General features: G+C 44.5%; 1 protein-coding gene across 1 annotated transcript; it reads right to left on the bottom strand.

Annotated features, from left to right (window-relative positions):
• Window positions 1–10646: 10646 nt before the first annotated feature.
• NBEAL1 (neurobeachin like 1) lies at window positions 10647–119686 on the bottom strand. Its single transcript, XM_033169829.1, is given in 62 exon segments — window positions 10647–11345; window positions 13351–13486; window positions 15146–15294; window positions 18863–19024; window positions 20618–20734; window positions 24144–24238; window positions 24868–25040; window positions 25736–25845; window positions 27605–27694; window positions 29330–29446; window positions 29980–30077; window positions 32112–32229; window positions 33119–33228; window positions 33671–33801; window positions 35933–36073; window positions 38053–38177; window positions 38294–38389; window positions 40455–40556; window positions 41327–41460; window positions 44004–44152; window positions 45688–45802; window positions 46633–46757; window positions 47917–48074; window positions 49331–49480; window positions 49585–49890; window positions 50998–51126; window positions 52563–52716; window positions 53347–53521; window positions 54423–54467; window positions 54470–54515; window positions 54517–54564; window positions 54566–54702; window positions 54705–54981; window positions 55811–55899; window positions 58533–58692; window positions 60789–60947; window positions 62419–62575; window positions 64764–64866; window positions 64991–65150; window positions 66846–66979; window positions 67157–67325; window positions 71402–71491; window positions 72731–72781; window positions 72783–72818; window positions 74582–74652; window positions 74655–74898; window positions 76081–76103; window positions 76106–76199; window positions 78996–79127; window position 81855; window positions 82682–83262; window positions 85197–85295; window positions 87400–87483; window positions 89027–89113; window positions 95827–95933; window positions 98392–98698; window positions 99809–99894; window positions 105613–105695; window positions 107471–107598; window positions 112190–112271; window positions 114825–114986; window positions 119584–119686. Coding segments are annotated over 60 exon segments (7779 nt in total). The 5' UTR covers window positions 112214–112271; window positions 114825–114986; window positions 119584–119686; the 3' UTR covers window positions 10647–11243.
• Window positions 119687–130400: the final 10714 nt, after the last annotated feature.

The following is a 130400-nucleotide window of genomic DNA, read 5'->3' as shown; positions in this document are numbered from 1 at the left end:
CTTCCTGTGTGTGGCAATTATTCTGTCCGCCGTGTTTCTTCCTGTCATTCCTGTCATGTTATGCCTGTCTTTCCCCCGGTTGTTGCTGTTATCCAACATTCCTTGGGTGGAACTGAGCCCTCAGCTCTGTCTCATTGAGCTGCACTACCGGGATGGAGTCAGGATGGCACATACAAATTACGATGTCACATATTGTCGTCCTAGCCTTGTAGAGCAAATTAATATGCTGGCACAATTGCACAATCTTGGCGATTCATCGCTGAGACCAGGGGTGCTGGCTCATGGGGGCTAAGCTCTTCTGGGGCCCCTCCCGACCGCACGTGTGACGTCACAAGCGCACGTTGTGCGTGCGATGTCACAAGCGCACATCGTTACATGTGTGATGTTGGGCACAGGATGGCGCCACAGACTGAGACATTGAGCATCTGAAAGAAATGTCCCATTCAAGCCATTTAACTCGCCCTGTCCCGAGTCATGGCTCTGTACCGTAGCTTTTAGGCACTTTGTGGACCCAGGTGGCGCTGTGGGTTAAACCACAGAGCCTAGGGCTTGCTGATCAGAAGGTCGGCAGTTCGAATCCCTGCCACGGGGTGAGCTCCCGTTGCTCGGTCCCAGCTCCTGCCCACCTAGCAGTTCGAAAGCACATCAAAGTGCAAGTAGATAAATAGGTACCGCTCCGGCGGGAAGGTAAACGGCGTTTCCGTGCGCTGCTCTGGTACGCCAGAAGCGGCTTTGTCATGCTGGCCACATGACCCGGAAGCTGTCTGCGGACAAAAGCCGGCTCCCTCGGCCTATAGAGCGAGATGAGCGCTGCAACCCCAGAGTCGGACACGACTGGACCTGATGGTCAGGGGCCCCTTTACCTTTACCTGTTAGGCCTGTCAGCTGAAAACTAGACTTCGGCTGCAGTCTTGCGCAATACTAGAACGCAAGTGTGATCATAGCAGGCTGCCTTCCTCTGACTCAGGCTATCCTCACATCTTTCTCAGTGAACCAGCTGCCAATAACTCTCCAAGCTCTCAGTCTTGAACCAGAGACTTTTTGCAAGCAGGCCAGGTACCCTGAGTTCCACTGAACTGGGCAGCACTCACTTTTGGATAAAAACGCATAGGATTTTGCCCGTAGGGTGCAATTCTATATACGCTTTTCTATATACACATGGATGTGAATGACTTCTGCATCATAGGATGCCCTGTTAGCTCTCAGCCCAGATGCTGGCTGAAACAGCATTGGCGTCTTTTATTATTATTATTATTATTATTATTATTATTATTATTATTATTATTATTTATTTATTTATTTATTTATTTATTTATTTTTAAGAGCTGCATCCCTCAAGTCATCTTCCTGGGTTGGGGTTTGGCCATATGGGTCTCAGGTGTACAAACCACAAAGTCATTTGGGTCATATGGGCCTCTCTCTGTCTCTTTTTCCCTGCAGGTGGTGGCAATACAGTTCGTCCCTTGAAAGCAGCACAAACAAGCGCTTAAGCACACAAAAAGGAGGAAAGAAATGAGATGCGTTTGCTCCAAAAGGGGAACCATATTAGTCTTTTGCAGCAAAAATGTGTCACTGCCCTAAAGACTTTCTGAGGCTCTTAAATGCTCTTAAATGGAGTTGTGAGAGTAGGGTTCAGACAGGGCTGAGATAGGGATGAACATGTACCAGTGTAACTAATACCTTAATCTTGTTGATATTTAAAATAAGCACTTGTTTCTTTGTTCAACTCAAACCCTGAGTGTGACAGTGATTTACTGGGGGGGATCCTGGTTGGTGGCAGCATAGTGCTGTGGTGGCACAGGGACCAATAGACTGTGAAAGGTCCGGGGACCCTGTGTGATCGCCACAAAACTGCCTTTTGGAATGCAGAAATAAAGCAAATAATAGCTGGAGCTCTCCATTGTGCCGTTGCAACATACAAACGCCTTTATAAAGCTTATAAATTGATGAAGAAATCCTACATCGTTTTGATTGGCTTTTGTTTAATTTGCTTGGGGGTAGTCGCTGGATTTAGATATTGTTTAAAACCACCTATGGTTTGGCCGGGTGACTTGTGAGCAAACAGCAGGATAGAATCGGAAGGTGTGGCTGGAAGTGGGTTTGCAAACCATGGTTTATACTTGTGGTTTGGTATGAATGGACAGGCTATGGTTTTACTGATCACTCTGACTCCAGCAACTCTCATAGAGGGGAGTGGTCTTTTGAGCACTAAAGAAGACAGAAAACCAAAATAGATAAACACCTCCAAACTATGGTTGCTTGTTACGTTTGGAAACTCAAACCCTCTTTGGGTTCTCCTCTACGGTACCACAAACCATAGTTTGGTATGTCCAAACAGAACAGGTATGTGGCTCTTCAGTGATAATATTAGTGAAATAAATTGTCATATTTGAGGCTTTGGACATAGATCACTTGATTTATGAACAGGATTGTCCACTTTTTAAAAAAGTGTTAATACCATCTGCCTGGGAAGTGAGGTGCTCTAAAGAACAAGTGCAGCTCGCTGCTGTCACATAACAGCTGAAGAAGAAATCCACACATTTTTCAAGCGGTTGTTGCATTTGAGCATAAATAGGTGTATGTTTAGCAGGAGGAGTTCTGGGCTGCAAACCTGCTTATACCATGGCAATCAGCTTTTTGGGGGGGGGGATGCAGGTTCCTCAATTCAGAAAATGTTTCCAGCGTCCTTGCCAGGCCTGCGTGTTTTGAGATGTTCAAAAGCCTGTTGGGCCTCTGCAGTCCACTGCAATGGCTTCTTGCCCCCCAAGCAATCCGTGAGTCTCAAATAGGCCGGCACGAACTTGCGGTAAGAGTTGGTGATCCCCATCCCCCCTTTTGAGTCTCAGGGGTGCACAAAACTAAAAAAAAAAGTCCCACCTTGAAGAATATGAATAGATTGAATGTGTGGTGTTAATATGCCTTGAAAAATAAACAAATGTTTAATATTTGGAATATTTTGTTTGCCAGGTTCAAAAATACATGTGCAGTATATTACAGAATTCATAGTTGCTATGTAAAAAAATTTTTTTGTATCACTATTGCAGGAAACTCGGGAGAAAAGGATCCCGCAGTACCACGAAGAACCCAACACACCTCCTGTTTTGGTGAGTAGTATATTTTCAGTCTGGAAGCTATTTCTCCCTCTGTCCACTTAACCCGTTCCTAATAGTTCCCATAAAATGTACCACAGAGCATATAGATCATTTGAAATTTACGTGCTGGCTTTGCAATGTTTGTAATTGTGGTAAATTTGCCCTTTGTACCCATAGACAGAGCTGGGGAAAATATAAAATTTTGAATGAACAGGTGATAACAGTCACCTGCTGAGCTGGGGGTGGGGTTGGAGAGTTAGTGTGTGTGGCACCCCTACTTTAACCATTCACTTCGTTGCCTCTAAAGAGTTTACGCAAAGGATCACTGCTGTGTGTAAAAGGGTAACAGGACCTCTGACCATTAGGTCCAGTCGCGGACGACTCTGGGGTTGCGCTGCTCATCTCGCTTTATTGGCTGAGGGAGCCGGCATACAGCTTCCGGGTCATGTGGCCAGCATGACTAAGCCGCTTCTGGCGAACCAGAGCAGCGCACAGAAACGCCGTTTACCTTCCCGCCGGAGCGGTACCCATTTATCTCCTTGCACTTTGACGTGCTTTCGAACTGCTAGGTGGGCAGGAGCAGGGACCGAGCAACGGGAGCTCACCCCGTCACGGGGATTCGAACCGCCGACCTTCTGATCGGTAAGCCCTAGGCTTTGTGGTTTAACCCACAGCGCCACCCGCGTCCCTACTGCTGCTTGTAGTGGTGTAGAGCCAGTGTGGTGTAGTGGTTAAGAGCGGTAGACTTGTAATCTGGTGAACCGGGTTCGTGTCTCCGCTCCTCCACATGCAGCTGCTGGGTGACCTTGGGCTAGTCACACTTCTTTGAAGTCTCTCAGCCCCACTCACCTCACAGAGTGTTTGTTGTGGGGGAGGAAGGGAAAGGAGATTGAGCCGCTTTGAGACTCCTGAGGGTAGTGATAAAGCGGGATATCAAATCCAAACTCTTCTTCTTCTTCTTGTAGGAGGAGGCAAAAGCTACTTTGCGAGGAAAAGCTGGGTCTTGACTATTGGGGAGGCAAAAATCCCACCCTTTTGCAAGTTTCATGAAAATGGTGTTTGTAGTTCTATGGCCAAGGCCGCTGGCCATCTAATTCGTACATAGATCAGTTCCGGTTTTGTTTTTTAAAGGGAGCAGCTTCCATCTTGCCACCCTTCTTCCTTGTAGCCTTCTCAGACACACTATGATGAGACGATTCCATTGTGACCGATGATCTAAGTTCCTGATCTCTCAGCGCAAGCGTTTCTCAAACTTGCCTTCCCTCCCCATGCATCCAATAATTGGGGGGTGATGCTACCACCCATTCCGCGGTTGCATCTTAGATCTTAAACCTGTTTTCTCCTCCTTTGCTCTTATTGCCTTCACATCCATATAGGCATGGTCCTTAAGGAAGACTTACCGGTAGTTGTCCTAATTGTGGGGAGGCACGCACTCACATCGTGAGATAATCTCATCAACGATCAGTAACCCTGAGGATTTATTAAATAAAAAGCATAGGACAAAAATGTCTACCTGTAGCACAATCCTCTTTTGTACAATAGTTATGAATGCATCATGTAAATCAGGGGTTGGCAACCTAAGGCCCATGGGCCACAAGCAGACCCTGGGGGTCGTTTAACCAGCCCATGGACCCCCACCGCCCGCTCAGTCGGCTTCCATGCGTCGTGCTAAACCAGAGCAGAACAGCACAGGGACCGCCTTCCATGACGCAGGACAACTTCCCATTGGCTGCAGGAAGCTCCTGCAGCCAATGGAAAGCTGCGCACGCCTCCTCTGCACCGGAAGGAGCGCCAGAAATAGCGTTTGCGTGTGTGTGTGCGCACTCCGGCCCACCGGCCCAATGAACCAGCCCAAGCCACAAACTTTGCCGACCCCTGATGTAAATAAAAGCTTGCTGTTGGCTTCTTTCATTGTATCATGAGACTTTGCATGATGGGCATAGCAGTTGTGGATATAAAGTTGTGGATGTAAACGACCCCTGGACGGTTAAGTCCAGTCAAAGGCGACTATGGACTTTCAGGCTGAGGGAGCCAGTGTTTGTCCACAGACAGCCTTCTGTGTCATGCGGCAAAGCATGACTAAACCGCTTCAGGCGCAATGGCACACTGTAACGAGTGCCAGAGCACACAGAAATGCCATTTACCTTCCCGCTGGAGCGGTACCTATTTATCTACTTGCGCTGGCGTGCTTTCGAACTGCTAGGTTGGCAGGAGCTGGGACTGAGCAACGGGAGCTCACCCCATTGCGGGGATTTGAACTGCCGACCTTCTGATCGTCAAGCCCAAGAGGCTCAGCGGTTTAGACCACAGCGCCACCCACGTTTCACATGACTACAGCTCACATTGGGTGTTTTGTGTTCTTTAGAGCCAAGCCTTAAATCATTCCCCACCAGCATGTAACCAGCGAATTCACATTTGTGGAGTTAAAGCTAGAACTGAATAGGGAGGCAGTAGTGTACTCCAACAAACACACTCATCCTTAACAGTTATGTACATTAGTAACTTCAAGTTTGCCTCGTTCTTTCTTTGGTACAGAGGGAACACCCCCAAGGATTATGACCCTGGAGCAGGCTTCAGTTTCTGGTGACAGAGAACCTAGGTAAGCTGTAACATCAGTTGAAGAGAAGTCAACTTCCAAGCAGACTTGCTTAGCAGAAAAAATAACAGCCTTATCTGGGAAGGCGGGGGGGGGGGACCCAGATGCCCAGAAGCGCATGCTGGCAAGTTACTGCTTCCCACAATGCAACTCTATACTATCTTAGATAGTATAGGCCAGGGGTGGCCAACTTCCAAGAGACTGCGATCTACTTACAGAGTTAAAAACTGGCAGTCATCTACCCCCTTTTAGGGGGTTCATGTAAAAGTTGTTGAGCTTCCTTAGGTAAGAAGAAAGCAACATTGAGCTTTTTTTTTTTTAAAGGAAGGAAAGCCCTATTTTGGGTGGTTCAGGTCATTTTAGGGGTGAGGGCAAGGATGTTGAGCTTTTTTTAGGGGAGCCAAAGTTTTTTAGCTTCTTTGGGGGAAGCCACTGATCTACTGGTGATCTACCACAGATGTCCAGTGATCTACTGGTAGATCACAATCTACCAGTCGGACATGCCTGGTATAGGCTAAAGAAGCCAGACTATCCTCCACCAGGGCCAGGGCCTTTTTAGTGGTGGCTCCGACCAGGTGGAATGCTCTGTCCCACGAGACTAGGGCCCCGCAGGACTTGATCTCCTTCCGCAGGGCCTGTAAGACAGAGCTATTCCGCCTGGCCTTCAATTTGAATTAGCCTGATCCTCCATTCCCTCTTCCCTTTCCTTTTTCTATGAAGAAACCCTTCGGGGACCCCACATTTAAACTCTTCCCTGGTCTCCTTGCTGGCCCTACCTAGCAGGACCAACTTGGACAGTTAGCCCTGGTGATCATTTGATGTTTACTGACTGGGGTTTCCCCCCCCCCCCCAAAAAAAAATCACCCCTGAATTTTATTGACATTGATTCTGCTTTTATGATGTATTTTATGCTGTTTTTAAGTCGCATTTTAATCAATGTTTTATATTTGCCGTTAGCCGCCCTGAGCCTGGTTTTTAAACCGGGAAGGGTGGAGTATAAATATTACTATTATTATTAAAATATAGTTGTGCATTCTTTCACAGCAACAATTTTATTCTCACATGCTTCCCCCTCGCCCACTAGCAGCTATTTTTGCTCGAGGAAACATTCCCAGAGCAGAAGTTATAGTTTCTGCGTAGGCCGCAGCTCAGCCAGGGCCGATAATTTTTTTGCAGGCATGTGTCTGAACGCACAAGGGCTAGAAGTGTGCAGAAGGGTGGGTATGTGCAAGCCATGCATAGATTCCTATCAGATGTAAAGGTAATCCTGGGGTTGGACAGGACACTTCCAGCCATGTTTGCGAGTTGGTCTTCTGCCATCCCTGTTGAACAACTGATTGGCTAAAGAGAATTGTTTGCGCAGCCGCTGTTGACAATCCAGCCGAGGTGCCCATGCATATGTTTGAATGCAGGCATAGTGCTTTGGGACAACGAAAAAGGAGAGAGGCTAAACACTCGTCCAATTTTATTTAATTGGCTTCAGACCCATTATATACAAACCTAATTTGACAATCATCTTTATGTACAACGTGAGCAAGCCTTTTAAAAAGGGTTAAATTACAAATCTGTAAATCTTACAAAGTGCAAATTTTAGAACATTTTCCACCATGCTGTACATCAGTTCCGTGTTAGCCAATATACATACATACAGACTTAAAATTATTAAACCTTACCATCAAAAACACAGTGTATTCTTTAACCTTAGAAGCACCCCCCCAAAAAAGAGGAAAGGTATTGCACAGACTAACAGAAATATTTGCTGTTGTTACACGAGGACTAGTTGAACCTAAATATATCAAAAACACTTCCACCCAAAATCTGAAGGCATTTTTGGCATTAAAAACCCATTTGTAATCACAATTGCACTATCAGAATAATCAGTATGTGATTATCATTTGCCTGTATATATACATAAGGCTTAGTGTTCCGTTTCTATTTTAATTGTGGTGTTTTAAGCAAATGCAGAGGCACGTGGTAAATGAATTTTTGTTTTCTATTTAGAAAAATCGGTTTTAAATAGCAGCACAATTTCCAGGGCAGGTTGCTAATTAGCGAAGCTGGGGTATTCAAAACCGCTGTTGAGCAGCACAAGAACTTCCTCCGTATTCTTTTCCCTTGTAGCATTGCAGTGGGGAAGAACATGCATGTCTGTGGCCAAGCAAGTCTACAACAAAATGGCCCTGCCCCTCTCATGTCAACAGCGATCATTACTTTCCCTTAATACTCTTGCACAGTGCTGCCAGATTTCGGGAAAATGCTATTTTTTGCTGCTTTAAAAGCTCTGTTTAGTGTTCTCAAAGCGAAGACCTTTCGTTGACATGCTAGAAAACGGCATGGGCAGCCTTGATGCTTCCGTACAGGAGTATACAGAGAGGCCAGCAAAGTGTTTGGCTTCCTGGCATGACCCATGCCACTGGGGTAGCACATGACACAGACCTAGCAGTTACAGCACAGGTGGGGAACCTCAAATCGCACACCCACCATGGAACGCTACAAGCCAAACCACGAGAGATGATGATGAAATGGCAGTACAGTCATACCTCTGGTTGCGATCGCTGGGGGTTGTGTTCAGCACGGGTTACGAACGTGCCGAACCCGGAAGAACCGGAATGGGTTACTTCCGGGTTCGGCGCGTCTCGCATGCACAGAAGTGCCGAATTGCAGCGCTTCAGGTTGCGCTCTGCTCATGTTGCGAACAGGGCTCCGGAACGGATCCCGTTTGCAACCAGAGATACCACCGTATTCTCCGTAAGAAACTGCAGCTGCTTCTCTCCCACAGACATAGTGCTCTACCCTTAAGCTAAGCCAGGCATAGACAAACTCGGCCCTCCAGATGTTTTGGGACTACATTTCCCATCATCCCTGACCACTGGTCCTGTTAGCTAGGGATCATGGGAGTTGTAGTCCCAAAACATCTGGAGGGCCGAGTCTGCCTATGCCTGAGCTAAGCCATGGTCAGAAGACTCATATGAACTGTTCCCACAATTTCTCTAGTTTGCTCCCCTGAATTAATCTTTGTTTACCAGCCTGACATTTCTTTATAGTTTTTTAAAAATCCAAAATAACCATCAACATAATGCCCCCAAACAATATAGAATCCCACCCCTAAACCGCATAATTACATCACCTAGTTTTTTTTAATTAAAAAAAAAAAGGGTGACTCATTCCAGAATATTCATCAATACTCCTTCACTTTTAAATCTCAATGAACCAGTTTCACATTCATAAATGTTTCAACACTTCCAGATTATCTTTGGTATTGCTACAATAACGACTGCTTTCATTTTAACTTGCTCCCACGTGTATAAGCACATTCTCAATTTCAGCCCTGTGTGAAAACTGCTTTAATCCCTGAAATCCCAGTTGATCCCTATAATAAGCAGCAAAGTTATTTGCAATCACAATTTCTACACACCCGAGCCAGATTTATTAAAACAAACCCACTAAATATTTTTTTAAAAATTAACCTTTGTTAAAGAGCACAATACAAGAGCATTGATCCTTTAAATAAATAAATCTGAAGATATGGGAAACCTGTGGCCTGCAGAGATGTTGCTGGACTAAAAACTACCATCCTGGATCTTTGGCCATGCTGACTAGGGTTGGGAGTTGAACAAAATCTGGCAGGCCAAAGGTTCTTCATCCCTGAAATAAATTACCAAATTTCCAAAGACATCTGCACAAAAGTCAAGGTATAAACTGAAAACTTATATTTTTCATGTAGTTCAACATCTTTCCAGCCTGGAAAGAAATTTGAGCAAAGTGATCCACTCACTTCAACCAGTTTTGCACATAGTCCATTGGAGCATGATAATAAAATAACAGCTTATTGACCGGTTCCATAAAAGACCGTGTTTTAAACGATACTCTTCCAACAAGCAAGCGAGGAAAGCCCTACAACATATGGCGGCGGCAGCAACAACAACAACAACCCAACAACGTAAGACTGGACGTCAAGATTTCCCCATGCAAATTCAGGTCTAAAACCAAGGCCTCTGGCTTTAACCATCGAAGAATGCTCTGGAATCCCGAGCAAATAGATCCTTCATCTCTCACCCAAAACTATGGCGCTCCGTGTGCAGGAAACTGTGGCTCCCGCTTAGTCAAAAGGAATAACAAAAACGCGGGCAGTGCTTAAGATTCTCCCATTTACTGTTGCTGTTATCTGAAATGTTCTTCGAAAAAGACCTGTTAGCATACCGCAGGCCTGTGCACGACCATCTCTTCCCCATTACCAGCATTATCACATCGCTGATCACTTTTTGGAGTCTGCAGGTGGGTTTCAGCCACGCACAACTCCCTGCTGCTGGAGACAGCATCTCCGCACGGCACACTAAGCACTGCTTGCATGAGCTGGACCCAAAATCGCCATCCCTGTGGGGGGGAAATCTGCTATCGTGCAGAAAGGACTGGCATTGCTGGATCAGTTGCCTGGCTATTACACGTTTTCAGAATGACCCTACCTCTCAAGTTTAATTTCCAGCAGCATGTAATTGTTCAGAGCAGCAGACCTGCTCCCCGCTTCTCACAGGTTCACGCACGTTTTTAACGTACTGGCAATCCAACACACGACATCCAAACTGGACGACGGAGGCTCTGCCTGAAGAACAGTTCCCAGCTGCGCAATACGATTCTAACGTCAATTACAGAATTCAACTGAAGGGCACAAGGAAAACTCTCCCCATCCCACAAACTGAGTCTGAATAATGTTCCTTTTCAGATTTCTGGAACTATGGAACCTTTGGAGGTGAAAGAAGGAAGTTGTTTGTCTATAACGGACAGGAAATTTAGAGGTTAAGATCCAGAAGACTGCCCGTTTCCTGCTCAGGTATTAAATCAGATCTTTTGTTTATTTTTGGGGACAACACTCCCTGCTCTCCCCAGGCCAACTTTTAAACGACAAGCTAGTTCACAGAATGCTGGGGTGGGGAGGCGTCAAACTAGCTATGCACGTACCCATCTGCTTGTGCACGAGTAAATGAATTTACTGGATCACAACCTATATAAATATATATTATGTTACAGTCAATGTCAACGGTTTGGTGATGCCGACAATCGCATAACCCAGACAAATTTGGCAAGTGTTCAGAAACTTTTATACCAGCGAATGCTGACCTCAGAATATTTGTCAGTATTCACTGGCATACATGCAAAAGGCTTACAGAAATCAATTTTTCAGATATTCAGCAAACTTACCCATGATTGCCAGCACTAACCTGCAAATGTCAGTTAAGTATCAAACACACACATATATGTACAGACAAACATGTTGCAAACACACACAAATATACACATAGAAACATATGAGTGCATACATATCTGTCACAAACAATTCATTTGCTTAAATAATGTTGAATCAGCTTATTTCGTCCAATTCTAACATATCAACACCATTACAAAAATGACAGGTGCTATGGGCTTATTCCCCATATCTGCCTGTGGAAACTGTGCTGTCGCTTCAAACGTTAACTGAGCAAGTTGAAAGATACGATTGGAAAATAATCAGAAGATTAAATAAATGTGTGGAGTTCCCCAAGAGGAGGCAGGAGCAGAAATCACATGGAATCTTGAGTGTTATATTCAGTCTCTCCTGATGAAATCTGGCTGATGCGTTTGCTTGAACCCCACAACTTTCGAGAGAGCTGTCCCACACGCATCTGTTTCGGGTAATTGAGAGAAACAAAAAGAAGGGGAGGGAGCGGATAAGGGGAATAAATTAAATAAAAACTTCAGGAGATTCTGGAAAAGCACAGACAGCACGAGATATAGCACACAAACACACACACACACACAACATAATGGGTAATTTATTCCTAAAATAATTCAGCGCTTGGACAATTTTAGGGCACACAAATAAGCAAAGCAACATGGATGTCTGTCTTGTGCTTTCTGACCGTTATGGGGCCTTAATGTCAAGTGGTTTTATAAGAACTCTGTCTGGCCTTCCTTTAAAATCAAGGGGGAAATGGAATTTAGATCTCTGGCTTTGTGGTGGCGGTTTTTTGGTTTGGTGTTTTTAATAAACACAGTTTTTTTTAAGTCCAGTGTAAGAGAACAAAATCAGTTTTAAGGTTTTGCTAGGGAGTAAGTCTCATGGAACACAATGGGACTCGGTTTCATTCCAAACAAGCAGAGGACAGAAATGCAGAAATGCTACGCTTTAGCAGGAAAACTAAAACGCTCGGCAATGAATCAGAAGGAATACGATTCTGCACAGCAGCAGCAAGAAGAAGATCATGGCACCAAATCTGTACACATTTAAATTGCTCAAGTGAAATAATTAGTGCAAGAATCACTATTAAAAAAAACATGTAAGGTATATTGACATAAATACATAAAAGTTAAAGCCTATGCTGACATATGTTAAAGGCAGATCAATACCTGTGGTCTCAACAGCACTGGAATCAGATATGCTCTTCTGCAAACAGATTTATCCCTTCACAGTTTGCAGAACAGGCTAAGATCCTGCAGAGATTTCCAGTCCTGGAAGCAACTTTTGCTAATCCCTCCCAGCCCCCTCCACTGTTCTGCTTTCCAGAGCAGCTTTTTGCGGGGCGCAGCAATTATCTAATCAATACAATATAATATACAAAAAAAGGAATACTGCTAGTGCAATGTTTGGTTGCCTTTGACTTCAGCAAACCAATGGCTCAGGCACAGGTTTAAGTTTGGACCAGAGGCAAGCAGTGCAAAACATTTCAGAAATCTGCGGAGTGCTCAAACCATGTGACGCTTGAGATAGGGGAAAAAAAACTGCAGAGCTTCTTTTTACATGATCTTCAGGAATCAACCGGAGAGAGTTATCAGTTACTTCCTAGCATCTTCTGAAGATGTTAATTCAGAGGTTTGCTTGACTTAGGAATGCCCTATCAGGCACCACTGCGAAATTAGAAGGAATTCTCTCAAACTCGATGCAATGCGGCATTCTCCACTGGTCCACAAAGCTTGTGTCAGCATCTTTCCTCAATGGCACCGAAATACTTTGGTGCAGTTGTGTTTGTTGTTGTTGTTTTTTTAAAAAAAAAGTTTGGCAAGACCCCGTTTTTGTGCAGTGCCTGATGGACGCTATACAAGTGATACGTGCATACAGCGGCTTAAGAACCATCACAGAACAAAATAGCAGCATATGCCCTTTTCTTAACTCTAAGGGGCAATGATAAGGTGGCGCTTAACTATAGCTTTTGCGGTCAAACCCAAATGCAGTAAAGCAAAGACAAACAAAATTCCGCAGGAGTTCATCCTTGTCTGTTTGGCGCTCTTCCGAAATCAAATTTCGTAACTTGCAAACAGGAGCGGTGCGTTAGTGTTTAGAATGAAATGTTATACGGCGGGCGGCAAGGTGCAAGTTCAGTTCGGCCGGTTTCCCGATCTAGCAAGCAGCAGAAAGTTGCAATCTCGGCTACGGTAAAACCTCTATATTACGCGCCTGATACCGCCCCCCGCTCCCCAACGTGTTGTTCCCTTCTATGCTCTCGCTTCCAGCGGAAGTCCTTTTGGAAAGAAACCGCAAGAACACCTCGAAAACTATTTCTTCCCCTCGGAAAGCTCAAGCTTGCTCTGACGTTTGCCCTGCCACAGAGGCGATCGCTTGCCCAGCTGGAAGGCAGAAATAAGCGAGCTGCCCACCGTTCGGAAGATAAAGTTCCTGATGGTAGGTTTTACCTCTGCCGGCTTCCCGACGCCGATGATGATCAACTTGCCGTCCTCGAGGCCCACCAGAATATGACTGGACTCTTTGGTCACAGAGACACAGCGAATCGGCAGCCGCATGGCCAACGGGGAGGCGCTGGGACTGAGGCTGAAATAAATGGAAACAGAAGAGACAGGTTAGCAACCCCTAGAAATGCACCAAAGGTATATTTTAGAGCAGGGGTGTCCAAGGGGTCGATCGTGATCGGCTGGTAGATCCCCGTGAGGCTTTGGTCAGGGTGGATTTGATTTAAATCACTAGTCAGTAAGGCTTGATTTAAATCACAGTTTTCTACATAAAGACTAATTCTTGCTGGTATAACTTTAATATGCAAGTAATGAAGATTTTTAGAATAACAACTTTTCATATTACTTTTTTTAATCTCCAGTTTAATAGGTTAATCATTCATATTTGGACAACTTTTCTGTTGTACTTAGGAAGGAGGAAAATAATCATTACCTTAATAATAACAATTTAAATAGATTTATTAGATCCATTTCCACTCCAAACAATCAGAAAAATCTTGTTTCTATTCTATTCACTGAACTTCTTGAAACTTAACACTGAAAGGGTTGATTCTGTATTCATAGGTTTGTAGAACAATAAGATTAAGGTCTTTTTCTCAACTCTGTTCATGTTATAACATTTTTGCTGTGAAGAAGAGGCACGTGATCTCTGCTGAGTCAAACTCAGTTTTGAGAACTGCAAAAGTAAACCAAGCATCTGTGATAATATCTTGTAGGCAGAGAAACTGCCCAATAATTTTACAAAAACCTCTGGAAGAGCACAAATGACATTGTGAATGGATTAATGGAATTTATTTACCAAAAAAATTAAACACATATACAGCCTTATTCTACATAATTAAAAAACTAATCTTTATTTCATGAGTGAATAACCTTTGGATGGTAATATATTTTCACCAAAAAGCATTTTATTTAAAAAAAAATCCAATTTAAATAAAAAAAAAATCCGATTTAAATCAAAATAATCCGATTTTTTGATTTTATTTTTTTAAATCATTGATTTTTATCCACTCTGGTTTTGGTAGATCGTGGTTGATCGCTTGGTCCCTTTCCTTAGTGTTGGCAAAATCGAATCCTGCCCCGCCCTCCATTGTTGCACAATCTGCAGAATGGAAGCCTTAAAAATGGGGCTTTCCTCCTCCCTAAAAAGAAAAGCTCAAAAACTTTGACTTGAAACCCCCCCCCAAAAAAATGGGGGTAGATCACTGCCAGTTTTTAATTCTGTAAGTAGAATTAAAGCAGTCTCTTGGTAGCTGGCCACCCGTTTTAGAGGATGTCTGGATACAGGGAGAATATTGACATTGACTGGTAGGCCTTATACTTGTGGGAAGTCCAACGTCAGAAAGGACGAAGATGGTCTCAAAGCAGGGGCGGGGAACCTTTTGGCATATATTTGCCTATCTGTCATATGTGTCACATATTTGCATATGTGACAACAGCAACTAGAACTCTATACGCACCAAAACGGAAAGAAGAGAAGCATTCCTTTTGGGAATTATAGGGCCAGAACTACCCAAACTGTATAGAAATTTATTCATGTATGCAACTGCAGCCGCAAGAAAAACCCTTCATTTATTTCAGTGGCCCTGAGTGCTGGGATTGTGGCTAAGTAAACGTCATCTGTTGGTTCATGGTTCAACTTTTAAGTCAAGAACCAAGGAACGCCGGGCAGTCGGCAGCCCCAGCCACGGAACCAGTTTCAGTTGAGGAACTTCCTGCCCCTCCCAACCTTTCTCATTACCTGTGAAGATCTCGTATGGATAGAAATCCCTGTAGGCTCCCCATGACAATATATTCCCCAGCCACGCACAGATCCGACACGTCCTCTTTCAGGCTCTCAGAGCCCAAATACCTTCCATTCACAGAATAGAGATGTAGTGCATTTTTATCCTGAGGAAAACAAAACAGAACTGATTACAGGGGACTGCATAATGAAGGCATTTCTTCAGAACAGAGGCAGATAACTACTGTGAGAAAGAAAGAGGCAGAGAGAAAAGCAAACCTTTTGCTCACACCAGCCTGCAGCAATTTTAAATTGTGCTTTTTAAAAAACATAATTTTGATTAATTTTCTGTCTTACAATTTCAGACAAACGTTTTACATCCTTAAGATATCAATGACTTCCCTTCTTCTCTTTCCATGGTTCATTCTGCATATCTTATAAACCTGCATATCTTACAAAAACTGTACCAATCGGTTTTCCATTATTACATCCATCAAAAGTTATTTACACTGTTGAATTTATCTTAATGCTGCCAGTGTTTTCAGCTGTACACAATTATTTTCCATATTTCTTTAAACGTATGTTCTTCTAGTTTTCTTATTCTATATGTTAAGTCTGCAAGTTGTGCAGATTCTGTCAACTTGAGTTGCCAGCCTTCTTTGGTCGAGACGTCACTCATTTTCTATTTGGGGGCCAACAAAACACGGGCTGCAGTTGTTCTTAAGATTTAGTGTCAGGAATAACGTAGTCCTGGACACAGCAGAGTTAACCACAGGTTTTCTTGAAGCTTCTGGCTGTAGAGCATTAACTGGACAGCACAACGCAGGAACTCAGCAACTCACTTGGAAAACTATATACAGTATTTATTGAAGCAACTAGTATCCATAAGTTACTATGTACAGACTTTACAAATAAAAGAAACAAAACATAAAATCTCTCCTCTCTGTCTCTCTCTCTCTCAACCTTCAGTACACCACTAACAACCAACACCACAGCTCTCACACAGAGCTCATTCTTTAGGAACTCATTGACCAATCACAGGTCGTTGCTAAGGGTCTGGAGAGAGAGCAGATCTTGGCTTTCTGCCAATTGGTAATTGCTACAGAGGTGACAAGCTGACTTTCTGCACATAGGCACTTTGAAATCTCTAACAGTTGTTGCAAATAACCTTTTATGACACCTGGGAATTTCAGTCTGAGTTATCCCCAACGGAAAGGACCCTGTTTTTTGGGAAAGTAATTTCCCCCCCAATTCATTATAAATCATTTGCCAATACTCTTTTACCTTTTTACATGTCCACCGCATATGAAAGAGTGTTATGCTTCTTGACAATTATGTGGGAATGAGGTGTATTCTCCCACCTTTTCCCATGGAAAAGATTTCAGACAATGCAGTAAACACTGGCTTATCCTTTACAGCAGGGCTTCCCAAACTTGGGTCTCCAGCTGTTTTTGGACTACAACTCCCATGATCCCTAGCTAGCAGGACCAAGGGTCAGGGATGATGGGAATTGTAGTACCAAAAGCTGCTGGGGACCCAAGTTTGGGAAACTCTGCTTTAAAGGAATGAGTCAAGCCTCCACCTTCTTCTGGCTCATGTGCTTTTCAGCTCCCCTTTCCTCCTCTGAGAAGGAGTTTAGAAGCGTCTATTTGAAGGAGATAACAGAAATCACTGGGTTAAAGCTGACTGAAAGTCCAGAGGTAGCATCATCATCATCAATCTACGATGGGCTGGAAGGTTCCCAGGCTATGAAGGACTTGCTCACAAATTTACTGACAGCTGCACAAATTATTATAGCCACGAAGTGGAAGGGGCAAGCAGAATATAAAATGGAAGAATGGTATAAAGAGGTGAGGGATATAGCTATTAACGATAAATTAGCATGTGCCATTAAGGTACGATGGGGAATATGCAGGAGAAATGATTTTGAGGAGATATGGAGGGTGTTTGTAGAATTTGTACTGTTAAAACAGAATGGGGTCAAACCATTGCAAGAGGTGTTGAAATTTTGGGAGGTTGGATAGATACAATAGAATGGTCTCAAGGGTGGGGTGCACACTTTTTTCTTATTTATTTATGATTATTACTTTGTCAAAAGAGAGAGGGGGAGGGGAGAAGCAGCTTCTATTTCAGTTTAGAGCTACTGCAGTTTGGTGTGTGATCCAAGCCACAAACGGTAGTTAAACCTTAACCACTGTTTGTTAAAACAAGCCAGCTTAGAATCATGGAATTGCAGAGGTGGAAAGGGACCCGGCGCATAGGCTAGACCAGGGATAGGCAACCTAAGGCCCATGGGCTTTCTCAATCCGGCCCACGGACGGTCCGGGAATCGGCATGTTTTTACATGAGTAGAATGTGTCCTTTTCTTTAAAATGCATCTCTGGGTTATTTGTGGGGCCTGCCTGGTGTTTTCACATGAGTAGAATGTGTGCTTTTATTTAAAATGCATCTCTGGGTTATTTGTGGGGCATAGGAATTCGTTCATTTTTTTTTTCAAAATACAGTGGTGCCTCGCTAGACGAAAATAATTCGTTCTGCGAGTATTTTCGTCTAGCGATTTCTTTGTCTAGCGAAGCACCAATGTAAATCGCGGTTTTCGCTAGACAAATTTTTTTTTTTCCGTCTTGCGAGGCAGCCGCATTGACGAATTCGTCTTGCGGGGCAGCCTTCCGCTAGACGAATGCCTTCGTCTAGTGAGTTTTTCGTCTAGCGAGGCATTCGTCTAGCGGGGCACCACTGTATAGTCCGGCCCCACATGGTCTGAGGGACAGTGGACCGGCTCCCTGCTGAAAAAGGTTGCTGACCCCTGAGCTAGACAAACTTCCTGCAGTGCAGGGATCTTGCCTAAAACATCCATGACAGATGGCCACCCAAACCTCTGCTTATAAACTTCCACGTGAAGGAGAGCCCACCACTTTCCACTGTCGGAACAGTTCTTACCACCAGAAACTTCTTCCTGGTGCAGTTGGCGTCTTCTAAACAAGCCACGGTTAAGAACCACCACTGCTTGTCAAGGTTCGGCCAACACACTTGTCTGCGATTCATGGGCAGCTTCTGCTTCAGTTTCAAAACTCCCTTCCTATGGCAGCTTTAGAAGACATGAGGCTACGCTCATTCCCAGGGCTTGCTGTGGCACCTGAAGGAGCCATTTTGCCACTGGGCGCGGGCATGAGAACAGATGCTTGATCTGAACAACGGCTTCACCTCTTTTTGAAGGCAGCATTCTTACTTATATAAACAAGCTTCAATTTGTGCTGGGCATACTACACACTGGTGAGAGAATCTGAGCCCATGAGCTTAAAAAAAGATTGCAGTGGTACCTCGGGTTAAGAACTTAATTCGTTCTGGGAAGGTCCGTTCTTGACCTGAAACTGTTCTTAACCTGAGGTACCACTTTAGCTAATGGGGCCTCCCGCTGCTGCCGCACGATTTCTGTTCTCATCCTGAAGCAAAGTTCTTAACCCAAGGTACTATTTCTGGGTTAGCAGGCTGTAACCTGAAGCGTCTGTAACCCGAGGTACCACATGATGATGATGATGATAATGATGATTAAATTCAAAGATATCAGGGTGGTTGACAAGATAAAAATGGGATTGGGGGGACACACACAAAAAGGTAAGAACTGGCCCAAGAGTGCTCAGTTGACCTAAGAAGTAACCACCGATTCCCTCTCCAACCCCCCCCCCCGGAAGCAAAACAAAACAAGGACGCATGCTTCTAGGCCTTTGTGAGTACCTTGAGAGTTGTCTTTCCTTCTACACTGGTGTGCACGACTATATGTCCCTCCCAGGAGACGGCGAGATTTGAGACAGTGAGCGAGAGAGCTCTCTCGCATGGCGGCCTCAGAGTCTTCACGTACTGACCTTTACGAATAGTATGCACAATCACAGTGCCGTCCTGTTCAGAAGGGAGAAAGAAAAAGCCACGCATTCAAAAAGTGTTCTAAGACAACAACAACTATTCATTCATTCATTCATTCCCTGCCCAACCGGCTGGGTTTCCCCAGCCACTCTGGGCGGCTCCCAACAGAATATTGAACAACAATAAAACGTCGAACATTAAAAACTTCCCTAAACAAGGCTACCTTCAGATGTCTTGTAAAAGTCAGGTAGTTGTTTATTTCCTTAACATCAGCTGGGAGGGCGTTCCACAATGTGGGTGCCACTACCAAGAAGGCCCTCTGCCTGGTTCCCTGTAACCTTACATCTCGCAGGGAGGGAACCGCCAGAAGGCCCTCGGAGCTGGACCTCAGTGTCTGGGCTGAACGATGGGGGTGGAGACGCTCCTTCAGGGTTCAATCCTGGTGTATTTTTTTTTTTAAGTACCGGTATACGTGGAACCATGTGAAGTGTTCAGCATGGCAGCGGTATGGGCAAGGGTGTTTTTGAACTCAGTTTAAAACAGGGGTGTTTTGAACTGAGAATCCCAGTGATGAGAGTGGCTCTTGTTAGAAATTGAGCGACACACATAAAAAAGACACACGGGGAGGCAGTGTGGGCTAGTCCAATAATGGGGTACAGCCCCACCATCCTTAACGTGCCCCTGCCCATGGGCCTGCCTGCCCTCCTGCCTTACTTACAACCGGTCCAGGGGACCGCATCCTTTCTCAGCAGTTTCAGCCCTTGCAGAACAAACCAGGGTGGAAGATGGGGACAAAATTAGCATCAGTTGCCTTTGCCCATCTTCTGCTCTGGCTCCGCCTATACAGTATCATTTAATTGCTTGGCTTTATCATTTGACAGGTTTGGGGCCGTTTTGGGTTTTCCCTGATCTGCAATGTGTGCGCATGTTTTAATTCTATATTTCTATTTCGTCAGATACACCGGGTTCCCTTCTCCACCCTTCACTTTAAAAGAAAGGAGGAGGAGGAGGAACGATTTTAGAAATAAATATGAAAGCAAAAGCAAAAAACAAAATCCTAAGACCCAATGCCAAAGACGTCACATACATACACACACACAAACATATTGCTATTTTAAAAAATTCATTTAAACAACCTTAAAATATCAATGACTTCCCTTCTTCTCTTTCCATGGTTCATTTTGCATAACATAAATCCCTGCATATTTTATATAAACTTAACCATTCAGTATTCCATTATTACATCCATCCAAACTTATTTACACTGTTTGAATTTATCTTAATATTACCAGCGTTTTCTAATGTACAGAGTTCCCCCCTATATATTCAATAAACGTTTCCCAATCTCCTTTAAACGTTCCTTCCCTTTAAAGAAGCACATCACATTTTGAACATGCAGCTGTACAATCCTGTACATATGTACTCAGAATTAAGTCTCACCGTGTTCATTGGGACTTATTCCCAGATTAAGTCTGCCTAGCAGCAGTGCAGCCTAAAAACACAACTCACGAGCGTAAATGGAAGGGGTAACGACGCCGCACGTGAACGAGGTCACCCAAGACTTGAGAATTAAATCACGGGACAGTTGTTTGCTTTCAGTGTAGTTGGGAAAATAGCAAGCACACTCACCCTGCCCCCCGACACCGCCATGTCCAGTTCTGTACTGATGCCAACACAAGACACTTCATTGGTATGTCCATACAGAATCTGCAAAGGTTTAGGTGCCAGGCCTACAGGCATGCCTCCCTGGTACAAATAATAATAATAATATATATTTTAACCATACAGAAGACCCTTTCAAAGCATCAATACGCTTAGATGCAACTATTAGTCAAATAGTTATTTGTAAATCAGTGGTTCCTTTTGCTTTTCCCGTGGCATAACGAAGCAATTTCTCACAAAATCCATGTACAGAAAAGTTATTGCAACGTACAATCCTGGTAGAGTCGCGTTTTGAATCAGACTACTGCTGGTATATACAGTGGAACCTCTATTTGCGACCATAATCCATTCCGGAGGTCTGTCCAGAGGTCGAAACAGGTCGCTGGGAGAGGCGCCGTTGTGCGCATATGCAAACGGCGATTGTCCGCTTCTGCGCATGTGCGAACGGCAATCGCTGCGCATGCGCGAACGGCGGTCCGCCCGCCGGTTACTTCTGGGTTTGCCGCGGTCGTGACTTGGAACGACCGTAAGAAGAGGCGGTGATAAGTAGAGGTTCGACTGTATTCACAAAATGCAAGTTCCAGTCAGATTTGAATACACAGCCACAGACCCGTTAATACAATACCATACACACCAAAATACCTTGGAAAGTGTTTTGTCCCATGCTTGAAGGAAAGGAGAAAGCTGCAAGATATGAATTTCTTATCTGACGAAGGGCAGAGTTTTATGTGCTTAATTCTCCTATGTAAAGCCTATCATTACAGCAGCTCTTTTAAAGAAACATACCCCCTCCTCTCCTCTCCAAGCTGAGCTCTGAAATTATAAGTAAGCCCAGCTGCATCAAAATTGGCTCCCAACGATGGGAAGAGACCACCTAGAGAGTAGAATCAGGTGGGTGCAGGAGGAGGCCTTAAGCATCCGCATTATGGACCAGAGTAGACATGGCATTCAATATGTTCCCCTGCAGCATGGAAGTGACTAATTAAAACTCCCCTTCCCTGCCTGGACTCAGCTATACTGCTGCAAATAAAACATTTCAAGTTCTTTATGTCAATGAACTCTCCAAATTGACTCTTATTTGATCGCAGCTTCTGGAGAGACGCATTTGGCCTGGTAGTAGTTCCTCAGCTGCAGCAGATCATACCCAAAAAACGCTTGAATCGTTCAGTGGCACAGAAGGTGCACATGCTGGGTGGCCGGTTGATTCTGCATCCCACTATACCTTACAGCAAGATGCCATTGTTTTGAGATGACGGCTTACACACTATACTTTACAGCAAGATGGCATTGTTTTGAGATGATGGCTTACACCTTTCTGAATGAGGAAAATGACTTCTGGCTGGCCGATATAGCGGAGGGATTGAAGTATTGGTTGCAGCTGTGAGGGTATGTGGCGGCGAGCCCCTTTCGGGACTCTTGTGGCGGTTAGGCATTGAGTGACCTAATGTTGGGGGAGGGGAGGCCTGGCCATCGCCTGCCCCTCCAAGCTTAAGGGTAGTCCGTTAAAGGAATCCGGGGGTGTGGGATCTTGTCCGAAGCCCGGGGCGGGGCTAGGGCCATGCCACGACCCCATTGGAACCCAAGGGGAACTCGAGTTGGTCTGAATCGACGGGGCTCCCCTTATCAGTGGTTTACCCTTACTGGACTTCCTGCTCTGCGGGCAGGAGTCAGATATAGTCAGGTCCACTCAATGCCTAAGCCAATACCGCTCACATGCTGTAACCAATAAAGTTGTGGCCAAATTTTTACCCAATCACATTAACCTTATATTCTGTGTCCTGGTGTTTTTATTTCATTCCTGGGAGGGCGGCTTTGGGGTCTCGACACGCAAATCCGCTCCACCTCCTCGTGGGGAGGAGTTGCGGTGGACCGCAGAGCCGCTCTCCACACTTCCTGTGGGCGGGGGACTTTGTCCCTCGCTGCTCGGAGGAGTCCCCGGCCGCGTCAGCAGGCAACCGGCCAATCAGCCGGCTGGGGGCGTGGCCGGGGGCTCCCTTTCAAAAGGAGAGGCGCAAGCTGAGACCTCCTTTCGGCTCGCTTCCTCGGATCTCCCACCCTCCCTTCCTTCCCTGTAGGCAGGTTTCACCCTATGGCCTTGCTTTGGACTTCGGTTGGTCGCCTGCCCTTGTCGGGGGCCTGGTAGGAATTTTTCCACTTGGCAGATTGGCTGGGCCATTTGGTTTTCGCCTACCACTTAGCAATCGTCACAACTTTGTAAGGTGGCGGTTAGGCATTGGGTGACCTAATGTTGGGGGAGGGGAGGCCTGGCCATCGCCTGCCCCCTCCAAGATTAAGGGTAGTCCGTTAAAGGAATCTGGGGGTGTGGGAGTGTTGTAAAGTGCAATATACAAATGTGACACTAGATGGCGACAGTGAGCGATGGCAAATTCAATGTAATTCCCCCCCAAAAAAACATATATTTTTTTTTAAAAAAAGCATTTTCACTGTGTTTTTTAAATATGTGTGTAGATTCCACCCCTGTTGTAAGAAGGCCATTGCCAACCCCTCCTCCTGCACCAGCAGCTTCTGTCTGCATTTTAGAAAAGTATGACGTCTAACTTTGCCCACAAGTTGTCTTGATAGATGTAGGTTTGGGGAGGGCCATAGCCTATTGCAGAGCATTTGTTTTTTTATGCAGAAAGTCCAAAATTCAATCCCTGGTGTCTTCAGGTAGGGCTGGGAATACCTGAAACCCTGAAGAATCACTGTTAAGTCACTATAGACCATAATGTGCTGAAGGAACCAGTGCTGTGACTCTGTGTAACATAGCTCCCTATGAACAAAGAAGTGTGGTTTTGCCCTTAGGCCAGGGGGGATCACTCACTCGTTTTCTCTGTGAAAAGGTGATTTAAAATGAAATAAAATAGTTCATCGTTTTAAAAAATCAACACAGCCTTGTGAAGCAGCTACAACACTCCTGAAAAAGCTGGAGTACTCAGAATGGGGTAAACTATTTTAAAGTGGGGTTTTACTGATTTCAGTTGCTGCTGGATTCCTACGACTCTGTGGCATAAATGATATGTTGCTTTCTGTGGCTGTTTCTCTACTGACTTCCTTAAGGCTGGAGGGAGAAGGGAATATCGGAATCTTGAATAAAAACAAACGAAGGAACTGTGAGCCACACTCCTTAAGGGATCCTTCAGACCCAATTTGAAATATAGGGCAGCGGGCAACATTTTGTCACATTTACAAGTGCTTGTTCCTTGCAGGAAGCATCAAGAGTGTGAACAAGAGATCTGCACCTTCTATGTGCAGAAGAACGCTCCGAGGAGTTAACAGCCAATCTTAAGAAAGGGTTTTGCTTTCAGGCACCAGAGCCTACTTCGTCAGTTGCTCCTGTACATTTTGCACATTTCCCCATAATTCAGCAACCACAGAAAGCATGAGTTGGCTCTTAAGATGATCACAACTCAAGGTCACAAGACTTCTCCCCCCCTTGCTGCTTCCCAACCCACTGCAGGTTGCCTTCATGGACCTGCAAAAGCTAACTTACCTGCTGAACAACTTGCCATATCATACAAGTGGTGTCCCTCGAGCCCGAAATTAAGTGGATTCCGCAGAAATCCATAGCCAAGCACGTCACTATATCTGAACAGAGAAGGAAAGCGATTAGCTGCGGGTTCCCAATTTTTAAAATGCAATTTTAGAGAGACTGCGGCGCGCCAGCTTCTACAAAAACAGATGCGTGGTTCTGCGTTGCCAAGCAGCCAGCTGGAAGAATGGTTTAACAGCAAGTGAAGGGTGTCAGGACGGACTCTAAATAAGAAATGATATGGCCATCCGAGGAAATGATGATGATCAGGAGTGGAAATGATGATGGAACAGGAGCGGGAAACCTGGCTGTATTATTGTATTAATATTATTGAATTGTATTAAATTAATTTAATTTGGCTTGATTTGATTTGTAATAATTTGGAAAATTAATAAAACTAAATTGGGGGGCGGGCAGAAGACATGGAGACCAATGCCTTGGTGGATTATGTGGGCTCTGAATCATCCAATGAGATTACCAGGATCACTTTGGGAAGCAGAACTACTATTGCACCAAAGCAGCAGAGATAGCTCTAATTCTCTGCGCCGGGGCAATCCATTCCATAAGGGACTTCCCTTTGCATTTCTAGTTTGTGCACGACTCTTGCTAATTGATCAAAGCAACATACTGAAGTACCCATCTCTCCCTCTCCCACCCCTACCCCCCGTTATCAGAAATGACTTACCCATGTGCCGAATATGCTGTGCCATCAATTTCCCCTTTGTGAGTGATGTCACTCTGATGCTGTTGTCCCAATGGCCCCCACTAAATAGCAGCTTTGCATCGTGAGATGCTACAAACAACTTGGGTGTAATCTCCAGTCCTGGCGCAAAAGGACCACTCACGCTTCGTTGTGTTCTGCAAACAATTGGTTATGTTAAGATCTGTGCTGGCTGCTCAAAGGCATTCATTTCCTCTACCTACAATGCTCAGCCCAAGCAACCTAATTTCAAGATAAATATAAGTTCATTAAACTCGCCCGCACAAATACAGAAAACAAAATAAAGTTATGCAAAAGACAGAGAAGCAATTCACAATTTATCGAATTTCCCAAAGCTCATTGCGTATATTTCATCTCGGTAATGAGCATTATTATTCTCATACTAGCTAAAGGCCTATTAGTATGGCAGGTAGCAAGATGTGTCTTATTAAAGTGACCAAGATAAAGGTGACCACGAAGAGCTGGCCATAGTTTGCTGGCTCAGACAAAATGGAAACTCTGGTTTGCCTCAAACCATTACTGGGAGTGGGAAGAATAACATAAGGTTTTGCTTATCCACATGGCTTGGCATTACGGTATGTCTGAACCACTCAAATATATTCAAAGCTGGTTAGTTTCACAGCTGAGAACAGATCTGAGTCAAGGCTTTGAGAGATTATGGCCCATGTCCTAACTACTGCACAACACCAGCTTTTAATGCACATTTTTGCCCTCCGTACCTACAACTGTGTTGTTTACAACCAAGGATAACACTTCAGACGTCTGACGAAAGTCCTCCTGAATCATGGCACGATAAAGACCAGAGAATGATCTTTATTCTTATTTTACTCACTTGGGGTTTGTCACCGTTTGGTCTCTCAGAAAAGTGAAATAGTTGGAGATGTTTCTGTCGTAAGGCAGCCACCCGTGAGTTCCAGTGATGCAGTTCTGACTCACTGTTACCTTCAGAAGAACGTGCATTGAGAGAAAGCAGAGGAAACTATCAACGATTAAAGCAGTGCGTCTAATTGGCTACATTTATACAACAATCAATATCACGGAGGAGCACAGCTGATTTTCCTTCTCTTCTCCTCCCACCCACCCACTCCCCCTTTGTTTAGATTGTAGCAGTAGTTGCAGTAATAATAATAATAATAATAATAATAATAATAATAATAATAATAATAATAGGGTAGAGATGCATCTTTATTGCCATTTACTAGGCACTGTAATAATAATCTCATCTACTTGAAGAGAGTGGAAGTACTTCAGACCAGGGCAAAATAAGCTCAGTAGAAATGATAACACTCCAAGTTATAGCCTGTGGTTTTTCACAGTTATACAGGGCAACATTATTATTATTATTATTATTATTATTATTATTAAATTTATATACCGCCCTATACCCGGGGGTCTTAGGGCGGTTCACAGAATAAAATCAAGATATAAAACCACAAAATACATAATAAAAAACAACAACAACAAACGAATAGCGCCCCCCCCCCAAAAAAAAACATGTTTTAAAAGGACATGGTATGTAAATCAGATCAACCAAAGGCCTGGTTAAAAAGGAACGTTTTTTTTTTTTTTTTTAATAAGAATTTATTGACATTTTTTACTTATGACAACATACACCCATAACCACACCTACATTTATACACATACAAAACAAATACAGTTATAGATCAAATACATACATTGCCAGGATTTTCCTTCTTATTTAAGCATCTCGTAAAAAAATTTCTTTTTCTTAATCTTGACAATTGACTTCCCCTGCCTTTTCACCTTCGATTTTATACCCATAATCTACTTTTTAACCTCTTCTTTTAAAAATTAAACTCAATTATATATATAGAATAAAACATTCATCTTAATCTTGATCATCTTAGTCTATAAACTCAATCGACTTATATTGACATTACTTATAAAAAAAGGAACGTTTTTGCCTGGTGCCTAACGGTGTATAATGAAGGCGAACTTCACTGGGGAAAGCATTCCACAGACGGGGAGCCACTGCAGAGAAGGCCCCGGTCTCATGTTGCCACCCTCCAGACCTCTCGTGGAGGAGGCACACAAAGAAGGGCCTCAGAAGATGATCTCAGGGACCGGGTAGGTTCGTATGGAAAGAGGCTGTTCTTGAGGTATTGCGGTCCCCAGCCATTTAAGGATCAATAGCTGTCAGGGAACTGCCACCTGGCCCGCTGAGGGGAACGGAGGGTCCGTTAGCATACAGAGAGCCCCAGCGCCAATTGAGGAGCAGCACCTCTTCCAGCGGGGAAAGCCGCCACACCTCCAGTGGGGAGGAGAGGGAAGGAACCAGCCAGGTGGGGAGGGGGCTTTGGGATGTTGCTGAGACCCTACGCTCACTTCGCCCAGCTGGTCAGGAGGGAGGCACACCATTTCTGGCACCCCAGTTGCGCAGAGGGGTGAAACGCAAGGAGGGTAGGAGGAGACTTGGGGTGCCGAAGTTCTTATGCTGGGGGAGAAGCCGGAAGGGGCCACTCCCGGATTCTGCCAGCGACTGAGACAGACATGCTTTTTGTAGCTCTGCACTGTAAATAGTTTGCACAACAAAACTGCAAAAGACCGTTTGGGCTCCTGCTCCGTTACTCCTGAAGCACCTTCACGTGAACCTTACAATAGCATACAAATTGTTATTGAGCTCAGTTGATAATTCCAAACAACAGCAGCAGCAACACACTCTTCAGCACATCCTACTCACCAAAATCTCTGGGCTCCCTTGTGACATGAAAGAACGTGACTGATTCCTGGGGACAATGGACTTCACAATAGGTATCCCATCGCTGATCCCCTAAGAGAGAGGAGCGGGTGGGTGAAAAAATAATTTCAGTTGGCAACAGTTGGATGAGATTGGGCAGACAGTATTTGGCAAAGCTCCCCATGGTATCAACAAGTTGCGCAAATCCTCTTGGTACAGCAGTCTCCCAACATTTTTAGAGCAAGGGTGAACCTTTAGCCCAACCATGCATTTGGGGATCCACGGCCTCATTCCCCCCCCACACACTTCAGCTTGTAGGGTTGCTGTTGAGATCTACTTCGGGTCAGACTGCATCCCAGTAATGTCTGGGATGGGAAATCGGCTGCCCTGCAGATACCGCTGGACTACAACTCCCATCATCGCTGACCAATGGGGTCATGCTGGCTGGGGCTGATGGGAGTCGGGAGTCCGGTTGCAGGTTTCTGATCCACCAGTCGAAAACCGGTGTCTTGGGCTCATGTACCCTAAAGGCACAGGGCAAGGAAGTGTAGGAAAGTACACTCCTCAGCAATATTATTCTCCTTGCCACTCCATCCCAAATACAGTGGTACCCCGTGTTACGCACACGATCCGTTCCAGATCGCGCTACGTAACACGGGTGTGTGTAACAGGAACGCCCCCCCAAAAGAAAAAACTCGGAAGTAGCGTAATTTGAGTGCTTCTGCGCAGAAGCGTTCTGCGCATCCGGGGGTCATGCGTGCTCCGGAAACGCTTCCAGGTTCAAATGTCTGCAACCCGGGGTGTGCGCAACTCAGGGTATGACTGTATGTGCGTATGAGATAGCAACTGGGTATCTTCTTTGGTGATCACTTGAAGCCGAGTAAGATGGTCTTCCATGAACATGGTTTTAACCAAGCATAGGCAAACTCGTCCCTCCAGACGTTTTGAGATTAAATTCCCATCATCCCTGACCACTGGTCCTGTTAGCTAGGGATGATGGGAGTTGTAGTCCCAAAACATCTGGAGTTTGCCTATGCCTGGTTTTAACAGTGAGCCCGTAAGTGACTGTGGAGGCCAATTCTGGATCCACACGCCCTTCCACAGTGGGGACATTGGTTTCCAGGCTGGAGTTGATCATGGTGAGGGTTTGCCAAGCATGCCTTCCTCTTAGCACGTTTCTCCCTTGCGTCCTGAGTTCGAGTGTCTTCAAAGCCCATGACACCTTTGGTAAAGGCTGTTCTCCAACTGGAGCGCTCGCAGACCAGTGTTTCCCAGTTCTCTGTGTTCATACTACATTTTTTAAGATTTGCCTTGAGAGTGTCTTTAAACCTCTTTTGTTGACCACAAGCATTACGCTTTCTATTTTAAAGGTCGGAATAGAGTAGTTGCTTTGGAAGACATTAATCAGGCATCCGCACAAGATGACCAGTCCAATGAAGTTGATGTTGAAGAATCATTGCACTGTTAATCGCCTTGCAAGAAGGCACGGTGGGTGAAGCACGGTCAGGACTCGCACTCATCGATTTTGTGGAACAGTGTCAGGGAACGTTGGCTCCACCGGCCCCAAGCCAATCTTGCAAGAGACCAGCCCTAGCCTTCTGAATACATTGCATGCATCACAGATACGTAACATAAGCCTTGCAACGAGAAAAACATGCTCCAAAGAGAGAGTCTCTCTTAGGTTGCTGATATCAAATTCATGTGTATGCAGTGTTGTCAAGATGTTACCTCAATGAAGAACGACTTCAATTCAGGGAGATGTTGGAACAGGTGAAATGCGGCGTTTTCATTCCTGGTCTGCTTCTGCACCACTTCCACCGCAGACAGCCTCGCAGGATGCGGCTCCTGGGTAAAAAAATAAATAGCAGGGAAAGTCGCAATTGTGGAAGCCTTCTTCAAACCCGGCAACAAAGTTACTAGGAATTTAGGCATGCCTAACCGTGCACAATTATCGGGCAAGCACATTTTGCAAGGAATAACTAGGCGAACAACTTAGTAAATCGAGTACAAGATGGCAGGGCGAAACACACTACGCTCACACGGGGCTCTCTAGCCAAATTTAAGTTTTCAACTCTGCATATTTATTTGTTTTTTTCTACATTTACAGCCCACATTTCTCCCGCCGTGGAACTCAAAGTGGTGTGCGTGTGGTTCCCGGGCACTGACCCCGAGCTAGACCAACTTAATTCTGACAAGACAGCGGCCTTGTGTGCCTTTGGACCACACAAACAAACACGCGCGCGCGCGCACACACACACACCCCAGAAACAATATATTCTTCCCCTCCACTCACAGCATATGTGTTTCAGTGCAGGATGCTGCCTATTAGCCTGGATAGCAAACTTGTGTTCTCTCTTTGTTGCTGCCAAATGACTTACCTTGAGTAGCTGACAAGGTGTTTGTCCAAAATTATTAATCATCCCCTCTAAGGCTTTCCTTTCTTTCTCGTCGGTCAAGGCATCAAGATCTACAGCTCCTGGGACGACAGTAAACAAATCAGCACGGCACACCCCATTCATTTAATTACACAATTTAGGCACAAGGTCTTTCACCTAATTTATCTGTTACTGGGAGGCATGTACAGTGGTACCTCGGGTTAAGAACTCAATTTGTTCTGGAGGTCCGTTCTTAACCTGAAACTGTTCTTAACCTGAAGCACCACTTTAGCCAATGGGGTCTCCCGCTGCCGCTGCGCCGCCAGAGCACGATTTCTGTTCTTATCCTGAAGCAAAGTTCTTAACCTGAAGCATTCTTTCTGGGTTGGCAGAGTCTGTAACCTGAAGCGTCTGTAACCCGAGGTACCACTGTAGTTGCTGCCTCCTTTGCAACTGTTTCCATGATGCTCCTTCCTACCGCCCACACAGGGACCCAGGTGGCGCTGTGGGTTAAACCACAGAGTCTAGGGCTTGCCGATCAGAAGGTCGACGGTTCGAATCCCTGCCACGGGGTGAGCTCCCGTTGCTCGGTCCCAGCTCCTGCCCACCTAGCAGTTTGAAAGCACATCAAAGTGCAAGTAGATAAATAGGGACCGCTCCGGCGGGAAGGTAAACGGCATTTCCGTGCACTGCTCTGGTTCGCCAGAAGCGGCTTAGTCATGCTGGCCACGACCCGGAAGCTGTCCGCGGACAAACGCCGGCTCCCTCGGCCTATAGAGCGAGATGAGTGCCGCAACCCCAGAGTCGGACACGACTGGACCTAATGGTCAGGGGCCCCTTTACCCTTTTCTGCTTGTGTGGTGGCACCTCAGTAAAACCACTTCTTACTGTTTGTAGCAGAGTTTTCCCCGGAGACAGAGGACGAGAACAGGAGTCACACTCAAATTCTTCAGTCAAGAGCTTATTTATTGCTTGACTGGTTGTACAGGCATTTCTGTTACTATTCAGGTAAAGGGACCCCTGACCGTTAGGTCCAGTCGTGTTCGACTCTGGGGTTGCGGCGCTCATCTTGCATTACTGGCCGAGGGAGCCGGCGTACAGCTTCCGGGTCATGTGGCCAGCATGACAAAGCCGCTTCTGGCGAGCCAGAGCAGCGCACGGAAACACCGTTTACCTTCCTGCCGGAGCAGTACCTATTTATCTACTTGCACTTTGAAGAAGAGAAGAAGAAGAGTTTGGATTTGATATCCCGCTTTTCACTACCTGAAGGAGTCTCAAAGCGGCTAACATTCTCCTTTGCCTTCCTCCCCCACAACAAACACTCTGTGAGGTGAGTGGGGCTGAGAGACTTCAGAGAAGTGTGACTAGCCCAAGGTCACCCAGCAGCTGCATGTGGAGGAGTGGAGACACGAACCCGGTTCCCCAGATTACGAGTCTACCGCTCTTAACCACTACACCACACTGGCTCTCGTGCTTTCACACTTTGACGTGCTTTCGAACTGCTAGGTTGGCAGGAGCAGGGATCGAGCAACGGGAGCTCACCCCGTCGCGGGGATTTGAACCGCCAACCTTCTGATCAACCAGCCCTAGGCTCTGTGGTTTAACCCACAGCGCCACCCGCGTCCCTTCTGTTACTATTATACACAAGCTGTTTACATTCCTTCTTTATCTCTCCAGCATGGTATAATCTCAGACCAGTAATTAACAATCCTGACACAGCAAAACCCAGAGTTATCAGCAGCACACATTGTCTTACTTCCAACCTTGTTGTCGTGTGTGTGTGTGTGTGTGTGTGTGTGTTTTCCTGATGCAGAAATGCAACTTCCTCCCTTTATTTACACCTCCAGCTAACACCAGTAAAGCCCGGAGTGCCACTCCTAAACACTAAAGAAAATTCTGGAACCCTCTTTAAACCTTCCAGGAACTTTTATCTGCTTCTTAATGAATGTTTTCCTAACACTTTGCCCGCCCGCCCGCCTGCCCCCACCGTACCTCGATGTTGCCAGCTCAATGGGAATTAGCCACAGAATGCTATGAGGCAGAAATCCGCAAGGTGCAATAATTTTGCCATGTAAATCGCATTTAACTCCTTTCCACATGATACAATGATGTAAGAGTAACATATAGCTTGGTACCTTCATAAGTACAGTAATAAAACACATTCAGCGCCTCCACCGCAGCTGGCCCTCTCTGTTTGTAGCCAAAAATCAGATCTATCCACTCATGGAGATGAGCTGAGACGTACTCCGACTCCTAGGACAGACCGAGAGAATGGGTTTCAGCACTTGCAGGAAAAGTGGCGGTGAAGGCTGCTGGGAAGTACTGTACATGCAAATCAAATCATAGAATCCTAGAGTTGGAAGAGACCACAAGGGCCATCCAGTCCAACCCCCTGCCAAGCAGGAAACACCATCAAAGCATTCCTGACAGATGGCTGTCAAGCCTCTGCTTAAAGACCTCCAAAGAAGGAGACTCCACCACACTCCTTGGTAGAAAATTCCACTGCCGAACAGCTCTCACTGTCAGGAAGTTCTTCCTAATGTTTAGGTGGAATCTTCTTTCTTGTAGTTTGAATCCATCGCTCCGTATCTGCTTCTCTGGAGCAGCAGAAAACAACCTTTCTCCCTCCTCTATATGACATCCTTTTATATATTTGAACATGGCTATCATATCACCCCTTAACCTTCTCTTCTCCAGGCTAAACATACCCAGCTCCCTAAGCCGTTCCTCATAAGGCATCGTTTCCAGGCCTTTGACCATTTTGGTTGCCCTCCTCTGGACACGTTCCAGCTTGTCAGTATCCTTCTTGAACTGTGGTGCCCAGAACTGGACACAGTATTCCAGGTGATGTCTGACCAGAGCAGAATATAGTAGTACTATTACTTCCCTTGATCTAGACGCTATACTCCTATTGATGCAGTCCAGAATTGCATTGACTTTTTTAGCTGCTGCATCACACTGTTGACTCATGCCAAGTTTGTGGTCTACTTGCAGGAAAAGTGGCGGTGAAGGCCGCTGTGAAGTATTGTACATGCAAATCAAATGGTAGCAACAAAACGTACAGCTTTGTTGCCTTGCGGGCAGCATGTGATATATGCATTTTCGACACTCCACTGAACCCAGAGGGCAATAAATAACTCACCAAAGCTTTCCTGTGTTTAAAAATGAAGTCCTCGGGTGACTGGGCCCATTTCGGGAGGAGAACATCATTCACGACTTCTTTCGAGATCTGCAGCTGACCCAAGCTGAAATCTGTGGAGCCGCAATTAAGACAATTAGGTTGCTATTAACTGTGCAAAACAAATGAAACATTTATCAGGAGTTTTTAAAAGTCCATACGGAAGGGAGGTGAGAGGACAAAAAAACATGCTGCTTAGGTAAATGATTATTTTGCCACAGAAATGGATTTCAGAAACAGTTATACAACAGGATATATCAGGGATGAGGAACCTGGGAGCTGGAATCCCAACACCATCTGCGAGGCATCAGTTTCCCCACCTCTGGAAGACATTAAAAAACCAATAATCTGGCTAAAAAACAATTCTCATGTTTATTAGCTATATCTGAATTTCTATGTGCCCTGCAACTAGGGGATCAAAATGTCAGCCAAGCACTTTACTTAGAATAGTTAACTATAAGCGGGAAGCTTCTCCTCAGAGAAACGCACAGCAAGAAAAAACATTCCACTACTTACTATTCTGATTCTCCAAGAACTCTGGAAAGTAGAAGAATTCTGGGATCAGCTCTTTCACATCATTGGGGTTCTCCATGAGAGCTTGCCAGGTAGCAGGAATGGAGTGGAACTGCCGATCCGCACAGTCAAATCTGTGGGTTAGAGAACGCAGGGGACATGCGTCCTGAGAAATCTCTGAACTCAATCCAAGGCGTAAAGGAGGGATACTAGCAATAAAAACGCCGAGACTCCGCTTAAACAGCATAGGTGTCTGCATTCCTTTGACAGCTTAAATGGCCCAATCCTACCATCATGTGGTCCGCAACGGTGTTATGAGACTGTTATAAGAAAAAAAAACTGCTCCTCTTCCCTTATGGGGTACCCAAGAGCCCATATAGAGTCCTTATATCGGTTCTCTATCGGTAGGAGGAGATAACAGAGGCCAACCAGAGAATATTGGGAAGCAAAGCAGCTAGTAAGCCTAATCTTTATTAACTGTTGCAGCAGGGGCCCCCACTCACCCCACGCAGGAAGGGAGGAGAGGAACCCAGAACAATGGTGTGCAAGCCCTTATTCAGACTTTTGAAACTGCCACCCTGTAGCTCAAGACACAGGTGGCGCTGTGGGTTAAACCACAGAGCCTAGGGCTTGCCGATCGGAAGGTCGGCGGTTCCAATCCCCGTGACGGGGTGAGCTCCCGTTGCTCAGTCCCAGCTTCTGCCCACCTAGCAGTTCGAAAGCACGTCAAAGTGCAAGTAGATGAATAGGTACCAATCTGGCGGGAAGGTAAACGGCGTTTTTGTGCGCTGCTCTGGTTTTGCCAGAAGCAGCTTAGTCATGCTGGCCACATGACCCGGAAGCTGTCTGCGGACAAACGGCGGCTCCCTTGGCCTATAGAGCGAGATAAGCGCCACAACCCCAGAGTCGTCCGTGACTGGACCTAACGGTCAGGGGTACCTTTACCTCAAGACCACCAACCCCCAATACATCATACATATATCACAGAAGGGGTGGTCTACAGCAGAATCCTGTCTGGCAGGAAACCTGTTAATGGGTTTACCTGGACAGCTTGGCCATTCTTTTGTGATGGTAAATACTTAATTCCTGAGTCCAGGTCACAGGCTCACCCTATTTATACACAAATGTGCCCTTAAGGCAGGATTTGTGAGCACAGAGACAATGGGGAGCTTTTCCCATTTCCATCCAAACTGCAGAGGAATATTTGAGGTCACTGAAACCGATTCAGACACCTGGTTTAATATACTTATGTATGTGTTCGGCTGGCACATTTTATGAACATTTATTTTATATCTTAGATCTTGCTTAAGGGGCTTGCTGATCAGAAAGTGAGCAGTTCGAATCCCTGTGATGGGGTGAGCTCCCGTTGCTCTACCCCAGCTCCTGCCAACCTAGTAGTTCGAAAGCATGCCAGTGAAAGTAGATAAATAGGTACCGCTGTGGCGGGAAGGTAAATGGCGTTTCCGTGTGCTCTGGCACTTTTCACGGTCCTCCATGCGCCAGTAGCGTTTTAGTTATGCTGGCCACATGACCTGGGAAACTGTCTGTGGACAAACGCCGGCTCCCTCAGCCTGAAAGTGACATGAGTGCCACAACCCCATAGTCACCTTTGACTGGACTTAACCGTCCAGGGCTCCTTTACCTTTACCTACCTCTGTATATAGAATGCTTAGTGTTAAAGTTTAGACTTATTATAAGTTATTGTAAGTTTAAGTGAAGTCTGCTGCAACTGGATTTCCTATGGACAGTGCCAATCCTGAATATATTGGATTCACTTGCCTTCAGTAGCAGTAAAGCTCTGCTGGATGAAATACAATTGCCCATGGTCTATATTGGGGGGAATCCTGCAACATGTTTAAGTCGTTACTCTGCTAACTACACATTGGAATCTACTCTGGATCAATATTGAGTAGAATTCCATGACAAAATATGCCAGAGACATGTGCTTTCCAGAGAGAGGAAGAAGAAGAGTTTGGATTTGATATCCCGCTTTTCACTACCCGAAGGAGTCTCAAAGCGGCTAACATTCTCCTTTCCCTTCCTCCCCCACAACAAACACTCTGTGAGGTGAGTGAGGCTGAGAGACTTCAGAGAAGTGTGACTAGCCCAAGGTCACCCAGCAGCTGCATGTGGAGGAGCGGAGATGCGAACCCGGTTCACCAGATTATTAGTCTACTGCTCTTAACCACTACACCACACTGGCTCTTCCTTAACCGAGACAGCAAGGATGGAGATGTTTCCGACCGATTCATGTCAGACTCATACCTGCCACTCTGAAGCTGGATATGCAATGTGGTAAAAGGCTCTACCCGGATGAGGTAATGCATGACTCCAGCTGCGTTGGAATAGTGAGTGCCGTAGTGGAACTTGTCGACAATTCCAAGTGGATCTTCAAAGTTCTCATATCTTTAAAAAAGAGGGAAAGAGAATAGGGGTTCCATAGCTGAGTTCTCTCACCAATTAAATCAAATGCTGATTGCTGGTATATGAACAATTCAGGATCCCCCCGGATGTTATTCTGTTACCGGTTAGCACCTGTGATATGTGATATTAAAAATATTCTTCCTCCAAAAATGTTTGGGAAACGGCGTTATCACAGGGTGTTGCATCTATGCTCACTTTGGAACACAGAGGGAAATACTGAGCAACACACATATTTTGGGGAGCAAACATTAGTTTGTGGCACTGTGGGTTAAACCACAGAGCCTAGGGCTTGCTGATCAGAAGGCCGGCGGTTCAAATCCCCATGACGGGGTGAGCTCCGGTTGCTCGGTCCCAGCTCCTGCCCACCTAGCAGTTCGAAAGCACGTCAAAAGTGCAAGTAGATAAATAGGGACCGCTCCGGCGGGAAGGTAAGACGGCGTTTCTGTGCGCTGCTCTGGTTCACCAGAAGCGGCTTTGTCATGCTGGCCACGTGACCCGGAAGCTGTACGCCGGCTCCCTCGGCCAGTAACCCGAGATGAGCGCCGCAACCCCAGAGTTGGACATGACTGGACCTAATGGTCAGAGGTCCCTTTATCTTTACTAAGATGAGCTAGTCAAACAGCGCTCAGATCACTTTAACTTGAGATCTACAGCAGTTTCTTCTGAAGCCATCATTCCGGAGCCCTGAGGTATATATACCCGCCACATTCAGATGTAATGACAAACCGTGGTTGGCACTTACTATGGTTTGTTTGAAGGAACCCAATTTGAAACTGTGTGGTTAAGCAAGGCCAGTAGTAGCAAGTGCTTTCAAGATCACCTGGGGTGAATTGAAATCCAAATCATTCTGAATGATCTGAGAGGCTGTGTGCCTCCTCTACCGGCTCAACAATGCCACCTGCCAAGTTTCTGAAAAGCTATTGCGGCTGTACACAGCACAAAGTCTCAATAATGAACTTTTCTTTACCATGGTTACTTATCAATATGGCTCCCGAACGGCTTAGCTCCTGAACGTCGCAAACCCAGAAGTGTTCCAGTTTGCGAATGCTTTTTGGAAGCCGAATGTCCGTTTCGGTTGTCGGCATTGTTTCCGGGGCCAATCAGCCAATCAGAAGCCGCGCCTTGGTTTGCAAACGTTTCGGAAGTCGAACGGACTTCCACAACAGATTGAGTTCGGGAACCAAGGTACCACTGTAAAGTGGTATCTCGGTTGTCGAACGCAATCCGTTCAACTTTCGAACCGTTCGACAACCGGGGCACAATGGGCAGTCGGCAAATTCCATTGAGAAAATGGAAAAACGCGCCTCAGAAGCCGCTAGACTTCCGAGGCGCGTTTGAAAACGGAAGCATTCACTCCCGGGTTTTCGGTGTTCGGATACTGAATTGTTCTGAGGTTCCACTGTATTCCACTCTATTCTTGCTCTCCCCCCCACCACCAGGGGCCCTGCCCATAGCGTCAAGTTCAGTGGTACCTCAGGTTACATACGCTTCAGGTTACATACTCCGCTAACCCAGAAATAACGCTTCAGGTTAAGAACTTTGCTTCAGGATAAGAACAGAAATTGTGCTCTGGCGGCGCAGCAGCAGCGGGAGGTCCCATTAGCTAAAGTGGTGCTTCAGGTTAAGAACAGTTTCAGGTTAAGAACGGACCTCCGGAACAAATTAAGTTCTTAACCTGAGGTACCACTGTATTGCTTCCTTCCTTGCTAGTTTGGGCCACGTGCGTCTCAAAATGCTGTTAACAACTCAACTCGCATCTATCGATTCCCACCTACGTTTAGCTTCCATGAATTTCTTTACCACCATTTGAATCAACAGCATCATTATCAGAGGGAACACAGAATAGGAAGGTAAAACATACAAAGAGCTCCCCCCACTGCCGCCACCACCAACCCCCCCCCCCCCCAGGAAGAATGCAAATTTAACTAAATACTTTGGTCATTTTAAATGAAATACAGTACCTTTCCAGTACAGCCTTGGCGTTCTTTTCATTTGCCACGCCAATGGGCTTGGATAGATCCCTGAACACAGCCGGGTTATTGAGATCCAATTCTTCTGAAGTATAATCCTGTAGGACCCATGGAAACTTGAATGGGGAAGACAAACAGGTTTCAGATCTCACATCTCTTCTCCCCACAAATGTAAATACTGAATTCTAGTCTGAAAAGAATACACTGGGAGATGGATGGGGAGGAAACTTACTACAGGATACTGTGCAAGGTCATTGTAGGTTCGTCCTGCCATTGTGTTTAATTGAATGAGGTAGTCAAAGTTTGATATCTCTCTGTTCACCCATTTCTACAAATAAAAGAAAAGGAAAAATCGAAGCTGTTAATGAGCATCACGGTTATGCCACACATCCTGCCAGTATCTGAATGAACCAAACAACATCCAGGTGACAAAACTAAGGGAGAAAGGGGGAAATTCAAGTTTTCATGTTTATTTTAGACTTTTATTCCACCCTAACCCAATGGCTCAAAGTCTCTTAAAGTCATACACAAAACCACAAGGCTTTATTTAGTTGGCTTTCCTTCCAGTTCTGCACCGCAACCGGCCATCTTGAGTAGGTGTGTTACCGCAGGCTTCCTCAACCCCGGCCCTCCAGATGTTTTGAGACTACAATTCCCATCATCAAGTGTTGTGTAGTGGTTGTCTCGTAATCTGGTGAACCGGGTTCGCGTCCCCGCTCCTCCACATGCAGCTGCTGGGTGACCTTGGGCTAGTCACACTTCTCTGAAGTCTCTCAGCCTCACTCGCCTCACAGAGTGTTTGTTGTGGCGGAGGAAGGGAAAGGAGAATGTTAGCAGCTTTGAGAATCCTTTGTTGTTGTTCAGTCGTTCAATCGTGTCCGACTCTTCGTGACCCCATGGACCAGAGCACACCAGGCACCCCTATCCTTCACTGTCTCCTGCAGTTTGGCCAAACTCATGCCAGTCGCTTCGAGAACACTGTCCAACCATCTCATCCTCTGTCGTCCCCTTCTCCTTGTGCCCTCCATCTTTCCCAACATCAGGGTCTTTTCTAGGGAGTCTTCTCTTCTCATGAGGTGGCCAAAGTACTGGAGCCTCAACTTCAGGATCTGTCCTTCCAGTGAGCACTCAGGGCTGATTTCTTTAAGGATGGATAAGTTTGATCTTTTTGCAGTCCATGGGACTCTCAAGAGTCTCCTCCAGCACCATAATTCAAAAGCATCAATTCTTCGGCGATCAGTCTTCTTTATGGTCCAGCTCTCACTCCTTAAGAATCCTAAGGGTACTGATATAGCGGGATATCAAATCCAAACTCCTCTTCTTCCTCTTTTTCATCCCTGACCACTGGTCCTGCTATCTAGGGATCATGGGAGTTGTAGGCCAAAAATATCTGGAGGGCCAAGGCTGAGGAAGCCCGTGTTACCGTTTGACAGTGATGGCTTTCCTCGAGGGAACCCTGGGCATTCCTGGTTCTAGGAAGTGCATTAGAAATTTCTAAGAAGGAGACACTGGTCCTCCTACAAGTGCTCAAAGAGCAAGAGCACTGGAAGGTCCATACGACAAGTGATTAACGTTCATGTGGAAGCTTCTCTGTTCGTCATGTTTATGGGCAATGTGCAATGAGAATGCAGAAATCAGACATTTGTGTCTGATGTGGCTAACCAAACATCAGCAGAATGAAAAAGAACCCAGCCATATCTGGAAATGCACACCACAAATTAGGGCTTACTGTATTATACTTCGCCAACAGGCTTTTCTTAACAGAGGGATCAGAACACAAAGAGATGGAGTTTGCCTTCTGTATACCGTATTTTCCGGCGTATAAGACGACCCCCCAACTTTTCCAGTTAAAATATAGAGTTTGAGATATACTCGACCGCAGATTCTCCACCCGGCATATAAGACGACCCCCGACTTTTGAGAAGATTTTCCTGGATTAAAAAGTAGTCTTATACGCCAGAATATATAAATATACAGTATTTATTTTTCGTATTTTTTATAGCACATTACAACTCAAAAGTGGTTTGCAAAAGTATTATTACGGTATGTCAGCAGAGCAGACTATTGGGGATGTTATATAAAGCAGGGCTGAGGAACCTGTGACCTGCCAGCGATTTGTTGGACTACAATTTCCATCAGCCCCGAAAGCACAGCCAGTGTTCAGGGCTTATGGGAGCTGTAGTCCAGCGGCCAATGGAAGGCCACAGGTTCCCCATCCCCGATATGAAACAAAATAGTTTCTTTCCTGAGTTCTGAAGCTAGGAAATTCCTGTGAGAGAGAACAGTTAGGCTTTTCAAAAGGGCAGGAGGAAGCTACCCAGGTTCTACCCTACCTTAGAACAATAATTAAAAATTTAAAAAATCCCAAGCCATTCCTGGCAACATCTTCCTACCTGGGTCAGTCCAGATGCTTTAAATAATTCTTGTGGAGATCTTGTCCCACTAATATTTGGAGAACACAGAGACAGAATTCGGCTGTACACTTTATTTCTTGCCTATAAGAAAGTGCACTAGATTAATTAATCCAATAAAATGCCAAATAAGCACTCTGGAAAGAATGTAATTTTTCCCTTACTGTTTCCTCCCACCCCACACATGAATTTAATGACTGTTGAATCAAATATTATCCCTCCTGCTTTCTAGAAAAATAACCTTTTGTGTCTACTCAATCCAACTAAGTCATATTCAGAACAGATCCATTGAAATCAGTGGACTGGTTACTTAAGTCCACCGATTTCAATGGGTCCAGTCTGAATATGTCTAATGTTGAATATCGCCCATTTATCTTTTATGTCTGGTTACACAACTGCCTTTTTCAAGGGCCAGTCCCATGAATTTGCTCTAGAAGCCTGCTATTTCGCAGACAATTTAACAGCTTAATGATAAAAATCACGCCTTTGATTTCCCCTTCAGCACTTTATCAAATAATTACGTACATCACAAAAGTGATTCTCAAACATTCAGAGTAAAAAAAAAAAGTTGCACAAATAGATAAATCTTTACTCTCTTATGCTACGATGGAATGCAGATTTCAGTAGGTTTGCAGTTATCGGTACTTTTTTCAAAGAGCTAGATTTTTGTGATAAAAAAAATAAAATTCTCTGGGCACTATATACAAAGGCCAAATCAACTATTGTGTGGGGTATCCTCAACCAGTCAGGAATGTTTACATTCTACAGCTGAGTTGACCCTGTTCCTCTTTTTAACCATGCAGCAAGTGCCAGATGCCACCTTGTTACGAATTTCACCCTTTCAGAAGACATACCTCCTTTTTAAAGTTCAGGAAGTAATTGGTCTGGTCAACGAAGAAGATCTCCAAAGCAGACCTCCTCAAGTTATAGCGACGCAAATGAACCTCCCGAATCTGAGAAAGAGGCCATTTGAAATCAAAACCTATGCCTGGAAAGAAAAGAACTCAGGATTTAAAAAAGCACTGTGAGATTAAAAGTTAGATATAACTAGAGGGAAAGATAGGTTGCAGACAAAAAGATAGGTGATTAAGTTAAGTTTGGAGGATCTATAAGTTTAAGATAAATATAAGATTAAATATCTAGGTGATTATGCTTTTTAAGGTGATTAATATGATTAGATATATAATATTGCAGAAATTGTTAAGAATGTTTAGAATTTTAAGAAGTTTATAGGTTACTAAAGTATATGGACAAGGGACGCAGGAAGAGGAGAAAGGAGGAAGTCCCATTACAATGTGAGGAAAAAATATTTGATAAAAAGTAGATATATGTGTGTATTTTGTTTTTGTTAGTTGGGAGTTTGTTAGTTGTAGTTGGTAGATGTTTTTATTTGTGTATAAACGTTCAATAAATATGATTTTAAAAAAAAAGAACTCCGGTCATTGTTGTGAGATATGTTGAGAGGGCATATAACTTTATTGTGAAGCCAAAGCAGCAGCGTTTGGTAAAATGGTTCAAGAACATTAAATCTGCATACCCCTCTTGCCTACATAAGAACACTGCCTTTGGTATCTGTAGATTTGCACATGTGACACGTAAAAGTTTAATGGCACACCTCCAAGTCCCAGGCCCTGTGACAGCATGACATAAGGTTCACTGCATGTTACAATCTAGAGAAAACGTGATGAAAATGTTATATACAGATGGTACCTTACCCCGGCCAAATTGGCCAAGATGCATAAGAAAAGCTCAGATGGATGCTGGAGATGTAAAAATGGAGTAGGTACCTTTATGCACAGTGTGGGGAATGCAAGAAGATAAGAGAATTCTGGGATACTACAGGTGAAATTCGAAAAATTAGAGTATCGTGGAAAGGTTCATTTCTATCAGTAATTCAACTTAAAAGGTGAAACTAATATATGAGATAGACTCATGACATGCAAAGCGAGATATGTCAAGCCTTTGTTTGTTATAATTGTGATGATTATGGCGTACAGCTGATGAAAACCCCAAGTTGAAATTGTTAATTTGGGGTTCTCATCAGCTGTACACCACAATCATTACAATAACAACAAATAAAGGCTTGACATATCTCATATATTAAACTCCAGTAGCTAATGAAAATAATTGCTTACATAAATAGACTTTTCCACAATATTCTATTTTTTGACTTTCACCTCAAACTCAAAAAGATCTTCAAATTCTTATTTTTAAAAAACCCCTGAAGCCTTCTATTAGGTATTATGTCCACGGAAATTAAAAAATATATATCTCAGAACCCTCTTTATATGTATGCAACCACAGTGGCTAGGATTTTAATCGCAAAGAATTGGAAAGGCGACACAATCCTCACAAAAACGGACTGGCGAGCGAAATGACTGGGAGAATAAGAGGAAGCTCAAATCAGAAAGTTAGTAAAGATTGGATAATATTCAAAGAATACCTTAAAAGCTATTGTGATAATGCAAATCTCCTGACAGACTTAGACTGAATCTTGAAACACAAAGAAATTATGAAGCAAAATTTCTTGAGATATATATATAATGGAAAAGTAAAACAATAATGAAGTGTGTATAGACCAATAAAATGTAAAAAGCACAATGAGGTGAATCGGAAGTTAAAATGTGTGTAATGTAAAATGATTTATCGTTAGTGTCCATATTAGTGTCCATTGTTAGTGTCCATGTGTGTCTATGTTGTTGTATAATAAAGGCTATTGTCAGGAAAAACCCCTCCCCGCGGCTGCCGGTGTCGCGGGATTGTTTGGACTACAGAGACCCACGTCCGCTGTTCACGAGTTCCTCCTCTCCTTCCTCGGCCGGAAGCGACCATTCCTCAAGCGGAGAAGGGGAGGTGGAGCCAGGAAGGCGGTGCAGGGGCTTGGAAGGGGTCGGAGAGCCTCAGCACCGCAGGGAAAGCGGGAATCGGGGTCAGGTTCCCACGCTCCGGAGCAGGATGCAGGAAGGATGTGGGAGAGGGAGGCGGGGGTTCAGGATCCCGCGGCTTTTTTGCTGGACAAAGAACCGGAAGACTTCATTCCGGGACTCTGCGGAGGATTGAGATGGACGCTTGAATTGCTACTGCACTGTACATAGCTGTCACAATAAAGAACTTAGTTTTAGAAGTTCTGCGTGCCGTCGCGTTACCCATGAGCAACCACTGAACGTCCTAACAGCTATTAAAAGAACAAACACAAATTTCCTTATGAGCAGCACTTCCTGGGGGGAAACTGAGAATAATTCGTATTGACACAGTTCAAGAAACTGCAGAATTCCCATGCTTTTTACAGGCTGGAATCCAGTGGGGAGCAGCTCTCATCGCTTCATAACCTAACATAAGGCTTGGCAATCGCCCGTATTTACCCCCTAGGTAATGCAAATTTGCCGCCTGACTTCATCTGTACCGAATCCTAAGTTGACACAATTTTATTTTCCCACCCCTGCAAACAAATTCCAAAGTAATTCCAAAGTTAAAGTGCGTTCAGCAAAACTGTCCACACAATGCTCGCGATTGTTACACCGTAGGCCTCACCTTCCTCCTTTTCAATGCTGCCATCGTAGAAGTAAATGTGCTGGGTAGTGACCTCCAGCCTGCCGGGGATGACATTCATTATCGTAATAAGTTCGCAGTCTTCAGAGAGCACGAGTTTTTCTTTCTGGCTCTGCTCTTCCTTTTCATCCCTGCGACAGGAACACCAAGGTGACATGTTTGAATTGTTGGTGAGCTCCAGAAGATGCAACTCTGAATTCCCCCCCCCCAACCATTGCTCTCTTTGCGCTCTCCCCTAACAATATTTTGGGGGGAAATTACACAGCAATCTTATTATGCATAAAATAATCTTTAAAACGCTGGACTGATCAGCTTAAGTCACATTTTTAATTACAACAACAACAACACAGAGTGGACCTTTTTATTTACAACCAGCTGTACCCGGCCACGCGTTGCTGTGGCTTAATGTGTGAAACTGAAAAGAAAGGAAAGAGAAGGTGACGTTTCGAAGTTGTCCACTGGAGGGCGCTATATTGCTTTGCATACAATCACGTTTTTACCGGTGAAAGGTGTGCTATCTGTACAATGTAAGTACGCACAAACACTCCCATATGGCCATGGAACGTTGTGTCCAAATTTCAACAGAATCGGTCAAGCGGTTACAGAGAAAAGTGATCGGTCATAAACATCCACCTTTTACAATTTTATATAAGACACACTTTTTTCCTCCTAAAAAGTAAGGGGAAATATCTGTGCATCTTATGGAGCGAATGGTGGTCCCTGGAGCTGAATTGCCCAGGGGCCAAAAGAGGAACGTGCTTTTTATTTTACAAAGAGAAAAAGGGGGTGTTGAAAGGACCCCGCTCAGCAGCTGATCAGCAAGAGATCGGGAGAGAGATAAGAGTCCCCGGCTCCCTTTCAGCCCCGCCCCCTTGCCCAGGCCTCTATTGTTGAATGTGCTGCAGAGGGAGGTTGGTTGTTTACCCAGCGACATGTGACTGGCTGATTATATTATCTTTCTGGAAACTGTAGAAAAGGCTCCCTTTCCTTTAGAAGCTGCAGAAATGTGAGTTGAACCCCATAAAAATGGGGCTTTTCCTCTTTGCTTTCCCCCCTTTGCAAAAGGAGCTTTGCTTTTCCCCCTTTGCAAAAAAAGCTGAAAACTTTTAGCTGATCCTAAAAAAAAACACGGTTTTTCCCTTTGCAAAAAAGCTGCAAAACTTTTAGCTGATCCTCAAAAAACCAGGGCTTTTCCCTTTGCAAAAAGCTGCAAAACTTTTAGCTGATCCTCAAAAAAACAGGGCTTTTAGAGGAGGAAAACCAGAAAAATATTTTTTTTCTTGTTTCCTCCTCTAAAAACGAGGTGCGCCCTATGGTCCGGTGCACCCTATGGAGCGAAAAATATGGTATGTAGATTCAACTGGGCACAAGAGACCCAACCATTTTTCCCCCCAGAGACACATTTGATCTGGCATTCAAAAACCTGCAAAATTAGTTCCGCTCAACGTCTGGGTTTGTGCTTTTTGAAAGCAGGTTCCTCGTGCCCACGTGTAAAATAACTTCTGAAAACAAAGGGGACTTTGCGGGGGGGGGGAGTATCTGTGACAATGGCATGGCCACCTGCTACTCAAATCAAATTCGTATTGAAAATCCTACTGCGCCCTCGGGCAAGAACAAAGCAGCTCTTTGGATTCCGGCCCCGGGATCACCGGGCTTTGCTACATACATGCTTGTATTAGAAGCCGGATCTTCATCTGGCAGCTCAAGTATATCATCCTCCATATCGCTGACTTTCACTTGCTTCACAGCCTCCAGGAGCAAAGCCTCGCTTGATGGCGCGCCTGCTGAACTCCTTTTGAGATAAAGTGAGATTTTACAAAGCTAACTGCATTCTGCTACAGGTAGGTAGCAGTGTTGGTCTGCCATAGTCAAAAAAATGAATAATTTCCACTTCCAGTAGCACCTTAGAGACCAACTAAGTTTGTTCTTGGTATGAGCTTTCGTGAAGAAGTGTGCATGCACACAAAAGCTCATACCAAGAACAAACTTAGTTGGTCTCTAAGGTGCTACTGGAAGGATTTTTTATTATTTTTTATTCTGCATTCTGCTAGACTTATATCGCTGGACTAAGTTAACCACACAAATGTTCTATTAACATGGTTTCTGTTCATATTATACTGTTATAATCACTACAAGGGATTGGGGGAGAACAAACTGATTTGCACAGACGTATTTTAGTTGAAGTGTGTTTTTGGGGGAGAGATCAGTGACCAATCAGATTATTTTAAGATTTTAAGAGTTTATAAAACACACTTGAAAAAATTGATGAACTATGCCGAGATAGCAAAACTTACAGGGAGAATCAGAAACCAGGAAGAGGAGGTCTTTAAAAAAGAATGGGGAAGGTTTCTAATTTATTTTAAAAGCTATTGTAAACAACTGAATACATTGGCAGGACTGACAGAAAACTTGTAGTAAAAATTTGAACTATGGATTGAAAAAGGATTTATAATAGAATTATGAAAGAGATACAGAGGGGAAATCATTCATTAAGATCCGGGGTGGGGGAGAGTCAGAAGGGATTATGTGTTTATGTATTTAATTCATTTGTTTATGTAAAATAGAAAGTGCAAAAATAAAACTTATTCCAAAAAAAGATATTATATCTCACCTAGATTATCCCTTAGGGCACTGGCCTCCTGATGAGAGTTGAAATTGTAATTTTGTACCAACTTTAGCCTCATCCGTGAGTAATTTTCCACATTTGAAAGTTTCCAGTGAATACGATTTAGCTTCCTGGCGAAAGGAATATACCCAAAATAATTTGACATGCATCAGACGCAGAACTTAAATGCTACAAGAGTTTCAAACAAAAAAACAAGAAAGTAAAAAGCTTTAAATCAGGCAAACATCGCTGCAGGTGGATTTCAAAATTCATAAACAAGCTGTAGCCGCTTAAGGCCGTGAACAATGATTTGCCAACAGTGGTGGAAGACCTGGTTCTCCATGGGTTTCACAGGGAGCGATTCCCCCCAAAGGTAATCTACTCTGATCCCCATCAGAGGTGGGGCTGAGAGACTTCAAAGAAGTGTGACTAGCCCAAGGTCATCCAGCAGCTGCATGTGGAGGAGTGGTCCACTGCTCTTAACCACTACACCACACTGGCTCTCCAGTAAATTCACTGGAGAAGAGAATCTACCTCTCCTTAGATGCCATCCCCCGTCCCCATTTTCTCGGCAAGATCTTGTATTGATCCATCAAAGCCCTAGCTTTCGCAGTACGTTAAAAGAACCAGAATGGTCATGGGTCTTTGCATAACTGAACTACAAAAAAGGATGAACTAGGGAGGAAAATCCTGAAGCTCGGGGGGGGGGTGAATGTGCGCGCGGGAACATTTGCATCAGAAGTTATTTGCTGGGAAATGAACCACATTACAAAACTTTACATGGGTAGTCTGAAACTTAATGTACAAGACACATACAGGTGAAACTCGAAAAATTAGAGTATCCTGGAAAAGTTCATTTCTATCGGTAATTCAACTTAAAAGGTGAAACTAATATATGAGATAGACTCATGACATGCAAAGCGAGATATGTCAAGCCTTTATTTGTTATAATTGTGATGATTATGGCGTACAGCTGATGAGAACCCCAAATTAACAATTTCAACTTTGGGGTTTTCATCCGCTGGACGCCATAATCATCACAATTATAACAAGCAAAGGCTTGACATATCTCACTTTGCATGTCATGAGTCTATCTCATATATTAAACTCCAGTAGCTAATGAAAACAATTGCTTACATAAATGGACTTTTCCACGATATTCTGATTTTTCGAGTTTCACCTGTATGATCAAAAGAATATTTAGCTAACCCGCTTGATAGGGAAGAGTCATTCCAAAGAGATGCATAATGCTACCTGAAGGAACAAGAGAAAACAGGATCCTCCTCCTACCTTTCAGCCCAGGGCCCCTGCTCGCACGTGAGGTAGAGTTTGGCAGCTCTCCACTGTCGGAGAGTTGCCGTCTGCTTATTGTTCACCTGCTTCAACATGCTGTTGTAACGCAGGTTTTCCTGCCGTGCCCGTCGGTTGAATGGCTCCACGAAAAACTCCTGGAGGTGAGAAAGTTTAAACACTTAAATGCAGCCGTACCTTGGAAGTCGAACGGAACCCGTTCCGGAAGTCTGTTCGACTTCCAAAACGTTCGGAAACGAAGACGCGGCTTCTGATTGGCTGCGGGAAGCTCCAGCAGCCAATCGGAAGCCCCGTGTCACGTACGGGTTCCAAAAGAACGTTCGCAAACCGGAACAATCACTTCCGGGTTTGCGGCGTTCGGGAGCCAAAACGTCCGAGTTCCGGGGCGTTCGGGATCCAAGGTACGACCGTAAATGCTAGTGGGGTTGGTCAAAGGACATGGAAACATCTATACAAGGGGCTGTTTTAATACTCTCCAAAACAACAAGATCCAAGCAGAAGCAAATCATTCCGTTGAGTTGTTCTCCAAATAAAAGACTCCCAAGGCTGGAAAAGAGATCCAGTTGATTTCACGGATCTGCCACCAGCCTTGAAAACAAAAGGTGTCTTCGGCAAGCCTTGGTGCCAAAGATTAGGGCAGCCTTCCCCAACCTTGTGCCCTTCAGATGTTTTAGGCTACATTCCCACCCCACCCCAGTCCCAGTCAGAACAGCCAGGGAGGAAGGGAGGTGCGGTCAATTGGCTTGTAAGTCCAGCAACATCTAGAGCAGTGTTTTTCAACCTTTTTTGGGCAAAGGCACACTTGTTTCATGAAAAAAATCACGAGGCACACCACCATTAGAAAATGTTAAAAAAATTAACTATGTGCCTATATTAACTATATATAAAGTAATTTTCCCACGGCACACCAGGCAACATCTCGCGGCACACTAGTGTGCCACGGAACAGTGGTTGAAAAACACTGATCTAGAGGGCACCAGGTTGACTACCCATGAGAGGTTTTTTGCCGCCCCCAACCCTTGGACCAAACTGGAATCTTCCTGGCCAGGCAATGATCCTGTAGGAAGAGCTCTTGCTGTGTCTGCTCTGCTTGGGAAGTACCGTATTTTTCGCTCCTTAAGACACACTTTTTCCTTCCTAAAAAGGAAGGGAAAATGTTAGTGCGTCTTATGGAGCGAAGGCTTAGCTCCCGCTGCCCCCCACCCCACCCCGGCCGCGTTTGGCGGGAGGTGGGGGCGGCAGCGGAGATGTTGCTGGATCCTCCCCGCACCTCCTACCGCTCTTGACCACTACACCACACTATTTTTTCCCTGGTTTTCCCCCTTTGAAAATGAGGTGCGTCTTATTGTCCGGAGCGTCTTTTGGGCCGAAAAATACGGTGATGAAACGTCACCTGAAATTTGAGCTTGCTTTCTCCTCGCTCCCGCTCTCGTTTGTGGATGTTGACCATCAGTTCCTCGTAACAATCTTTCCAAAATACCGCCATACGCTCGTGGCCGTCGCTGAAAGTGCTGAGTTCGTACTGCTTCATATGTGGAATGATCTGGTGCACAAAAACGTTAAGAGGGTTATAGTGAACGCGCCTCCTCTCTCCTGCGCAGGAGAAGGGAAAAAGAACGGCGGCTGAAGGAGGGCCTTGCGACTTACAAATTTAGCAATATAGGTCTGCCATTCCTCCGTGTCGCAATAGTCCTGGAAGTCCTCGAAAAAGGATGGGCTCCCGTTCGTCGAGGGCAGGGAAGGCAAGTGCAAGCCCATGAAGAGAAGCTCGTATATTTTGGAAACCAGCGTCCGTACGAGAGGGATCAGGAAGGAGTAGGTCTCTGTCTTTTCCTTGATCGATCTGCTCAGAATGCCTTCCAGCCTGCCCAGGAGGTAGCAGGACTCCAGCTGGTTGTCAAGCACTTTGGTCTGAAGGAGGGTGTTTAGCTTGGCTGCAGCCATTGCACAAACCTGAGGGGGGAGGGAGGGAAAAAGTGGGGGGGGGGAACCACATCAACCAATGTGCCCCCAAATCCCCCCCAAAAAATATTCCGTCCCTTCGCAGAGAACAGAGAACTGTAGTTTTGAGCCAAAAATACAAAGAGAAACTTCTTATTGCAGAAAAAAAGGAGGAGGAGGAGTTCGAGGTTCACAATGTCCTATTCTCATCACAATAAACTCACTTGTATACTCCTCCCCACTTTAAATCTAATTCTCTTTTTTATAAATAATTTTTATTTGATTTTACCAGTATAAAATTATAACAATACAACACAACTATATGTATCCACGTTTAAAGATTCCTCTGAATATCTGGACTTCCTACCTTCCCCTCCATGGGTCCTATTGTTAACCTTTTCTACTGCATATTTTTAAATAGTTCATATTTTTAAAATCTCTATTATCCTCCTAATACTTGCTACGATACAAGTGTTATTGCAATCCTGCTAATGTTTTCATCTGCTTGCAGTGGTCTCCAAGATAAATTATAATTTTTTCGCATTCTTTGTTAAAGTTTTGGTCTTCTTTGGTCTCGGAGCCTTCCGGACAGTTTTGCCATTTCGGCACAATCCAACAGTTTAATAAACTCCCTACAAGAGAAGAATGGCAAATTAAATCTACCGGTGAAACTCGAAAAATTAGAATATCATGGAGAGGTTCATTTCTTTCAGTAATTCAACTTAAAATGTGAAACTAATATATGAGATAGACTCATGACATGCAAAGCGAGATATGTCAAGCCTTTATTTGTTATAATTGTGATGATTATGGTGTACAGCTGATGAGAACCCCAAATTAATCTCAACTTTGGGGTTTTCATCAGCTGCACGCCATAATCATCACAATTATAACAAACAAAGGCTTGACATATCTCGCTTTGCATGTCATGAATCTATCTCATATATTAAACTCCAGTAGCTAATGAAAACAATTGCTTACATAAATGGACTTTTCCACGATATTCTAATTTTTCGAGTTTCACCTGTAATTCTCAACACACTATACAGACTCTGGATATTGCTAGGACTATTCTGCATCACAGCAGCTGCATGCTATACAATTTGCACGGCAACAAACCTGCAAATTATCCTGTCCAATGAATCCAAGGAGCATCTGGACTTGTACTTGGTAGAACTTCACATACTCTGGGCCGGAAGAGTACCAGACGGACAATGTATCCATGAGAGTCACCAGCTCCTCCAAGAGCTATGCGGAAAACCATTCGGAAATCACGGGGAAGGAGAAGACACGTTATGGGTTTTTGTTTTTTTTTAAGCACTAAAGCAGAGGAACAGTCAAATACATATCGCGATTCACAGCAAGACCAAGCAATGTGCAACCCAGGATTGCTTTAAAAATTACCCCCCAAAAAACTTAAAACTGTAAAATTAGAATACACACCACACACACACCACACACACACAAACATGCATGTGCTATTTGAACGAATGAATTTGAACAAGTGACTTTGGAAGTGCAGAGTAGGACAAGAGCACCACCAGCGGAAGACACCCGAATCTCAACACCATTGCACCTCCCCCAGAAACCCCAAACCAGCAAGGGTTCAAGGGCTGTGCCTGCATGCTGCCATCGAGCTTCCAAACAGACAGACCTATACTAGATACTATATATATACTATATATATACTATATACTAGAGAGCCACTGTGGTGTAGTGGTTAAGAGCGGTAGACTCGTAATCTGGGGAACCGGGTTCGCGTCTCCGCTCCTCCACATGCAGCTGCTGGGTGACCTTGGGCTAGTCACACTTCTTTGAAGTCTCTCAGCCCCACTCACCTCACAGAGTGTTTGTTGTGGGGGAGGAAGGGAAAGGAGAATGTTAGCCGCTTTGAGACTCCTTTGGTAGTGAAAAGCGGGATATCAAATCCAAACTCTTCTTCTTCTAGGGAAACGGCAGCTATACTTGCTTTCTTATTTATTACAGTACTGTGTAGAAACTTGAAGATTTGTCTATTCATGTATTAAACGGGATCCCTGCCATGGAGAATGTGTTTAGAACCCAATCCGTTTCTAAACATTAAAATATATATATTACTAATTGATATTGTTAGTTTGAGACCAAAGATATTTCTTTTTTTTTTCTTTTTTAAATGAACTCACTCCCTAGAGCAGTAGAAATACCACACACCCCAAGTGTGCATGCACACGAAAGCTCATACCAAGAACAAACTTAATTGGTCTCTAAGGTGCTACTGGAAAGAATTATTTTTTTAAAAAAAATTATTTTGTTTTGACCCCCTCCCCCCAAATTAGACCAACCATGAAATGCAGAGGCAAAATCTCCATGAAGAATATGCGGCGTGTGTAAAGAAGAACACAGACACTGTATGAGATGACCCAGACAATGAGCTTGCTGGGCAGTTCTATGTACACCATGGTAAATAGACGACTGGTTTTCTGTATCCACCCAGACGGAGGCTCATTTCTTTCTAAACTGGCTGCTTCAACTTTCAAGTTGGACTTAAAAGATGGCAGCCGATGTCACAAGCAAAAGTGCAGTGCCGGATCAGACCAAAGGTTTTCTTCCCATAGTGTTTTGTTCTCCAAAGTGGCCAGCCGCATGCCTATGGAAGCATCCAGGCAGGACGCAAGGGCATCAGCAGATTACAGATTCATTCATACCTTTTCCGTCCACAGACTTGAATTAACAAGCCCTTCCGCTTGCAGGAAATCTTGCACGATAAGCAGGAGCCGGAAGGCGTTTTCTGCATACACCGGGAGAGATTTAGCGTCTCTGTTGTCCATGACTGCCCATTCCAGCATCTTCTCTAGCAAGCTAAGTTAAAAGTGGAAACGTGTTATTCAAAGGAAGCGAACGTTATGAATTTCAGAGAACAAGGACCTGGTTATGTATCTAGCTCTGCCACCTTTTTTTTTTTGCTATGGGAGGACGTTTTAAACTGCTTTTTGAATTTTGTTTCGATATTGTAATCCAGCCTGGGGCTTCAGGCCAAAGGGAGGGTAAATAAAATATCAGTAATAATGTCTTGAGACTCTTGAGAGTCCCATGGACTGCAAGAAGATCAAACGTATCCATCCTTAAAGAAATCAGCCCTGAGTGCTCACTGGAAGGACATATCCTGAAGTTGAGGCTCCAGTACTTTGGCCACCTCGTGAGAAGAGAAGACTCCCTGGAAAAGACCCTGATGTTGGGAAAGATGGAGGGCACAAGGAGAAGGGGGTGACAGAGGACGAGATGGTTGGGGAGCGTTCTTGAAGCTACCAACATGAGTTTGACCAAACTGCAGGAAGCAGTGGTAGACAGGAGTGCCTGGCATGCTCTGGTCCATGGGGTCACGAAGAGTCGGACACGACTAAACAACAACAACAAAAATGCCCTGTGGCCTTTGGGCAAGGGGCAGTATAATATATATGTATATATTTAAAAATTCTTAAATAAACTCACTTGAGTTTTATTTCATCCGTTGGCCGTAACAGCTCATTGTATCCCCGTTTGGTGAGGGCAGAAAAAACCTGCCCCCTCTCAACCCAAGCAGCATCGTCAGATCGTTCTATGCCTCTCCACATCACACAAAGCAGGGCATCGGTGAGTAATTGTATGAGATCTTCTTCACATGCCTATGGAAACAATCATGTATTTTAAGGAATGATAATATTATTACTATAGGTACCTAAGAAGGCTTCTTATCCTTTGGAACCGGGACTGCTGGCTTATGTACTTATTTTAGAAATTATGGTCTCTCTTTCTTTTCTTTTTTAGCTGACCAGCCCCAAAGTAGCATCCAATCATATTAAAAGATACACTATAAAAAGAAAAGGTAATTCCAAACAGTGAAAACCACAATAGTGTGAATGGAAAGCCATTCAGGGAGAGCAGAAAATCAACTTGTGCTGATGACCTCCATCTGGATTTGCCTACTATGCAGCGGCAGAGCCATGTGAAAAGCACAAATCTCGAATCTTTTTGAGCAAAACCGAATAAACACGCATTATTCTCTCTTTTAACGAAAAGTTTAACTGTGAAAGAGTTTTGATTAGCGTACTTTTCCGTGTATAAGTCGCCCCAATGTATGAGGGGATTCAAAATTAAGAAAATGGGAGGAGATGGCACAGAGTTTTGGGCTTTTTGGGGGGGAATACCCAGGGTTATGGAGCTTTTTTGGGGGGAGATTGCTGAAAATGCTCAGCCGCATGCGTCGCAAAATCCGCCTCTCGCTGTCCCCTCGCCCCAGGCAGAAGCTGCCACGATCGCCCGCCCAAATTGCCTTCAGCGTCAGCCAATCAGCGTCAGCCATTGACGCAGCACCAATAACACCCCCATAGCCCTGACAGCCACGGAAACACCATCAATGCCCACCTATGCACTATCCATGTATAGACGACCCCCACTTTTTAGCATAATTTTTTAAAGAAATAACACTTCTTATCACGGAAAGTACGGTATTTTTAAAATTAAACTGGGCGGGCGGGCATGTGGGACCAACCGCAAAAGTTTGCCGAAGCAGGACGAACACATTCCTCGCGAAATTTCAAATAACGAGAGATCTGCAGGGAATGCCACCTCACTGAAGCGTTTGGCTCTTTCTCAAGATGCCCAGAAAATGTCTTGGTGTTTCTCGACAGGTGACTGGGTGCTGGGCAGGCTGTCCACCATCTGACTCCCCAGCGTCGCCCAGTTCGTAAGAGTCGACGCTCGAAAGGTCCAAGCTCAAGTGAGAGGGGTTCTTCTGCCATAGGTCATCTTGGTCCTCAGCCTGAACGAGATCTCTGCCCCAGGAGGGATCTTCGAGCATCACCCCAGTTTGCTGTCCTCTAGGCTCCACCGTCGCAACGAACCATTGACAGAGGCAAAACTGGTAGCGTCTCCCCCGTCGGCTTTGAAGAAGAGTGTTTCTGAAACTCTTTAGCCGCACCGGCGTGCTTTTCACCCTCTTTGGCACCGTCGTTCTTCCTCCCTCGCGCCGCCGTTCCTGACCTTGGCGTTTCTCTTTCAGGAAGAACCTCGCCACGTCTCCTGCCAGCCACCGCTGCTGAGAAATCTGCTGCGCTGATCCGGCTGGCTGTGGAGGATTTGCAAAAGCTGCGGGAAGCATATAGGGGCAAGCTGAAGACTCAACATATCAATCTGCAAGAGGAACGTTTTCAGGGCTTTCTGCTTGCCCTTTGAATCACGTCGCCTCGGAAAGAGTCCCACGGTGCTAAACCAGCACGTCAACTTAAGATTAAGTACAGGGTCTGAGATCTAAAGGTGTCTGCGTCCTAGAGATGGGAAGGCCTGGAAAAAAAAACCAGTAAAATGTGGGGGGGGGACCAAGTTTTCCTGGTTTTCCTCCCAAGCCGTTTTTTCCTGAAAAAATGGGAGGGGGGGAGTTTGATATAGTCTGTGTTGTGATATTATATCGCAAGTGCCGAGCTGTTAACGCTGCAGCAGCGAGTACTTGACTACGAGTCATGTTTCACTCCTGTGGGAAAGCCCTGGTCATACCAACTTTCACCACACTAGATGTTACATTGTAATGTACTGTTGTATTTTACTTTCTGTTCTGGCTCAGAGATGCTGGACGCAATTAGACAGCTCTGAACTCACGAGCTGGCTACGCAGAGACATACTCTGCATTTTAACTGCAATAAGTAGTTTTAGCCTTTACGGCTTGTGTGTGTTGTTCTTCAAGCTGGGGAACAATCACATATTACTAATGTGCCCCTGGACTCGAGTAGCCACGTGCCCAGAGGCTTCGTCCCACCCTGGGGGTCAGTCTCACAACCTGCCCCCGCGGGAAGTCTCATAACAGTCGAATATTCTACATACTTTTTTTTTTCCAATTTTCATCCAATAGACCCATTCTTTGCGATTCACCAATGGTGTTCCTGTCTTCCACCTGTCCCCCAAACGACCACCCCCAACTCACCTTTTGACAGATGGCCACTCGGACATTGATATCTGCTCTGTGAGCCAGATGCACCACTGATATAAAGTCCCTGTAATTCACAACTGGATCTGCAGAGTAAGGATTCAAGACACGCATGATGAGAAAAGGGGAAACGTCACGAATCCACCTCCGTCCCTTTTCCAACCCCCAAATTGCAGAGGGTTGGGGGGGGGGGTTCCGTGTATTTGGACTTTGCCATGAAAACACTACAATGAATTGAAGTGATAAATGTATTTTCCTATTTCAGAACTCATACAAGAAGAAGAAACTGTTAGGGTTGAACCACACAGTGGGGAACTTTTTAAGTGCTATAACAAGGGTCTCTGGACCTTCTATTGAGGCTCATCCAACAAAAAATTATATATACTGGACCCCATCACGTTTGTTTAAAAAGGTATCTAACTGCTGGAGATGCAATAGGGATAATGCTTCTCTAAAGCATGCTTTTTCATTGTCCTATATTTAAAGTTTTTTGGCAGAAGATAACTGAAACTGTCAACAGAACTGTACAGAACAACCTTATGTTTACAGAGCAAAAGATCCTTTTGAATTATATACCCAGCACATGGAACCTTACAAAAGGACAGTATGAATGGACTCTCTGTGCAAAAAGACTGAAACTGATGAATTGGAAAAATAAAAATAAAAATGTGGCTTCCTTCTACGATTGGATTGAAGACTTACACTAACTTGCAACATATGAACAACTTGCATATAAACGCAGACTTGCCATAGAGAAATTCAATGATATTTGGAATCAATTCTCACAAATACTGTAATAGGTTACGATCTGGTTAAGTACAATAACAACTTTGTAAAGTATATGGTTTTGGGGTTTCTCCCCTCCCCCCTTTATTTTCCATTCCCTGGTGCTGTTTCTCTTTTTCTTTCTCTCTTTTATTTACATCTCGTCACGTTTAGTGCACATATAAATTGTGTACTTTTTAAACTTTCAATAAAGATGTCAGGGTACGAAAAATAAAAAAGAAGAAAACGTTGTTCGCCGTAGAGAGTTGAGTTGTACAGAGTGGGATTCCTTGCGTCTATATGCTACTGTATGACTATACCCAGGCAGTCATGAAGAATTCAATGTATAGCAACTAACGATGCAATGGTCTACATGTCTACTCAAAAGGATATCTCTTTGGGTTTATTCCTAAGTAAGTAGGGGCAGGATTGTATCCTTGGCTTCCCTGTGAGGAAGGAGCAGAAGGTTTTTCCGGGTCATGTGGCCAGCGTGACTAAGCCGCTTCTGGCAAAACCAGAGCAGCACACAGAAACGCCGTTTACCTTCCCGCAGGAGTGGTACCTATTTATCTACTTGCACTGTGTGCTTTCGAACTGCTAGGTTGGCAGCCCTCAACCACCTTAGAATCATAGACTTTGTAGAGTTGGAAGGTGGCAACAAGGGTCATCTCATCCAATCTTTTGCCCAATGTGGGGCAACCCTGACAATAAGAGACTCATGCTCTAGCAGCAGAGCTATCCCTTAATCCAGTCTTGTGTTTGCCTGCAATTGCAATGGTTCCCAAGGCAGCACTGATGGCTTGAATGGATTGTTTAGAGCAGGGGTAGCCAACCTTTTTATACCTACCGCCCACTAATGCATCTTTCTTGATGGTAAAATTTCCTTACCGCCCACCAGTGCTTGATGGAAGGAGGATTCAGCTGGTGCCGTAGAACCCCCTACCGCCCACCTAGAATCCTGAAACGCCCACTAGTGGGTGGTAGGGACCAGGTTGACAATCCCTGGTTTAGAGCAGCGGTGGGCAACCTAAGGCCCGTGGGACAGATGCAGCCCAATCGCCTTCTAAATCCAGACCGTGGATGGTCCGGGAATCAGCGTGTTTTTACATGAGTAGAATGTGTGCTTTTATTTAAAATGCATCTCTGGGTTATTTGCGTGGCCTGCCTGGTGTTTTTCATTAGTAGAATGTGTGCTTTTATTTAAAATGCATCTCTGGGTTTTTGTGGGGCATAGGAATTCATTTCCCCCCCCCTTCAAAATATAGTCTGGACTCTGGCCCACCACATGGTCTGAGGGATGGTGGACCAGCCCACAGCTGAAAAAGGTTGCTGACCCCTGGTTTGGAGGATGGAGAGAAAGATATGCAGCCCTGTATTGGGAAGTTTGTAATGCTGTGTGTGTGTGTGTGTGTGTGTGTGTGTGTGTGCTGTAAGCCGCTCAGAGTGGCAGGGAAACCCAGCCAGATTGGTGGGGTATAAATATTATCGTTCAGTCGTGTCCGACTCTTCGTGACCCCATGGACCAGAGCTCGCCAGGCACGCCTATCTTTCACTGCCTCCCGCAGTTTGGCCAAACTCGTGCTAGTCGCTTCAAGAACACTGTCCATCCATCTCATCCTCTGTCGTCCCCTTCTCCTTGTGCCCTCCATCTTTCCCAACATCAGGGTCTTTTCAAGGGAGTCTTCTCTTCTCATGAGGTGGCCAAAGTACTGGAGCCTCAACTTCAGGATCTGTCTTTCCAGTGAGCACTCAGGGCTGATTTCTTTAAGGATGGATAAGTTTGATCTTTTTTCATTCAATGGGACTCTCAAGAGTCTCCTCCAGCACCATAATTCAAAAGCATCTATTCTTCGGCGATCAGTCTTCTTTATGGTCCAGCTCTCACTTCCATACATTACTACTATAGTATTAGTATTAGTACTGTATTAGTATTAGTATTGAACCACCCAAGTACCTGCATGAAGAACTTGGTTGAGAAGGTTCTTAATAAGAGATGTGGTCACTGGAGATTCGTTCAGGAGCAGTCCCAGTCCGGAATACCCGACTTCTCTGAGTTTCATACGCTGTTTGCTCCGCTCATAGACTTTGGTGCACTTCAACATCTGCCCCATGATCTGCAAAGAAAGGGTGCGTGAAGGTCTTCCCTATGTGGGCAGCCAGATCCCAGCCTCCCCAGTAGCACTGATGCACACCAAAGACCCTTCACAAGCAAGAAACCAGCAACGCAAGTCTGGCTGGGTTCTGGAGGTGGAGCAGGGGGTGGAAGTTGTGCCACATCATCTTTTGCTTTGGGCAGTAAAATTTCTTTGCCTGGCCCTGCACACACTCACCCTCCAGGGTCCCTATTCATGATGGCTTCATCCCCCAAACAGTGCAGGATTACAGAGGTGAGACATTTGCCCTGGTCTTCTCCATCCCAGTCATTATACATGACAAAGCTATCTTTAGCCATCTCACCCCTTGCCTTTTCCTGTAAGACCAATTACAGTCGTTAACAGTCGTCAACAGGTTTTCCACACCTATCAGCCGATCCCCCATTCCCACCACCCTTCTGAGTAATACCCCTCCCCACTCTCTCACTATATATAAGGGTCTGGTGACTTCTGTTTCAGTGTATCTGAAGAAGTGTGCATGCACACGAAAGCTCATACCAAGAACAAACTTAGTTGGTCTCTAAGGTGCTACTGGAAGGAATTTTTTTTATTTTTTTTATTTTTTGACTATGGCAGACCAACACGGCTACCTACCTGTAACCAGTCATTTAGAACCAACTTCAATTCCAATCTGCACAGGCCCACCCTGGCTACTATTTTCTCGGTCATGTTTGTGTCTCAGAATGCACGAGAGCTAGCTTTCGCGTTGAGATTTATCAGATGGTATTAGAAACAACCGTAAAAAAGGGCCCATCTCTTCTCTAGAAAGCGCTTGTATTGTTTCTAAGCCGTTTAAGGGTCAGTAGGACATCAGAACAAATTTCAAACGGTCACATTTATTTATTCTTAATAAATCACAGTTCCACCAGAACCCTCGCGGCAGCTCAGAACACATCATCAAACAATATTAAAAACAGCCATGAATGCAGTCCCAGCTTTAACAAGGACATGATTATATATAAAAAAACAACAACACACAAAAGTAGATAAACTCCTCTCAGATGAAGGCTGCAATCCTAAACCAACTTGCTCGTGAGCAGGTGGACGCAGCAAGATTTACTTCTGAGCAAATATACACAGTATTGGAGTTTAAAATTAGCTAATGACAGTCAGTTTCCAGAAGCTGAAGCTATAACTGTATAACAGTTCAGCAAAGGGATATACCGTATTTTTCGCTCCATAAGACACACTTTTTTCCTCCTAAAAATTAAGGAGAAATATCTGTGCGTCTTATGGAGCGAATGGTGGTCCCTGGAGCTGAATTGCCCAGGGGCCAAAAGAGATCATGCTTTTTATTTTCCAAAGAGAAAAAGGGGTGTTGAAAGGATCCCGCTCAGCAGCTGATCAGCAAGAGATCGGGAGAGAGATAAGAGTCCCGGCTCCCTTTCAGCCCTGCCCTCCATCGTTGAATGTGCTGCAGAGGGAGGTTGTTTGTTTCCCCAGCAACATGTGACTGGCTGATTAGATTATCTGTCTGGAAACTGTAGAAATGGCTCCCTTTCCTTCAGAAGCTGCAGAAATGTGAGTTAAACCCCATAAAAATGGGGCTTTTCCTCTTTGCTTTTTCCCCTTTGCAAAAGAAGCTTTGCTTTTCTCCCTTTGCAAAAAAAAGCTGCAAAACTTTTAGCTGATCCTAAAAAAAAAAAAACACCAGGGCTTTTCCCTTTGCAAAAAAACCCTACAAAACTCTTAGCTGATCCTCAAAAAAACCAGGGCTTTTCCCTTTGCAAAAAAGCTGCAAAACTTTTAGCTGATCCTCAAAAAACAGGGCTTTTAGGGGAGGAAAACCAGAAAAATATTTTTTTTTCTTCTTTCCTCCTCTAAAAACGAGGTGCGCCCTATGGTCCGGTGCGCCCTATGGAGCGAAAAATACGGTGTGTGTGTATATAATATATATATACACACACACATATACATATACATACACATAAAGCTATCGGCTTGCATCCTGTGCAAGCTTTCATCTGTGTGCGCAGGACTCAAGTGTGCCAAAAGAAAGAGGTTTCCTAGAAAATGTTGGGTAGATCTATCGTTTTAGAGGAGACGCAGCAAGTTACCTTGAACACAAGCTCCCGTAGTCCGTCCGAGTACCTCTGGTTCAGCAGCAAAGCATAGAGGATGTCTGCATTTCCTGGCTCGAAAAGCAACAAGAACAGCTGGTCTCGAGTTGGGCTGGTGTGCAGCAGGCTGAAAAGTACATCCAGGATGCCACAGAGCTTGGGGGGGGGGGGAGAACAAAACTGAATCAAAAGTGCAAAAGCCACACAGCTCTCACTATTCAATCTCATTCGCTGTAAACAGCCTTTGGCTTTTCATTTCCAGAGATGGGAGTGTGTGATTATTTGAAGCGAGGGGGGTTTCTCAAAAATGCCAGCGCCCCTAATGGAATTAGAATGGACTCAATTTTCGATCCAACGAGCTGGCCAGGTCGAATTCCTCACCCCTGGGTTTAGCATAGCAACCTGCACCGAGGAAGTTCTGCTGAACCAGGTTTAGCAAAGCTACTTCAAACCCTGGTTAAGAAGCGAACCCCGCTTAGTGCCGATGCAGAGATAACACTGAGCCGTGATTAGATCATTGCCTGGAAGGGAGGGTGGAATTCGCTCTGGAGGAAGGGGAAAGAACTGCACGAGACAGCAGTGTGGTCTGGATTTACAAACCGCGGGCTGCAGCACTGCATCTGCCGCACATAGCAGGGTAAAAACAAATAGCATCCCCTTAAGAGAGTTTGTGGGAGAGGCTCAGTTACCTTATAAGTGTTGAGTGGTTTACAGTTTAAGGCTCATTGCTGTTCCACAGAAAGGTGTATCTCTTTAAAATAAAGAAGGAAACGAACTGACCTAGTTTTGCAGCTGTGGGGCAGTACAGCAGGTGATGTTAAGTTTGTATTTATTTTTTTAAAGGAATTTATTGGTATTTAAACAGATAACAAGGAAGAAAAATACATACAAACTTCAAAAATACAAAACAAAAGAAAACAAATACAATACCTAAAAACACACCTACAACAACAAAACACCAATTTAACTATTTTAATCTTATTTCTAATCTTATTTGGGGGACTTCCTCACGTCCACTCTTCTGCGTTCATTTCAAATATACTGTAGTAACTTTGTAACTACTTTAAGTCTTATTTTACAACTAATCTTAATCCTTAATTAACATCTTATATCTATCACCTTATTCTTAACAAAAACAAAACACAAAAAAATCACAATTTTAACTTCTTATGTACTGTTTTAAACTAACATTTTAATGCTATCGCCTATAATGTCCACTGATTTCACTTTTCAATAAGTTTGTATTGATTTAAAGCGTATCAGCAATCGGATACAGTATATAAGGAGGTCTGCGAACCTATCTCAGTACCCTGGGTGGTGGGTCACTGGATGGGTCATGTTTCTGTAACGTTCTTGTTTAATGTAACTTCTGTTATTTTCATTTAATTAAAACAACTCCTAATTATACTTTACAGTCTCCTCAGAATGCCTTTTGTTGCGCAGTTACTCAGTTTAAATACGCCAACAATATGAAATACTTGCACTTAGCGGACGGTTTATGCAATATACTATATATCATTATTTACATGATTACATCTCTCCCCCCCCCCCACTCCCATCGTTTTGAAGATGGAATAAAGAATGACAAGGAAAAAGAACCACAGTTTAACACAGGCATGCTAAATACCTGCTCCTCATCGTTGATGGCGGCTATATAGCCCATAATGCTCTGCACTTCCTCATGTGCCCCACCTTTGCTCAGGAAGTACTTGATTAATCCATACAGAGATGTCCTTATTGTTTTGAGATCATCTGGCGCCAAGTCACTGTCTTTAGAGCTGTTTCTACAAAAACAAGGAAAGAACTTCCTCAAAATGAGGTATTTTTTATCATAATCGAGCACACGTCAGAGTATCACCTAACCCCCAAATTGCAGCCTAGGCTTATTCCGATATTCCATTTTTCTTTCATGGAAATGGAAGTGGTTATAGTGGCAGAAAGGGTGTGAGGGGAGGGAGTCTGAGCCCCTCCATCGCAAGGATCCTTCAGAAAGGAGTCGCTGCCAGGATCATGCTACGCAAGTGTATTTTGATTCATTGAATAGAATGAAAGTTTAGGAGTCTTGGCGGAGGGGAGAGCATGTGTACAAATTCAACAGGGCTTTGTATGTTGGCCCTGTTGCTATTTTGTTAATGTTGTTCATATTGTTTCATAGATATGAACGCTGTAGTATTTTGTGGATCCCATAATGTGATTTTTGGTGCAACTGTGATGTTTAGCTTCTTCTTTTTAGTTGTTTTGTTAACAGTGTTACATAGATGGCAATGGTTTTATTTGGTATCTGAAGAAGTGTGCATGCACACGAAAGCTCATACCAAGAACAAACTCAGTTGGTCTCTAAGGTGCTACTGGAAAGAATTTTCTATTTTGTTTCGACTATGGCAGACCAACATGGCTACCCACCTGTAAATTGTTTTATTTGTGATTTGTGACTGTTTTACTGGTGATTTGTATTCTACACGATTCATGCTGTATTTGTGATGCTCCATTGTGTTATTTTTATCTTTTGTTTGTAAGCCGCTTTGGGATTTATTTGAATAAAAAGCGACAGCACAGAACTAGAATCCAATCAATCACTTTGAACATTCTAATAGCTGAGGCTCCAGTCCTTTGGCCACATCGTGAGAAGAGAAGACTCCCTGGAAAAGACCCTGATGCTGGGAAAGATGGAGGGCACAAGGAGAAGGGGACAACAGAGGACGAGATGGTTGGACGGTGTTCTCGAAGCTACTAACATGAGTCTGACCAAACTGCGGGAGGCAGTGAAAGATAGGCGTGCCTGGCGTGCTCTGGTCCATGGGGTCATGAAGAGTCGGACACGACTGAACGACTGAACAAGAACAACAGCTTAGTGCTATATCATGTTAATATGGAAATATCACCGAGTTCATTGGGGCCTTCTCCCAAGTGTACTCAGGATTGCAGCCTAAAATACTATGTATGAATCTTCCCCCCCCCCTTTCAAAAATTGAACAATTACCATGAAAGGTATGACTATTATTCCCATTTCACAGCTGAGGGCTTGATTATTTTATCCAGGTATCGTTTATTTAGTAAAATGTATACACCACAAGACGGAGGGGGGGTAATAAGGTAAAGGACCCCAGTCAAAGGTGATTATGGGGTGCAGTGCTCATCTTGCTTTCAGGCCGAGGGAGCCAGCGTTTGTCCACAGACAGCTTTCTGGGTCATGTGGCCAGCAGGACTAAACCGCTTCTGGCACAAGGGGACACCTTGATGGAAACCAGAGCACACAGAAACGCCGTTTACCTTCCCGCCACAGCAGTACCTATTTATCTACTTACACTGGCATGCTTTCGAAGTGCTAGGCTGGCAGGAGCTGGGGCAGAGCAACGAAATGTGGGTGGCGCTGTGGTCTAAACCACAGAGCCTCTTGGGCTTGCCAATCAGAAGGTTGGTGGTTCGAGAGAACTATATACATATAGGTGAAACTCGAAAAATTAGAATATCGTGGAAAGGTTCATTTCTTTCAGTAATTCAACTGAAAAGGTGAAACTAACATATGAGATAGACTCATGACATGCAAAGCGAGATATGTCAAGCCTTTACTTGTTATAATTGTGGTGATTATGGCGTACAGCTGATGAGAACCCCAAATTAACAATTTCAACTTTGGGGGTTTCATCAGCTGTACGCCATAATCATCACAATTATAACAAACAAAGGCTTGACTTATCTCGCTTTGCATGTCATGAGTCTGTCTCCTATATTAAACTCCAGTAGCTAATGAAAACAATTGCTTACATAAATGGACTTTTCCACGATATTCTAATTTTTCGAGTTTCACCTGTGTATGTGTGTGTGTGTATACACACACATATACATATATTCTCTCTCTCTCATCAGAGAGAGACAAAACAATAAAATCGAGAAAAAAACACAGCCAGACTTCACAAAGCATACAAAAGTTAAAATGCACAACAAGCTAAGGAAACATGCAGGATTGCATACCCATAATAGATCCTCAGTGTATCCAGTAAAAACTGCACGCCATACTTTTTTCGGAAGAGCCTCCGACTGTCTTTGATAATTGTAGAAAGGTACTGGATGTGACCTACAAACAGAACATTTCCCATCAGGGCAGGTCAGTCTAGCCTTTCACATATATGGTGAGTGCATTGTGATACATGCAGCAAACCAAGTTATGTTTCAGTGTTTTTAACAGCGCCTAGCCTCACCGATTCGGAACGGGAAGTCTCCCCGATTCCAGATGCTGAAGTCAAAAAGCAAGTGTTGATACATCTGCTGCAGAAGCGGTGTGTTTTTTGCCACAGAAACCTGCTCTATCAACAACTGGACAGCCATCAAGACATTCACATCCATGAAGCTGCTTGGCACCTAAGAAACAGGCGGGTAAATTTACGTCTATCCCTTTATGATCTACAAACTATAAAACAAAACAAAAATTGCGACTGCATATTTAAGCAAGTAGGCTTCATGACAAATACCGTATTTTTCGCCCCATAGGGCGCACCGGACCATAGGGCGCACCTCATTTTTAGAGGGGGAAACAAGGGAAAAAATATTTTCTGGTTTTCCTCCTCTAAAAGCCCTGTTGTTTTTTTAGGATCAGCTAAAAGTTTTGCAGCCTTTTTTGCAAAGGGAAAGCCTTGTTTTTTTGAGGATCAACTAAAAGTTTTGCAGCTTTTTTTGCAAAGGGGGAAAAGCAAAGAGGAAAAGCCCCATTTTTATGGGGTTCGACTCACATTTCTGCAGCTTCTAAAGGAAAGGGAGCCTTGTCTACAATTTCCAGACAGATAATCTAATCAGCCAGTCACATGTCGCTGGGGAAACAAACAACCTCCCTCTGCAGCACATTCAACAATGGAGGGTGGGGCTGAAAGGGCTGGGGACTCTTATCTCTCTCCCGATCTCTTGCTGATCAGCTGCTGAGCAGGTCCTTTCAACATCCCCTTTTCTCTTTGTAAAATAAAGCATGATCCTCTTTTGGCCCCTGGGAAATTCAGCTCCAGGGACCACCATTTGCTCCATAAGACGCACAGATATTTCCCCTTACTTTTTAGGAGGAAAAAAGTGTCTTATGGAGCGAAAAATACGGTACGTTCTTAGTATGAAAAACCAACCAGTTTTGTTTGCATGGAACAAGTCAACTTGAGACTTGAGAGAAGAGGTGTGCACAAGCCCAATTTGCACGTTTCCCCACAGGCTTGTAATTTTATTACAATAGACTATAACAGCCTTAGTTTAATAAATTCAAGTCTCTAATGCTAATATATGCACCCTTAATGTTAATGAATGGCAGGGTGCTACAATTCTGTAGCATTTCAGGGATAATTCAGACTGAAATTCTCAGGTATCAAAAATGGTTATTTATGTATGCCACTACTGCGGCCAGTGTTTTGTTAGCACAAAAATGGAAAATGAGCGAAGTCCCAACCAAAGATGATTGGCAATTTAAGTTGATAGAATATGCGCAGCTTGCGGACTTAACATATAGAATAAAGAACAAGAAGAACAAACGTTTAAAGAAGATTGGGAAACGTTTATTGAATATATGTAACTGTGTACAGCTAAAAACGTTGGCAGCATTAAGATAAATTCAACTGTGTAAATAAGCTACGATAGATGCAATAATGAATTACTGAACGGTATAGTTTCTGTAAAATATGCAGGCATTTATGATATGTAAAATGAACCATGGAAAGAGAAGGGGAAGTCACTGATATCTTAAGGATGTAAAAATGAGAACTTTAAATTGTAAAACAGAAAATTATATGCAAAAAATTGTTTGTTTGTTTTTTGTTTATACCCCGCCCATCTGGCTGAGTATGTAGCATTTCCATTGCTATTCACTGGTCTATGCTGGAGTTCTTTGGTATGGATCAATGGGAAAATATATCTGGTTTGGATATACAACAATAGATTCACTGTACTTCACAATGCACATATTTGTGAACAGAGAATCTAACAAGGCAACAATTGTCTACCAAAAATGAAAACATATGCAAACTATGGTTTAACTATCCTACTCAGTACAACTGCAAGTATTAAATGTTGGTAGTTGCTACATACCTTCTGCAACAGGGCTCCTAAGGTTGCGACTCCATGCGAGTGAACAAGATTATCCTGGTTGATTGGGTGCCTCTGAATGAAATGCTTTATCATCAGGATGAAAGTTGCAACAATGTTCTTCTCTAAACGAGCCTCTGGAAGAAGGAATATAGGCCTTTAGCTAAAAATGTTAGCTCTGCTAAGCAGTTGTGGAAGTAGAAGAAGAAGAAAATAAGCAAGAGAGGTTTTGTTGCTGTTTGGGTGCACTGCTTTCCCCTGGGCTCCTAAAGAAGGCTATTTAAAAGCCTCAATGCATACAGTTCTTGCCTTACCCGAAGCCTTGGTGGAGGCTAACACCACCCAATCTCCTTCTACAGGTGTCTGCAATTCAGGAGCAACAGATTCCACATCAAGCCTCTCAGGCAGCTGCCCATCGAGGTAGCTGATCTGCTCCAGCAGTGGAAACAGCACATTCAGTCCACCAACACAGTTGATCATATCCTTAAGGAAGAGAGGGGGGAGAAGGGATGAGAAGAGTGCGACAAACCTCCACTTCCCACTCTCCCCTTGTTACTAAGTGAATTTCTAATCAGGTGTTCTGGGTCAAATTTCAATTCACCCCACCTGTCCCTCTGAGGTCCGTCTGTGATGTCAATCCCCTTTTATTTATAAACTGGGGATCCCTTAGTAAAGGGAGTTTTCCTGTCCAGCGGCCGTGGCCGGTTATATCCTCCGCTCTGGGCTTCAGGGGTAAAACTCTTCTTTGCCTACAGTTCGGGGTCTCTCTTTCATTAGATCCCTCGCTATATCAGTTAGCTAAGCCCTAAGCTGATCGCCGAAGAATTGATGCTTTTGAATTATGGTGCTGGAGGAGACTCTTGAGAGTCCCATGGACTGCAAGAAGATCAAACCTATCCATTCTCAAAGAAATCAGCCCTGAGTGCTCACTAGAAGGACAGATCCTGAAGTTGAGGCTCCAGTACTTTGGCCACCTCATGAGAAGAGAAGACTCCCTAGAAAAGACCCTGATGTTGGGAAAGATGGAGGGCACAAGGAGAAGGGGACGACAGAGGATGAGATGGTTGGACAGTGTTCTCGAAGCTACTAACATGAGTTTGGCCAAACTGCGGGAGGCAGTGAAGGATAGGCGTGCCTGGCGTGCTCTGGTCCATGGGGTCACGAAGAGTCGACACGACTGAACGACTGAACAACAACAAAGCCCTCTTAGCAACTCTGTGGCAATACCAGGGTTTCCGCCTACTAGCCCCTCCTGAGGGAACTCCAAGACACAAACTATCACCCTGCAGGTCAGTTTTGTCCTTTCCCTGAGTTCACCTCCTCATGAGCATACATAGCTCGCTGGACCAAATGAACGACGATATTTTCTTAGCTCAACAATAAGAGGTCTTTATTTCTTTCAGAACATAACGGTTTCAGTAATGGTTTATAAGCTTAGTGTAAACTCTTCCTTTCAGCATCATATACACATCTTCAACATATCCTAACCTACCCACAACTATCCTGGCCCACGCCCTCCTTCTTCCAGTCACCACTCCTCAACTCTAATGGCTGTTCCCTCCTTTTTTAAAGAGCGGAATGTCCTGCCTCCCATAGGATATCTGCCACTCAAACGTGGGTTTCTGAAAATCCTTTAACTTAGATCCGATTCGTTACAAAGAGCTATATGCAGTCAATGTTTTGAAATCGACAACAAGAGCTTTGGTAAAGATCTGTGAGTGTAAGTGTCAGGGAACTGTCCCCGACGCAGCGCAAGGTGGTGGAAGGGCTCTCCGGATGCTACAGAGAGCCCCAGTCCCGCCTTGCCAGCAGCACCTCCTCTGGCAGGGAGAGGAGTGGCGAGAGATCCAGCAAGGAGGGGGGTTTTCTCAGGGGAAAGGGAGTCGAGGCTCTGGGGGTGCAAGAGAGTCCCAGCACTCCCACAGTCCCAAGGGCGATACAGGGAGAAGGCAATTTCCGTCGCCCCAAAGGCGTCGTGGGGTGAAACGAAAGGATGGAAGGCGGGGTTTTCGTATCCCTAAGCTCTTTTGTTGGGGTCAGAACCGGAAGGGGCCATTCCCGGATTCTGACACCGCTTGATACAGACATGAACTTTTTAGCTCTGCACTGTACACAGTTTGCACGATAAAATCTTTAAAGGAATCAGCGGAGTCCTGGCTGCTTACTCATGAGCAACTAACTAAGAACCTTACAGTAAGTGAATTGGGATTCTTGGCAGGGAGTTTCTGAAACAAGTTGCAACTACTATATAGATGCCAAGGTTAATAGCAAATCACACTGCACCCTGCTTTCCTAAAGACATTGGGTTTATTTGGGGGAAATGTATGGGGCTGAAAGTGGGGATGCCATGGAAGCAGGGGCAAAATTTGCCCCCCCCCCTTCTCATGCCACCTTGGTCCCCGTAATGTAGAGCGAGAAGCAGTTTTTGTCTCCACCTCAACTGTGTCCCCTTCAGTTTCTCTCATATAAAACCTACTTCCAGAAGATCCTGGAACTGCCATGCACTTTACAGGTTAATAAATTAACTTCTTAACCGTCCATTGGGCTATATGGCAGGGCTGATGCAACACCTATCCTCTGCACATTTGGGAGAATCTAGGTAAAGGTAAAGGAACCCTGGACAGTCCAGTCAAAGGCGCTCATCTGACTTTCAAGCCAAGGGAGCCGCCGTTTGTCCACAGACAGCTTTTCCGGGTCATGTGGCCAGCATGACTAAACCGCTTCTGGAGCAACAGGACACCGTGACGGAAACCGGAGCACACAGAAACACTGTTTACCTTCTCGCCGCAGCAGCACCTATTTATCTACTCGCAATGGCGTGCTTTCAAACTGCTAAGTTGACAGAAAGCTGGGATAAGGCAATGGGAGCTCACCCCGTCGCAGGGATTCGAACTGCCAACCTTTTGATCGGCAAGCCCAAAAGACTCAGTGGTTTAGACCACAGCGCCACCCGCCCCCAGTTGGGAGAATCTACAACCCAGATGTCAAGAGGCAACGCATGCTCTTCCTGTTCACTGTGACTGCGGAAAGTTGCGCTTCAGACTTGCCTTTGGAAACTCACAATTCTTTACACACACAGTAAGACTTATTTCTAAACAGACCTGCATAGGATTGCATTGCTATGAAAGTGTCAAGACTTTATGTATCTGTCAGGATCTTCCCAAGTGCTGTTCATGAGTAACGACAGAGCCTTCAGTAGCTAAGGCTATTTATTGTGCGTAACTATTTACAGTGTAGAGCTAGCTCAGTCACTTTCAGAATCCGGAAGTGCCCCTCTCCTGTTTGCCGCCCAACACCAAAGTCTCGGCACCCTAAAACGACGTCTGTGGTGCCCCCTGAACCCCCGATGCTGTGCTGGTGCCGGAAGCGGCCGTTCTTCCTCAGATCCTCTCTGGCTGGCGGTGCTGGTCTTTGCCCAGAGTCTCCAAGCCTTCGCAGCTCCCCCTCCCTTGGGCGAGCTAGAAGAGGAGGAGGAGTCTGTCGACAGAAGCGGCTGGGGTTCCCTGTAGCGTAGAGAGCCCTCCTCTCGCGAAAAGCTGCTCTCCCAGTCCTCCTCTCGAGCAGGACCTCCAACCAGCCCCTCCTCTCGAGTAGTCCTCCTGTCCCTCTTTTCCTCGAGAGGAGGACCTCTCTCCCCTTGTTCCTCCCAAGGAATACCCTTGCGCCGGCTCTCCTCCCGAGTACGGCCTCTCCTCTCCCTCTCCTCGCGAGGAGCCGGCAATCCCTGACATCTGTGGGAATGCTTAGGAGTGTGGATGAGTATATATTAACTTATCTATCTCATTCCTGCTTGAGTTAACAAGCTCCAAACTTGGCAGAGTTCCATTCCCTTTCTAAAGCACAGCAGAAAATGGTTGCACAGGCTTGCTAAAGCCTCTATAAGAAATATATATTCCTGGTATATTCCCCTTCTTCCCTCTTAAAAGTAAAGATACAACACAGTACTGTTTATGAGATATAAAAGAGTTTACTTACAGGCATCCTGAGATATAGTACAGGCTCAGAGAGGCAGAGAGCTTAGATAAATGTATTTACATGTAGTGAAGCTGATTCCATAGGGGAACAGGCTTCACCTGTGCTCCTCTCAGCTGCAAGCCAAGAGAGCATCCTGCTTCTTCAAGAGACGAGGCAAAATGGTGACTGGTCTAGGGATCTTGTTCCCAGGTGAGACCACACTTACTTCAGTTACATAAGGAAGTTGTCTCAGTCCAGGTAAACAGGAAGTTAAGGCTGGGGGACTGAGACACCTTCATGTCCACTCTAGCAATGTTGTGTTTTGACTGCTCTGTGTTACATCCCACAACATCACCCTTTGTAAAGCACTCCAAGGTATCTCTACTAATCTCCCCTGCCAAGTTTTTCGCGCTTCCCATCTACTCTCCCCCATCCCTTCTTTGGTCTTAGAAACACACACACACACACACACAGAGTGAGAGAGAGGATTGAGACCACTGGCTCCCCCAAAACGTTGTTAAATTGGGTGATCATTTCTCATACACATAATATATCAGACCCTTATGGAATCCCATAGTCATTACAAGCCCACTGGAGATGTTTACCTTGATGTCCCAGTTCACTACTTTGTTCCCTGTTAGCCTTCCATGTAGAAGATTGGGGGAAAGGTCAAGGCATATTGGGCTTCTGCAAGCCTGTCCGAAAAATAGGAGAAAATGAGCTAGGCACTCTTTAACAAATAAGCTCAGACGCAGTACAGTGTGGTACCTTGGTTCTCAAACCTAATACGTCCCGGAAGTCCGTTCCAAAACCAAAGCGTTCCAAAACCAAGGCGCGCTTTCCGATAGAAAGTAACGCAAATGAATTAATTCCGTCCCAGACTTTTAAAAGCAACCCCCTAAAACAGCAATTTAACATGAATTTTACTATCTAACGAGACCGCTGATCCGTAAAATGAAAGCAATGAACAATGTACTGCAGTCACACAATCAATCAGCTGAACTGGGTTCCACACAGTCACAAAAACAAAACAAAGAGAGAGAGAGACAAAAATGCCAAATAAATAGCAAAAACAGACAGACCTCAGCGTAACACTCAAACGGAAGTGTGCCATTCATATTGGAAGCGTAACACTCAAAACAGAGCACATTCGGCTTCTGAAAAAAGTTCGCAGACCAGAACAATCACCGCATTTTTCGCTCCATAGGGCGCACCGGACCATAGGGCGCACCTCGTTTTTAGGATGAAACAAGAAAAAAAAATCTGGTTTTCCTCCTCTAAAAGCCCTGGGTTTTTTTGAGGATCAGCTAAAAGTTTGCAGCTTTTTTGCAAAGGGGGAAAAGCAAAGAGGAAAAGCCCCGTTTTTATGGGGTTTAACTCACATTTCTGCAGCTGCTAAGGAAAGGCAGCCATTTCTACAGTTTCCAGACAGATAATCTAATCAGCCAGTCACATGTCACTGTGGAAACAAACAACCTCCCTCTGCAGCACATTCAACAATGGAGGGCGGGGCAAGGGGGTGGGGCTGAAGGAAGCCGGGACTCTTATCTCTCTCCCGATCTCTTGCTGATCAGCTGCTGAGCGGGGTCCTTTCCACACCCCTTTCTCTTTGTAAAATAAAAAGCATGATCCTGTTTTGGCCCCTGGGCAATTCAGCTCCAGGGACCACCATTCGCTCCATAAGACGCACAGATATTTCCCTTACTTTTTAGAAGGAAAAAAGTGCGTCTTATGGAACGAAAATACAGTACTTCCGGGTTTGCAGTGTTTGGGTTCCAAGTTGTTTGAGGTCCCAAGGCGTTTGAGAACCCAAGGTAACACTGTACAGAAATTGTGCTTAATTATCATGGCTAAGCTGGTGGTATCCTCACCATATTTTTATAATCCTCTTTTAAGGCCATCAAAGCAAAACTACAAGAGAATGGAGTTCCTACCTTGGGAGTATAATGAAGAAGCATTTTACTGGGCAAATCGGCTGCTTCGGAGGTCTTGAGATTTCCATGGAGTTAAGCAGGTTCGGACCTTCAAAATATTGGGGACGACGACACAAAAAGCCACAATAGGTTTAACATTTGCAGTGACAGCCTGACTCAACACCTACTCCCCAACCTAGCAAGAGAGATCCATGTGAAGGAGGAAAGCTGCCGTGCACACTGCCTATCGAGAGAGCTGAAGGCACATCTCAATGTGTCTCACATCTCATGATCATTTCCACACACAACACCCTCCCTGTTCCTCCAGTCTGGCTAGATGTTTCTTCCAAAGCAAATGTTGAAGCTCATCTCTCTCTCTGGGGCACTGGCCCCATAGCATGTATGTAACAAGCGGCATGAAGCTAGACCAGACAAAATATATGGCTGCCTGGATGCAGATGAAAACAGAAGAGAAGGGCAGTGGGGTGGGGGAATGACACGTGGGTTTTCAAATAAATAATACCGTTCCCCTTTCAGTTTCCTTGGTGAAACATGGAACTAGTTCTCTAAATTAAAGCAACTATTTCATTTGTGGCATTTGTCACCAGGATGGTTCACACCTAAGTAAAAGGTAAAGGCAAAGGACCCCTGGGCGGTTAAGACCAGTCAAAGGCGACTATGGAGTTGCAGCGCTCATCTCGCTTTCAGGCCGAAGGAGCGGCGTTTATCTGCAGACAGCTTTCCGGGTCAAGTGGCCAGCATGATTAAACCGCTTCTGGCGCAACGGGACACTGTGACGGAAACCAGAGTGCACGGAAATGCCGTTTACCTTCCCGCTGCAGCGGTACCTATTTATCTACTTGCGCCGGCGTGCTTTCGAACTGCTAGGTTGGCAGGAGCTGGGACAGAGCAACGGGAGCTCACTCTGTCGCGGGGGGGGATTCGAACCGCCAACCTTCTGATTGGCAAGCCCAAGAGGCTCAGTGGTACTTAATGGGATAGTAATACAGATGCCCATTCCATTTGCCAACTTTACTGTACTCAGTCTTTTATTGGCAGAGATGACAATCACGGCTAAAGCGTAAACAGAGTTCCATTTGTAATATGAGTGTGAAGCTAGTTATGAAGCACAGGAGAAAAGCAAGGGCGAATCGCAGAAGTGCGTGCATGTGTTTATGAACACATATTTCCGTGAGAGATAAAGTTAGCAAAAAAAGAAGAAGGTAGCGGGGGGAAATCAGACTAAATTGGGGCAAATTAACCTTTATAAAGCAGGGACTAGACAGAGGAAGCAACTATGTCAGTTCAGAGCCTTGTAAACAGCACTGTGATCCTCAGATGAAGGGCAGTATAAAAATTTAATTTATTATTATTATTAATAATAGACCATAGCAACTGGAAACAAAAGAGATTCCTAGGCAGACTGAAACTAACAGCAACAGAAGAGGGGTCAAAATACTCAAAGTAAACTGCACTTCCAGAGATGGAAAGATTACATAGTCCCTACCAGAGAAGAATGGCAGATGAAGTGATGGACTATGGTGAAATGGCTCAAATGACCGGAAGAATCAGAAATCAGGAAGACCAAAATTGTAATAAGGAATGGGGAAAATTTATAACTTATCTAAAGACCATTGTAACAGTTAAAATGTTAGTAGAATTGGAATATCATTTGTAGTTTAAGGGTGAATTATGGATACAATAGAGATATAAAAGATTTGGACTATTGTAACAAGATGCAGAAGGAAATAATTAATAACAGGACCCACAAAGGGGAGGATGGAAGTCCAGCAGATTCCTTGGAATCTTGTTTTTGGTCATTTATGTTTGATATATCTCTGTAAAATTTTAAATTGAAAAACCAAACTGCACTTCGGAGTGCTCACCTGCCAAATACAACGCTTTCACATGAGTAGGCTGCAATGCTTCATGAAATATAATAATGATCCAAGCTGGCCTTCGAGAGAGGTAGGGGATCCCCACTCGCTGTCCTGCGTTCCTGCTGAGATCAGCTTAGTGATGTGTTCTGGCTTGCCCAGCAGCCCACTCCAGCTGCCTGGGCTAAGGATACCACCGAGCGACGTCCGATGGGGCAGAGCAGGGGATGAGAAAGGCGGATCTGGGATCTGGGATGGCGGTGGAGTAGTTGTCCTTTGACCAGCAGAACCAATGCAGCATGAAGTAAAAGACTGGAGAATTTCCCCCATGTGGCAAAAAAAAAAAAAACAACACATCACAAATTAGTAAATTTAATGCACATACAAACAGACAGCCGTAAAGGGCCAAAGTATCACTGCGTGAAGATCTCAGTCTTTTGACAAAACATTTGGCCTCTCAAGTGTTACCTTTAATCTCCTTGGCATGCTAATTTCAAATTGTTTTATCTCCTGCCTCTTGCTTATGGTTATGAGCCACGGCTTTTGTTTCTTGTTTTTTTTTTTTAAGTTGTCTTTTAAATGATTGTAAGCTGCCTTAAGCATTTTAACACAAAGGCAGGGTAAAATATATTTAATAAAATTTCATATAGGTATATGTACACATAGAAACACACATTTATTATGTGCGGTGCTTTTTTTTCTTAAAAAAAATGTTTGAGTACTCTCATTCTGCATTCAACAATGGAGGCCTGGGCAAGGGGGCGGGAAGGGAAAGGGAGCCTTATCTCTCTCCCCATCACTTGCTGAACAGCTGTTCAGCGGCTTCCTTTCAACACCCCCTTCTCTTTTTGTAAAAAAAAAAGGAAAAGAGCACGGTCTGCTTTTGGCCCTAGGCAATTCAGCCCCAGGGACCATGCATTCGCTCCATAAGACGCACAGACATTCCCCTACTTTCAGGAGGGAATAAAGTGAGTCTTATGGAGCGAAAAATACGGTAAGTATCAATCAAGGAATGAATGGCTGTTTATTTTTTATTTTGTCTTTAATATCCACTGGTTGTTTTCGTTATACTGTTTTGGATCTAATAAAGCATTTGAAGAAGGGGGAAAAAAGAAAAGAAAAAGAAACAAGTCTTCCGTGAGCAGAATGCCACAAGATTTGAGTTGAGTCTGACAGGTAAAAGGTAAAGGTAAATTGACCCGTGGTCATTGAGCCTGACGACCTATTGGAAACCAGTATAATTATCTGGGTATTACTCTTTACAGGTCTCAGTTAATAATCTCACTACCAATTTCAGAACCTGCTGATCATTTCGGAGAATCTTCCTTGGCTATCCAGTTTAGAGGCGACCACAGTCGGTAAGCAAAAGCTGATGTGACAAACTCACTTGTTGCATAGTTGTTGTTCCCCCCCCCCCTCTATGCATCAAAATTAAAGCTAAAGGTCCATATTCTATGCAGGGGGGAAGTGAGGTGTGATAAAGCACAGACTTACTTCATTCATGGCAGGAAATCTGAGGGCGCCGAGATCTTCTGCTGTCCATTCACATAAATATATACAAGGCTTTGACCAAAGGGCCTCTTCCCAGGCATATGAACAATGCTTATGTTGTGCTGTTTTAAAAATTGATAATATTGTTTAGGCATCATCATTAATTCTATGGAAGAGTTGCAAGTGGCTAATTGTTGCTAGATTTTGCACCCCGGAACATTTCTCTATCTATCTATCTATCTATCTATCTATCTATATGCATCCATCTCCAAACACCATGAAAGAAATAAAATAAACAATTGCAGTAGATTACTTATCAGATCACTAGGAACAGACTCATTGGTCTGAGAGAGACATAATCCTCTCTGGGGGGTAAGTTTTGCATCTCTACTCTACCATGGTCAATTCCTCTCACCTTTCCTATACCCACGACTGTTGCTACATCTAAGCACCCTTTAGAGAACCGATTAAACCTAAGAAATGCAATAAAGTTTAGGAGCCTCCATGAGTTCATATTGATCAGATTTAACAACAGTCAGACATCCCAAATTGTGACCTACACAGACTGGCCCCAACAACATCAAACCTACCATCTCTGGACTATTTAATTGCTCATCTTCTAACATTGTGTATGCCATCAAATGCCAACAGTGCCCTTCAGCTCTCTATATTGGACAAACAGGCCAAACCCTATGCCAAAGGATAAATGGACATAAATCTGATATCAGGAATCACAAGACAGAGAAACCAGTAGAACACTTCGGTCTCCCAGGACATTCTATACAAGATCTCAAAGTAGCTGTCTTACTACAAAGGAATTTCAGAAACAGACTGGAAAGAGAAGTTGTTGAATTACAACTAATTACCAAACTTAAAACCATGGAGAGACCTGGTCTGAACAAAGACATTGGATTCTTATCTCATTATACATGACAAAGCTATCTTTAGCCATTTCACCCCTTGCCTTTTCCTGTAAGACCAATTGCAGTCGTTAACAGTCGTCAACAGGTTTTCCACACCTATCAGTCAATCCCCATTCCCACCACCCTTCTGAGTAATAACCCGCCCCTCCCCACTCTCTCACTATATATAAGGGTCTGGTGACTTCTGTTTCAGTGTATCTGAAGAAGTGTGCATGCACACGAAAGCTCATACCAAGAACAAACTTAGTTGGTCTCTAAGGTGCTACTGGAAAGAATTTTTTTATTTTTTATTTTGTACAGACTGGATTAGTGATTGGGGATGGCAAGGACGTGGTAACATTTTTACATCATGATTGCCTTCTTTTTTTCTATAATAAACTTTATTTCATTCCAACCCATTACAAAATTTTAAAAAAGAGAAAATCGTAATAAAAAAACCCTTTGCATATCCAAACAAGTTGCAAAATCTGAACATGTTACAAGGTGTCATATACATTCCAATTATCCCCTCTTCCCTTCCCTCCCCTTCCCTCCCCTCTCTAAGTTCCCTCCCTCCCTCCCCACCCGTTACTTCTCAGCATACCCATCACTGCCTTTGTATCGTTCTTTCGTCTGTCCGCATGATCTTTCCTCTATTCATATTCCCTTTTATCTCAATTGTTTGGGCCTTTACCAATCTGCCAGGAGGTCGGTTTTTCCTACATATAATTTGAAATAATCCTTTAATAGTTTCCAATTTCTCTCTCTTTCTGAATTGCTTATTCCTTTTAATTCTTCGTATTTTAATGCCAAATTATAATATGTTAACAATTTTAACTGCCAATCCCCCTTTTCTGGTATTATTTGAGATTTCCAATTCTTGGCTATCAATAGCCTCGCCGAGACCGTGGCGTACATGATTATATGTCTATCTTTTGGCTGGAATTCACTATCCACCATTCCTAATAGGAAAGTCTCCACACTCTTCTTGAATGGATATTTGATTATTATTTTTAACTCTTTATACACCATCTCCCAGAATACTTTAATTTCCTTGCAAAACCACCACATATGCAAGTAGGTCCCTACTTCTGTCTTACATCGCCAACATTGGTTAGTTACATTTTTATACATTTTGGCCAACTTGACAGGTGTCAAGTGCCATCTAAATTGCATTTTTAGAAGATTCTCTTTAATATCATAGTTTGGGGTCAGTTTACTATCTCTTTTCCACAGGTTTCCCCACTTTTCCAACATGATTGCCTTCAAACGATAATATCTTTGCTTAAGAAGGCAAGATATGAATTAGTTTTGTGTCCATACGTGGAGTCTTCAACTACGGAATAAACAACAAATGCTATTCTATTCCACACAGGCAGTGCCTTCCCTACTCCTTTATTGGCAAGCTACAACAAACCATGGTTTCCTGTTACATCTGAGCCAGGAGAAGTCTGGAGCAGGTCAGCATCTCAAAACATGGTTTGAAGTTGGTTTATGTTGCACCAAACCCAATGATCATAGTTTTCCCATTTGGACATTGTTGGGAACTATGGTTAATTGAAGATTGATGGGTTTAATTGCTCAGGGGCAGCCAACTCCCAAGAGACTGCGATCTACTCACAGAGTTAAAAACTGGCAAGTGGGGGTTTCAGGTCAAAGTTGTTGAGCTTTTTTTTAGGAAGGAGGAAGGTCCATTTTGGGGGTGTTTGGGTCAAGGTTGTTGAGTTTTTCCAGGGGGACAGTAAAATGTTGAGCTTTTTGGGGGGGAGCCACAGTTCTTTCAGCTTCTACCTGTTGGACATGCTTGCACTATGCCAATAACATAGGAAGGGATGGCGTGAAGATGGAGAATCTGGGGAAAGGTCTTGTGCATTAACCCAAAATCCAGTCATCTGAAATAGGCCAATTATCTTATCCTGACTGGGAATTCCCAGTGCCTACCAACAGAGAGCCAAGCCCACTTTTTAAAGGGTCCTATTGCATTACAACAAGGTCAGCTGAAACAGTCACTCTTACCCAGAGAGAATCACAGAAGCAATGATCCGACAGCATCACAGTCGCATATTCCTTCTTCGTACACACGGCAACCACTAGCATTCCTGAACAGGTAATAAACGCCTCAAAACCCGTTCCATTGCCTGTAAAAAGCTACAGATATATATGTATATATTTAATGAATTTGGTCAGCTCTTCAGGTGCACACATTGGCAGATGATAATAAACATTTCTTTTGCAATGAGTTATAATTGTCTCCAAACAGGTGTTGGCCCCCAGGCTCCTTTGAAGCTAGGCTGATTCATTCAGACGGAAGGGCAATCTTAGACCCGGGTGTATTTTTCTTTCCAGGCAGACCATGCCATTTTGATTCTACCAATTTCAGCATGGAACCACTTCTGGGAGGAGCTCTTTCCTAGCAGAGCTACGCAAAATGCTGTTTAACTGAGGCTGTCTGAAATTCTATAGGTAGCTTAGTTTACGTCTTCTACGGACCATAAACATCAGGTAAAGGTTATCAAGACAGCCACAGAAGAGGGGGTAAATACAATATACATCCCCAAAGATTGCACCTTTTAAATAAAAGGATACGAAAATCTACAATCAAAAATAGTTTGAGAATACAGACAGTCTTGACTCAGAACTTATCTTCCCTTTACATACAGGTGAAACTCGAAAAATTAGAATATTGTGGAAAAGTCCATTTATGTAAGCAATTGTTTTCATTAGCCAATGGAGTTTAGTATATGAGATAGACTCATGACATGCAAAGCAAGATATGTCAAGCCTTTATTTGTTATAATTGTGATGATTATGGCGTACAACTGATGAAAACCCCAAAGTTGTTAATTTGGGGTTCTCATCAGCTGTACGCCATAATCATCACAATTATAACAAAGGCTTGACATATCTCGCTTTGCATGTCATGAGTCTATCTCATATATTAGTTTCACCTTTTAAGTTGAATTACTGAAAGAAATGAACCTTTCCACGGTGTTCTAATTTTTCAAGTTTCACCTGTAGCTGTCAACTTTTCCCTTTTCTTGTGAGGAATCCTATTCGGAATAAGGGAATTTCCCTTTAAAAAAGGGAAAAGTTGACAGCTATGCCTTTATCGCTCGCTGCCTTGTTTTGATGGCTGCAGTGAGAAACGTTAGCTATAGTTTCTGTAATCTTAAATCTGCCCTCCGCCATCAAAACTGAAACAGAAAATTCAACAGAGTTCCCCAAATGTAGAGAAAGTAGCGAGGAGATAAATTAGGATCTTATAAACCTGTTTTTAAAATTGCACCATAGAAGAACATAGGCTACTGTTTCTACTGAGTCTCTTTCACAAACAAGAAACTCTCAAAGGCCGAGGCAGTCTGCTAAATCGGCACTGAACTACCTAGCCACTGAAATGCTTCCTGTTATCTAGCGATGTTTAATGCTTCTAAATACCTGGCAGTGTCCTTCTACTGCACCAGATGACTCTACTACTGAGCTCTGGCCGCTCGTCTATAATTTCACTGTGGGGAGAATGCAGATCTCCTTTCTAAACACTAGTGGTCATCAAGGGTCATTTCATTTTGTGCTGAACCTCGGAAATTAAGCAGACTTAAGCCAGGGATTATTTGGGAAATTGTTCTTTAAAATACGCAGTCAATTGAATACAGTATGTATTTCAATAGGTGGCAATCTTCACCAACACTATGTTAAATCCCAGGCACAGACAACAGCAGTGTTGTTAGAGAAAATATGAAAATGGGTCACTAATCTATTCCAGCCAGTTTTTTTTGTTGTGGTTTTAAAAAAAAAGATTACTATCTACAGTAGTACTTTACAATGAAATGAAATAGCCAGTGAAGTTTTGTTGTTGTTTTTTAAAAATATTACTATCTACAGTAGTACTTAACACAATCACTGGCTATTTCATTTCAGCGTAATCAAACAGGAAATTCCCTTTACTTTTCAAGCTGAAATTATATGCTTTTTAGAAGTTACTATATTATATACCAGTTTCAGTGACTTTTTAGGACTCAGGTATGTCGTCATCGGACCTTGCACAACCCCATTTCATGACATGCAAACTGGCCGGACCCCGAGACCAGCAATACAGAAGACCTCCCAGCTCGCCTTGCTTCCAAAAGCGGGGATTTTGGCTGCATTAGGAGCACAGAAGCAGGGAAGGAAGTTCAAATGACCTTGCTGCTATTGGCCTTGCAATCTAAGAAATGGTGCTGTGCTCTAAACCACTGAGCCTCTTGGGCTTGCCGATCAGAAGGTCAGCGGTTCGAAACTCTACAACGGGATAAGCTCCTGTTGCTCTGTCCCAGCTCCTGCCAACCTAGCAGTTCAAAAGCACGCCAGCGCAAGTAGATAAATAGGCACCACTGTGGCGGGAAGGAAAACAGCATTTTCATGCGCTCTGGCTTCTGTTGCGCCAGAAGTGGTTTAGTCTTGCTGGCCACATGAGCCAGAAAGCTGTCGGCGGACAAATGCCGGCTCCCTCGGCCTGAAAGCGAGATGAGCGCCGCACCCCATAGTCACCTTTGACTGGGCTTAGCTGTCCAGGGGTCCTTTACATTTTCTTTTACCCAAGAGATCTCCATAGAGAGACCAAGTTACTGTCACTCTCCGCAGCGTGCCCTATAAAAACGACGCATGAGAGCCAGCAAAAACTACATTCTGCATAGATGGATTCCAAGTGCCGATCACAAACACCCTTCTTTATGCAGACAACTGCATCCTGACTGGCTGGCCATTGCCAGTTGGAAGAAACGAAGGCTCAGTGATGCCCTCACCCTTCCAGTATGTTACAGATCACTGGAATTCTTTGGAAAGGAAAAAAAAGAGTATTTTTCTGCGGGGGAGGCCACCTAAAAACAACATGACTGCCACACTGTGCTCCTATCAACGTCCCCTAAAGGTCCTTTTTTTAAAAAAATGAAAAAAATCTGTGTGTACTTTGAAGCCAAACCTTCTGTAAATTACCAGGGTTCTTCAAAAATTGTTATTATTAAGGTAGTGATTATTTTTCTCCTTCCTAAGTACAACAAAAAAGTTGTCCAAATATGAATGATTAACCTATTAAACCGGGGATAAAAAACTAACATGAAAAGTTGTTATTCTAAAAATCTTCTTTTTTTAAAAAAAAGAATTTATTGGTCTTTTCAAAACAAAGAACAATATAACACCTACACAACACAAACACAAACACAAACCCCACAATCGAACCACAACAAAACAAAACACACCAAAAATTCTTATTCTTGTTTACACAAACAAAAAAACTTTTCTTCTTCAAATCACTACTTGGTGACTTCCCCCGTTTTCTCCCCTTTGGTTCCAAATCTAATTTACTTTAGCAACTTCTCATCTCTAAAATTAAATCATTCAAGAATCTAAACTGAACATACTTCTTAAAATCTTATTTTAACTCCAAAATAATCCCTCACTTCTTATTTTACATCAAATCTATTCCAAATATTACTTCGTAATAATTAATAATACAACTTCATAACATCACATATTACTTCTTATATTCTAAAAATCTTCATCTACTTGCATATTAAAGTTATACCAGCAAGAATTAGTCTTTGTGTAGAAAACTGTGATTTAAATCAAGCCTTACTGACTAGTGATTTAAATTGTGATTTAAATCAGTTTGATTTAAATCAAATCCACCCTGGGGGGTTCCCCCTTTCCTGCCACGGCAGTTGCCATACCTGTAGAGTTGCTTCCTCTTAGCCCCCTTGCCGCTGGCGCCTGGAGTCGTTTGTTCTTGGTCCAGGCATAGCCAAGCGCTGAAAGCAAACGCAGAGCCCGGCCACTTGTGAATGGGTGGGACGGCAATTCCCGCCATGCTGTGGGAGAGGTCGAAATACTGCAAGGCGCTATCCAGGCCCTGCTTCCGAGCCATCGTAAGGATTGAGCGCATCACCGGGACAACGTAAGGGTGCGTCTGTTTCGGGTCCTTAGTCCTCAGCAGCCTAATGAGCTGGTGGAGTTCTTCGGAGCTCATCGACTGGCTCCCCAAAGAGCCCAAGAGGACTATCAGGTTCTCGGCGCAGGCTCCGTGAAGCAGGGTGTGTTGGCCGAGGGTCTCCACGATGCGGCTGACCATGTTCGTATTGACACAGACAGCCCGGCTCTGCCGGTTGATGCAGCAAATTCGCTTCAGCAAGCTTGAGATGAAGACCTGGAGGTCGTGCGACTCGAGCTCCGGGAGCCACTGGATCAACAACAACAAGGGCTGGACGTTGCTGATGCCCAGCATCCCAACAGACGCGTGCTCACCTTCAATGGCCTTTGTGGAAAGCAAACGGAATGGTTACCAGAAGCTAACGGGAACAGCGGCGGCAGCAGCAGCAACAGGGGAGTTTGTGGCACCTGAAAGACCAGCAGATTTTTTGCGTGGCATAAGGCTGCCAGTGATTTTCATGGAGGCCACAAAAGGATGGCACTAGACAAGGGCTTATGCTAACATAAAGCCGGCGTCTCTTTCAAGTGCCGCAAAGATTTCTGCTGAAACAGAGCAACTTGGCTCTAGAAATTATTGGTCAGTAGTTTATTTGCAAATGAAAGCTCATTTCCACAATATAAACAGGTGAAACTCAAAAAAAATTAGAATATCATGGAAAAGTCCATTTATGTAAGCAATTGTTTTCATTAGCTACTGGAGTTGAAGAAGAAGAAGAAGAAGAAGAAGAAGAAGAAGAAGAAGAAGAAGAAGAAGTAGTTTTTATTTATACCCCGCCCTTCCCAGCCAAAAACCGGGCTCAGGGCAGCTAACACTAATTAAAATTCCAGCAAAAACATAACACAATCAATTTAAAATAACAGATTAAAATACAAATTTAAAAATTCAATATTAAAACTGCAGTCTCATTTTCAAATAACCCACCAATAAAAGAATGAAGCATAAATATCAAACAGAAACCAACCCAAAGGCCAGGTGGAACAGCTCCGTCTTGCAGGCCCTGCGGAAAGATGCCAAATCCCGCAGGGCCCTGGTCTCTTGTGATAGACTGTTCCACCAAGTCGGGGCCAATACTGAGAAAGCCCTGGCCCTAGTTGAGGCCAACCTAGCATCTTTGTTGCTCGGGACCTCCAAAAGATTATTATTTGAGGACCTTAAGGTCCTACACGGGACATACCAGGAGAGGCGGTCCCTTAGGTACGAGGGTCCTAAGCCGCATAGGGCTTTAAAGGTCAAAACCAGCACCTTAAACCTAACCCTGTACTCCACCGGGAGCCAGTACAGCTGGTAGAGCACTGGATGAATGCGGTCCCGCGGCAAAGACCCTGTGAGGAGCCTCGCCGCGGCATTCTGCACCCGCTGGAGTTTCTGGGGCAGCTTTAGGGGCAGCCCCGCATAGAGCGAGTTACAATAATCAAGTCTGGAGGTGACCGTCACATGGATCACTGTGGCCAGATCAGGGCGAGAGAGGTAGGGGGCCAACTGCTTAATACGGCGGAGATGGAAAAATGCCACCTTTGCTGTGGCTGCAACCTGCGCCTCCATGGAAAGAGAGGCGTCGAAGGTTATACCCAAACTCCTTGACAGATATGTCAAGCCTTTGTTTGTTATAATTGTGATGATTATGCCGTACAGCTGATGAAAACCCCCAAGTTGAAATTGTTAATTTGGGGTTCTCATCAGCTGTACGCCATAATCATCACAATTATAACAAACAAAGGCTTGACATATCTCGCTTTGCATGTCATGAGCCTATCTCATATATTAGTTTCACCTTTTAAGTTGAATTACTGAAAGAAATGAACCTTTCCACGCTATTCTAATTTTTTGAATTTTCAACTGTATGTGAGCGTGTATTACACACAGAGAGAGAGGGGGGGGGAGAGGGAGAGGGAGCAAATATTAAGTATAAATGAAATCAAAAGGCTCTGGGGCATTGCTATCTACAGCCGTATGTATGTATGATAAGAAACAAGAATGGGTCACTGTTTCCTTTTGTGTGCATTTTGACTTTGCAAAGAGACACCATGAACCTAACACTGCCTTGTTTTCTCTACACTCACATGTGTATATGCATGTGTGTAGCGAGTGTGTGGCAAATGGTTTCAAGCATAGGACAAAATGGACTTTAGGTCATAAAAAGCTTGTGCTGCAGTAAATCTGTTAAGCTCTGCCACCAAGAATCTTCCGTTGTTTTGGCTGCAACCGACTTTACAGCCTGGCCCTATTTTAGAAATTCCCATAACAAGCAGGTGTCTCACCATATTCAAAAGTTCTTCAAGCAGTTCCCGTGACGGCTGACCCATAGATTTTAGGACCTCAAATATATGGGCATAACCGATCCGCTCCTTAAACACTTCCTGAGGGGGTAAAATTAACATTGCACATAAGCAGCATACTGTTTGCAAAGATACGGACGTTTCTTTAAGCTGAAGATCATCCTACCAAACAATACAAATGGCAAGGTAAACCGTATGCTCCCCCCCCCCAATCTGGAGCAAAACAGGCCACGATATCTAGGTCGCAACCCCCAGTATGAAAACCAAGAGCAATGATATCATGTTCCACAATCCTAAAACAAAATCCAGCCCACATAGTGAACCAACAGCCTTCTCCTCCGTGAAATGCATGGTTGCGCAGGCGGTTCTATCCACCGTTAAAAGCTGACTGAGTTTGGGCCTACAGGTGCAGCAGACAAAGGCAGGTGTCAGGGAACTGTCCCCAGCGCAGCGCAAGGTGGTGGAAGGGCCCTCAGGATGCTACAGAGAGCCCCGGCCCCACCTGACCAGCAGCACCTTCTCTGGCAGCAGAGGGAGCAGCGAGGCTTCCAGCGGGGAGGGGCAGGCTTTTCAAGGTATGGAGGGAAAAGGCTCTGAGGATGCTGGAGAGACCCTGCACTCCCCTAGCTGAAGGAGACGCGCAGCTTCCGGCGCCCCAAAGGCGTCGAGGGGTGAAACGAAAGGATGGGAGGCGGGGTTTCCGTATACCGAAGCTCTTCGGTTGGGGTCAGAACCGGAAGGGGCCATTCCCAGATTCTGCCGACGCTTGATACAGACATGAACTTATTAGCTCTGCACTGTACATAGTTTGCACAACAAAACTATTAAAGGAAACTCGGAGTTTTGCCTGCTTACTCATGAACAACTAACCAGAGGAGGGCAACCAAAATGGTCAAAGGCCTGGAAACGATGCCTTATGAGGAACGGCTTAGGGAACTGGGTATGTTTAGCCTGGAGAAGAGAAGGTTAAGGGGTGATATGATAGCCATGTTCAAATATATAAAAGGATGTCATATAGAGGAGGGAGAAAGGCTGTTTTCTGCTGCTCCAGAGAAGCGGACACGGGGCAATGGATTCAAACTGCAAGAAAGAAGATTCCACCTAAACATTAGGAAGAACTTCCTGACAGTAAGAGCTGTTCGACAGTGGAATTTGTTGCCAAGGAGTGTGGTGGAGTCTCCTTCTTTGGAGGTCTTTAAGCGGAGGCTTGACAGCCATCTGTCAGGAATGCTTTGATGGTGTTTCCTGCTTGGCAGGGGGTTGGACTGGATGGCCCTTGTGGTCCCTTCCAACTCTATGATTCTATGATTCTATGACCTTACAGCAGGAATTTGAACAGAATCCCTTGTGACTACAAGTGAGCAACGCTACTTCGAAAAGCATGTGAAAACAACAGAAATCTCTGCAAACAGAACACTCCAATATTGGGGATAAATGTTCTAACTATGCCCCTTTTGCCTCAGTGATGATGTTTCAACTGTACAGAGTTTTTAAGGTAGGGGGGCATTTTAAAAATGGTACTTCTCTCCACCACCAACCCCCGGCCCACCACCTGAAGGGATGCAGTCCATTCTAGTTCTCTTAGCACACTACCAACACATTCTGCTAAAGGTGCAGGGTGAGGCCTGAGCAGGAAAGCCTCTGTGGCACACAACACATTATATCATTATCACCATCATCATTAGAATTTATATACAGTCGTACCTTGGATCCCAAACGCCTTGCGAGTTGAACATTTTGGCTCCCAAACGCCGCAAACCTGGAAGTGAGTTTTCTGGTTTACGAACGTTCTTTTGGAACCCGAACGTCCGACGGGGCTTCCGTGACTTCCGATTGGCTGCAGGAGCTTCCTGCAGCCAATCAGAAGCCCCACTTTGGTTTCCGAACGTTTGGAAGTCGAACGGATTCCGGTTGACCTCCGAGGTACGACTGTACTGCCCTATACCCAGAGGTCTCAAAATATAAACAAAAATCAAAATATAAAAGCACAAAATATATAATCAAAAATTTTTTAAAAAAACAACAACATTCACTTGTCAGGGGTGTTAAATAGAGCCGGCTGCACTCTCCGTCACCCTTTCCAGTCCAATAACCACTGCCATAAAAAGAACTTGTCAATATAATGACAGAGAAAGGACGCACTGGAAGACTGGGGCGGCGACCGCTCTGAGGAAGTTTTGCTTACCTTAGCGGCGGGAGATTTGTGCATCACTGCTGTAAGGGCTCGAATGGCCGATACCGCCAAGCAGTCTAGCTGTCCCTGAAATACCTACGAGAAGCAAAAAGGACACACGGCGTTACGGACAGTCGAGTCAACCACTGGCACCTTGAAGGGCAACAGCGCACCCCGTTCTTTCATGTTAGCGTGAACACACAATTTCATTCGCATGCTTCCCAATCATCTCCCCGACGCCCCCCTATCCCCCCCCCAAAGGCATGGATTTTATGACACCACAACCTACAAGAGAGAGGACGCCAGAGAAGGGTAGGCAGATATCTCAAGAGAAAGGAGGAGGAGGAAAGAAGCATTCACACATACCCAGAAAGACACTTGGACTGACATTTTCTCCATGCTTTTAATGGACAATCTCAAGAGGGAGGGACCAACAAATCTAGCCAGGTAATCAATAGTTAGTCTCAGTCCATGCTCCAGCACATGAAATCTTCTTAAACAGATTCTTAATTGCGCCTGCATAGTTTCATGTTTCGATAATTTGTTAACCCCATAGCGCTTTCCATGCAAGGGGCATCACAAGTCACTCGTCTCGAAAGAGTCGCAATACTTTTTTGTTCTGTCGAATTAGACTTGGGGGGGGGGGGCATTTTTTTCCTGTTTGAGAAACTAGAAATATTTTGTCACCGAAATCCGCTTGTGGATCTGCACAGTAAGACTGTGTGAACGAAGGGCATTTCATCTGGAGTGCAGAAAAACAAACAGGAGTTTTAAAAAAAAATTAAGCAAAGGTTGTTAGCTGAATTAGCTCTTAGGCAGGGATCACCATGCTGACTTATTAACAGATTAATTTAGACAGAATCGGGGTTCAGGCAAGTGCACTGTTTTCACCTGTTTCAGTCACTCTGCACAAGAACCTATTTGTTACCAAAGCTCCTACCATTTCTAAAGAAGTCATGAGGTAAGAACTGGCATTTTGCACTCTCTCACGATGGAAAACATTTTTTTTTTTTAATTAAGGCACCAATTGCTCCCCACCTCCCAAATTCAGTCTGTCCATTGTACTGTGAACAATGATTGGTTTTATTTTTTATTTCATTTCATTATTATTATTATTTTGCAACAGAATCAAGACATCACATCCAATCGCACAGATTTGACAAAACCCCAAAAGCCCAAATACACCACAGCGCTTAGAAAGATGAAAGGACGAGGGTGGGGAAAGGAGAGAGAGAGAGAGAGAGAGAGAGAGAGAGAGAGAGAAAGAAAGAAAGAAAGAAACAAACAAAGAAACAAAGAAACAAAGAAACAAAGAACTAAAATAAAACGAAATCACCAAGTTGGTAGTTTTGAAACTGGAGTTCTATTCCTGGACTTCACCTTCCTCCGTTTAAAAAATAAAACGCGACAAATATTGTACATATCAAATGCTTTGACATTTTTGTTGGCCTAATAACGGCACCGCCTTAATGCGGATTTTGGTATGCTTAAGCCTTGAAGCACCTTTTAAACCTAGCTTGCATTTTTCGGTTAGTTAAGACAAACTAAATCTTAGGGACAAGGTGTTTTAGAGGTGAAGTACAGGAAAGGTCTCGTTCAACTGATTGCCACTGCGCCTCAGCTTCAACTCAAAAGATACCTGTTCCTGATTCATTTCTGTCAGTAATTTGTTGGCAAGGTCTTTCTCAGTCTTGTCTGCCACCTGACTGTTAGCATTTAAAAACAGCTGTTAAAAACGGGAGATAAGAATAATGGGAACAGGCGTGTTAAACAGTCAATCTGCAGGCCGGAGACAATAAAAGGATGGAGCAAACATCTCACTAAACCAGCAAGTTAACACAATGGCTGTAACAAATAAAGGGTCCCTTTTTTCCAGAAGTAAATAGCTAGGATTGGGGGATATTTTTCCTCCTTTCCAGAGGTCATCTCAAGAGATGCAAAATATGGAGATAGGAAATGTCACTATCCACAGAAACAGAGGAGGAGAATGCCAAGATCTGGCAATTCTCATCTCCCCCAAACCACATCTCTCCAAGCATTGTGTTGATAATGGAATTGAGAATGGGGTGCATTTTGTAAAATTTCATTTGGCCTATGCAAATATAACACCCTGATCTTTTAAATCATAGTTAAGAGATCGGGTGTGGGCCATAAATTTGTATGCACCCCTCCCTGCCAATACCCCATCGTATTGGAACAATTTTCCTGCCCTTCCCCTGTTTTTAAACCATAGTTAAGGATATCTCTACACTGACTTTAATTATGGTTAGTACTAAGCTGGTTCACTCTCAACCAGAATTTGCAAATGAACTTTGAACCGTATTTTCAAATTCTAGTCTAGAGAGGAACCAGGTTACTATTAACCATGGTGTAGTTATTTCCTTGGAGTGTAATAAGGTAAAAGGTAAAGGACCCCAGGATGGTTAAGTCCAGTCAAAGGCGACTATGGGGTGCGGCGCTCATCTCGATTTCAGACCAAGGGAGCCGGCATTTGTCCACAGACAGCTTTCCAAGTCATGTGGCCAGCAGGATTAAATCACTTCCGGAACACCGTGATGGAAGCCAGAGCACACGGAAACACTGTTTACCTTCCCTCCACAGTGGTACCTATTTATCTACTCGCACTGGCATGCTTTCAGACTGCTAGGTTGGCAGGAGCTGGGACAGAGCAACGGGAGCTCACCCCATCATCACAGTGATTTGAACCGCTGACCTTTTGATTGGCAAGCCCAAGGGGCTCAGTGGTTTAGACCACAGTGCCATCCACATCTCTCACCTTGAGGTGTATGGGGTACTGAAAGAGTAGTGCCTCTGTGGTGGGGGACATGTTGTGCTCCTTCTGCAGAAGTTTGCCCAGCTTTGGTCCCTACCCTGCACTCAGCTCTCACCTGTGGTTTCTAGAATTTCTCAGCACATGACACAGCAGCCACACCCAGGAAACGGCTTCAACTGGCCAGCTAAACCAAGTGAAGGCAGCCGATGGGTCTGGCAGGTGGGCTAGTCAACCTGGGAAGGGAGCCCACTGAGGAGAAGGAAAACTCGGATCCTAAACCTCAGCTGCCTTGAGGGATATCTTCAGGAGAAGGAAAGGCTAAGCAGTACAGGTAAACCCTACACAAATCTGGAGTGGAATCCCTAAGATGGCTGGAGGGCATCTTGTACGCCTGTTTCTGGCAACTCCGGAGCCAAGCTGGTATTGCTCTGCTTTCCTTTGGACCACATCAGTGAGGCCGAGAGGTGGGTCTTATCTGGGCACCCCAGGATCTCTATATATGCTGCCCAGGCTTGCACCCTGAGGAGGTCACCAGCGGTTTGACTTCACCCCTGGACACGCGAACTCCATTGTCTCTCGAGACGGACGGATACCAAACAAGCAGTTATTTCCCTATGCTTATTTCATTTACATTCCGCTTTCCCTCCAATCTGCTCAAGGCAGTGTACATAGGCACCACCACGATTCTATCCTCACAACAACCCTGCGAGGGAGGTTGTGCTGAGAGTCGGGGGTCTGACCCCAAGGTCGCCCAGTGGAATCTTCACAGCCAAGTGGGAACTTGAACTTGAGTCTCCCAAGACCTGACAGACTCTAACCATTAGTAACCCCCCAAAAAAGTAAAAACCATTTTTTTAAAAAATAAAAAAGTCTGACCATTACACCACACTGGCTCTAGCATCACACTCTCTAGTTCAGTGTTTTTCAACCTTTTTTGGGCAAAGGCACACTTGTTTCATGAAAAAAATCACGAGGCACACCACCATTAGAAAAAGTTAAAAAAATTAACTCTGTGCCTATATTGACTATATATAAAGTAATTTTTCATTTTTTCCCACGGCACACCAGGCAACACCAGGTTGAAAAACACTGCTCTAGTTAAGGCCAGGGTGGGGGTCAGGGGGAGGATGGGAGGATGGAGAAAATCTGTACCCAAAATGCGAAGGCTTGAGGGAGAGGGAAAACTTTTATCCTGAGGGTGTGATCCCACACTCTTAAATCACAACTGAAATCTGGAGAGTTAGGTCTTCCCTAGCCAAGCTGGGATAGCCACCATATAAAAAGGTTTGCCGCCCTACACATCACAACGAAGACCAGTACCATTTTTTGTTACGGTTGTTGTTACGTTTGTACCCTGACTCCATAATGGAACTTGGGGTGGCATACATAGGATTTCCAGGCAGACGCCGACCACACCTAGACCTGCTTAGCTTCTTGTGACTCCAGACCACGCCTATAAGGGTCCGCTTCTTCAAGCAAGAGGTTTCCCCTCTGCATATGTAAGGGAAAAACATACCTAACATAATTTATGGAAGTAAAAGAAAAAAGAATATCATGAAGAAACCTAAGTGAGTTCAACGTGACCAAAAAAAGGGGGGGACCCCAAAACTAGCACAAAACACACAAATGTTTAATTATTTTTTTAATCATTTCCCTGCCCCTGTGTTTTTAGCTGTTCTTGTTTTATCAGTAAGCTGCCTTGAGACCTTGCCTAGGGGAAAAGTCAGGGTATAAATTTAATAATAATAATTAATAACATTGATGGAGATGTTAGTCATTACAGTAAACCCTCGGGTTACGTTACTCTCACGTTGTGAAAGCGGCAAACCCAGGTTTCGCTGCTCGCGCATGCACAGATGTGCTCTATCACGCCGCGCACATGCGCAGAAGCGGCACCTCTGGATACGGATTTTTCGGGGTGCGCATGGACCCCCATAACAAATTAAATTCATATCCAGAGGGTCCACTGTATAGATTATTCAAGTTGCCCAACACATACCCACACATGCCGTGCCCCTCACTCAACCACCAATGAATGTCCAACATACCCCTAAAAAATGCTCTCAAGGACGGGGGGCACTATCCAGAATGTAATCCAATGCACAGCGTGGGGGTGCATTTTGATAAAGAGAAAAATCGGCAGAAACCCCAAAGCACTTAAGGATCTCCCCCAAGATTCTTTGGATCGGAAACTTCCACAGTGTCAGATCACTGGTCCATCAAACACAGTACTGTCTATGCCAGTGGACAGCCGCTCCCAAATGTTTTGGACAGCCGTCTCTCTCAGATTGATCCGGAGGCCTCTTACTTGCTCCGAATATGCTCTACTACTGAGCCACAGCCCTGGTTGCAGCCTTTGAGCATGTAAATTTGACCCATTCATGGTCCATTTGTGGTCCTCCCTCCATGTAGAGAAGTGACCGGGGCTTCAACCTTAAGACTATCTGGAGTAGCAGATCAAGGAGGAGTTCTGACGTCGTATGCAATCGATATTCTGAAGAGGCAAATGTACAGAAGAACAGCATGTCTTTTCCGGCAGCCTGTGCGGGGAGGAGGGTCAGACTAAAAGGATATTCCCATCTTAAAATCTTTTAAACTCTTCAAAAACAACACAGCTGGAAACATGGCAATGCCAGCTGCAAGTTAGCAACCTGCTGCTGGGAGCCAGGAAGCAAAATGGTTGGCGGAGATTGAAGAGCATCTGAGCAGGGCAATGATACAACCCAGATACAACCCAGCCTCCATTAGGTTCCTGAAACAAGGCTATATTTGAAGAGGATTAGCCGTCCCTGCCTTTGTGTCAGTCAGGCACAGCAAACGCAAAACGGAAAACCTACCAAAAAATGATAGCTGCAGAAAGACTGCTTTTATTCTTAAAAATCACCTGAAGCATTTTTGGTGGCGGAGAGTGGTTGTCCCTCCCACTCCTGGGTATTTTAATATAATGGCGCTTTCAGGAGAGAGTATGTAGAATACTCTGATAAAGAGATTCCGCCCTCTTGGAATGCTCAAAAGAAGAGCAGCAAAGGAGAGTCGATTCTCTTCTTTTCAACACCCTGTCTCTAAAGAAGGCCGACTGTCTATTAACAGAGGGCACAGAACATTTGGATACTTGGTTTTGTTGTCAGCTGGTATAGTTTTCTTGTTTATGGTTCATGTCGATGAGGACACAAAGGGACTCAACCCAAGGATCTTAGCAGGGAGAAAAGGCACCCTATCCTCTGCACCCTTTGGGCAACTCTCACGCATCAAGAACTGTTGATCAGAACCACTTCCCAACAGTGGCTAGAAAGGTGTGCTGCAGTTCATCAGCTCAGCCAAGTCAGATGACACATTGGAAACCTATCCACAAGGACACTGCTGCCTTCCATGATTTTTCCCATGCTGCCTGTCCCCCCCCCCCAAGAAGTGGGGGACAGGAGAGGGAGGGGCCAGGGAACTTACTGCAGCTACATAATGTACTTCAGTGATGGAGGAACAGCATAACGTGTTTCCCCGAAAATACGACACTGTCTTATATTTATTTATCCTCAAGAAGACACACTATGGCTTATTTTTAGGGGGTGCTGCCCATCTTCTTAAACGCTCTGCGTCGGTACGCTGCAAAGCCACGCCTATCGCTATGTCTTATTTTTGGGGTATGGCTTATATCGCACAAATGCTTAGAAATCCTGCTACGGCTTATTTTATGGGTATGTCTTATTTTGGGGGAAACAGGGTAGAAAGGAAGCATAGCCATGCCTTGAGGCACTGAGCTAATGGATGGGGTTAAGCAACCCAACCTTAGGATTCCCTCTGCACGTAAGACCAACATCTCAGGAATTAACAACCAGTGGATCCTTGACTTTGCGTGGCTATTAGGCATTGAGCATGAAACTATATTGAATGTTGTTTTTCAATCCACACACCGGGACTAGTACAACAACCCTATCCTGGTTTACTCAGAAGTAAGTCCCGCTGATTTCAAAAGCGCACAGTAAATATGCACGGCATTCGAAACGCTGAGTGTAGTCAAGTTGTTGGCAAGACGCAATTCCACGCACAAACGTACAGGTGAAACTCGAAAAATCAGGATATCGTGGAAAAGTCCATTTATGTAAGCAATTGTTTTCATTAGCTACTGGAGTTTAATATAGGAGATAGACTCATGACATGCAAAGCGAGAGATATGTCAAGCCTTTGCTTGTTATAATTGTGATGGTTATGGCGTACAGCTGATGAAAACCCCAAAGTTGAAATTGTTAATTTGGGGTTCTCATCAGCTGTAGGCCATAATCATCACAATTACAACAAATAAAGCTTGACATATCTCGCTTTGCGTGTCATGAGTCTATCCCATATATTAGTTTCACCTTTTAAGTTGAATTACTGAAAGAAATTAACCTTTCCACGATATTCTAATTTTTCGAGTTTCACCTGTATTGCGTAGGCATTAAAGGTGGCGTTCTTCGAAAATTTGCGGACTAGGATCCAGCGTTTGGGAGATGCTCTCTCTCTCTCCTCTTCCCCTCTCCAGAGTGAATCTTCCTTTCCATGTTTGTTAGCCATGCTTTAGAGTGCTAGACATGTATCAGCACTAAAATGGTTAATGCCAACCGGGATTAACAAGGATCTGCAAAGCTACTAATAGCCCGGTCCTAGTTTGCAAGGGAACCACGGTTAACGTTAACCATCTTTTGCAAAATTGGACATGCAAAAGCAATTCTATGCCTGTCTCCTCAGAAGTGTGTTCCATGGGATTTACTCCCTGGTGTACAGGACTGAAGCCCAAACCATATGGTAACAAGAGAGGAAGAGGGAAAGAAATTACTCTGTAGCAGGTGGCAAGGTTGGGAAGCACTCGTCCCCAGGGATGACTCCCAGTTTGCAAATTGTTTGCTAATTCTGCTGCACTGAAAGAAAGAGTACGCCCAATATCACTAGGAGAAAGCACTTTTCTGAGGCATTCAGCTACAGTGGTGCCCCGCTAGACGAATGCCTCGCTAGACGAAAAACTCACTAGACGAAAGCATTCGTCTAGCGGAAAGCTGCCCCGCTAGACGAAAAAGTCTATGGGGCTGCCTCGCAAAACGAAAAATTTTCGTCTTTTTTTTTCTTTTCGTTTTGCGGAGCGCGGCTGTCATTGCCACTCCGCAAGACGAAAAACCCGCTAGACGAAAATTTTCGCAGAACGAATTATTTTCGTCTAGCGGGGCACCACTGTACTTCAGTACAAAAAGGGGCTTGCCACATGATTCACTGCTATCTAGATTAACAGAGAACTATAGGAAACTAAAAAGAAAACTTGTGGATTGTGTCCTTGGCGGGAGAAATGTAATATTAATTTGCTTTTCACGGCCCGCCCCCGCCGGCAACATAACAATTTAAAGTGCATCTGGAGTAAAAGATGCACATCTGCATAACAATCCAAAATCAGCCCATCCACCCACCTGCAGCCGCCTCAAAGTCTCTTGAAACATTCAGAATATTAAGCACATCGAGGAACAAGTTGTTCCTTCTGGCAAGGTAACATTGCTGCTCACACTGAGTTATTTTGTACACAGTCATGGCAAAGATTTTATCTAATGCATGGACAAAGAATTAGGAACATCTCGGCTCTTACAAAAGCTGGATAGTGTTTTTTTTTAACAAAATTAAGGTTAGCTCTTATACAACCTCCTGTTTACCTTGCAATTTTGCAGCAGGCGAATAAGATGTTCAAAGCAGTTGCTGTTAAGGAAAATCGCTTGCAGAACAGGCCTGTCTGTGCAGTCTAACATGGCGGTGATGGTATCTAAGGAGGTGAAAGTGAAAATCAAAGAGAAATACAGGATATAATTTGACATTTTGCTCTAGGGGGCTTAGTTTGGTCAGAATCAAGTACACACTTCCAGAATTAATGCTGAATACATTACGTCTGGTAAATAAGCCACCATAGTCACTAGAGGGCGGTGAAAATTTGTGTTCTGGGCTTTTTAGACTCATCTACCCCTGTACTCAAGGGACCCAGGTGGCTCTGTGGGTTAAACCACAGAGCCTAGGGCTTGCTGATCAGAAGGTCGGCGGTTCGAACCCCTGCGATGAAGTGAGCTCCCGTTGCTCGGTCCTAGCTCCTGCCCACCTAGCAGTTGGAAAGCACGTCATCAGAAGGTAAACGGCATTTCCGTGCTCTGCTCTGGTTCACCAGAAGCAGCTTTGTCATGCTGGCCACATGACCCATTAGCTGTACGTCAGCTCCCTCGGCCAGTAACGCAAGATGAGCACTGCAACCCCAGAGTCGGACACGACTGGACCTAATGGTCAGGGGTCCCTTTACCTTTTACCCCTGTACGATCTGAAACCAAAGGGGCACATTAGTTGCCGGATGTGAAATATATTAGCTACTACTAGGCTACCTAAGAAATGTAAGATGGAATGCAACGCCGTGCTAAGGAGATCATCGCGTCAGGACAAGCAATTCTGCTCGCCAGACAGAACAATCTCCCCTCCTCCTCCTGCCCGTTGTTCTGGGGTTCTCCCAACCCTCCCAAATAGATTTAGGGAGGGCATGAGGGACAGGGGTGGCAGGAGGTGACAGTCTCGTTGCTCTAGCACAGGCATGCCCAACCTGCGGCCCTCCAGATGTTTTGGCCTACAACTCCCATGATCCCTAGCTAACAGCACCAGTGGTCAGGGATGATGGGAATTGTAGTCCAAAACATCTGGAGGGCCGAAGGTTGGGCATGCCTGCTCTAGCAGGACTCATTGCACTGGCTTCCAAGAGTGCAAAAACCTAGCCCATTTACAGGTACACTTGGAAGTGTGGCAACAGCATGATTTTGTTCTTGCAGGTGAGGGGCGGCGGAGGAGGACACATTATTTTGTCCGCTTCTGGGGGAACTAGAATCATAAGAGTTGGAAGAGACCACAAGGGCCATCATCCAGTCCAACCCCCTGCCAAGCAGGAAACACCATCAAAGCATTCCTGACAGATGGCTGTCAAGCCTCCGCTTAAAGACCTCCAAAGGAGGAGACTCCACCACACTCCTTGGCAGCAAATTCCACTGAACAGACACATCTGAAATGGTTGTGTTTTTTTAGTTGACCATATTTTTTTTATACTTGCAATTGGCTTAACGCGAGCTCCCCTGGTATTACAAATATTGAAGAGCAGCACCGAAAATGCCTAAATAAATAAATACCACGCATACACAAACACTGGCCAGGTGAAACTGAAGACTATGAAACATGTGCTACCTTTTCCAGGAAACGCGCAGAGGAAACACAGGTGGGTCTATATATTCCCTCCCACCACTGTGGTGTTATGACTGAACCCCTTCCCCAATGAATCAGTGATAAAGTTAATTTCAGACTTTATCACTGATTCGTCGGGGAGAAGGTTCAGTGATAACGCCACCGCGGTGGAAGGGAATAGTAGGTTTTTGTGTGTGTGTTTTGCCAGTCTTTTTTGTTTCTGTTTAGAATCTACAGCACTTAGGAGGCAACTAAGTACGTATCTCGATTGTGTCAGCCTTCTGAAGCAGTTTTATTCTGGAAGCCATCGTTACGACACCAGCCACAAAAAGTGACCCAGCAGAAAAGGCACCAGGCCGCCTGGTCAGCGCTCCCTAAAGCGAGGATGGGGAATGTCGTTGAAACTCACAACTCACAACCAACTCAGATGGCACAGCCAATGGTCAAAGATGATTGGAGTCCAGTAACATCAGGAGCAGCGCAGATGTTGCCACCCCTAAAAGCAAATGGTTCCAGGGAGAAACCTCAACCCTGCCCCTGTTGGAGATTCATTCCCCGTGTGAAGTCATGGGATTGTTGTCTATCACATGACAGTGTTTTCATTCCACAGAGTGGGAAGTGACAAAAGACAGGATGTTTGTCTTATAGTGTTCCCTGAAGTGGGACTGTTGTCCTTTGTTCTTTCTCTTTGCTGTCTGATGATAGAGAGAGAGGGAGCGATGTTTCAGCGCTCCGTGTGTATTACATGTAAATAAAGTAGATTAGCCTACATGCTGAGTTGCTGTGGTCTGTTACGCAACTGCGCAAACCTCTGCAGATCTGTGAGTGTGCTGATGTCTTCTGGCATCAGTCGCAGTGATGTTCGGGCTGAAGAATGCTTAAGAAGCTCCCGAACGATCACCCAGGAAGGAGGGAACATGCGAGTCAGGCATGTGTCTCTGCCAGGGTCCTACTTGTGAGTAGGCTGCTTCCTGACAGCCCCCCCCCTTTCCCAACTCCCAAAGGGGCGTAATACTCACTCAGCATTTGAATCTGTAGCGCTATGAATCGGCTCTCCCACTGCCGGGACCTCCGCGAGTTCGGCAAAGCCGTGTGGTCCGAGTTGAGCAGCTTGAAGTAGTTCTCCAATATGGTGCTGGTTTCCACTTGCCGCTGATCGGAGCTGCTGGTCAGAAGGATGTGAACCACTTCCGTCAGGCACTTCAGCGTCAGCTCGGCCTTCCTGCTCACTTCGTCGGGGTCTCGGCTGTCCCACGCGTCACAGTCTGCCAGTACGCGCATCAAGACTTCCATGGTGGCAGGAGAGATGGCTTGGAGAGCGTTTCTCTAAAGTCAACAATGGAACTCTCTCAATACAAGGAGATTATATCAGCAAACCTTTAAACAAACGAACAAATAGCAAAAAAGAAAAACTACAGACAAACACCAAATTTGGTGCAGTGGTACCTTGGTCGTCAAACACCTTGGTTCTCAAACATCGAAAACCTGGAAGTAAGTGTTCCGGTTTTCGAGTGTTTTTCAGAAGCCGAACGTCCGATGTGGCTGTTGTTTCTGGGGCGCCTGCACCAATCAGAAGCTGTGCCTTCGTTTTCGAACATTTTGGAAGTCAAACAGACTTCCGGAATGGATTAAGTTTGGCGTTTTCGTTTTTGCTATTTATTTTGCGTTTTTGTTTTTGAGGCTTTTTCGGTTAATTTGTTTTTGTGACTGTGTGGAACCCAGTTCAGCTACTGATTGATTGATTGTGTGACTGCGGAAATGGATAAAGCCCCCCCCCCCCTGCAAACAATGACTATCATCAGTGCAGGTAAGAAGAAAAAATGTAATTTTTATTTTTATCATCAACAATACTGTCTTATTTATTTTATAGTACAGTACATTGATTATTGCTTTCATTTCATGGATCAATGGTCTCATTAGATAGTAAAATTCATGTTAAATTGCTGTTGTAGGGGTTGTTTTTAAAAGTCTGGAACGGATTAATCTGTTTTGCATTACTTTCTATGGGAAAGCGCGCCTCGGTTTTGGAACGCTTTGGTTTCGGAACGGACTTCTGGAACGGATTAAGTTTGAGAAGCAAGGTACCACTGTATATCGAATTATTTTTTAAAACCTTATCATTTTATCTGGACAAAGCTGATGAGTGATTTCTATGTGCAGAACCCAAAGGTCTTCTTTCCGCTTACAGAAGGTGTCATGGCAGGAGGATACTTCGCTATCATAGTTCCGTGCGAACTCTTAAGCATGTACAAAATAGTGCCATTGAGCATTTTCCTTCCGCTCCTGCCTATCTTGTCTCCACATATCTGTTTCTTGCTAAGATTTGAGGAGGCAGGAGGGGCTGCGACAACCATGCTGAAGTTCAAGGTCTTTCTGGCTTCATGGCTGCGTCCCTTGGTCAATAAGATGACGACAATATTTTGCCGGGATTCTCACCTGCCCACCAGCCACAATCGCTCCAAAGAGGTGCAGCAAACAACACTTCAGACTCTCTTTGAGATGCTCACTTTCTTGAAAACACTCTGAAAGAAGAGGACAAGTTGCAGGCATGTTAACTTCGAGCCAAAACAATTGTAGGCAAGTGGTCAAAGAATGTATCTCAAAAACAATTACTGTACAAATATGTAACTCCCATTTTTTCTTTTCATAATGAAGTCAACCCTGGAATCTGTAATCAACTCTGCCTTTTTTAAAGACATAAAAACAGTTGATTTAAAACAAGTTAAGCCCAATTAAAAAGGGACGCGGGTGGCGCTGTGGGTTAAACCACAGAGCCTAGGGCTTGCAGATAGGAAGGTCGGTGGTTCGAATCCCCACAACGGAGTGAGCTCCCATTGCTCGGTCCCAGCTCCTGCCCACCTAGCAGTTCGAAAGCACGTCAAAGTGCAAGTAGATAAATAGGTACTGCTCCAGCGGGAAGGTAAACGGCGTTTCCATGCGCTGCTCTGGTTCGCCAGAAGCGGCTTAGTCATGCTGGCCACATGAACCGGAAGCTGTACGCCGGCTCCCTCAGCCAGTAACGCAAGATGAGTGCTGCAACCCCAGAGTCAGACACGACTGGACCTAATGGTCAGGGGTCCCTTTACCTTTACCTTTACCTAAGCCCAATTAAAACTAAATTAAAACTGCGTTATCTGGGATCTCTTGGACCAGCTGCCTGGCTCAACGCCATCTTGACCAAAAGGCCTATAATCAATGTTTAGTTATAGTGGTAAAATTAAGCCACCGTTTCAGTTAAATCCACCTTTCCAAAGCGTCACATTTAACTATGTAGTAGTAAAGCATCCTTCAGAGAAACCTAGCAGAGCAGCTGGGATGGGGAAATTCATGCTTTTTTGCTTGACTTTTTAAGTTTTGTTCTCCCAGCATACAAACTGTGGCTCGTTTTAACTACACTTGGTTCCAAACCATGGTTTCAGAAGCTCGCTTGTTTAAACCAGCCCCAGTTAAGATTAAGCAGAGATTAAAAGGTACAAGGGGTCCTTGACTGTTAGGTCCAGTCACGGATGACTCTGGGGTTGCGGTTTTCATCTCGCTTTATTGGCCGAGGGAGCTGGCGTACAGCTTCTGGGTCATGTGGCCAGCAGGATTAAGCCGCTTCTGGTGAACCAGAGCAGCGCACGGAAACGCCGTTTACCTTCCTGCCGGAGTGGTACCTATTTATCTACTTGCACTTTGAGGTGCTTTCGAACTGCTAGGTGGGCAGGAGCAGGGACCGAGCAACGGGAGCTCACCCCCTCGTGGGGATTCGAACCACCAACCTTCTGATCGGCAAGCCCTAGGCTCTGTGGTTTAGACCACAGCACCACCCATGTCCCTACAGCGCCACAAAGTATGATTAATCAAAAGTAGAAGCAAAACTTCCAAACTCCTCTTAGACATGTTGGCGAAGGAGAGGAGAGAGACAACAGATGAACTGAGGAGGAGGTTAGGTGTGTTCACATCTCACTAAACCAGCCTTCCTCAACTTTGGCTCTTCAGATGCTAGATTAGCTAATGTTAAAGGATGACGCTGTGTTTAAGTCCAACAACATCTGGGGATCCCAAGTTGGAAAAGGATGCACTAAAACTATTATCTATGGTAGTGTTTGAATGACCCTTGTGTACATAAAATATTAAGAAATAAAGGAAAATTGGTACGCTAGTTTGGAAGAAAGTATTAGAAAGTATATTACTGGTAAATGTAAGGTAATAATTATAAGTACATTCAAAATCACAAATGTCAACTATATTGGGAAATGATGGGAAGTCTGTATTTATTTTACTTTAGTTTGTTGTTTTTCACTTTATTTTATGTAACATCATATGATTTTAGCTTAGTGGATACCTAAGCAAAATTAGAAGGTTAAATTAACATTTTGTTAAATTAATTTAAGAATATATTTTTTTGTATGTATGTGTATGTGTGAAGTTAAATTTGTAATGACATTAATGAATTTCAATAAAGAATTTTTTCCTCAAAAAAAAAAGTATGCACTAAAACACATCGAAACATAGTCATTGGTCCCTCTTCTCTATTTTGTCAATTTAAGAGCAGTGAGGAAGCACACTAAGATTCCCTGAACGCAGCCACGAGAAGATTGGAAACTTCTGCTTCCATCTCAGATTAACCACAGTTTAGTGTCACATTTAAACCTTGATCAGGGTTAGCGAAAACAAGGCAGCTTCGTAAACTATGGTTGGAAGTTGGCTTGTTTCCACTAACCACCGTCAAACCTACCTACATTTGTCCCAGTTCAGACTTTGTGACAAGTTGTAGTTAGCCTGAAACAGAAATGGACATTTCTGGACATCTCTTCCAGGCTGTGCCAGAGGAGAAAAGTGGAGATGAGGCAGGGAGCATGAAAGTCTGAGGCTCACCGCGGTTTGTTCACATAATGCTAAATCGTGGTTTAGTATTATGAGAAAATGCAGCCATTTAAAAGATGCTATTACCGTATTTTTCGCGCCATAGGACGCACCGGACCATAGGGCGCACCTCATTTTTAGAGGAGGAAACAAGGGAAAAAAAATTCTGGTTTTCCTCTTCTAACAGCCCTGGTTTTTTTAGGATCAGTAAAAAGTTTTGCAGCTTTTTTGCAAAGGGAAAAACCCTGTTTTTTTAGGAGCAGCTAAAATTTTTGCAGCTTTTTTTTGCAAAGGAGGAAAAGCAAAGCTCCTTTTGCAAAGGGGAAAAAGCAAAGAGGAAAAGCCCCATTTTTATGGGGTTCAACTCACATTTCTGCAGCTTCTAAAGGAAAGGAAGCCTTTTCTACAGTTTCCAGACAGATAATCTAATCAGCCAGTCACATGTCGCTGGGGAAACAAACAACCTCCCTCTGCAGCACATTCAACAATGGAGGGCGGGGCTGAAAGGGAGCCAGGACTCTTATCTCTCTCCTGATCTCTTGCTGATCAGCTGCTGAGCGGGGTCCTTTCAACACTTCCTTTTCTCTTTGTAAAAACATGATCCTCTTTTGGCCCCTGGGCAATTCAGCTCCAGGGACCACCATTCGCTCCATAAGACGCACATATATTTCCCCTTACTTTTTAGGAGGAAAAAAGTGTGTCTTATGGAGCGAAAAATACGGTAAGTGCACAGAGATTTCATATACCGACATAAGATCCAATAAAATTTTATGTAGCAAAAAAACTCTTAAACATTCACGGCGCCCAAAACACTAAAAAAAAACCTCCTATTGGCAAAAAACTAGGACGAGCCCAAAATCTTTCCCTTCCATTGAAAAATCATTATACTGTATTCTTTGCTCAAAACATACCTGGCAGAAAGGAATTACAAGTAGCCTAAGGAATTTTTCTCAGCAATAAACATTAACCTGGAAGCTGTTACCATAGCAATAACTTTACGCAGAAGAACGAGCTGCTGCCAAAGCCACAAAAGATTATTTTGTTTGAAATTAGCACCATAAAAATCTCTTGAGTAACGTCACCAACCAGCACTGTTAAAATGTCACCATTTTTAAATTAAGCGGGGGGTGGAGACGCCCAAGTCTTAAAACAAGCTGGCTATTGAAACAAAAACTACCTTTTGGAACTTAAAAAAAAAAAAACTTTTACGTAAGGGTAAATAGCTTAGGGGGAGCCACGTTAGCTGTAATTTCCAGAGTTTTTACAGTCAACCCCTGTTCCCAAGGAACTCTGAGAACGCTAGATTTCTGATCGGGGTCACCTAACAACCCATGCCATTCGCAAAAAACTAGTTCCCAGGATTCTTTGGAGGAAGATGTGACTGTACAAAGTGGTCTGAAACTGCCTGAATTGTGTAGGTGCAGGGTTTGTTTTTATTATTTAAATCGGATTTTAAAAATAAAATGCTTTTGTAGGAAAAATATTTCTAAAATAGCTTTCTATTTAAGTTACATTATAGTGCAAAGGCTATTCCTCAGGAAATAAGGATTTGTTTTAAGTTTTTCATGTGTGCTAAAACTCAGTCTAAGTCAGGGGTCAGCAAACTTTTTCAGCAGGGGGCCGGTCCACTGTCCCTCAGACCTTCTGGGGGGGGGGGCAGACTATATTTTGGGGGAAAAAATGAAACAATTCCTATGCCCCGCAAATAACCCAGAGATGCATTTTAAATAAAAGCACACATTCTACTCATGTAAAAACAGCAGGTAGGCCCCACAAATAATCCAGAGATGCATTTAAAATAAAAGGACACATTCTACTCATGTAAAAACACTCTGATTCCCGGACCGTCCGCGGGCCGGATTTAGAAGGCGATTGGGCCGCATCCGGCCCCCGGGCCTTAGTTTGGGGACCCCTGGTCTAAGTTGCTGGTTTTTTTTTTTTTTTTTAAAAAGTTAACATCAGTTAACAAACATGGATACATATGCTATAATGTTATTGTTTTAGTTAAATAAATTGTTATTAAGGAAATTATTGTTTTTCTCCTTCCAATAAAGTACAGCAGAAAAGTTGTTCAAATATAAAGTTAACTTATTAAACCTCACAATAATCTGATAATTATCAGTCTATGTATTTGTAATAGTATAACCAAATCAGTAATTTTTGATATAGTTGTAAAAACTACTCTGAAAATTTATTATTCCAAAAATGAAACCTTCCTCTGGTTGTAAATATTAAGATGATACCAGCAAGAACGAGTCTTTCTGTTAAAAAATGATTTCAGTGAAGTCTTACTAACTAGTGATTTAAATCATGATTTAAATCAATTTGATTTAAATCAAATCCACCCTGATTCAAACAAGTATTATTACCTCCTGTAAGCTTCCAAAGATGAGATCCCATGTGGGGTGTGATTGAGGGAGGGCAGTTATTGGGTTGGGATCAGCTTATTTTAATTACCTTCTTCTTTAATTACGTCTTCTTCTTTAATTATCTTCTTGAGGTCCTGGCATTTAACCTTTAACTTGTATTCTCAGCAGCAACCTTTGACTTGCATTAGGGTATACAGTAATGGAAAACCATAGAAATTTAATTTTTAGTTACGCCTGACCATGGTTTGTCTTGCTCCAGACAAACCAAGGTTTGTTCTTTGTTTACCTCTTGCAGTTGGTGAGGGTTGGGGACAGAGACAAAACATGAGCCTGGTTTCAGATACAGCACTAAGCCAAACCATGGCTTAGCCCTAGATAGCATGGCAACAGCAGGACTGGGGCAATTTGCACTAAGGCATGGTTTGGCTTGGATTTACAGTCGTAACTTGGATCCTGAACACCCTTGGTACTCAGACATTTTGGCTCCTGAACGCCGCAAACCTGGAAGTGAGTGTTCCCATTTGCAAACGTTCTTTGGAAACTGAACTTCCGACGGGACTTCTGCGGCTTCCGACTGGCTGCAGGACCTTCCTGCAGCCAATCGGAAGCCGCAGTTTGGTTTCCGAACGTTTTGCAAGTCGGGCGGACTTCTGGAACGGATTCCGTTTGATTTCCGAGGTACGACTGTACATGCAAACTGGGCCAGTGACTGGCTCAAGGTCACCAAGTGAGCTTCATGGCTAAGCTAGTATCTGAACCCGGCTCTTCCCAGTCCAAATGGGATATTGGCAAAATACACAAAAGCCAACCACAGGCATGCATGAAAATGGTCAGATTAAAATGTGCCAAAAAGCATTTGTTAAGAGCTTGCATTTAACTGCGCTTAATGTCCCGAAGCAGTTCTCAGCAATTATTTTGTATTCGTCACCTTGGGATTGGAAGTCTGCGGCAAGAAATCTTATCCCTTAAAAAAATCCGAAGCGAGCACTAGAAACGTTAAGACATCAAGGCAATGATACTTACGGTAAAAGAAAGGGACAAACTCCACTGTGAGGGAAGCTGGTTTGTACTTCTGCCTGCTTTTTTCAACATTGCTCAGAATTCGTCTATATGGGGTTTTTTAAAAAAAGGAGAAACCAAGAGGTAAGGTTTATTTGTAGGCGGGCACTGCAGTACACATTTTTTATTTGTTTTGAAGCATACGTTTCTTCAAATGCAATAAAATACGTATTCCATATTACATTTGCAGCACTTTAAAAATTACCGAGGTACTATTTTGGACTACCGTACTTTATTTCTAAGCAATGCACTTTTTAAATAAAACCAAAACCCAGCCCACAATTGACTTTTAAGGAAATGCAGCTTTAACACTACAAATTTGGTAAATTAAAACAATAGGATTTATTGATAGTTCAGCTACTCAAATTTTGACATACATGTAGAAGGCTACGTCTCGCATAACCAAGTTGGTAGGAACCTACATATACTGTGGCCATGTTTCTAAGTGATCATATCTCAGCTTAATAAGCCACAGAATGAACGAGTCTTTAGCCACAGTCCTTTTGTGGTGCAAACAATCGAATCAGGAAGTCTCAAGGGAACCACGGTTTCCTGTTTTGCCCAAACTGGGAAACAATGGCTCCTGCCAGCTTCCGAACACGCCAATATTTTGACCCACCGTCAAACTGTGGTTAAGTATCCTGGTCTTGTTCCAAATCTGGTAGACATGGTTTCCTGATTTAGACGACGTCCTGGCATCATCAAGTCTCATGCAAGGAGTGAAGCAGCTGCTCCCGAAAGCATATGAATGTGACAACTTATATTGGTCCAAGCTAGGCCAGTATTGGGAAAGGAGTACGACAAGGCTGTATACTGTCTCCCTGCTTATTTAACTTATATGCAGAATTCATCATGCGAAAGGCTGGGCTGGATGAATCCCAAACCGGAATTAAGATTGCCAGAAAAAATGTCAACAACCTCAGATATGCTGATGATACTACCTTGATGGCAGAAAGTGAGGAGGAATTAAAGAACCTTTTAATGAGGGTGAAAGAGGAGAGCGCAAAATATGGTCTGAAGCTCAACATCAAAAAAACTAAGATCATGGCCACTGGTCCCATCACCTCCTGGCAAATAGAAGGGGAAGACATGGAGGCAGTGAGAGATTTCACTTTCTTGGGTTCCATGATCACTGCAGATGGTGACAGCAGTCACGAAATTAGAAGACGCCTGCTTCTTGGGAGAAAAGCAATGACAAACCTAGACAGCATCTTGAAAAGCAGAGACATCACCTTGCCGACAAAGGTCCGTATAGTTAAAGCTATGGTTTTCCCAGTAGTAATGTATGGAAGTGAGAGCTGGACCATAAAGAAGGCTGATCGCCGAAGAATTGATGCTTTTGAATTATGGTGCTGGAGGAGACTCTTGAGAGTCCCATGGACTGCAAGAAGATCAAACCTATCCATTCTCAAAGAAATCAGCCCTGATTGCTCACTAGAAGGACAGATCCTGAAGTTGAGGCTCCAGTACTTTGGCCACCTCATGAGAAGAGAAGACTCCCTGGAAAAGACCCTGATGTTGGGAAAGATGGAGGGCACAAGGAGAAGGGGACGACAGAGGATGAGATGGTTGGACAGTGTTCTCGAAGCTACTAACATGAGTTTGGCCAAACTGCGAGAGGCAGTGAAGGCTAGGCGTGCCTGGCGTGCTCTGGTCCATGGGGTCACGAAGAGTCGGACACGACTGAACGACTGAACAACAACAACAACAGGCCAGTATGCTCCTTCATTGTACCACATAAGCATATGTTGTGCAGATGCCTGATTTAAAAAAAAAATGTTTTTACTGTATTTATATTCAGTGTTACTCGATTGCCACTTACCCAGCGATTCTTTGCCTCCAGTTTCGATAGGGGTCATACAGGCTTTCGCAAAAAGCCAGTGCGTGTCTTACAAACTCCTCTATGGGCGTCTGGTCAGCCACTTCTTTCTCCTTCGTTTTGCTCTTTAGCTGAAGAGACAGCAAAAAACACGGCGGTCACCGAAACACTTTCGGCACGACCCGTTTTGCACGCGCCGCGCCCCTGCCTGAAATGCCGGGCAGCTGTTGCCGGCCGATGTGTACAAATAATGAGCTAGAGGGATCAACAGCCAGACTCTGTGGAAAGCAGCTAGCTACCCGTGGTTCCCAGGAAACGAAATGAAACGTAGGGTTTTCAAAGAGAGCTGCGCAGAAATGAATGAAACACCACGTTCATCAGGCTCAGATGCACAAGGAAGAGTGGGGTTTAGGGATCGGGAGAGGGGACAGAATCACGCATGCGCTCCTACTGGGCCTTCTTTCCCCTAATACCCTTTCCATAGAGATGTGCGCCCAATGCCAAATGCACCGGCTTTTCTGTTGTTGTTACGTTTAACTGAAAGGGTTTTCGATTCTGCAGTGAAATCTAACCCCCCCTCCCCTTCCCAATCCCTACATAATTATCAGCATTGATTGGAGCAGTAAAACCGAAGCGCATGCAAAAATGGAAACGAAAGCTGCGATATTGCTTTTGTCTCGATTAAGGGATATTGAGGTTTTATCTCCCCTGTCCTCGCCTCTGCCTATAGGCCTCCCTACTGGCCAGTCCCAAGAAAATTAATAAATAATAATAATAATAATAACAACAACTTTTTATTTGTGGCCAACCCATCTGACAGGGTTACCAGGCGGCCATAATAATAAGAAAAAGAAGGGTAATAATGATTATGATTGTGTGTGTGTGTGTGTGTGTGTAGCCAGGATATGGCTACATACATATTATGGCTGCCTTCAGATTTAGCCTACAGCTTTCCAGGGTACATACCTCGGAGGATCAATTCTTTTCTCGCTGTCCCCCTTTGCTTAGAAGTTGCCACACAGTTCTAGTAAGAACCTGTCGCCCGATTTACGTCACTTGAGATTCTCAAAGCGAGTTTGGGAAGCATACCCAAGGTACACATGAGTTATACGACACTCACACAATTGTGAAAGCAGGCGAGGAAATTGGCAGGCCACGGGAGAGGAAAAACAGAAGCGGAACAATCCTGTAGCCTGCTCCCGACTTGAAATGTGGACTCACAGGCTTAAAGCATAAAGCTTAACTGGGACTAAGGTCCGAAAACTCAACGGGGTGCCTCAAATTCTGGAGTTCCGTTCGTGAAACAGACTTCCACATGCACAACAGAACTCTCCCCATTCTCTCTTGCCATGTACCATACTTTTCTGTGTATAAGACAAGTTTTTTTTTTTTTTTACTCTAAAATAATGTTCAAAATTGGGGCTCGTCTTATACACGGATAGTGCAGAGGGGGGACGGGCGATTGATTGCAGCCGCGAGCAGGAAGTTGTCAGCGTCCACTGGGCTGGTGATCGGTGGCAGCGGCAAGGGGTGCTTTGGATTGGCTGCTGCTATGCCCATTGGGTTGGTGATTGGTGGCTGCGGCAAGGGCTGCTTTGGATTGGCTGCTGCTACGCCCATTGGGTTGGTGACTGGTGGCTGCGGCAAGGGCTGCTTTGGATTAGCTGCTGCTACGTCCATTGGGTTGGTGATTGGTGGCTGCGGCAAGGGCTGCTTTGGATTGGCTGCGGCTACGCCCATTGGGTTGGTGATTGGTGGCTGTGGCAAGGGCTGCTTTGGATTGGCTGCTGCTACGCCCATTGGGTTGGTGATTGGTGGCTGTGGCAAGGGCTGCTTTGGATTGGCTGCTGCTACGCCCATTGGGTTGGTGATTGGTGGCTGCGGCAAGGGTTGCTTTGGATTGGCTGCTGCTACGCCCATTGGGTTGGTGATTGGTGGCTGTGGCAAGGGCTGCTTTGGATTAGCTGCTGCTACGCCCATTGGGTTGGTGATTGGTGGCTGCGGCAAGGGCTGCTTTGGATTGGCTGTTGCTACGTCCATTGGGTTGATGACTGGTGGCTGTGGCAAGGGCTGCTTTGGATTGGCTGCTGCTACGCCCATTGGGTAGGTGATTGGTGGCTGCGGCAAGGGCTGCTTTGGATTGGCTGTTGCTACGTCCATTGGGTTGATGACTGGTGGCTGTGGCAAGGGCTGCTTTGGATTGGCTGCTGCTACGCCCATTGGGTAGGTGATTGGTGGCTGCGGCAAGGGCTGCTGTGGACTGGCTTCACTGTGGCAATTTTGCATGCGCTTGCCGGCTGCTGGTGGCGAGCAGGCAGACGTGTTGTGGCTTTTGTGACACGTACCATTGGCAGCGTTTGTCAGTCTGGTGATTGATTTTTGGCATTCCACCCCCAAAAAAGCTCAACAACTCTGGGAGCCCCATTTTCTTAAATTGGAGTCCCCCAAATAGGGGGTATCTTATACATGGGAGTGTCTTATACACAGAAAAATACGGTATGTGCCTTCAAAATCTGCTCTAGAGGATTGGGGGACCCAATCTGGGAATGCGCTGAGCATTGCATGAGCGCAAGTTCAGATGTGCAGTGTTGGATGCAACCCAAAGGATCTTACTCATGAGGAAACATGCATACAACGGCACTGTATGCTGCACATTCAAACCATACTTAAGATTTCATTCAAGGTTTCCTCAATGTTTCCTAAAACTGTAGGCCGAGTTCCTTTCTCACACAAGGCAAAAAAAAAACCCCAGAAATTTGATTGCCGAAGGATTACCAACCGACAAGACACACAATTAAAGGGCGCACATGTGAACCCATCTCTGCGTCCAGCACATGCTTCACCTTTCAGCAACTTCCTGCAGTGGAGCTACAAGGCTGACTTGTTCAAATGGGCCTGAGGCCCAAAAAGCAAATTTGAAATGCGGCGCGAGAGCTCCTGTAATTGTTTTATTTTTAGAAGACGTGTAAACCACTCGCATTATAAAATATCAGAGTGGTGTGCAGAAAGCCAAAAGTAAGTACAAAGCGCATGATAAAAATTATACAGTTAAAATAGCAGTAAGGGAAAATTGCCTCGGAGCCACACACACACACAGTATAATTTTCTCTGTTTATTTCCCCCCACAGTTCTTACACCAAACTGCTTGTTAAATTTGGGAGTGACCAGAGGGAGCTTAAAAAAAAAAAAAGTTTGTGAATTCCGGGAATCCCCTTCTGCACAAGAAACCTGCAAAATGGACTAGAGGCCAGCTGATGAAAGTCAATTATTATAAGTTATTCCTACATTAAAAAATAACAATAATATTTGACTGTCAGCAAGCTGTGATGAGTTGTTGTTTTTTTAGCGACGGGAATCCTACCATATTAAATATTTAAAATTAACGGGGGGGGGAGCGGGTTACAGATAAAACTGACCACTATTTATTTGGCAAGTAGTATACCGTCTATGAGAGCAAGTTGTTACTCAAGGAATCTTCAGTTCGAATCTCGCCCATGCCACGAACTCACCTTAGGAAAGTCACTCTCTCTTGGTCTCAGCCCCATTGTCAAATATGGGAATAATAACACTGACCTGCTGCTTTATTTATGAGGATCAAGGTAGTTCGCTTAAAACATTCTGAACCAAAAACAAAAACTTCTAAAATATCTAAAATTATCAGATGCTTTAGACTGAAGGGAAGGCAACTTTCTCTTTCTGCATGGCTAGGGGGCAGGGTTAAAAGTTGCTGGTGGGCAGAACCAGAATCGAGACCGCTCTGCTTCAATTTTCACCATGGCCACCCCAAGTTCCCAATTGTACACAGCCCTACTGAGTTCAATGGGTATACTCTTTTAAAAAAAGGGTACGGAGGATTTTTTAATTTTAATTTTTAGTACAAAATACCTATACAGTGGTACCTCTGGTTGCGAACGGGATCCGTTCCGGAGCCCCGTTCGCAACCTGAAAGGTCCACAACCTGAAGCGCTGAATCTGTGCATGCACGAAGTGCCAAACCTGGAAGTAACCCGTTCCGGTACTTCTGGATTCGGCGCATTCATAACCCGTTCCGAACGCAACCCCCAGCGAACGCAACCCGAGGTATGACTGTATAACTACTCTCGTAGAAACTAAGTGAAAGTAATTCCTTTCTGACTTTAGTGTTGTGAAATGTTAAGTGTGTCTACTGCAGTGTGTAGGTGCATCGCACGAACGCTTCTTCCGGGGCCGGAAAGGGGTCCGTTTAACCTCTGGTTTGCTAGTAAAACTAAATGACTGTGCCACGACATGATGCAAAAATGAATTACCGTGTCACGAAACGATGCATGTCTAAAAAGTGTGTCACCGACACGAAACATTTGGAAAGCTCTGCGGTAGGGTCTCCATGTGATGTTGAGATAGCAAACCTTTCGCCACCTTATAAATTACCCTCTAAATTTATTTTCAGGCATTCCTTTGCCATTACAGTACAGCTACAAAAATAAAAAGCAATCAAGAATTCACACAGAACTTACTATAAAACTCATTTCTACCTCACCGCCATCAGGTGAGCCTGCTCTAACCAGTCAACTAAATCTGAACTCCAGTGGTAGAATTAATTTTGTCGCTCCAAATGGAACGCCTGGGTGGCAGCTTGGAAATTAAGAGATGAATTATGTTGCAGGGGACAGGACACATGGCCAAGTCAAGTGTTGGTGAGTTTCTGACCAGAAAGCAATTTAAGCAAATTACACATTCACCTACCTGCTGAATATACAGTGTAGTCATTGTAATGACATGGTTAATATAAGAACAGGTGCCAATCTCCTCCACATTAGCCAAATTTCTGAAAGGGAAATAGTAAGGCATGAGTGGCAAGACATGGTAAAAACTGTCTAATATGATTTAACGCTCAGCAAAAGAATGGTATATCACAATTTCCCAAAACAATCTGCACCGTGTTATAGAATCATAGAGTTGGAAGAGACCACAAGGGCCATCCAGTCCAACCCCCTGCCAATCAGGAAACACCATCAAAGCATTCCTAACCGATGGCTGTCAAGCCTCCGCTTAAAGACCTCCAAAGAAGGAGACTCCACCACACTCCTTGGTAGCAAATTCCACTGCCGAACAGCTCTTACTGTCAGGAAGTTCTTCCTAATGTTTAGGTGGAATCTTCTTTCTTGTAGTTTGAATCCATTGCTCCATGTCTGCTTCTCTGGAGCAGCAGAAAACAACCTTTCTCCCTCCTCTATATGACATCCTTTTATATATTTGAACATGGCTATCATATCACCCCTTAACCTTCTCTTCTCCAGGCTAAACATACCCAGCTCCCTAAGCCGTTCCTCATAAGGCATCGTTTCCAGGCCTTTGACCATTTTGGTTACCCTCCTCTGGACATGTTCCAGCTTGTCAGTATCCTTCCTGAACTGTGGTGCCCAGAACTGGACACAGTATTCCAGGTGAATAAAAATACAGAATAATCTCACATTAAGAAGCTATCTTTAAACATGGAAATTATAGCTAGTCAAAGCCGCTTGATGGCAAACTGTATCATTAATGGAATTGAAACCCCCCTTTCCATCACCAAATAGCATCAAAATGGGTCACAGCAGCACCGCATGTAGATGTAGACCATCAACAATTTTTGGTGTGTGTTTTACAACTTTTTGTATGTTTTAGAACGTTTGTGAGGGTCACCTGAGCTGCAGAAGAGAGCCAAGTGAGGTATCTGGAACCAAACTGGATTAGGCTAGAATCAGAAGTAGGGAAGAATCACAGAGTTGGATGGAACCCAGAGAGTCATCTAGTCCAACCCCGTGCAATGCAGGAATCAAAACTAAAGCATCCATCCAAACCCTGATTTAAAACCTCTGAGGAAGGAGAGTCCACAAACTCACGAGGGAGACCATTCTGATGCCAAACAGCTCTTATTGCCAGAAAGTTCTTCCCGGTGCTTAGTCAGAATCTCCTTTCTCAAAACTTGAATCCATTGCTTTGGGTTCTACCCTCCAGAGCAGGAGAAAACAAGCTTGCAGAGCCGAGGGCCTTCTGGCGGTTCCGTCGCTGCGAGAAACCAAGTTATAGGGAACCAGGCAGAGGGCCTTCTCGGTAGTGGCACCCGCCCTGTGGAACGCCCTCCCACCAGATGTCAAAAGAGAAAAACAACTACCAGACTTTTAGAAGACATCTGAAGGCAGCCCTGTTCAGGGAAGCTTTTAATGTTTAATAGATTATTGCATTTTAACATTCTGTTGGAAGCTGGCCAGAGTGGCTGGGGAAACCCAGCCAGATGGGAAAGGAATGAATGAATGAATGAATGAATGAATGAATGAATGAATAAATAAATAAATTATTATTATTATTATTATTATTATTATTATTATTATTATTATATTTTCTTCTTCTTCTTCTTCTTCTTCTTCTTCTTCTTCTTCCATGTGGCTTGAGATATTTGAAGATGGCTATCATATCTCAGCCTGCTCTTTACCAGGCTAAATTTTGTTTCACATCAGATGTCCTGCCCATACACAGGTCACAGCAACCTCTAATTCTGTAGAACGGGCCCTGTTCCGTGTCAGAGCTGGGGAACCTTTTTCCCAGGCTGAGGGCCACATTTCCTTCTAGACAAACTTCTGGGGGGCCACAGAACAATGCTGGGTGGGGGACAGAGGCAAATCTTATACCCTTGTTCTGCAGGGCAGTTTCTACAAATGCTCACACAGCCCTCCCTATACTTAACCCAGGCAAACAAAAGGCATTGTCAGAGCCCCAAGGACACATTCCAGCTGGGTAAAAATGCCAAAGGAGGGTAGGGGCCGGTGAGGGGGTGTGGCTAAAGAGGGGGCGTGGCCTGGGGAGAAACCTTAGGTTTGGAGGGCCTGGGGTTCCTCGTCCCTGCTTCTGAGGATGAATGAGCTGTGGCAATGGAGCATCGGGTGGGGGCAGTGAATCGAGAAGGTTAAAAAGTGAAGGTATGGGGCAGGGGGCTTAAACAAGAGAAGAGAAGAAGAGTTTTGGATTTGATATCCCACTTTATCACTACCCAAAGGAGTCCCAAAGCGGCTAACATTCTCCTTTCCCTTCCTCCCCCACAACAAACACTCTGTGAGGTGAGTGGGGCTGAGAGACTTCAAAGAAGTGTGACTAGCCCAAGGTCACCCTGCAGCTGCATGTGGAGGAGCGGAGACGCGAACCCGGTTCACCAGATTACGAGTCTGCCGCTCTTAACCACTACACCACACTGGCTCTCAGAGAGAGTTGGGAATTGGTAAAATAACAAACAGGGAGTGGGAAGTACTGGTGATATCTCCCCATAAACACTCCACGCCCCGCGGCCTGTTTCTGAAAAGTCAACTAGGTTTTTTTCTCTTTATAATAAATAAAAAAAATATACCGGCAAAGAATAATGAAGAATTTGACCAGGAGAAGCGACAAGGCCTGCTGTGGTTCTTCCAATCCTTCTGACAATTTCTGGACACACTGCAGCAGCTGGAGCCTCAAGACCTGAAGGATGTTATCAGGAAGCAGCGATATTCCCGGGGGGACGTCATCCACCCTAAAAATAAAGCCAAGAGCTTTAAAAAAAAAAACTAACAAAAAAAAAACCAGGGCAAGGAGCAATAATCACTAATGTACTGTATTTTTCCACATATAAGACTAGGTTTTTTCCCTAAAAAATAATGTCCAAAATTTGGGGGCATCTTATACACGAGGGCCATCTCCCCCCCCCATTTTCTTAAATCGGAGTCCCCCAAAATAGGGGTCGTCTTATACATGTGGGCGTCTTATAGCCAGAAAAACACGGTATTTTATGCACGTAACATCTTTTACTGCACTTGACAATACAAAGGTATCCAGACATTTAACTGCCAGAGGGCCAATAAATTGTAACGATGCCAATAAATTACATAAGATTGACTCTTGCACTTTAATCTTATAATTAACATTTTAAATAAATATTTGACTTTAAATAAAAAAAAGCCTTCGCTCTGGCACAGGACGATTATGAGATCATAAGCAGGTGTGCAGGCTGCCGGGGCTCACTAAATGCCAAACTGTTGATTCAGAAGCAGCGCAAAGCGTAACAGGTTAATCCACATGAAATTAAGCACTTTTCAATTCCATTGGTTTCAACGGGAGACAGTGCAGCCTATGCTTACTTCTCTTGTAGAATTCAAATATTTAATTTAAGGCGCATCGCAACGGATACTAACCCTATACACTAACTGGAAGGGACAGAAGTCTAATAAGATATAAACGTTTCCAGAAGTAATTACAGTTGTAAAAATCAAATTTGCGGCTGCCAACTATAAAAGTTGCCAAAAACTAGTCACTTCTCTGTGGATTTCGATTCCAGAAAAGCATGTCAATTTCCGAGTCAACTTACAGTAGGCAAACCTGCATTTCTCTGCTAATACACTAGACACCGCAATTAGAAGGGCGAGGGTTTGGCATATTCAAATTCCTTTCGCAACTGAAAAAATGCTCCCCTGCAGGAAGGCAAACAAGACTTTTTTAACCAGCTGGCAAGGGTTCATCCTTTCAATTGTAAGTAGAACAAGATGCCATCACTGCGTTGGGAAACACAAAGCAGCAGAATGGATTAATCTTTCATGTTCTCCTGAGCACAGCTGTCAAGAGATCTATTATACCGCAGAGGGCTCAATCTTGCCTGCCCCCCCCCCCCAAGCAGAGGCTGCAGAAACAGCCACAAACTGACATGCTAAACATCCTGGTCTGAAACATGTTTTTTTTAGAAAAAGCATCTGGTTGTTTCAAGAGAATTTGCTTCCTTGAAACGTGTTCAGGACTGGGGTGTGTTAAGAGTGCTAGGAGAAAGGATTGGCGGGTGAGAAGGCTACGCGAAAGCAAAGCCTGCAAACCACAGGGCAAGTGCGTGCAATTGGTTGCATCCTGCATTCGGTCTGCGAGCCACAAATGATCCAATGGATGGCTGCTGCCCCACATTTATTATACAGTGGTACCTTGGTTCTCAAACGCCTTGGTACTCAAACAACTTGGAACCCAAACACTGCAAACCCAGAAGTAAGTGTTCCGGTTTGCAAACCTTTTCCCGAAGCCAAACGTGCTCTGGTTTGAGCGTTACGCTTCTGATTTGAGTGCCGCACTTCCATTTTTGAGTGTTATGCTGAGGTCTGTCTGTTTTTGCTATTTATTTTGCGTTTTTGTGGCTCTTTTTTGTGACTGTGTGGAACCCAGTTCAGCTACTGATTGATTGATTGATTGATTGATTGTGTGACTGCAGTACACTGTTTATTGCTTTCATTTTATGGATCAATGGTCTCGTTAGATGGTAAAATTCATGTTGATTTGCTGTTTTGGGGATTGTTTTTAAAAGTCTGGAACGGATTGATCCATTTTGCATTACTTTCTATGGGAAAGCGCACCTTGGTTTTGGAATGCTTTGGTTTTGGAACAGACTTGTGGAACGGATTAAGTTTGAAAACCAAGGTACCACTGTACAAAAGAAAATAAGAAGAAGAAAACCAACAGGAAACTACTAGATTTCTAAGTAGTGAGCTATAATCTTCCTACCGCCAATGCTTTGTCAGCATTAGAATCATAGAGTTGGAAGAGTTGGAAGAGACCACAAGGGCCATCCAGTCCAACCCCCTGCCAAGCAGGAAATACTGTATATTCTGGCGTATAAGACTACATTTTAATCCAGGAAAATCTTCTTAAAAGTCGGGGGTCGTTTTATACGCTGAGTGGAGAATCTGCAGTCAAGTATATCTGAAACTCTGTATTTTAACTGGAAAAGTTGGGGGTCGTCTTATACGCCCAGTCGTCTTATACGCCGGAAAATACGGTATTCTAAGAGACGGCATTCTTCCTATGCAATCTGGTTATTACAGACAGCAAAAAAAAATGGTAATCTGAAACACAATGTATAGAAGATATAATGGGATGCAATTTGCTATTTGATGCCAGCTATCCAATACTCTATACACTCTCGCCTTGTCTTTAGCTGCCTAGATATCTTCCCTTGTTCATCCGCTACAATCAAAGTCCAGTCCTCTATCCCGATTTTCTTTTTAGGTCGCAAGTTTAATCCCGCCGTTAATCTCAGAGGAAAACAGCGGATTTTATACTGAGCACTCGGTAACAGCACTGGAGAGTAATGGTGATGGAAGCTACTGTTCATGAATTCATGTTCTCTTAAAAAAAAATACTATTAGTTAAGAAGGGGGGAAACACACAATCCATTTAATCTTCTTTTTTTTTTAAGGTATTCACAATCCGCTAAGCATCCTAGTCCACTGTCATTGTCTACTGGTAATGTTTCTCATCCTCTGAATCTCAGGAATCGATGATGGGTTTGCATAAAACCACAACCTCCTGTGACAAATGCAGCCATGGGTTTGCAGCCTGCCAGGTATTTCACAACCCCTATGGTTTGGTGTGGGTGTTTGGGTTCAGTCTCAGGTAAGCAGAAATATGTCTAAAGCAGGGGTAGGCAACCTAAGGCCCGGAGGCTAGATGCGACCCAACTGCCTTCTCAATCCAGCCCGCGGACGGCCCGGGAATCAGTGTGTTTTTACATGAGTAGAATGTGTCCTTTTATTTAAAATGCATCTCTGGGTTATTTGTGGAGCATAGGAATTCGTTCATTTCCCCCAAAAAAATCTAGTCCGGCCCACCACATGGTCGGAGGGACGGTGAACTGGCCTATGGCTGGAAAAGGTTGCTGACCCCTGGTCTACAATCTCTGCCGCTGTTGCTGTTCAACAGGTTTAATCAATCAAAAGGTAGATTCAATGGTCATCATTGAAAGCAAACCAAGGCCAGGATCTTAAGCATCCTTCCTAGGGAGTAAACCCCACTAGACATGGTGGGAACTGACTTCTGAGTAAATGTGTCAATGACTATGCTGCTAAAAATCACATACTGAGGTCATTTCCTGGTTCAATACTGAGGCCATTTCCTGGTTCACCGCAAACAAGAATGTTTACCTGGCTCTGTAATTTGGCAGTTCAAAGCCCATTTTTAAAGAACGAACACCAGGACAATCCAGAAATACCAGTGTGGAATAAGTGGGGTGGGGGTTGAAGAATCTTCACACGTAAATACAGGGCTTATTCACACTGCAAATTTACTTTGGGTTACTGCTGATTCTCCTTTGATTTAACCAGCAGCTGACCTGAGAAAACCTAGGATTCCACTGGAAGATAATCACACAGTTCAGCCGCCTTTGAGAGCAGACTGCAAAATGTAAAAGTTTGTAGAATCAGAGGCCATGATTGGGATGGTATATAAAGGCAGAGGCGGGACACGGGTGGTGCTGTGGGTTAAACCACAGAGCCTAGGGCTTGCCGATCAGAAGGTCGGCGGTTCGAATCCCTGCGACGGGGTGAGCTCCCGTTGCTCGGTCCCAGCTCCTGCCAACCTAGCAATTCGAAAGCACATCAAAGTGCAAGTAGATAAATAGGTACCGCTCCGGCGGAAAGGTAAACGGCGTTTCCGTGCGCTGCTCTGGTTCGCCAGAAGCGGCTTAGTCATGCTGGCCACATGCTGGTCACCGGCTCCCTCGGCCAGTAACGCGAGATGAGCGCTGCAACCCCAGAGTCGGACACGACTGGACCTAATGGTCAGGGGTCCCTTTACCTTCACCTTTATAAAGGCAGAAGGAGCCCAAATGAGCACCCGGGAGCAGGAATTTGGCAGAACTTCAAGCCGTGGTTTCTGAAGCTGGCTTTTTAACTAACCTGAATTTGTTAATAAACCACCCTCGTTAGTTCACCCAACGTGTAGAGATTCCATGTAGAGATTCCATAAGAACAGCCTTCTGTCCGCTCATTCCTACTTTTTGCTTCCTGAAACGTATCAAATTTGTGACCGACAAGAGGAAACAGAGCCCAACTCTTCCTCCCTGCCATGTGGGGAGAGGGGGAAAGCATGAAGGCCCATGGCTTACTCAAGCTCATTCCAGCTTGTGTATGTCACACAAACCCACGGTTTACTATATCATATGAATGCAGCCACTAAGTTTGCATTGCAATTCTGTAGAGCAAAATGTCTGCACACAGCAGAAAAGTTCCAAAGGGATGACATATATCAACAACACAAGATACTTATTAAATCAGCCATATTGCTATTAGGCATCAACACAAAGGACTATTATTTCTACATACCTAGTGGGCAGCTTTTCAAAATCCACATCCAGAAACTGTTCGTAACTAGAAACAAAACTGTCCAACCAGAGCTTCAAGTAGTCTGGGTCCTTCTGTGAAGGCAAACAGATTTAAAAAGTTAATTTTTCTTTTGAAAGCATTTGCAAATGTGTGCGTCCAATGCTGTCCCATTCCTGCCCTCCAAAGTTTCCTGCCATAATCATGTGTTTATTGGCGTTGAGGCCACTTTAAACTTCCCAGAATAAAACTCTGCTTCCTGACACTGCTGCCCTGACGCTGAGATATTCCCTAACAAGACCGAGCACTGCCAAGAGATTCCACTTCCCAAAACACTCAAAAATAATAAAATAAAACATAATACGACACCAGCAACTTCATACAACTTTTTAATAACCATATTGAATAAATTGGGAAGAAGACAAGGACATTGACCTGTTGGGTCCCCAAGACGGGCTATGAGATGATGATGATGATGATGATAATTTTAGTATTGATACTAATAATTTTAGTATTGATTTATTGTATTATTTATACCTCACCCATCTGGCTGGGTTTCTCCAGCCACTATGAGATGGAATGGACGGGCTTACCGTGGTAGAACAAATGCAAGCTTAAAAGGACAGAAGGTCAATCTGTCTTTTCTTCAGTTGACAACAGATCTCAGGAAGCAGGGCTGCAAAAGACCTATCAACAAGAAACCTCAAAGCTGCTGCCAGCATCAGTGCAGAGCTACAGTAGGTGGACCAAGTGTCTGACTCTGCAGAAGCAGCTTCTTGTCTTTAACATATCCTTAGATGTTATATCTTAGCTAGAAGGTATAAGAAAGAACATCTTTCTGGGAGAAGGCAGAAGGGTGGGGGAGGCAGAAGGCAGAAGGGTGGGGGAGAGCAGAAGGGTGGGGAGCAAATGAGCAGAGCCGACTTAGAGGAGGAGGAGGAGGAGGAGGAGGAGGAGGAGAAGAAGAAGAGGAGGAGGAGGAGGAGGAGGAGTTTGGATTTGATATCCCGCTTTATCACTACCCGAAGGAGTCTCAAAGCGGCTCACAATCTCCTTTCCCTTCTTCCCCCACAACAAAAACTCTGAGTTGAGTGGAGCTGAGAGACTTCAGAGAAGTGTGACTATCCCAAGGTCACCCAGCAGCTGCATGTGGAGGAGCGGAGACGTGAACCTGGTTCACCAGATTACGAATCTACCACTCTTAACCACTACACCACAATGTCGAGGTGGTCATTTTTGCCAATGACAGTCAAACGTCATTGTGTCACAGATGGCCAAGAATAAACTTTGGCTCCAGCTCATAGCCAGTGGGCAGAGAGCTTAAGTATGAGCCCAAGTTTGGATGACACACTAAGCCAAACCTTAGCTTGGCTTGGAGCAGAGCAGGAGTAGAAAAGTCAGGGGAGGTGCAAAGCAGCTTCAAGGTCCTCTCCAGAAGGCCACATATTCATGCATTAAGCCAATCTAGTTTCCCATGCTGGGTGAATCAGGCCACTGGAATCATGCCAAGTTCCATGGTGATCACAGCTAGTCCACCACTTTGAATGGAACAGTCACAGCAATCTCTCATGCTACTGGGTACTTCTCTTACAATACATCCCTCTGCCATGATTTAGTGCTACCGTTGCTGCAAGAAGCTGAACACCGTTTACAGAAAGCTGGTGTAGCTCCCGTGGAAGTCAACCACATAAAGACCTGGGCGGAGCAGCTCTCAAACTTGTGGGCATTGGCAAATCCCACAATCTGCTTTATCAGGTTTGCATTTGAGAGCGCATGGCGAGTCGCCTCCAAAATTCCCATCCCTTCTCAAGTGGTTTGAGAGCCTTAAGTCACCATCTTCATCTACCCAAGCAAAAGCAGCTCCGATATGAATTTCAGGGGAAGCTGTATGGAACACAGGGACCTGGAGAATTAATTGCAACCATTTTTTTTTAAAAAAAGTTGTGTTGTTGGCACCCATCTGTCTTGACAGACAACTGGAGTGTGCCTCTGGGGCGAAGACAATCCACTGCAGAATCACAGCAGCTGCTGTGGCTGCAGAGACCGGTAGCTCATAACTGCTGCTTCCTCCTGCATTGTTTCTATGGCATAAGCAGCATCGAAGTGACCTCTCCAGGGTCCAAGCCTGGGCAGTGTGTAGGAAGGTCCTGGGCTGCCCAGATAGCAAGACTCCACTCTTGGCCTCACAGATGTGGTCCAAAAGAAAGCAGAGCAATACCTTTGGGACCAGTTACAGGTGGGTAGCCGTGTTGGTCTGCCATAGTCGAAACAAAATAGGAAATTCTTTCCAGTAGCACCTTAGAGACCAACTGAGTTTGTTCTTGGTATGAGCTTTCGTGTGCATGCACACTTCTTCAGATACCACCTTAGAGACCAACTGAGTTTGTTCTTGGTATGAGCTTTCGTGTGCATGCACACTTCTTCAGATACCTTTGGGACCAGCTTGGCTGCAGGTCGCATACAAGACGCCATCCAACCATCTTTGGCTTTCCACTCTGGATTTTCGTAGGGTTTACTCCATAGCTTTTTCTTCTCTCAAAGATGTCCCACAAGGCAGTGGGTACAGGCAAATGTAATAAATTTCCTTCTATACGTTATGGGGAACTTGTGCTCCTTCTAGAACCCAATGAAGCATCTCTTGACCTCTCACTGATAAAATGTAGTCATGCTCTCAGCATCATCCATGAGGCTAAGGAGTCTTTCCCCAAAGACAGGAACAGACATCAAAAGACTACTCTAAAATAGAAACACTGAGAAGGAAAAAAACAGAACAGGAGAGTGACTCACTTCCAGAGTAAACAGGAGTCCTTCACTAGAGTGTTGTGTTGCTTTTAAAAAACATTTCTGACCACCGCAGCTGACAAATCAGCCCATTCACCTACGTGGCAGGGAACAAACTTAGAAATGTGTCCAAGAAATAAACTCGACTCCTATGGAAATGGAAACTTCCATGTAAGACACCGGTCTGTTTCAATATAAACCAATGTTGCCTTACACAATGTTTTACACACATGGTTGAACTACAGTCATAGTAACCACCACCAAGGCTTGGTGCTCCTTTTCCTGGGTGTGATGTCACAAATCACACAGGTGATCTGAAACGGTTCTTCTTCAGCTCCAGTCAACGTGGCCAATGCTTTAATAGGAGTCATAGTCCAGCAACTTCCAAAGGGTACCACGTCAGCTACCCCTGAGCTAGGTCAATCACACTGCTCCAGCATCGACTCACAGATAATTCAAGGAGCATCTCAGATTCCAAAATAATTCCTGCGCGATCGGGTTTCTATGTCACACGTGGTTCCTACAATAGCACAGCAGCTTCCCTGCAGTTCAAAGTTTGCTGATCAATGTATGCAAGGTGGCCAGCCAGGCCAACGGGGACTAGAGATGTGAAGGCTTGGGGGTAGGGTATGGAAAAATGTATGGGGGGAAATCTACACCTAAACACACACTTTCCCATTCTTCTGCAAGTGTCCTAAATATGGAGGCAGCAGAAAAAATTGGAGAAGAAACAGTTTCCCCTTCCAAATTGCTCACCTTTTCCCCAGACCTTCACAGCTCTATCCAGGACACAACAGCAGGTAGGACCAATGAGTGTAGCCTTGTTTTCCTCATCACACTTTTGGAATCGAGTTGTGTAGGGTGGGGGGAGGAGAATGGGCACCCAAATAGGGCTTCTGTTTTACAACGGGCAGTCCACACTTGCAAACAGATATGCTCCCTGCTGTCACCAAAAGCCAAAAAAAGGCACATCCTAATTGAGAGAAGAAAAGCTCCCAATTTCAAGTAGAGCTAGTGACCTCCTGAAAACTGGTTATAGCCGCTTTCAGTCAAGAGGAATGTCAAAATTAATAAATAGAAGCATTGGGGAAGGGGGAGAAGCAGTGGCCAGGGCTGCAGGCTGGATCGTTACCCATAATTCCATGCATTAAGTGCTCGTTAAAGAGAACAAGAGGCTGAGCTACGGCAAGTGGGTGCCTTTTGGTGTGTTTCCTGGAAACAAGTAGCAGCAAGAGCAATTAGCAGTGTACAACACAGTTCCAGACAACTATGCTTGGAATCTCTGAAAGTACTCATAGCGATGCTATATATAACTTGTTAGGGTACTTGTATCTTGTTTATTACGCAGCAAAGAGAGAGATGGGCATACTTGAGGGCTCCTCTACTATATGACATCCTTTTATATATTTGAACATGGCTATCATATCACCCCTTAACCTTCTCTTCTCCAGTCTAAACACACCCAGCTCCCTAAGCCGTTCCTCATAAGGCATCGTTTCCAGGCCTTGGACCATTTTGGTTGCCCTCCTCTGGACACGTTCCAGCTTGTCAGTATCCTTCTTGAACTGTGGTGCCTAGAACTGGACACAGTATTCCAGGTGAGGTCTGACCAGAGCGGAATACAGCGGTAGATGAGCCTCAGGGATCCTTCCAAACAGGGTTCGAAATTAGCGGGCACCAGTCACATTTTGCGACTGGCAAGCAGCCTTTTGCAACTGGGTGGAGATGCCATTTTTGCTGCGGGGCTGCCTGCTCTGGTAGCAGGGCAGCAAAAAACAAAAAGGCACCTAGACATTTTGTTGTTAGCATTTCACCCCTCCCTTTGTGAGAATCGTATGACTTGTGGTCTGAGAGAAGGGGGAGGGAACTGAGTCTTTGATCTCCCTATTTAGCTTCTCTGTGTTCAGACAGTCAGACAGTCAAACAGTTAGTTGTAATTCTATCTCTGCTGTAGATAAGATGTGTGGAAGGAACTTAGCCACATGGCTGTATAATCTGTATATATAATGTAGCTTGTAGAAATAAAGAAGAACTGTTTCAAGTTAACGCAGCCACCACATTTATTCGACCTCTGAAGTAGTGCAGGTGCTCATGGCACACAGTCGTGAGTCCAGTTATCCGGATTGAGCTGAAGGTGTTCCAGTCTTCTCGCTTGGCCCAGTCGGGGCACAAAGAGGGGCACAAGACGTGGATAGATCCTGGCTTAAATCCACATTTGTTTGGGTGCCCACAGCCTAGGTCCCAGGGACCACGTGGCTCCTAGCGTTCCTATCCCAGTTTCTGACACTGCTTCCAGCTCTACAGTTCTGATAATCTGATAAGTTTCAAAACAGTCCAGTTTCATAACACATGGCTTGAAGCTAGCTTGTTTTAGAGGTTATCGGAGTTTGTTTTAAACCACAATCCATGGTTTGTACTCAACAACAGGCCAGGTTTTGTGGAAGCTGAAGCTCTGCCAAAGCTCTCCTCTTCCCAACTGTGCAGTGAGGAGAGGTGTAAGGGCCCTAGACTCATGGAAGCTCCTTCCTGCTCATGTAAACAGTGTTACATGTGGTTGTTAAGCATTACGTGTGAACACAGCCAATGGCTCAGTTCACATGCCAACGACCCAACTGAATCCATGCATGCTTCAGGTTTCCATAGTCTAATAATCGATTCCCTATGGCTCAGGAAAACCATAGTATGCTCTTATGTTCAAACTGAGCTACGTTGTGCACAAACTCAGTTTGTTCTCTAATTCAGTGTTTTTCAACCACTGTTCCGCGGCACACTAGTGTGCCGCGAGATGTTGCATGGTGTGCCGTGGGAAAAATTGAAAAATTACTTTATATATAGTCAACATAGGCACAGAGTTAAATTTTTAAACATTTTCTAATGGTGGTGTGCCTCGTGATTTTTTTTATGAAACAAGTGTGCCTTTGCCCAAAAAAGGTTGAAAAACACTGCTCTAATTGTGGCTTGGAGAGGCAAACGGTGATTTGTCCAAGCCAGGATGGGATGCGGGAACTGGAGTGAAACTTTGATCGCTGCAGAAATAACAGGGGCTGCGCCAACATTTGATTATGTTGATCAGGCATAGGGCAAACTCGGCCCTCCAGATGTTTTGGGACTACAATTCCCATCATCCCTGACCATTGGTCCTGTTAGCTAGGGATCATGGGAGTTGTAGTCGTCCCCCCCCAAAAAAAAAAAAACTGGAGGGCTGAGTTTGCCTATGCCTGATGTTGATCAAAAGCCACCAATTCTTGTAAAATATTTTGATCTTATCATTCTTAGGACTTGTATGTAACACACATGGGAGGGTGAGAAAGATCACCATCTGGCTGCTACAGTATATTCTTAATACTGACAATGCTGTTTAACCAGCAGGCTGGGTAATAAAGTCAGGCAAAATGATACTGGATGCGTTTCAAACTGTTCATTCCCTGCGCCAGCATCTTGGTTCTGTAGCATCCATCCCTTATCCCCCGTTGTGATCACAGTGCTGCCACCGCTACCACTGCTGTTCCTAGCCTAGCTATCTTCGTCCTAGATGGGTTAAAAGCATCATATACTGTAATGGCAGCCATCTGCTGACCAGGAGTAAACAAACCAAGATACTAGGAGGGGAGCATTAGGAATGTTTAACTCTTGGGGATGCAATTGAAGATTGTGATTAAAAGAAAAAGACAAATAACCTTGTTTTGTTGCTGTCAAACAAGACAAATTCCCATTTTAGGAGTTTTGCAAATGTTAAAGGGTGTACAGTGGTACCTCTGGTTGCAAACGGGATCCGTTCCGGAGCCCCGTTCATAACCTGAAAGGTCCGCAACCTGAAGCACCGCATCTGCGCATGCGCTGTGACATCATTTTTGTGCATCTGCTCATGTGCAAATTGCCAAACCCATTCCGGTACTTCCGGGTTCGGCGCGTTTGTATCCCGTGACGAACACAACCTGAAGCATTCGTAACACGAGGTACGACTGTATTGTCAAACACTTGAAATATAGTTTTTGTTCTTATTTCAGGGTTGTATCAGAGCACACCTACTGAAATTAATGGACATGGCTAATGCAGGTCCAGCAATTTCAATTTTCAGTTTTAACTTCCCATATTCCAACAACTTTCCTTTGCAATGCTATACAAAATGGACCAATACCACAATTATAAAGGGTTGTGTGTGCCAAATAAATTTTATTGGTTTTCATGTAAATACAAGCCACGCCGTGTTGTTTTTAAGAAAACCAAGTTAACATTCTGCATACTACCAAACATATGTAGTATGCATATCAGAATAACAATTATTGTTATTTGGGGTCTGCTATGACAGGAAGGGATGCGGGTGGCGCTGTGAGTTAAACCACAGAGTCTAGCGCTTGCCAATCAGAAGGTCAGCAGTTCGAATCCCCACGACGGGGTAGCTCCCGTTGCTCGGTCCCAGCTCCTGCCAACCTAGCAGTTCAAAAGCACGTCAAAGTGCAAGTAGATAAATAGGTACTGCTCTGGCAGGAAGGTAAACGGTGTTTCCGTGCGCTGCTCTGGTTCACCAGAAGCGGCTTAGTCATGCTGGCCACATGACCCGGAAGCTGTATGCCAGCTCCCTCAGCCAGTAACGCGAGATGAGCACCGCAACCCCAGAGTCATCTGCGACTAGACCTAATGGTCAGGGGTCCCTTTACCTTTACATTTGACAAGAAGGGGTAAGGAGCTAAGCAAAGGAATAAATTCCTGCCCCCGGCCACTCAAAATCCTTATTCAACAACTCATCTTGGCTCTGACCTTTCACCAGGCATTGCCACATATTTTCACAAGCACATAAGACCGAGATCCTTGCTTTCCTTTCAAATGAGAGTCAAGCAGCTTCTCAGGAGCCTGAATTCTCCACCAAATGCAACATTTTGCACTCTCACGGAATCCCAGCAAAACGAGTCTTACATAATGCACAAACAGGAGACAAATAGGATTGGCCAGCTTGAACTTGCAACAGCGACAAAATTCGCACGACTTGAAATTCTAACAGCTTCATGTTTTCTGCCCCACGTTTTGCATTTTTACACCCTGCCACATATGCATTAAAAACCCAGGTGAGACTCTCAACCATTTCCTACCCCCTCGCTCCCAGACCTGCAATCCTGTGCATGTTTACTCGGGGGGGGGGAATCCCACTTAAATCTGTTTAGGATTGCAGCTTCCGTTTCATTGGGGAGAGGAAACATTTAAACAGGACACATTCTGTAAAGAAGCACTTTCCTTTGTCTGCCCAAGACCTCCGCTCCATTTCACTGGACGGCCCATTTATGCATCCTCTGCAACCTGGAGACCTCCAGATGTTTCTGACTACAACTCCCACCAACCTAAGCCAGCTTCTCGGGCCAACGGGAGTTGTAGTCCAAAAACATTTGGAGAGCACCCAATTGAGGGAGGCTAGTCCAGACAGAGGAGACGCGGGTGGCGCTGTGGGTTAAACCACAGAGCCTAGGGCTTGCTGATCAGAAGGTCGGCGGTTCGAATCCCCGCGACGGGGTGAGCTCCCGTTGCTCGGTCCCAGCTCCTGCCCACCTAGCAGTTCGAAAGCACACAAGCACAAGTAGATAAATAGGTACCACTCTGGCGGGAAGGTAAACGGTGTTTCCGTGCGCTGCTCTGGTTCGCCAGAAGCGGCTTAGTCATGCTGGCCACATGACCCGGAAGCTGTACGCCGGCTCCCTCGGCCAGTAAAGCGAGATGAGCGCCGCAACCCCAGAGTCGTCCGCGACTGGACCCAACGGTCAGGGATCCATTTACCTTTAGTCCAGACAGAGACTCTGATGGCAGATTCGGAACATTTCTAATGTAAGAGCCATTCTAGGCAACATCCCAACACCTCCTCCCATATCAGGCAATGTAAAAACGATATTCCACTGGGAAACTTTAGCCGAATCTTCTTCAGCTTATTTCTTTATCCCTTCTCCTGCTTCTTTTGCAGCTGAGTCTTTAGCTTCTGGAAGATTAAAGCATCTCTCAGAAAATCTAAACGCATCCAAGTACATAAAATAAGTGGTAGCTGGAAGCAGCAGTCGTATTCTGACTCAGAAGGCGAACTTTTCTAAAATCTAACCCAGTGACGGGTCATCAGGATTCAAGGCCTCCTGTTGATTTTTCCACCTCAGACGGGTGGGGAACCTCTGGCACGGCAAACATTGCTGAACTACATCGCCCATCAGCCTTTGTAAGCACGGTCAATGGCCAGGGGTGATGGGAGTTGGGGTTCAGAAATACCTGGCGGGTCAAAGGTTCCCCCACACTTGATTTTCTGAAAAATGAAAAATACAAAATGTGAGAAAATGAACGGCCTTACTAAAGCCACCCGTTCTGGACCCTATTAACACATTTATTGTGTGTGGATATCACCCAGCGTTGCCCAAGCTGTTTTGCCACCTGATGTAGAAATTGGGAGTTCTTGGTAATACCCAGAAGTCAAAAATTAAAGAATCCAAGAACTCTGGCCAGGCGGGAGATCAGTTTTAAAGTCTTCAAACAGTTGAAGCAAATTCCAGTTGAAATAAATTCCAGGACAAGGCCCTGTTTCGCTAATTCTTCCTCAGCTAGATTTTCATGGTCAAGGTGTACCAATTCTCTGTAGGCATACAGAGCGAAACAAGGATTAGCGATACAGGGCCTTGTCCTGGAATTTATTTCGTTTTGCCACCTGAGGCAAGGGTCAAAATGGCGCCCGTCTTCCCATTCCATATATAAATGCCCATCAGACGGGCAGCTGAATCTTACTACAACGCTGGCAGTGAGGAAAGAATCCTGCACAGTTCCAAAGAGACTTCAATGAGCTTCGACTCAACCTGATGGTAATTACCGGAAGAGCAAAGTTCAGTTGTTTAGAGCTATACCAGGAAGTATTGGCCGCTATAAACAAAAGCTGGATCAGCCGGTAGAAGCTTTCAGTACCGCATTCCCCACACTGGGGGTGGGGATTCTTCACTTCAGAAACCATGGGAAACCTGCGTCGTCGTGCAACATTAGTCACAAAACATCCATCCTAGCAGAGTATCAAATTAGTGCAAAAAATACTGTTAACTGTGATTTCTTTAGAGTAACTTTCAGCATGTTTATCCAGAAGTTGGTAAATCGCAGCCATTTCCCTTACTAGCCAGAATCAAACATTGTTACATACAACTCAGCGACGTTATTCTAACAATGGACTGGAGTTAACATTCACAAATAGTCATATATATAGTATATTCTGGCGTATAAGACTACTTTTTAATCCAGGAAAATCTTCTCAAAAGTCGGGGGTCGTCTTATACGACGGGTGGAAAATCTGTGGTTGAGTATATCTCAAACTCTATATTTTAACTGGAAAAGTTGGGGGTCGTCTTATACGCCCAGTCGTCTTATACGCCGCAATATACGGTACTCTGCAACCAGGCTAAATCTACGGCTCTTAATAAGAACTGCCTTCTCTTAAAAAGCAAGACGTTTTAAAAGTACATCACTTGAGGATTTACTGTTGACGACTGGCAGCTGAACACGTGAACTGGCGGAATTTGGAAATCGTTTTGGTTGGTGCGTCTGCGATGGCGGCGGCAGCAGTCCATTCGCACATGAAAGATGTCACATGGTTAAAATGACTTAGCGAGTGTGTTGTGATGAGGAATGTTTTTCCCTTAGGCTGTGGAGAACAAGTTTTAAATCTCCACTTGGCCATGAAGTCCATTGGGTGGCCTACAAGGATGTTACATGACTAAAAAAGAACTAGGAATCATGTATGGCGCCTTGAGCTCTTCAGAGGAAGATGCAATATTGTAATATTGTAAACATGTGATAAATACGTAAATGCAATAAAGGTGCATAACTGAACTAGCCCTAAGGCTGCTTTTACAGCAGGTGGGGGGGGGGAAACGTCCAGGTGCTATTGAACTACAACTCCCATAAGCCCCAGCATGCATTGCCAATAGCCAGGGATGATGGGAGTTGTGATTCATCGACAGCTGAGTAGCTGAAGGTTCCTCATGCCCCCTTGAAAGTAATCAGCTGAAAAATCTTTTTAAAAGTAACAAGCAGAGTTG

This window comes from Lacerta agilis, chromosome 1 (assembly GCF_009819535.1).
Source record: "Lacerta agilis isolate rLacAgi1 chromosome 1, rLacAgi1.pri, whole genome shotgun sequence".
Classification (NCBI taxonomy): domain Eukaryota; kingdom Metazoa; phylum Chordata; class Lepidosauria; order Squamata; family Lacertidae; genus Lacerta; species Lacerta agilis.
The sequence above is the reverse complement of the archived record's forward strand: the minus strand, read 5'-3'. Positions and strand labels throughout refer to the sequence as shown.